This window comes from Schistocerca nitens, chromosome 2 (assembly GCF_023898315.1).
Source record: "Schistocerca nitens isolate TAMUIC-IGC-003100 chromosome 2, iqSchNite1.1, whole genome shotgun sequence".
Taxonomy (NCBI): Eukaryota; Metazoa; Arthropoda; class Insecta; order Orthoptera; family Acrididae; genus Schistocerca; species Schistocerca nitens.
This window is the reverse complement of record NC_064615.1, coordinates 804510391-804654569: the sequence shown is the minus strand read 5'-3', so window position 1 is coordinate 804654569 and position 144179 is coordinate 804510391. Positions and strand designations below refer to the sequence as shown.

General features: G+C 40.2%; 1 protein-coding gene across 1 annotated transcript; it reads left to right on the top strand.

Annotated features, from left to right (window-relative positions):
- The first annotated feature begins 47032 nt into the window (after positions 1 to 47032).
- On the top strand, positions 47033 to 118249 carry LOC126237062 (DNA polymerase delta subunit 3-like). Its single transcript, XM_049946848.1, has 8 exons — positions 47033 to 47185; positions 47306 to 47361; positions 53893 to 54150; positions 65406 to 65565; positions 82934 to 83092; positions 83832 to 84276; positions 89292 to 89480; positions 117805 to 118249. Exons 1-8 carry the CDS (start codon positions 47114 to 47116, stop codon positions 118011 to 118013), a joined length of 1548 nt encoding a protein of 515 aa, XP_049802805.1. The 5' UTR covers positions 47033 to 47113; the 3' UTR covers positions 118014 to 118249.
- Positions 118250 to 144179: the final 25930 nt, after the last annotated feature.

Below are 144179 nucleotides of genomic sequence, written 5' to 3'. Positions count from 1 at the left end.
ATTTGCCGGCGTGGAGCAGGCGCCTGATAACCTAGAATGTAGGAGGTAGAAATCTAACCACTAAAGATGTTTTAAATATAGCTAAGTGTGTCTGGTCCAAGTAAGACTTTATACGGTCACGAAAGATGGAAAAACGCTCTTACTGCTTGTAAAACTGCGACTGTCAAGGACAGGAATCCAGAATATTGCTTACCTCGCGGTATGGGGCCTGGAGTTCTATGGAGACTCCAATTATAACCTGTCACTCACCGAAATCAAGCACCCTAATCATGAGAGGCAAGTGGACTCACCGAAATCATGCACCCCAGTGATGAGTGGCAAGGCACTCACCAATATCAAGCATCCCAATGGGAAAAGAAGACTACTAAATCCACATCGTTCTTCCTGGATCACACTAAACATAGTTTCTAACCACACAAATGGCTAAGCATATTGCACTGTACAATCAAAGTTGCACCACTAAAGTATATTTCGAACACAGATATCAACCGTTAAAACAAAAAAAATTTATAAGTACATCGTAAATCAAGTGTGGAATCAAATACATCGGTTGTTAAATGCAAAAACAGGCACACTTGATTCTTGTCGATTAAACCGCCATGTACCACAAATAGGAAATAATGGTTTGAGTACACCGTTCGTATTTTTGGCGTAGAATCCTAAAGAGAAATTAAAATGGGGGGGGGGGAGGGGGTACATTTGAAAATACAAAGTAGAACTCGCTCACGCACGGGGTATGGTTAGGAGGTGGCCAGTTGTAGCACAGACAGCTCTCCCCTTTCGTAATATTTACTTTTCACCTGGAACATGTTTTTGGTACCATGCGTCGTTTTTGATGTATCTAGTTGTCTCAAGTTAAAGCAGACACCCTTTATTCAGAGGGTACCATATTACTTTACAACGGCCAATTAAAATCTAGACCGAATAATACCTCCAAGCTCGATTTCACAATGCCCTAAGAAACGCAGCTGCAGAAACGAGAAGCAGGTACACAATCAGCAAAGTCTTATGAATTTTGTGGATAAAGTCAGGATGAAAATTACATAGAAAGGAAGAGCAAATGAGTGTGAATATACGAGGAGCGTTCGGTAAGAAATGCAACGTCTTTTTTCTCGTCCAACACAGGATCTGTTGTGGAACATCTTGGGATATTCCCGCTACAGCCCCTTTAGTTTCATGAAGTTTAGATACGTAGCGGCGCTATATGTAGCTTTCGAGGAACCGATGGCCCCTGTAGTCTGGTCCCTTCAATCCCACAAACCAACCAACCGTAGCTTTCGAAATGGCGCCTGTAACGGAGGTGCGTACCATGCAGAGAGTTGTTATTGAGTTTTTCTTTTGGCGTAAAACCAGAGCGTCGCAGCTATTCATAGGCGCTTGCAGAACGTCTACGGAGACCTGCCAGTGAACAAAAACACGGTGAATCGTTGGGCGAGTCGTCTCTCGTCATCACAACAAGGTAGCGCAAACCTGTCCTATCTCCGTATGCCGGGTGGCCGCACACAACTGCGACTCCTGCAGTGTGCAACATGTGGACACACTCACTCGAGGTGGTCGTGGGATCACAATCTAACACATCGCTCCAGAACTGAACGTCCACTCTTACACCAGTTGGGGTACTCAAAGGTGTTTGTCCACTGTGTTCCTCGCTGCCTAACAGAAGATCGTAACTTCTTTACTACGAAGGATAATCTGTGCGGAATTGCTTGCACGTTAGGAGGCTGATCGTGACAATTTTTTGTCGGTCATCATCACAGGCTCTGAAACATGGGTTCATCACTTCAAAGAGGAAACAAAGCGGCAGTCCTTTGAAGGCAACACGCTACCTCTCCTCTGAAGAGAAAATTCAAAGCTGCACCCTCATCCAGTAAAGTCATGGCTTCTGGGACTCTGAAGGGGTCATTCTGTCTATTGTCGTCCCTCGTAGTGCAGTGATTAACTCTTCAATGCACTCTGCTACTCTCAAGAAACTGAAGAAACGACTTCAAAATGGGCATCGTCGCAGAAATACTAAAGAACTTCTCCTCCATGACAACAAAAAGCCCTACAAAAGTCTGCACATTCGAGAGCTTACAAAATTTCATTGGGCAATTCTTCCTCTTCAGAGGAGACGTGGTGTGGTGCCACTCAAGGGTTGGCGCTTCCATCTGTTTGGCCCAATGAAGGATGCACTCTGCGGGAAGCAGTACGTGAGTGATGGCGATGGCCGCACGGGATTAGCCGAGCGGTCTAGGGCGCAGCAGTCATGGACTGTGCTGCTGGTCCCGGCGGAGGTTCGAGTCCTCCCTCGAGCATGGGTGTGTGTGTTTGTCCTTAGGATAATTTAGGTTAAGTAGTGTGTAAGCTTAGCAGTTAAGTCCCATAAGATTTCATATACATTTTTGATGGGGAGGTCACTGATACAATAAGACGTTGCCGCCGACGTCGATCAGTAGAGTGGTATCATGGGGGCATAAACACCCTCCCAGTAGGAGGGCGTAGGGCCGTCGCAAGGATCGGGGATTATGTTGAAAAACAGACTTGTGTGAAAATAGTGGGGAATAATAAGGTACAGTGGAGTCCCGAATAAAACCAACTTGCTTATAGAAAAAATGTGTGGCATTACTTACTGAAGGCCCTCCATGTGAAGTCAAATGTTCTGTTGTTGAAATTTTTAATTTTCATTTGTTAAATTACATCTTTGGTGAAACAAACTGTGCTAGAGCGGTATACGTGGTGCTGAGCTTGCAGGTGCGTTGGCTGTTCCCCAGGAGAGTGGAGCGACGGCGCCCTTCACTCAGGCCTGTCAGCAGAGCAGTAAGGGCAGCAAGCGCAGTGGCACGGCTGACTGGGGGTTTCCACCCGCCCGCCGCGCTCCGCGCACTGCGTCTCGTTCACCTTCCGGCAGGCGTAGCGGCACACTGTGCTGACCTCTGCCGGTGCAGGGGTAGGCGACATCTCTGTCGGCGATGCCAGCATCAGCGCCACTGCGGCTACGACCAGTATCTGCCGAATATCGACAATGTGTCTGTAAAGTGTACTGCTTGTGTCTGTAATACCTGGTGGTTATAATTAAAGTGCAGCTACTCACAGCTGACACACTCTTACACCAGTTGGGGTACCCAAAGAAAGCAGGTGCTGACAGATGTGAAAATTACCGAACAATCAGTTTAATAAGTCACTACGACTTATCTTAGAAGGTAGATTAAGGAAAGGGAAACCTACGTTTCTAGCATTTGTAGACTTAGAGAAAGCTTTTGACAATGTTGACTGGAATAATCTCTTTGAAATTATGAAGGTGGCAGGGGTAAAATACAGGGAGCGAAAGGCTATTTACAATTTTAACCGAAACCAGATGGTAGTTATGAGAGTCGAGGGACACGCAAGGGAAGCAGTGGTTGGGAAGGGAGTGAGACAGGGTTGCAGCCTCTCCCCATTGTTATTCAATCTGTATATTGAGCAAGCAGTGAAGGAAACAAAAGAAAAATTTGGAGTAGGTATTAAAATCCATGGAGAAAAAATAAAAACTTTGAGGTTCGCCGATGACATTGTAATTCTGTCAGAGACAGCAAAGGACTTGGAAGAGCAGTTGCACGGAATGGACAGTGTCTTGAAAGAAGGGTATAAGATGAACATCAACAAAAGCAAAACGAGGATAATGGAATGTAGTCGAATTAAGTCTGGTGATGCTGATGGAATTAGATTATGAAGTGAGACACTTAAAGTAGTAAACGAGTTTTGATACTTGGGGAGCAAAATAACTGATGATGGTCGAAGTAGAGAGGATATAAAATGTAGACTGGCAATGGCAAGGAAAGCGTTTCTGAAGAAGAGAAATTTGTTAACATTGAGTATTCATTTAAGTGTCAGGAAGTCGTTTCTGAAAGTATTTGTATGGAGCGTAGCCATGTATGGAAGTGAAACATGGACGATAACTAGTTTGGACAAGAAGAGAATAGAAGCTTTCGAAATGTGGTGCTACAGAAGAATGCTAAAGATTAGATGGGTAGATCACATAACTAATGAGGAGGTATTGAATAGGATTGGGGAGAAGAGAAGTTTGTGGCACAACTTGACTAGAAGAAGGGATCGGTTGGTAGGACATGTTCTGAGGCATCAAGGGATCACCAATTTAGTATTGGAGGGCAGCGTGGAGGGTAAAAATCGTAGAGGGAGACCAAGAGATAAATACACTAAACAGATTCAGAAGGATGTAGGTTGCAGTAGGTACTGGGAGATGAAGAAGCTTGCACAGGATAGAGTAGCATGGAGAGCTGCATCAAACCAGTCTCAGGACTGAAGACCACAACAACAACAACAACAACAACTTCCCGACACTTAAATCAATACTCGATGTTAAAAATTTCTCTTCTTCAGAAACGCTTTCCTTGCCATTGCCAGTCTACATTTTATATCCTCTCTACTTCGACCATCATCAGTTCTTTTGCTCCCCAAATAGCAAAACTCCTTTACTACATTAAGTGTCTCATTTCATAATCTAATTCCCTCAGCATCACCCGACTCATGTGTAAGATATATGTAGTATTGATGGGCTAAACTGCGATTTTCCGATATCAGTGATTTCTGTGAATGCTACTTTTCAGTATCTGTTATTCTTAACTGTGATTTGTCGCAGTTAAGAGTCGCAGTTAAGGAACCTAGGTCGTGTATCCCTCCGCCACTGCTATTTCTGCGATTTCTGCTACTTCCGCGATTTCTGCGACTTCTGCTACTTCTGCGACTTCTGTGATTTCTGCTACTTCTGCGACTTCTGCTACTTCTGCGACTTCTGTGATTTCTATGACTTCTGCGATTTCTGTGACTCCTGCGATTTCTGCGACTTACCACCGTATGAAAAAGTTACATCTGTCCACACAGAAAATTGCATCTCAACAAACCTGTCATTGGTAAGTATGTTTTACGTTTGTTCTTCCGTTGGCTTTAATCTTGTATTGAAGAAACAACTGTGAAAATATTAATAGTGTAATTAATATGTAAGTAGCCATACAGTAGCGTAATAGTTCGTGTTTATAAAATGAATTCTACCAAATTGTTATGTTCACAGGTACGCAAACTGCATTTTAGTCACTCAGTAAAGTGATAACTCAAAATATCATTGTCAACAGATCTGGAGAAATTGCCACTGCATCTTTAGACCGTTTTCGTCAGATGAGAGGTTAGTTTCTACGTGTTTCGATGGACTTAATTACTTCAGTGAGATCGTTCTTGCAAATGTGAAATATACCCCATTGGGTGGCTTTCATTAGAGCAAATTTTAGCAATCTACTCTGTCAATTATATTACTTGTAATTAGTGACAGCAAAAATTGTTTAATAATCCTTGTGATTTTGCAGACACAGTTCTGACTCTGATTACTGGTTGCTGTACGTATCTATCCACATCAAGGCTGTTGAGAGAGATTCGTGAAGATTCAAGACAGCTCTTAGAAGATTTTGCAGTTTAAAAGTGACATAATTGTGAAATAAGTGTGCAGATGAGTGATTAAACTGTGTTTTATTGAAGTTGTTGTGCGATTTTAAAGGAATAATAAATGTTAAATACAGTGAGTGAATAATGAAAATCTCATTTTCCACATGTTTAAGCTGTCCCACCCGTAATTTTTCGCCACTTATTTACTGGTAAACACTAGTTGGAGAGTGACATGCCGCCCCCCCCCCCCCCTCCCCGTGGCCACAATCTTGGGTGTGACACTGACCTGTAACATATCCCAAAGTCTACAATATGCATTTTGAGGCTGTTGATATGAAAGTGGGAAGTACAGATCTTCCATTTAAATCAGGAATAGGTTAAGTGCATTACTTGAAAGTAACACAGGAAAAGCTTACTTATGTAGGTGGTAGTAGTGTCGGCAAAAAGTTCTTGTGTGTGAAGTTGCCATGTAGAACACCAGGTGTAAAACTTTTATCCCGAGTCTTGAACTGTGTCTGAACAAAAGTGAGGCATTCATATGACCCAATAATACTGTTTTCATTTCACTACACTTATACAGATGTCTGAGTTCCTCTGTGTTAACATTGCAAAGTCCTGTATGCATGTGGAGTATTAACCAAAACTGTCATATTGGAAGCAGAATCAAACACATTTGTTATGTTACTTGATATTTTCAGGAGAAAAAGGCAATGTTGCTTCTTATTAATATAATACATTGAGTAACAGCAGTATTTGACCAACCATAACTGATGCTGAATGTGCATGTCGTCATATAATATGAAGGGCTTATTTCAATAGTGGTACAAGTCCATTACCTCCACTTTTCTGTCTATAATGCTTCTGAAATTAGTGATCCAAACAAACATAAATAAAGGTTCATCTCTAGCAAGAAGCCATATGCTTGAATATTTCTGGTATCTCAACTGCAGATTTTTCAGCGCTCATTTAACTTTACGACTCTGTATCTCAAAATGAACAAAAATGGTCTTGTACCACTATTGAAATAAGCCCTTCATATGCACACACAGCACATCGATCTCGTGAGGCACAAGGCTCTCATAACGAAGTACGTACGTCGGTCAACAGATGACACTAGGAAAAGTATGTTAACTGCGCTTTTTAGTTGCTACTTGCGACTCTTAGTTGCGATTTGTCACAGAAATCGCAGTTTGACTCGGTAGCGAATAGCGTAGTATGAACTTTGCTCAACAGATGACAGTGCTAACTGCGCTTTTTAGTTGCTACTTGCGACTCTTAGTTGCGACTTGTCACGGAAATCGCAGTTGGACTCAATAGTGTATCGCAGAGATGGGCGTAGTACGAACTTTGACCCACAGATGGCACTGTTAACCGCGCTTTCTAGTTGCTACTTGCGACTCTTAGTTGCGACTTGTCACGGAAATCGCAGTTAGACTCGATACCATATCGCAGAGATGGACGTGGTACGAACTTTGGCCAACAGATGGCACTGTTAACTGCGCTTTGCAGTTGCTACTTGCGACTCTTAGTTGCGACTTGTCACTGAAATCGCAGAAAGCAGTGCTAAATTCGACCAATACATGGCTCTTTCTTTGAATGTGAAATACTACTTGCGACTGCTAACTGTGACTGAAATCGCAGTTAGATTCTGTAAAGTTGCTACTGTGATATCTGTGACTTCTCAGTCACTGTGATTTCTAACAGATACGCGATTTCCTGCCCACCACTAATATGTAGTAAAAGGGGCAACGTTATGAAACTGTAAATGTTGGTTTGCTCAAAAACGTTATCTTCGAATGTTCTTGACAGATTGCTTTGAAATTTTGGGACAACACTTAATTTTAATACGGGCGTATTTTTAGGCGCCAAATTCTTTACTGTATGTAATATATAGAGGGAAACATTGTTACCAAAAATCTCAAACCTTTCCGATTTATTCCAAATTTTTACAAGTTATTGTAATAAACGTTTATACACATGTAGACTATATATTTATAATCCATAAATAAATTTATAAAATATACAATAGTGAAAATTTCGTTACCAAACAAGAAACTTTAATGGCTTGTTGGCTTATGATCAGAATACTACTACAGAAACTGAATTTGCAATAACAATAAACGAGGTGAGAGAGGGTGTGGGAGAGGAGATGGGCAGAGGGGTGGAAGGAAATGGACATAGAAAACGGGAAGGAAGAGATGGGCAGAGAGAGGGTGGGGGAGAGGGGCAGAAGAAGATGGACAGAGAAAGAAGGAGGTGGTGATTGACAGAGAGGGGGTGAGAGAGGGGCCGGGGGGGGGGCGACGAAGAGAAGGGCAAGGAGAACGTGGACAGAGAGGGAGGAGGAATGGACAGAGAGAGCAGGAAGCAGGAGGAGATGGACAAAGAAAGAGAGGGGAGAGAAGGAGATAAGAACGTAAATCCAATTCCCATAACTATTAGAAGCGCGTGTTTTCTCTTTTCTTTCTTTTTCGTTTAAGCAGACTGAACCACAGCAAAACGTGGCTGGGTACGGCTAGTAGGTTGGGAATGATACACCTGGAGAACAGTGTGTCTATAGAACCAAAGATAATACACCAGTTTGCATGTGCACCCATTACTATCTCGTATAAAATAAGAAATGCCCTTGCGTATTTGATGATCATGACCCAAAAAACAGGAGCATTTGTTGAAAGTGGCACCTTCCATTTCAGAAGGTTTCATAGTAAACGGTTATTTTTAGTTGAAAGAAAGTGCAGAAAAACAGCAAGTGGCTTTCTTCAGACAGTCGAGAATTGTTTATCCTTGATGCCTATCCGATGTAAGCGGGAAGGAATTGCACCAGGATTGCAACTTATTTGTACCAAGACAGTTAACAGCCACCTGTTTTCCTGAAATTTTCGAAACTGGGGAAGCTTCTAATTTCTGGTCAGACTGGTGTGTAGTGTTGACCTTCATGGCAGATTGATAGGTACCAGTCCTCTGCCCATTCTTCCTCGGCCAATTTCTGTATCTGTATCTTAAAATCATAGGATTGTAGAATGACGTTCATTACAGGGCCAGAAACGCTGGCCTCCTTCACCAACTTGTCGATCTTCTCATTGTAAACCAATCCCACATAAGCTGGGGTTAGTAGAATGATATTCTAGTACCTTTCCGTGCATTTTGTAATGATTCTCATACAATTTTCTGTTCTCAAGTATTCATTTTACTATTCTATTTTGGGTTATCAACAGCTCTGAATTGAGACTGATACCTTCAGTATGTTCTGGAGCCCTCAATGACGACCAAATTCGAGAACCTCTCGAATCGCTAACAATCCCACGGTGAAAATGGAGACAGACGAAGTTGCTTGGAATGTTTATGTATGGGAAGAAGAAATACGCACCTTACTATTGAAGTCTCTTGACATCGAAAGCTGTCAGTGCACATATGAACATTTAAGAGAAAATAAACACTAACCTAGTACAAGAGAAAGCGACATGAAAATAGAATAAATAATGAAAGACACCTTCTAAACTTACAAGAAAATTACCACACATAATAAAAAAAAGGCTGAAAAGAAGCTACTGCTAAATGAATATGAATGTGACTAACCATTCATTGTTTACACTCTGATCACATAATGATGACCCTAACAGATGATCATAAATACAATTTCCCTCCCAAGTATATAAATAAAAAGGAATAATAATACTAACAATAATAATAATAAACGTTAAAAAATAAAAATATGCTTGTGAAAATAAATAATAAAATAAAAAAGGCACACTCCCACTCACACATTACTTACATCAGTATACGTATAGTCAAAGAAAAATAAATTAAAAACATAACCTGAGAAAGTGGGCAACACTTACAGAAACGACTAGACACAGAAAATGGCAATTACGGTGTCATATTTCGAAAACAGTGATCACAAGGAAAACTGGAAGCTTTCAGCCAGTTTGTCATATGAGTGAAAGCTGTTTGGCTTACAAATAATGAATTAGACGCTAATCTGTCAATAATTTTCCATTTTGTCATAGAAACTTCAATGAACCTATAACCTATATTTACAAATGATAACCTATATGTGCAAACGAAGAAATCGTGTAATGTTTCAGCACACCGACTGAAGATACCTTGTAATTAAGGCGAAACGAGTCTGGATGCAAAAGTTAAAAAGTTTCTGTGCTGCATGCAAAAGGAGTTTTTCTTTTGAACTACTGTAATTTACATACAGCTGCTATGAAAATGGCCACGACAAGATGCTTGACATATGAACAAAGTGCGATCAATAAATGTTAATGTAAGGACTGAAACTATAACTGACTGTGTCAGAGCAATTTTTCATAAAACTGAATAGGCCTACTGAATATTGAGATTTTCCAACAGCTATCTGTACAGTATTCCAAATTGAAATCGAGGGTCGATTGTATGCAGTGAGTCTAATGCTGTCACTAGGAGAGGACGAGGGTCTGCATTTCTGATGTAGACCTTACTAGCGAAACATTGTCTTATGCAGATGTTCATCACAAAGCAGCTGTTAAATGATAAAACTTTCATTTCATTCACAATTGACGTCCATCGTCAACATCAGTATGAGGTGTGTCCACCAAGGCCGCGTATACACTCCTGTATTCATTGTCTCACGTTAGCAAACTTTTGTATGTTATCTTAGGGTGTTTTTTGCCACACATTAAACATATGCCGTCATGTGGTAAAGGCAGCTGGCTAGAGGTTTGTATGAAAGTGTACATCTTCCCACTGCATTCCAGTCGTGCTCTGTAGATGACAAACAAATGGACTTGGTATGCCAATCAAGAATCCGTATATTACACAAGGCGTTTATGATGACTGTAGTGTGAGCTCTTGCATTATCCTACTGAAATATATCATCTGATACACTGCACATGAAGGGCTGGACAACAGGGCTAAGCACTCTTGCCTCATACTGGTAAGCATACAGCCTCCATTCAACAATTATGAAATGAGTTCTGTTGTCATCTAATAGTTCTTCACATTTTGATTCCAGGAGCTGTATAAGTCTCAAGATACGTTGCTTCCTTCAGTCCTTCGTTAAACTGTCTACAAACGCGTTGGCGTTGATCTGACCACCACAGATGGGATCGAGAGTCATCGCTGTATATCACAAAATGACAGACTCAATGTCTCTATTTCCCCGGGCTCTACGCAGGCAAGTCCCGCCTTGTGGTATGACGTCACTTGTGTACGTCACATGATGAGTCGAGATCTCAACCTAGCTTCCAGTAGTCTGTTCCTGACTCTTCTTGGTGACACTTTGCTTGTAACCTCCGACTGAATTTCAACTGTGATCATCTGTCTGTTATTCAGAGCCAATCGGATAGTCCTTTGATCATCTCGTGGTGTAATCATTCTGCAAGGACCCGAGCCTACTCTTATAGCCACACTGTTATCCTTATTCCATTTCGTCGCCACTCGTTCGGCAGTAATTCCACTACAGTCAACTGAGTGATTTGTCGCTGTTATGCGCTCTTGTATTTCTTGTCAGTGTTCAACGTTTCCCAACGCCTGAAAGATGGCAATAAGCTACACGTGTACATCCCCTGGTCATGGTGGGTTGTGGTGTCAACCTGCAAAGTTCCATTAACGATAGACACACGAAGCCATCGTGTACTCACAACATTCTTGATCTGTGGTATCCTTCAACACGTATCACAGTCCCAGGCACAAGGTGTATCTGACGTCCATTAGGGCATGATCATTGTCTTTCGGGACAAGGATAGATGCATTTCCGAATCGGTAATGTTTGTAAACTGTTCGCATATCGCCGTGGTGAAAGTGTGGTGTCACCGCCAGACACCACACTTGCTAGGTGGTAGCCTTTAAATCGGCCGCGGTCCATTAGTATACGTCGGACCCGCGTGTCGCCACTGTCAGTGATCGCAGACCGAGCGTCGCCACACGGCAGGTCTAGAGAGACTTCCTAGCACTCGCCCCAGTTGTACAGCCGACGTTGCTAGGAATGGCTCACTGACAAATTACGCTCTCATTTGCCGAGACGATAGTTAGCATAGCCTTCAGCTACGTCATTTGCTACGACCTAGCAAGGCGCCTTTACCAGTGTATATTGAAATGGAAATTATGTACAGTCAAGAGAGATGTACACCGATTGTGGATTAAAGTTAAGTATTCTACCAGTACCTCCTGTTTTGCTAGTCTTATTTCTCTGACCTGTTCCAGACCTCACGCCAGGCTGCGTGTAATTAAACGCGTGCATTTCGGCCTCCTCTAGCAACACGGTGTTGACTCTTCTGCCAACACTACAGAAAGTATACCGTGCATGGCAAAACTGCGCTATCCCAAACCGTCGCCGAGGCAACTGTGGTGTACCACAGGCCGTAGATGACAGGGTTGAGCGGCGGCTGCAGAAATGTGTACAGGCGAACAGACGTGCATCTCTTGAGCAACTGACCGCCCAGATGAACCAAGGGGCTACCAACAGTGTCTCCTCAACGACTGCTCAGTAAACACTGCTGCGTATGGGCCTGCAGGCACCTGGTTCATGCATTAATGGTGACTGCTGTTCATGGGCGACGAAGGCTGGAATATGCATGCCAGTATCGCAACTGTCGTTTTATGCTCCAGTGGACAGATGGCCGTTGGAACGTACGGTGTAAAACGTCTGAAAGCAAACATCCTGCAACAATTGTCGGAAAGATCCAGGTCAGAGGAATGTTTCCATGGCATTCCCTGGGTGAAGGCACAGTGGATCAAAGCAAGTATGCATTTATCCTAGGGGACCATGCCCATCCCCACATGCAGTTTGTTTATCCTCGGCACGATGGCATACCAACAGGACAGCGCAGCATGTCACAGCTGGCAGTGTACGTGCATGGTTCGAAGAGTACCAATAAGAGCTTATTGTATTCCCCTGGGCAGCAAACTCTCAGGATTTAAACCCGTTCGAAAATCTGTGAGACCATGTCGATCGGACTCTCTGCACCGCTGACCATGGCACTGGAGTCTGTATTGCTCCACATCCCTGTCGGTATCTTCCTGCACCTCTTGCAGACGGTTATTCAGACTTCTGACAGGTGGTCACAGTAATGTGAGTGGTCAATGTATAACTCCTCACATAGCTATTACAAATGTATTCGTGTATTTCAGGATTAAGTTACGCCGTTTTTCGATGAAAAGTAGAATAGATGTATGCACATCTGGAAAGCAAAAGGTTCTCTGCAGTGCACAATGATGCTGTACTATTCCTCATTGCTACAGCACAGATTTTGTGCTTTATAGTTCTACAATACACTCCACAGCCCGCATTGCACTACACTACTTTACCTGCGCCAGGAGTCGCAGCAGCTAGTAGGCATGTCAACTGGCATTGACGCTACAGCCTGCACTACCAACATTGGTCCATTTGCCACGCAGTCAATGAGACGGCTGATGTTTGCTGCTAGGATTTGCACGTGGCTACCTATATACGCAAGTTTTCTAGACAATCGTTGGTTATTGACGTCATTGTCTTATGCTCTCACTTTCGTCAACAGGTAGAAGTGTTTTTATCCTCGCTACTAGTACCTTCGTTTACGTCTGACGAAATGGGAAACAAAAGAATAATGCCAAATTTTGCGAAGTACGAGACGGGTGTACTTTACGAACTCATCGGTGCGAACGCATCTGTTTTTGAAAATAAAAGAACTCACAGCTGCAGTGTAACAGAAGAAATGTTCAATGTGTAGTTTTGGTCATTATTCCTTTCGTCTTTTTCCGTTCAGTTCGGATACCTACGTCACTTGAATATAAAATTCATCAAATATATGCTAATTACCATATCTAAGTGTCATTTTTATGAAAATGCTCGTCTTATTTCTAGAAATATAGGCCCTACCGCACACAAAAATCCAGTTTTCATTGTAAACAAAAATTCGTAACTACCGGTCTTTTATGCACTACTGGCATTATAATTGCTACACCAAGAAAAAATGCAGATGATAAACGGGTATTCATTGCACAAATATATTATACTAGAACTGACATGTGATTACATTTTCACGCAATTTGGGTGCATAGATCCTGAGAAATCAGTACCCAGAACAACCACCTCTGGCCGTAATAACGACTGGACATTGAGTCAAACAGAGCTTGGATGGCGTCTACAGGTACAGCTGCCCATGCAGCTTCAACACGATACCACAGTTCATCAAGAGTAGTGACTGGCGTACTGTGACGAGCCAGTTGCTCGGCCACCATTGACCAGACGTTTTCAATTGGTGAGAGATCTGGAGAATATGCTGACCAGGGCAGCAGTCGAACATTTTCTGTATCCAGAAAGGCCCGTACAGAACCTGCAACATGCGGTCGTGCATTATCCTGCTGAAATGTAGGGTTTCGCAGGGATCGAATCAAGGGTAGAGCCACGGGTCGTAACACATCTGAAATGTAACGTCCACTGTTCAAAATGCCGTCAATGCGAACAAGAGGTGACCGAGACGTGTAACCAATGGCATCCCATACCATCACGCCGGGTGTTACGCCAGTATGGCGATGACGAACACACGCTTCCAACGTGCGTTCACCGCGATGTCGCCAAACACGGATGCGACCATCATGATGCTGTAAACAGAACCTGGATTCATCCGAAAAAATGACGTTTTGCCGTTCGTGCACACAGGTTCGTCGTTGAGTACACCATCGCAGGCGCTCCTGTCTGTGATGCAGCGCCAAGGCTCACCGCAGCCATGGTCTCCGAGCTGATAGTCCATGCTGCTGCAAACGTCGTCGAACTGTTCGTGCAGACGGTTGCTGTCATGCAAACCTCCCCATCTGTTGACTCAGGGATTGAGACGTGGCTGCACGATCCGTTACAGCCATGTGGATAAGGTGCCTGTCATCTACACTGCTAGTGGTACGAGGCCGTTGGGATCCAGCACGGCGTTCCGTATTACCATACTGAGCCCACCGATTCCATATTCTGCTAACAGTCATTGGATCTCGACCAACGCGAGCAGCAATGTCGCGATACGATAAACCACAATCGCGATAGGCTACAATCCGACCTTTATCAATGTCGGGTACGTGATGGTATGCGTTTATCCTCCTTACACGAGGCATCACAACAACGTTTCACCAGGCACCGCCGGTCAACTGCTGTTTGTGTATGAGAAATTGGTTGGAAACTTTCCTCATGTCAGCACATTGTAGGTGTCGCCACCGGCACCAACCTTGTGTGAATACTCTGAAAAGCTAATCGTTTGCATATCACAGCATCTTCTTCCTGTCGGTTAAATTTCGGGGCTGTAGCACGTCATCTTCGTGGTGTAGGAATTTTAATGGCCAGTAGTGTACAACAACGTAGGAAAAGACAGATTGCTACTCACCGTAAAGAAGACACATCAAGTTGCAAACAGGCACAATTAAAAGACACTCACATATAGCTTTCGGCCACAGCCTTCGTCACACACACACACACACACACACACACACACACAAAAGTAAGCACACCTCACGCACACACGGCCGCCAACTCCAGCATCTCTGTCCAGCCCGAGATGCTGGAGTTGGCGGTCGGGTGTGCGTGAGGTATGCTTGATTTTGTGTGTGTGTGTGTGTGTGTGTGTGTGTGTGTGAATGGTGCGTATGTGTGTGTCTCTATTACTGACGAAGGCTGTAGCCGAAAGCTATATATGTTAATTGTGTCTGTCTGCAACTTGACGTGTCTTCTTTACGGTAAGTAGCAATCTGTTTTTTCCTTCATTGTTGATACTCCTACCTGGAGTTTCCATTGGTTGCTCTTTTATATAAGATTATCAATCCTGATTGTATAATTAAAAAACTACGAATTAATTTTTTCTGTCTTTTTGTATTTTATCCTTCACATAAACGCTCACACAATTGTTTAAAAATTTGAATCCACGCACACAGACAGTAACATGGTAGATAATACTAGTCGAAAACAGTCTACTTGATTTTAGCGTGTTAAACATGGCTGGAAAACATAGAAGTCTATTTTCTCGAGAATTTTTGAGACTTGCATCGAACTGCTTTGGGAGACGTATATTTGAGTTTTGAGCTTCACGTACCATAAACATAAAAAATTACAAAAATTCAATTGTCATGTGGTCTCCTTGTTAGAGAAAAAGCGACAGTATGGTCACATGTGGAAGCACAATTTCATTCTACTCTTGGTAAGTTAGGGTCGTAATTCAATAAAATTTCTGGGTTCATCTTAGGTGTAGAGCATGGTATATGATGCCCTGAGTCTCTCTCAGTACATCGAAACGCGCTGTCATATTACTACCGTACGTTTATAAAATCCTGGTCATCTCGAGAAAGCTGGGCAAATAACACTATCTCCAATACCGAATGGTATCGTGGGGTCAAATTTTTTATTAGCAACGGATCAACTTATAAAATTCTGGTCATGAAACAATGGAGAATATCATGAAAAATGCAGTTCAGTCTTGCATTATGCCTGCTGTACGCTTGCGAATATTTGAAACAAGATCTTACATTTTTTTTTTTTTTTTACAGCTTCTGCTGAGACTTGTACAGATATGAAAAGCACGTGTCGCACATCGCAGAATACATATTCCAGCTACAGAATTACCCATTCTCAAGCGTTCATTCTCGTTCCGATCAGGCAAACTGTAATGCCGCTATCTGATATCGTCACTGCTCGCAGTTTATTGTACACTTGTGTCCTGAAATGGGGATGCGACTCCCAAACTCGTGGCGGGCCAAGGAATAAGAAAAAAATATATAATTGTGCAATAGTTATTTCCGGGGAAAAGTCGCTGCATTTGTCTGATGCCAAAGTTTCAAGTTAGACAGTGAGAAGTATTAGCCAATAGACTGTGCGCTAACATGTGGGTGTTAGTAAAGATAAACACAATAGTCCATAGCGCAATACGAAGCAAACTCACCTTACAGGTTAGCATTCTGTTCTCTTCCCAACTACTCGTCTTCTTGTGTGCCACACTTATATAGTAGCTCCCACCTCACGTACAAGCTGATACTGCGTTACGTCAGTACTGTTTCTGGTTAACAGGTGATTCCCCGCTGTAGGCTGCCAGCTCACTGCGCGCCTGGTCGGGTTCGGATGGGACCTACTGGACCGGTTGACGCGTAACCGCACAAGTGGTACGTGACATTCACACCGCACGCCGTACGTGAAGCAAGTCCACTTCTCCAGTTTCCACGTCGTAAGAACTGTTGACGGTATATTAAAATATGCCACATCGTTTTACGAACTCATTTTTTGCCTAAAAACTATATTTTCCTTGCGAAAAAATAAAATGCTTACTTTTCATTTTGTGCGATATTTTAGTTCCGTAACTTTTGTTTTAGTTCCGTAACTTTTCCCAACCGATTTTGGAGAAAGTATTCATTTAAAGAATCTGATTTTTGTACGCATGGCAGTATAATATCCTAATTAAACCTTTAACTTTTTCATTATTCATGCCAATCATTGTGAAATGACGCTATTTGTCAACCACGTGTACTTGACTTACAAATCTTGTATCGAAAAAGTCTGATGTTTTAGTCCGTAAATTATCGCGAGTGAAATATAGCTAAACGTAGAAGGGTGTTTTTGAAATCGTAGAGATACTGATATCTTTCTCCTTTCACAGGTACGAGGGTGATTTGATAAGTCTGGTAAAAAAGCAAGAAAAATGTTTGTTTCGCAAACAGTTCACCATACTTCTAGACACAGCCTCCTTTTGAGGGATATTCGCTTCATCCAGCGATCCCTCAGCTTTTTCATCCCATCGGAAAAATAGGTTCTGCCTAAATGTGCAAAATACTCGTCGAATGCAACTATCACTTCCTCATTTGATGAAAATTTCTTCCTAACAAGCCAAAGTGTCAAGTTAGAGAAGAGGAAGAGGTGACTTAGGGCTAAATCTGGTGAATAGTGTGCATGGCCGGCCGCGGTGGCCGTGCGGTTCTAGGCGCTTCAGTCCGGAACCGCGCGACTGCTACGGTCGCAGGTTCGAATCCTGCCTCGGGCATGGATGTGTGTGATGTCCTTAGGTTAGTTAGGTTTAAGTAGTTCTAAGTTCTAGGGGACTGATGACCTCAGATGTTAAGTCCCATAGTGCTCAGAGCCATTTGAACCATTTTGAATAGTGTGCATGAGGAACCAGCTTAAATGCCAATTCATGCACTTTCGCAATTGTTAACGCTGATGTGTGCGATGGTGTATTATCGGGCCGGCCGGGGTGGCTGAGCGGTTCTAGGCGCTACAGTCTGGAACCGCGCGACCGCAACGGTCGCAGGTTCGAATCCTGCCTCGGGCATGGATGTGTGTGATGTCCTTAGGTCAGTTAGGTTTAAGTAGTTCTAAGTTCTAGGGGATTGATGGCCTCAGAAGTTAAGTCCCATAGTGCTCAGAGCCATTTTTGTATTATCGAGGTGAAAGAGCACTTTTTTGCGTGCTAACTTTGGTCCTTTTTCAGCCAAGTCAAGTTTCAAACGATCCAACATGAAGCATAGTACGGTCCAATTATGGGTCTACCTTCTTCCGAGTAATTTATGAGAATAATTTCTTGGAAATCCCCCTTTAAAAAAATGATGAAGTGGCCATCACCGTATCAGCTGACAGAATGGTCTTTGCCTTCCTCGGTGCACTTTGACCAGCCTTTGTCCATTGTTTTGACTGCCGTTTTGACTGTGGTGTGTAATAATGGATCAGGGTTTCATCAAAATCACAAATTGGCGCAAAAATTCTACCCGATTGCGATTAAACATCGCTAGACATTGTTTTGAAACGTTGTGCTGGATGCACTTTTCGTCGACTGAAAAATCGCGGAACCCATCTCGCACACAACTTCTTCATACCAAATTCTCTATGCAGGACATTATGCACTCTCTCAGTTGAGATGCCTGTAGTCTCAGCAGTCTCAAATTTTTTTGTTTGGTGGTCTTGCTTTACCATATCATGGATTCTGTCAATGGTTTCCTTTGCGCTGACCTCAATTGGACGCCCGGAGCTCGCTTCATCTTGATGCTTGTCCTACCACGTTTAAATCCATTATTTCAAAAGTAAATGGTCTTCTATGACGGTGAATAGGCCACGTGAACTTCATCCAATTCTGTTTTGATTTGCATGGTAGTTCAACCATTCAAATTAAAATGTTTAATGGAAATGGAAATGCCCTGTGTCTAGGGCCTCCCGTCGGGTAGAACGTTCGCCTGGTGCAAGTCTTTCGAGTTGACGCCACTTCGGCGACTTGCGTGTCGATGGGGATGAAATGATGATGATAAGGACAACACAATACCCAGTCCCTAAGCAGAGAAAATCTCCAACCCCAGTCCGTTAGGAATGGCATTCCGTCGCGCTGACCTACCATGGACGGACAATGTGTTTAATAAAGCACGCAATTCGGTTTCCTCCATTTTCAATCGCATTCGACAAACTGACCAATTCAGATGGCTGTCGTCAATGAACTGTATGCTGAACATTGTTGAACTACTTTACACGATCCTTAGAGTAATCAGGCTTTCAGACTATGAAGGACCATCAAAAAATTTTCTTTCATGGAAATTTACCAGACTTGTCAAATCATCTTCGTAAATGCGAGTTATTTAGTGATGTCAACACCGCGACCGTAAGCCTATGGAATTTGCATGGCTTTTGCGTAGTGTCAAACACTGCAAGATAGAAAAACGAAGTACTAACCATCAATGCATGCCTAATAGCGAACTCCCGTGTGGTTTTAATCATCCATGACCAGAAAACTCCAATTATGTACGAATTTTTCCTTTGGCCAAGACTGATTATATTCGACAACCATCTCCCTACAGTTTTACAGTGGGTAAAACTTTACGGTTGAAAGGCGAGCATTTATTTACTGTCCACATCATATAATAATTTAGTAGAATGTACAGTCCGTATTTGTAACTAGGAGAGAAGAATATATTAATTTGAGACTGCTGTGTGGACTAGTAAAAGCTCGCAACAATCCACTTAATTGCATTCTTATTGGAGATATGCCGAAAAACTGAATTACATTTATAGGTGTTTCTACGTCTAAGTTGACTAAAATTTAAAAAGTTCCTTTCCACTTTCATGTTTTGTAAGATGAACTTTTCAATTACGTACTTCTGTGAGAATGCAGTAAGACAAGTTCTAAACAATTACTTGCTTTAGATCGACCCTATATCCGTTTTCAAAGAACTGTGGGTAACTCTTAGCAATAATATTTCGTTTGAAAGATTCATATGATGAAACCAAGGGCAAGTGAAACTGCGTTTCAGTGGACTTTTGTGTGAATTTCTTGATCTCACCTCGCCAAATTTTTAAATGCCCATCTCTATGTCTTAGGAGTTTCCAATCCGATTTTTCTGTTTTAGCAGAAAGGAAGGAAGGAAAATTACGGTTTAACGTTCCGTCAACATCGAGATCGTTAAAGAAGGGCAGGTTCAGTTTTTTTCCGCTCGGCGAGCTAGGCTGCACCTGCGAGGAAATCCCCGCTGGTCGACAGCTGACGAACAAGACCGTAGATAATACAGGCGTAGCAGCCATCAGTTTTTCACCTCAGCCAGTCTGTTTTCGACAGTGCAGTGACTTGTTGGGTTTTGAAGCATACAGTGATTCGTCGAGGTTTGAAACACAGAAGAAATATAAAGCTTTAGATTCATCTCACAAATACTGATAGACACTTGCCTAAAAAAATGTTTTCATGTTACTGCATAAATCATAATACATTTCAGTATGTCGTGCAGAGCATTCAAGACAAAATTTCGAACCAGAACACAAATTTTCGCAGGAATGACAGCAGAAGAAAAATTGTATATAACATCAAGGAAAGAAAAATTAGTGCACAATCATTGTTTTGAAATGGAGCTATGCATAAAACACGCTGCTTCCATTTCGCTGTAGTCAAGCTCTTGCAATTTAAGTTTGAAAAACGTTTAACTCTGAAGAAGAAGACAGTTTACTGGACTGCTGAGAAACATCAGGAAGTAATTATCGTTGTCATCTTCAGTAATGAACTGCAATGCTTTCATCAAAAGTATTTTGTCGTTTTTGAGTTGCAAAAAATGTTCAGTTTCTTCCGCAACATTTTTTTCTTTTTTCTTAACGATGTGGTCCTTGACAGTGGTGATATATCTACGACAACAATGATGACCCCTCAGAACTGTGATACTACATACAGGTTGATGGGTGAAATTTCTTTGTCCTTTTCGAGTTACAAAAAAATGTTCAATATTTTTCCCATTATCTTTCTTTCTTTTTCCTGTATTGTGCGATGCTTGGTAGTGGCAATAGTACATCGACTGGAGCCAATGATGACCTCTCAGAATCATCATCTTGTGACACACACAGACCGGCAGCTGAAAATTCTTGAGCTAATGCTATTTGGCTCACTGGTTCTGTTTCCAATGATAAGGAACTGTGCATAGCTCTAGGAATTAAGCTATCTTTTAAGAAATTCGTGTGATGAAACCAAGGCCAAGTGGAGCTGCATTTCGATGGGTTTTTCCCTCGATCACCGGATCTCATTTTGCCAAGATTTTAAAGTTCGTCTCTGTAACTGTCTCTAAGGTGTTACCATATCGATTTCACCATCTGAATTTGAAGAATAATAAACGAATGCAAAAAAATATGCCTCTTCAGTTTTCTATTATTACAGATATTCAAAAGTTATTGGACTAAATAAATGTAGATGGACTGAGTAACTGTGCATGTATCATTACAACATTTGTAGTTTTCATCACTAATTACGACATGTGAAAAAAACTTCTTGTTTAACACACACACAAGCAGTTATTTACTGTCCACATTCTACAATTAGTAAAATATACATTTCGTATTTCGAACTGGAGGAGAAGACTAATATAATGTGATAACGTACGATGAGACTTTTCTGTGTATGGACGAAAATAAAAGCCTTAACATTTCACTTAATTGCTTTCTAATTGGAGATGAAAAACACCAAGTGACAAAAGGTAGAATTACATTTATAGATTTTTTACTTCTAAATTGACTAATATGTAAAATGTTTCTTTTCACTTTCATGGTTTGCAAGATGTTCCTTTTCAATTCCGTATTTCTGTGGAAGTATAGAAACATACGTTATAAAAAGTATTTTGTCGTTTTTGAGTTGCAAAAAATGTTCAATTTCTTCCCCAACTTTTTTTTCTTTTCTCTTAACGATGTGGTGCTTGGCAGTGGTGGTACGTCATCTACGATAAAACTGATGACCTCTCAGAACTGTGACACATACAGTTCTGCAAGGTTCGCAGGAGAGCTTCTGTGAAGTTTCGAAGATAGGAGACGAGGTACCGGCGGAATTGAAGCTGTGAGGACGGGGTGTGAGTCGTGCTTGGGTAGCTCAGTTGATAGAGCACTTGCCCGTGAAAGGCAAGGGTCCCGAGTTCGAGTCTCGGTCCGGAACACAGTTTTAATCTGCCAGGAAGTTTCATCTGTTATAAATAATTACGTGCTTTAGATCGACCCTACATTCACTTTCAAAGAACTGTGGATAGCTCTAAGTAACAATGTTTCTTTTAAGAAATTCATGTGATGAAAACAAGGGCAAGTGGAACTACGTTTCGGTGGACTTTTCTGTGAACTGCTTGATCTCACTTTGTCAAATTTTTAAATTCTCCTCTCTGTCTCTAAGAAGCGTCCAGTCCGATTTTGCAGAGTTAACAGAAGGACAGAAGAAACATTAGGGTTTAAAGTTCCATCGACTTCGAGGTCATTAGAAACGATTCACTGAGAGAATAATGGGCAGGTTCAGCATACTCTCAAACACTGTAAAACAGATAAACAAATTATTATTGTACCTGCCATTGTTCTTTCTTTTTCTTTTTCCCCTTGGTGGGCTGAGCTGCACCTGCAAGGAAATCTTCTCTCTTCGACAGCTGACGTACAAAGTCATAGATACCACAGGTGAAGCCATCGGTTCTTCACCGCCTGTCTGTTGTGTTATCGTATACAACAATAACTTTATTATTTTATTGGTAATATTTTGACAATGCAGTGACTCGTCTAGTTGTGAAGAGCAGAAGAAATATGAATATATGGATGCATCCCGTAAATAGCGAAGGACATCTAAGAAAGCCTTTTTCTTTTCCTGAAAAACTGTTCATATCACAGAATGAATCATAACACATTTTAGTCTGTCCTTCAGAAGATTCAGAGTAAAACTTCGAAACAGGACACAAATTTTCGCAGGAGTATAAAAGCAGAAGAAAAATCGTGTGTAATGATATGGTATTATAAATTTGTGCACATTGATTGTTTTGGAGTAGAACTTCGCGTAGAGCTCACTGCCACCAATTCACTACAGTCAGGCTCTTATATTTTCAATTTTAAAAACGTCTGGCTTTGAAGAAGAAGGAAGTCTATTGGTCCTCTGACGTATCAGAAAGTAACTAGCGTCGTCCTCTTCAACAGTGTCTTTCTGTGCCTTCATCAAAAGCATTTTGTCCCTTTCGAGTTGCAAAAATTCAGTATATTTACTACTAATTTTCTTTCTTTTTCCTTAATGATGCGATGCATAACAATGGCAATAGTTCATTGACTGGAGCCAATGACAACCTCTCAAAATGTTCATCTCGTGACACATACGGACAGACAGCTGAAAATTCTGGAGATAATACATGGTTCACTGGTTCTGTTTCCACTGACAAGGAACTGTGCATAGCTCTTGAAATTAAGATACCTTTTGAGTAAGTCATGTGATGCAACCAAGACCAAGTGGAGACTTCTCACTGAATCGTGTGTCCTCATTTTGCGGTGTTTTCTTAAGTTTTTCTCTGCAACTATCTCTAAGGTGTTTCCATTCAGATTTCACCAATTTAATTTGGAGCATAATAGAGTATACATTATAGCATAATTTATGTCAAAATAAGAAAGAATGTTCATGTTGACAATAAAGTGCAAGAATAAAACCTATGACAACTGCCATGCTCCAATAAACAATGATAGCAGAAGAAATATGCAGAAAGTAAATCAGTTTTAGCATCTTAGAATGTGAAATCTCCAACATACCTAAACACACTGTTCGAATGCTTCTCAACAACTTCAGTGTGCAAGCTGAGAAATAAAAGAGATTTAGTAATACTATAGGCGATTGTGCAGAACACTTAAGAACAAACAGAAATGGCGAAAAATTGATTAATCGGTGAAGAATGGCCCATTTAAAACTGATGTCCACAATTTTCGCAAACTACTGAGGAAAGCTAAAACTTGGATATTTCTAAATCTGAACCAAGGGGAATTTCTACTGTATCACTTACCCTTATCTAAAAGGAATACCATGGAAATTAGAAATGTTAAAATGATCAGAAATGGGGAATTTTATTCACATCATCATCTCTCTCAGATTAAAATACAATTTCTCCTTTCTTAAACAAAAATGCAACCAAGAAAGTAATCAGATACAACTCCACTACTGATAATACGATAATAGAAAATATAGAAAAATTTAGAGAAGGAAATGAGACAACGAGAAAGGTGACTGGCATGAACTAACATTTAGAATAATTCAAACAACAAAGAAAGGAAACGTCAAATTGCGGAGTATAAAAAGAGCCTTTGAAAAATCTCAATTTACAGAAATACAAGAAAATATTCCAAAAATAATACTAGAAATTTTTACCAAACTTTTACTCATGTACTTAAAGGGTACAAACACTAAGTATTTGTTTCAAAGATGAAAAGGGCGAAACAGCATTAAATAACAACGAAAGCTGTGAAATAAATACTACCAAAAGTTTTTGACCAGCTCTTAAAGTTAAATTGTAATGCCCAGAAATACCGCAAAATCTGCAGGAAGATCTCCCACCAACAGAGCAAGAAATTCATGAAGCCTTCAAATCACTCAAAAACAACAAAGCAAGTTGTGAGAATACCATTATAGCAGAATTATTTAAATGGTTAGAACCAAAGACAACAGCTTTTGGAGAACATTTGGAAAAAAAGACGACTCCAGAAGAGTGGAAAATAGCATTACTTCTCCTGCTACATACGAAAAGAAGACAAACAAAATATCAACAATTACAGAGGAGTGTCATTTATGCTAGCAGCATACAAAATATTATCAAAAACTCTCCTGAACAGAATTGTAGAAATTTAAGAAATACAACTGGGAGAATATCAGGATGGCTTTCGAAAGGGAAAATCTTGCACAGAACAAATTCTTAACTTAAAAACACTAATTCGGCGCAGAATATTAACCAACAAACCTATAATAGTCTCATTTATTGATTTCAAGGTAACATTTGATTCTGTAGACAGAGAAACAACAGATAAAATCAATAAGAATTTGGTGTTAAAGCAAAATTTGCCTACTTAATTCCTGAAACTCTGAATACGATATCTGAAGTTCAGTTTATTAAAGAAGTGTTTCAGGCATTTGAAATAAAAACTGTTATTAGGTAATGGGGTGTCGTATCACCTTTACTGTTTAACTGCATTCTAGAAAAAAATGTAAGGATCTGGAATTTGGAGATAAAAACTCACAAAATTGAACCACTACTTCTAGGAAGCAAATAAAATGGAACTGCCTTGCGTTTGCAGAATACTTTGCAATACTTTCAGAAAATATAACATATGCAGGTCTTAAAATTTCAGTTGAAAAAATATTCATCACAAATATAAAAAATATATCAAAATTCATAGAAACACAAATAGGTGAAATAAAGTGAGTGAGTGAATTTAATTATCTTGGAGGAACTATACAACAGAATGGAATAGAAAAATTTGCAGTAGATGTAAAAATTAACAAAATGGAGAGAGAGCATATGCTTTGACAAAAAATATTTACAACAACAAATGCATATCTAGAAAAACTAAACTATAACACTATACCACAGTGGTACAGCCAAAATATTTGTGTGGATGTGAGTACCTAACGATGAACTATAAGCTGTACAGAACAGAGGTACTTGAAAGATGGAATGTCCACAATTACAATCACAAGATTTCTTCCATATTCCCAGTACTTTTCTTTCAGCATTCTTACTGCAGAAATAAGATCCATAGTACCTCGATCTTCCCTGAATCCATGTTATTCCTGAAGCGTAGGTTCTACATCTTTCTAATTCTCCTTTCTATGATCTTTTCTAACAGCTTCAGGGTGTGTGACAACACTATAATGCCTCTGTAATTTCCACTTTTTTTTTTGACCAAACGGATGATGACTCCTTTAATCTTCTGGGATTTTGTTTTCTTCCCAAACCACTGATAACACTCTGTATAGCCAATATAAGACTAATATTCGAGCTGCCTTTATCATGTCTGAGCTGAGATCACCAAAGGCTGTCGACTTTCCTTTCTACATGCTCTTTAATGCTGATTCTACCTCACACCATGTTAATGGGAATCCGTTGGTTTGGACTTCATTAATGACTCTACAGTCGTTCATGGTTGTGTTGTCCCCATTTCCATTTAGCAGCATGTTGGAGTACTTTTTCATTTCATCCCTGATCCGTACCTCTATTCGTATTAAGTTACCGTCAACTGTTTCCAGGGCAAGGATATTTACATATTCATTTAGTTTTATCTTTAATGCTTTGTGTAGTAATTTCCTACTTCCCTGACAGTCTTTCTCTATCCTTGTAGTAAAGTCTTCCCAGCATTTTTGTTTTCTCCTTGGATCAGTCTTTTTACAGGTATTTTCTTTCTCTGGTATTCCTGAACTAGATTTCAATTGCTAATTCATTTCGTCTATCACCTGTTTTCTGTTTTTCATGGTCTAATTTTCTTTGCAGTACGTTCCTATCTTTTACTTCTGTCTTTACCCAATCATTCTACTAAGGTGTTTCCTTCTCTTTCATTTTTCCGCAGATGTCCATGGCCTTTCTAACAAGGGTTTCTTTGAATAAGGACCATTCTTCTTCTACTCCCACATTCTCAGTTTTGGTTAATGTGACTGTTATTCGTGTTTCATAGTTTCTATTCTTTTCCATGTCCTCTAACAACAAATCTTAATCTTTGGCATTATCTTTTGTTTTAATTTTGTCAGTCAGCAGTTAATAGCCAGTGGTCGCTATCTAGGCACTCAAAGGGTATGACTTTAACATCTGTAACTTACTGACCATCTTTTCTGTCAGTGATTATGAAGTCTATCATGGTATTGAGCTTACCATCCCACCTGTATCTCGTTATTTTATGACTTTCCCTCTTCTGATACCGCATGTTCTGTACGGTTGTTTCACACACAGAAATCAATTAGGTTCTCTGCTTCAGGGTTTCTGTTCCCATGACCATGAGGACCGATGATGTTTTCACATCCTAGTCTTTCTTTAGCAACGTGAGCACCGTAACGATGGTGTTCTCTTCTGTTATTTGTTCTTCAAGATCATTAAGGAAATGCTCTTTCTCCTCCATGGCGCATCCTATCTGTGGTGCGTGTATTTGCAAAGCAGTATGCTGTGTATTACCAGCCCTTAGTCTCATCTCGATGATCCTGCCACTCACGTATTTGATGTGTGCATGTCTATATATTTATGGAGGACGACACCAACTCCATTTTTGGCTTCACTGTTGTTAACACCCCAGTATAGTACATATCCATTTCTCAGCGATTTCTTTGCACAGCTTTTCCTCTTTGTCTCACTTAACCAATATCCTGAGCTTACGCCTGCCCATAAGATCTACTAGTTCTTGACATTTGTTGGTGAGTGAAGATATTGAGTGTACCAATTTTCAATCGTTCCGTTTTGGGAGGATTTTGTGAACATGTCGTTAAAGAAAATGCCAGTACGAAGATCTAAGTAACGTTGCAGTTCCGCATGATAAAGTTACGGATTACTGGTGACTATGGTTTATTTTTATAAAGTGGGTGCTTGCAGTCAGTGAACGACTGCAGCATGTCGACGAATCGAAAACTATGGCTGACTTTATTAATTAAGCTGCAAGTACTTTCAAAGTCAGGCTAATAATCATGGGTAAGTGATACGCAGTTTGGCAAGTGTCACACAAACTTAAAGATAGAAATCATGCCAAACTACACCCGGTACTGGTGACTGTGTTCTGGAATGTGAAAGATCAATGCTGCAAAAGTCCCAAGTACGTTAAACTACACCTCATCTTCATTCAGAACTACTACATGTAACACCTACATCGCATTGGCTTGGCCACGTTCTCGCTATGCGACTGTGATAAAGAAGAGGATGCCAAGCAATCGTAAATCTGACCTACTAGCATAATACAGAGATTCACTCATATCTGTTGCTATGTTTTCCAACATCACGCTCATAAAATTTCATTACAGCTGCAGTAATGGTATTAGTAGTAGTAGTAGCAGCGGTAGTAGTAGTAGTAGTAGCAGTAATAGTAGTAGTAATTTTAAAATTACAAACAGCCGACCAGTTGCAATGGATAAAGAAATTCTTTACCTAGGTTTCGACAAATAAAAATTTGTCTTCTTCAGAAGGTAGCAATTTTCCATTAGTAAGGACTCTTGTTGTGAGCTCTGCAAGATCCATTAGCTATTTTATATTTATGTGACAAACCCTAATTCTAGGGCTATATTTTATTTTTGACACATGGATCTATGCCGAAAATTGTAAAAACGGCGATGGTACATTAGTTCTTACAAATGTAAAATTGCTACCTTCTGAAGAAGACAAATTTATATTTGTCGAAACCTAGGTAAAGAATTTCTTTATCCATTGCAACTGGTTGGCTGTTTAAGTTTTATTACATGAAACCATTGCTGTTGTGCTGCTATGTTTAAAATATAGTTGTAATTTTATTAATCGTTAGTTCACTTTTACAAGAGTACTGGACATGTTATTGTCTTAAAGTTTTAGAAGAAAAGTTCATACATACAGGCATTTACATTCTTAAAGGTTGATTTGACAGGAATGAAGCAGGTCATCGGCCACTACCTTATGCAAGGGACCATCCCGGACTTTGAAGTAATTCAAGGAAACCACGAAAAACGAAAATAAAAAAAAAAAACTGGCGATTAGAGCCACTGTCATCCCAAATACAAGGCTAGTCTGCTGAAAATTCCACAAGATTAATTGGCTTTCTGATGTGTTAAATACAGTCTTGTTTATACTTTCTTTTGTATAAGTTATTTTGTTATTTAAAAAGTTAATGCTGCACTGTACATTCGTTTCACAACACCGTGTACCAGACACACCACCTACAGAAACTGTTTCAACTACAACATGTTATCAATATGTATTGTTCTCTGTTGACTTCTGTAACTGTGCCATTATTCTTAGCAATTACGCTTATTTAAATAGAAGTACATGTCACCTTTTAATGTGATGCAACTGTATTTACAATTTTGCTTTTTATCTCGACGTTGAAAACAGTACCTAAAACATGTATGTACGAGTACATGGGTGAATACGTCCCATGTGTGTGTGTGTGTGTTTGTGTGTGTGTGAGTATGTGTGTATGAGTATGAAGGTGAAGAGGTAGCAGAATGTATATCGATGACTGTGTATGTCCTTACTTAGATGCGAAACAAACGATGAAAAAAGTTTCAAATGGCTCTAAGCACTATGGGACTTAACATCTGATGTCATCAGTCCCCTAGCCTTAGAACTACTTAAACCTAACTAACCTAAGGACATCACACACATCTATGTGCAAGGCAGAATTCGAACCTGCGACCATAGCAGCAGCGCGGTTCCGGACTGAAGCGCCTAGAACCGCTCGGCCAAACTATGAAAAAAGGAACAAAATTTCAGCGAAGATGTAGTTTGATATTTTTGCATGACATCATTGCTGAAAGTTAAATTAGAGTGACACCTGTTATCCGTAAGGAATCTACAAAATATATGCACGTGCCTGATGTGAATTTCAGCATTTTAACTACCGAAATTCATCCCTGATTGTTAAAGGGCTCCAATGGCAATGGCCACCAAGGCGAGCAACACGCAGTCTGCCACAGTTCCTCCCCCCCCCCTCTCTCCCTCTCTGTCTCTCTCTCTGTATGTCTCTCTCTCTTGCTCTCAGCTCTCCCTAACACCCAACAATACCATTTTAGGGACAATAAAGTCTAACAAATGTGACGTCATTGAGCTATTGACACCATTAGAAGAGATTTTGTCCTGAAATACCCACTTCCCAGCTAATTTGTCAATGCGCTGAGGAAGGCTACTGCAACCCGATCGACATCTCAGTTTATTTTATTATTTTAAATATTCCGTGAGATGACGTGGCAGTATGCTCAGAAAGTTTTCACTGAGATTGAAAACTGCTGCAGAAACCTTACAGGATGAACATACTTATAAAGTTTTTCTGTGATTACAAAAATTATTTCTAAGGAACTATATGAGATACAGCTATGCGCTTTTTTGCAGATGGCAGTTTAACTCACGAAGCTTTTATGGATACATATCCCCACGTGCTCTGTTAGCATATTAGTCGTTTTCTCTCTCCGTCTTGTTACAGGCAGAAGTACGTCTATGTAGGAGGAAGCGAAACGTATTTTGTGATTTCATGAAAGACACTCATCTATTATAGTTCAGCGATGGTCCCAAAGTGCACGTGGTCGATATCCTCCTAAGGTGAAGAGCATCAAAGAATGGCATGAAGAGTTAAAAGAGACTGGCAGTGTTGGTGACAAGTCAAATAGCGGTGGACTTGGAGCGAGATACACACGAAAGAAAGGCCGTGAAGCATACGCCACAGCACGTAACACTGCAGTTCTTACGAGTGTTATTGGGCAAATACTCAACAAGTTCATACTACACTCCTCTCAAATACTGATGCCTATGATACAGTCTGTCAGTGGCAATGATAATACACAATACAAATCTTTCACTTTAACGACACTGGGATGTTTTAGACATATTTTCATGTTCCATGAGGTTAATTTCAGCATCACCTCATGATACATTCCTGCTGTAGACACTTTACAACCATACATATGAATGTCAACAACAGTGTAAATGCATCATACTCATCTGTCTTCTTCCTATCTATATTGCACCATACTGCATAGATAGTCTCACTCAAAGCACGAACACTGCACTTTAGCATTGGCATGTTGAGCATTTCCTACCTCTACAACTACTTAAAAGTCATTGTTAGGTTACAAACCAACATTAACACATTTAGAAACACTGACAGCTACATTGTATGTGTTATAAAATTACAATACTCTTGTGGAACTTGGCTGCTGTGGTTGTGCAATGGCGTAGTTAAATGACACCAGGTCTCAGTGGTTGGAAAGACCATCTTTGGGCTGTGACTAACTGCCCTTGTTCAGCACTGGGCCAGGTGCTCATTACACCTGCTCTGCTCATGCTACAGTATAATCCAACAACGGAAGACATCTTGTGGGCTGCAGCTGGTATTGTGCATCTGTAATAATTACAGCAAAAAAGAAGTATAGTAAAGCATACACACTTAGCAATAATAATTATAGATGGATTGACTTAATACACACCGATATTCTTCTTCTACATCCAAGCTGATAACTGCTGCTGGCAGCGGTTCATGCTGAACAATAAATGATGATGTGCATCCAACTACATTATTGTTTTTAAGGAATGCTCATGGAGAACTAAGTTGCAGGCCATTGGCAGCTGAGTGGAGGGGGGGAGGGGAGGGCACTCAGAATGGAGGGGGAGTGCATCATGCAAAATTTGCAGAATCACAGGGCCCTACCTCCCCTCCCCTCCTCTCCATGACTTCAGCAAATGGCAGGATCTCATGCTTCCTGGAATGGCCTTGGAGATAATGAAGTGCTGATGCTGCTGTAAGTGAAATATAATATGCACAATTGTTTCAGCTTTAATATGATACCATGTAAGAGAGCACTGACGCTGATGTCAGGACATTTTCTGCCAAATATACACTGCCCTACTATACTCCTAATATCATCTGTGGGCTACAATAAGACGATTTTCGGTCGTTTGAGCGACATTGCATACAGACAGAAAGGACTCGATCCCATGGACAAAATTGAGAGGAAGATGATTTGTGGCAATGGGTTAAGCTTGCAACGAAAACATTTTTAAGGCTCTTAAAACACAAGCAGCGGAGCCACCCTGACTATATGGCCTTTCCGATGTATACAAGGAAAAAATTACCCGAAGACCTATAGTTAGTAATACTGGCATACCTACAGGCCAGCTGGAAAAATTCCTAAAACCCATTCACAGGGAATATATGGGAAACCGTGAACACCACACCCACAGCCCCGCTGACTTTGTACACCTACTCAGTGGCTTTAGGATATAGATATTATGGTTAATTTCGATGTCGTCTCGCTCTTTATGAGTGTTCCACTTTCTGATTCCTTGGAATTAATCGTGGAAAAGTTCGACGATTGTTTCATAGAACTTTTAGATGTTCTGAGATCTACTTATTCCCTACACGACGGGAAATATTACAAACAAACCGATAGCATGACGATGTGTAGTGTGTCGTCACCTGTCATGACGAACTTATACATGGAACACTAGGCTCTAGAATCCGCCAAGTTGAAGTGGACGTATTTCTATCAGTAAGTGGATGACATATTTGTAATGTGTCCACATGGAGCAGAAAAGCTTGAAGAGTTCCTGGAACATTTAAACGCCACCCACCATAATATAAAATTCACAGTGGGATTCGAAAAAGAGGGTTACTACCTTTCCTCAATCTGTCAGTTAAGAAAAGAACAGGCAGATTCCTGAGTCACTACATGTGTAGAAAACCCACATACACTGACCTCTAGCTCTACACCTCGAGCCATCTTCATCTCTCACAAAGAAATTCGGTGTTAAAGACCGTGTTCCTAGGTCTCGAACATAATAGCAAAAGCCGCAGCACATGAAGAGGATGGTTCAATCAGTCACTGAAATATTGTGCGTAAAATAGAAACAACAACTTAGAGTACTTGGTAACACACTATTAATCATGAGCATAGGTTACAGCCCTGAGAGAGCAATATTACTGGTCATAATGGTTTCTTGATATGATAATTCTGTTAAAGGATATTTGCCTTGAAAAAATCGAAGTCCACTAAAACTTTTAAAATTAACAACACGAAAAGTACTTACCACATTTTAGGAATGCAGGTGTCGCTGGCTAGCTTGCGGTAAAAGTTATCAAGTCACCTACTCAGAATTGCAATATGATATACCATAATGACAAAAATCACAAACTATTGCAATTATATAATTAATAACTTCGTAATGAAGCAGCAAGTAAGATATTGACACTCAAATGCAAGTCAAGTTAGAAGCAATTTAGCATCGAAATATACTTGCAGAAGATTAACTACTGACATTTATGTAGAGAAAGTGTCAAATAATAAGATCAAGATTAAAAACATAAATTGTAAGAGAATGGGGAGTGATCTCTCCAGTCTGAATGCTCAAGTAGGAGGAGAAGAAAGACATGATACATATGTACTTAATGTAAATAATTTACGTACATCTATTTTATACAATAAATGTGCACAATTTTGAGTAATATTAAAAACATTCGATCTCCTTTACCAATGAATGTACAATCTATCAATTTCTCTTATCTTCATAGTGTGAATACAGTGAGGACTCAACCCCAGTTACTCTTGTAGAGGCAATACAGTTTATTTTGTGGAAGCAGTGGCAGCAACTCAGTCTCATCCACTGGTTTTAGGGCAGTGACTCAGGACCTTCACTAACATTGCACTCTAAAGGTTCATCAGTACCTGTATTTGTAAAATATTGTAGTTAGCCATACATATGGCTTAGTAAAATTCGTGAGCAATGTTGAACAGTGAATATAGCCTATGAACAATAATGTTAGTGTCATAATAATAATGAAGTTATAGAACTTCGTTTGAATTTCGATAAATTAATGGTGCTATTTTATTAAATGAACATCAGTATTCAGTGGCACTGTTCATTGATATTTTATCACATGTCTGCTTGTCCCATCCTGGTTTCAAATAATCGCTCTGTTTCATGTTTAGCGGAATAAACTTAGTTTAAAACTTACGTCGATCCAAGAGCTGCATTAATTGTTTAAACTGTTTCATCTATGTACTGACTTTATAAACTTTTCAGTCAGTTGTTGGTAAATTTTGGCAATAGATAACTAATATGTTGAATAGGTATGTCTAGATGCCATCCACCCATCGTTCCACTGCATTTCAATAAACCTTTAATTCGGGAATCAATAGGCCTTCAGTATCTGCTACACTCATCTCCCAATCTAGGCAATCTAGTACATGAAATCTTGATATGACACATTCTGAAGAATCAAGGATTAGTTCGGCGATGGAGGAAAGTGTGTGTGTGGGGGGGGGGGCGGGGGGGGGTAAAAATTGTAGAGAGAGAAAAAAGGCTTGACTACAGTGCCAGGTTCAAATAGATGTAGCTCGTAGCAATTATGCAGTAATGAAGAGGCTTCCATGGGACAGAGTAGCATGGAGAGCTGCATCAAACCACTCATTAGATTTAAGGCCACAACACCAATATATCATGGAAATAAATATGCAACCAAAAAAAGACTAATCTGACCATCTTGATTTTAGAGACTATGCACTATAGAAATGTGGACAGTATGTGGGGAATTAGCACCCAGGTGTGATGCAACAGACATTATACTGAAAATTAGAAGTATTTTAAATGCTTCTAATAGTGGATACAATAAAATTCTAATATATCAGTTGACCAGTGCATCTGTGGGTTATATTTACAAGCCAACAGAATTTTTTTTTGAGATTTTAGTTCTTTTATAAAAGTATTTGTTGGGCTCATTTTTCCCACTAGAAATCAATTTTCCAATCCAACATACCAGTTTTCCTTTCCTTGTATTTAACTCAGCTCTAGTGTTATTTGTATAGCATTAATTCTCATCTGAATCATCTCAGCTGTTGCCATATTGAAACTTGTGCCACTAAATAGAATTTTTGGTGTCCTGTGTCGATGAAAACTCATAGTGCCACTGCAGCATGGCATGAACCTTTGTGCTACTTTAGCTGCATGTGTGAATGCGGCTTCAGCTTGGATGTCAGTAAAAATTCTAGTCACTTACTTAAATTTCTTTATTATTTATTTAAAAGCCAAATTGCATTTTCTATGGGTATGCAGATATGAACAGGAAGATGAAAGGTGCATCAGTGAATGCTATGAATTCTCATGAGATGAAAACTTGGGTAAAGAAACAATTCACACTTCATGTCAAAATGACAATATTGGTGTTGAAAATATGATAATTTGTTCTGAGTATTTTTGTGAGAGTTGCTTGACAGTACCTTTAAGTAGCTGGGTACATCACTACCTCAAAAATTATAAATCTAAAAAATGACGAAATTTCTACTCTAAAAATACTTAGATGGTGTAAACTTCCTACCCAGATAAGCAATACTTTTGAAATACTGAGTCTCAAACATGCAACAGATTTGTTATGAACTCAGATGGCAACTATATCTTGCAGTGTTCATTTCATAAATTACATTAACCTCAGTCAGTATAATAGCACTTCTGGTAATCAATATACTGATGTGGCACTTTATAAATCCAATTGGTAAGGAATATTTCCATATATTAAATAAGTTTACTTAGCTTTACATGCAGTCTACAGCTGATGTGTGACTTTGTTGTCAAAGATGGGCCAGATTTATAAATTTGGAATGAAATATTTCTTTGTGAATTTACTTTTGTCATTTATTTTCATCCATATTTGTCCTCATAATCTTTTATATTACTCACAAAACTAATTTTCAGTTAACAATATCTAGATGACATCATATAGAAAAGACAGACTCACCACTTGAACAGGCATCATAACAAAAACTGAACTGAACTAACTTTTGGGGTGATTTGCTTCAGTTTGTAGGTTATTCTTTGACCCCAGGATTTCTTGAATATCATGATTTTAATAATAATAATTTCATAAAAAGGACATGAATTTTAACAGAATAATATACCAAGCAAGGTGGCAGAGTGGTTAGCACACTGGACTTTTCAGGAGGACGACAGTCCAATCCCTTGCCTGGCCATCCTGATAGAGGTTTTCCGTGATTTTAAACTGCTCCAGGCAAATGCTGGGATGGTTCCTTTGAAAGGGCATGGCTGATTTCCTTCACTGTCCCTTCCTAATCCGATGAGACTGATGACTTCTTTGTTTGGTCTCGTCCCCCAAACAATCAAACCAAACAGAGTAATAATTTTTCAGAAGACTAGAAAACGTTTCAACCAATAAGATTTCAGACAAATTAAAACGTTTGCTGAAAAGACGATAATGAGAAATCACAATAAAGACATGTTAATCTTAATTCAAGTAGTTTTTAGTTTTATACAAATTTTACATAAAGTTTTGTTTGCTATTTCAATTTTAATTATGTTTCTGTAAATATAATGTTTTCAATGGAACTAATGACCTAGCTATAATCAGAAAAGTGGTAAACTAAGTACTGAGTTATAAAGTTTACCCTGTAGTCCTTTAGATAAAACCTTCATAATTTCAGAAACATGTGTATTACACATTCCATATTTAACAGATTGTGTAACACAAAACTATGATGTGAAACAATGAAATAATGCTCTCTCTTTGTTTTTAATAACTCCTTGTTTTTCAAATAAATGATGAGATGAAACTTTTATTGAAAAATACTTCACTTATGTATTATGGAAAAATATCCCCAAAAATTTGCATCTGTTCATTGTGAATCATAAAAACTCAAATAATTGCTTCTGTTTGACCAGTAATATCATATACTGCTGATATAAACATTTCCTTTAGGGGGATACGAAGTGGACTGAAGTGCAAATGGGAATTTGGACTGGGGAGGGAGGCATGCTAGGGTACTCCATGCATCTCTGCAAAGTCGTTGTGCTAGGGTGACATAGTGGTTAGGCCATCTGCTTAGTGAGCAGGAGATTGAGGTTTCACTCTGGCCTTGGTATCAACTTTCATTCGTTGCTTCATCTGCATATGTACATATCACAGACACTTGAGACTTGAAAAGGTCTCTAGAACCATTTAGTTTCAATGATTTATTGGAAAGTTTATGAAAAGATATCAGTTCTTTCACCAAAGAAAATTCACTTACCCCTGTTACATTTCAGTGTGTAGCAGAAGATAACAGAACAAAATTTAGAAGCCAAAGACATGAGAAATAGAAATGTACACTGAGTGTTCAGTAACTCTCACAGAAAGTATACAGCAGGCTGTTAGCATAGCTCAAAGTGCAGAACATTCATTCGTTATAGAAAATGCTATAAGGTTGCATCACATTTCACAAGAATGCTTCATAGGCTACAGTAAAGAAATCAATATATTAGAGGAAGAAATAACCATGATGACAGCTGAACAGAAGAACAAAAACTGCTGAAGCAGAAAAACCCTCTCTTTAGTCTCAACTTAAGTTTTCTGAAATGATGCAAAGACATTCAACGAAAAGGAGGCGAATTTTATAAGCAATTGTCACTACAGGGCAGGTTCAGTCTCTGCTTAAAACAAAAGAGGAATTTTTGAGAAATATTGGTCTTACAGCTCACTAAAATTTGCTTAATGAAGTGCATTTTCTACTTCCAGATCCGAATACAGTTCGGGAATGAGCCTCAGTGTTTGTTTTCTTAGCATACTTCACAATGTACTGTTCCTTATAAAACATTTAGCGAAAATATCAAAGATGCTCAATAGATGGTAGCTCTTATTTTTTTTATAAAACGAATCTGTATTTCCAAATATGTTTTGTGGGGAGGGGAAAGGATATTTGGCCTTATAATAGTATGATGGAACTGGGCACCAATGGCTGCTGAAAGTAGTCTGTTTACCACAATTCTGATCAATCAAAGAAAATGGAAATACCATTTTGAGTAATCAGTTGTAGTTAAAGAGCATGGTCAAAAATATTTCTTTAATTCCAGGTTTGGGTGCTTGAAATTGTGCTCTTGTGGGGAGGGCTGTGTATTTTTACTAACTATGGCACCGTCAGAATTCCCACTGGTCTGCAAAGACTTTTTTTGTTTTTGCTGATACACTCCACTTGCAGAAACTTCCCAAAAATTCGTTCTTTGAAAGTGGATTCATGTTTGAAAATAAGAAAACTGCATACATCACACGAAAACTCAAGACAGGTAGCAGGGTTAATCTACAGAACTGCAGACTCATATCACTATAATTGATCTGTTGTAAAATTCTGGAATGCGTTCTGTTATAGAACATAATGAATTATCTCGAAGAAAATGATTTATTGACAAATAGTCAGTGCAGGTTAAGAAAATATCGTCCTTGTGAAACAGTTAGCTCTTTATTCACATGAAGGAATGAAGGTTATCATCAGGGGATCTCAGATTAATTCTATATTTCTAGATTTCCAGAAGGATTTTGACACCACTCTTCACAAGCGATTTCTGATCAAATTGCAGGCCTATGGAGTACCATCTCAGTTGTGTGACTGGATTTGTGATTTTCTGTCAGAAACATCACAGTTAATAGTAACTGATGGAAAGTCAACAAGTCAAACAGAAGAGACATCTGATGGTCCCCAAGGTAGTGTTACAGGTCATCTGCTGTAGCTAATCTATATAACTGATTTAGGAGACAATTTGAGCAGCCATAATAGACTGTTTGCAGGTGATGCTGTCATTTACCATATAGTAAAGTCATCAGAACATCAAAACGAATTGCAAAATGATTTAGATAAAATACTTGTATGGTGTGAAAAGCAGCAATTAATCGTAAATAACGAAAAGTATGAGATCATCCACATGAGTAATAAAATGAATGCGTTAAATTTCGTTTACACAATTAAATACTTAGAGATTGCAGTTATGAGTAACATAAGCTGCAAAAATCATGTATACTATAATGTTGCAGGGAATGCCAACCAAAGAAAGTGATTTATTGGTGGAAGGCTTATGAGATGCAACAAGTATACTTAAGAGACTGCCCACACTACACTAGATCATCGTATTCTGGAATATTGCTGTGCAGTGAGATGTGAAACAGATAGCTTTGACAGATGACACTGAAAAAGTTCAAAGAAGGGTAGCTTGTCTTGTATTACCGCAAAATAATTGAGGGAATGTCATAGATATGGTAAACGAGTTAGAGGTAGCAATCATTAAAACAAAGATTTTTTCGTTGTGGCAGGATATATTATCGAAATTTAATCATCAGTTTTCTCCTCAAGATTCGAAAATATTTTGTTCATGCCCACCTACGTAGGGAGAAATGATCACTGTAATAAAAGTTATCAGCGCTCCCATTGAAAGATTTCAACATTCATTTTCCCATCCACTGTTAATGAATGGAGTGGTAGAGAAATGGCTTTGAAAAGGTGGTTCAATGAACCTTCTGCCAGGCACTTAACTGTAAACTGTGGAGTAGTCATGTTGGCTTAGATAAAGCCTGCTTGTTGAAAGTGTTGCATCATGCACAGTAATCAAATTACGGAATCATCATTCATAAGAGAAAGACAAACAGTAGTTGAAAACTTCTGCATGTCTGTTCTCTCAGCCGTCCAGAGTGGCTGTGCAGTTCTAGACGCTACAGTCTGGAGCCGAGCGACCGCTACGGTCGTGCCTCGGGTATGGATGTGTGTCATGTCCTTAGGTTAGTTAGGTTTAATTAGTTCTAAGTTCTAGGCAACTGATGACCTCAGAAGTTAAGTCGCATAGTACTCAGAGCCATTTGAACCATTTTTTTTGTTCTCTCGTTCAAATTTGAAAGCTTTCAAATGTTATGTGGCATCTCTCTTCACCAGATTTCTGCTTGCTGATTCCCTCAAATTGATCAGGGAGAAATTCAACCTGTTAATTAGTAATCTCTTCGAATTTGTCCTCACATCAACATTGTTTCTGTTCAGTGGCCCCTATTATGAACAAAAGGATGGCTTCAGCGTTGGATTCCCTCTGTCACCTGTCACCATTTACACCAAATACGTTGATGTCACACTTGTGGTGTGGCCACATGGAAATGAAAAATGTTAGGGGTTCCTCCAACATCTGAACTCTCTGAAATTCAGTATCAAATTCACCATGGATGTGGGTTAGATAGGCGAGCTCCACTTTTTGGATGTCTTACAAGGAACCCCTTGAGTGCGAGGCCGCAAAAGGCCAATGATGTTTACAGCCTTCAACGCCCCATATATTGTCTACCATGCAACAACAATATTGGCTGCAAGTGGCAACAGGGGGCAGAACTCGAAGGATCCAATGGTGAGCACAGAATGAGGCTATAGAGCGTAGTTGAACTGCTTTGTCGAAGAGTAACTACAACAGTGCTACAGAGCTAGTGGTGTTGACACAAAACAGAGCAATGGCAACAATAAACAAGACAAACGTTGCATTAGATCTACAACAACAGTTTTCAAACTTGATATTTCATCAGAAAGGACACAACGGAATTTCGCAGAGTAAGAAAGATGTGGCAGATGAAATCATAGCGTTTCTGCAAGATAAGTCAGCGGAGTGTGTAGTGTTGTACAGTCTCGACTGTGCAGACAACGTAAATGAGGATTACAATGATGACTATATATGCTTAACAAGTGAAAGTGATATTGAAACAGTTATTGAGCCATGTAGTTCATCATTCTTATGGACAGAGAGCCACAAATCCTGTCTCCAGTGAATCATAGTAACGAACAATTGTTATCCAAGGGGCAAGTACCAAACATAATTACGTACATGAAAGATCATCCACAGCATAAGAGACAGGAACTGAAATTGAGGGTAACAAAGCAAAACCTGAAATGCTTAACTCGGTTTTCAAATGTTCCTTTACAAAGGAAAACCCAGGAGAATTGCTCCAGTTTAATCCTTGTACCACTGAAAAGATGAATGACATAACTATTAGTGTCAGTGATGTTGAGGAACAGCTGAAATCGTTAAAATTTAACAAAGCTCCAAGCCCCAATGCAATCGCCATCAGATTCTATACTGAATATGCGGCTGTATCAGCCCCTCATCTAAGTATAAATCTATGGTAGATACCTCAAAACAAAACAAAAAAAACTGGGCCCAGTTCTTGGAAAAAGTCACAGGTCACACCCATCTACAACAGGGTAGCAGAAGCGATCCACGAAACTATCAGCCAGTATCCTTGCCACCGATTTCTTGTAGAAACTTATAACATATTCTGAGCTCAAAGATAATGAGGTACGTCGAACAGAATAACCTCAATGGCAACCAGCATGGTCTACGAAAACGTCGATCATGTGAAACACAACTTTCACTTTTCTCACATAACTTACTGAAAGTTTTGGATTAAGGCAACCAGGTGGATGCAGTGTGTCTTGATTTCTGAAAAGCATTTGACTCAGTACTGCACCTACGCTTATTGTCAAAAGTACGATCATGTGGGGTATCAAGTGAGATTTGTGACTGGTTTGAGGACTTTTTGGTAGAGAAGGCACAGCATGTTATCTTGGATGGAGAGTCATCGCCAGATGTGGGAGTAGCATTTGACTCAGTACTGCACCTATGCTTATTGTCAAAAGTACGATCATGTGGTGTATCAAGTGAGATTTGTGACTGGTTTGAGGACTTTTTGGTAGGGAAGGCACAGCATGTTATCTTGGATGGAGAGTCATCGCCAGATGTGGGAGTAGCATTTGACTCAGTACTGCACCTATGCTTATTGTCAAAAGTACGATCATGTGGTGTATCAAGTGAGATTTATGACTGGTTTGAGGACTTTTTGGTAGGGAAGGCACAGCATGTTATCTTGGATAGAGAGTCATCGCCAGATGTGGGAGTAGCATTTGACTCAGTACTGCACCTACGCTTATTGTCAAAAGTACGATTATGTGGGGTATCAAGTGAGATTTGTGACTGGTTTGAGGACTTTTTGGTAGGGAAGGCACAGCATGTTATCTTGGATGGAGAGTCATCGCCAGATGTGCCGCAAGGAAGCGTGTTGGGACTCTTACTGTTCGTGTTGTATATTAATGATCTTGCAGACAATATTAACAGTAAAAACAGGCGTTTGAAGATGATGCAGTTATCTATAACGAAGTACTATCTGAGAGAACCTGCATAAATGTTCAGTCAGATCTTGATAAGATTTCAAGATGGTGCAGAGGTTGGCAGCTTGCTCTAAATGTTCAGAAGCGTAAAGTTCTGCACTTCACAAAACGAAAAAAAAACGCAGTATCCTGTGACCATAATATCAATGATTCACTGTTGGAATCGGACAACTCATACAAATACCTGGGTGTAACACTTTGTAGGGATATGAAATGGAATGATCACATAGGTTCAGTCACGAGTGAAACAGGTGGTAGACTTGCGTTTATTGGTATAATACTGGGGAAGTGCAATCAGTCTACAAAAGAGATTGCTTACAAATAACTTGTGTGACCCATCCTAGAATATTGCTCTGGTGTGTGAGACCCATTCCATAAAGGACTAACAGGGGATATGGAATGAATACACGGAAGGATAGCACATATGGTCACAGGTTTGTTTAATTCATGGAAGAGAAATACTGAAGGAACTGAAATGGCAGACTCTAGAAGACAGATGTAAACTATCCTGAGAAAATCTATTAACAAAGTTTCAAGAACCAGCTTTAAGTGATTACTCAAGGGACATTCTACAACCCCCTATGAACTGAACACACAAGGATCGTGTGGACAAGATTAGAATAATTACTGAATGCACAGAGGCATTCAGACAATCATTCTTCCCATGCTCGATATGTGAGTGGAACAGGAAGAAAACCTAATAACTGGTACAGTGGGATGTACCCTCTGCCATGCGCCTCATGGTGGTTTGTAGCTTTAGATGTAGATGTAGATGTAGATAGTGGAAAAACAATTATGAACAGATTTCGAATGAGTCCCCAGCAATATGACCATATGAACAAATATTCAAGAAAGGACAACGCACATTTTTTCCAAAAACTGGTGTTTGCTTGCTTCAAGAATTCTCGTTATAGTTTACAGGACGTGCTTGATAGTGACTTACTAAGTTACACGCATCAAATTGTGTGTGACATAGATTACAGTGATTTGAAAGGAAGCAGTGGATGGTTGCATAACTTCAAACATAACTACAGAATTGGAAGACATAAGATAACAAAATTTCAGACAGAGTGTCAAGGGTGATAATGTACAGCAAACTGTGGAATCGGTCCGATAATTTGTAGTGAGATAAACAAGCGTATCCTATAGTTCAGTAAGGAATTTGTTTTCAACTCCGACCAATCAGGATTTGAAGAGGAAAAGCGTATGCCTGGAACATAGAGGTACCAAGGGAGTACCAATTAACATCAATGCCTCACTCATTCATATACCATTATGACCACTGATAATGTGGATGGTAAACTGGCTGGAAAGTTGTTTATTGTGCTGTTAGAAGTTGGAGTTGCTCAGCTCCCTACGATTCTTTCTCATGTGCATGAAAGCAAGGGCAGTAGGGAATATTTACATCACGCCAAGCAAGAATGGTCTGTGTATTAAAATCATATTCCTTTAGAGCAAACTATCCGTCATGAAAAGTGTGACATTGCAGTTCACACCACTGGACAAATTCAGTTTCTGGATATTTGTTTTTTCCTTGCCTATAAACCATATTATCGCACTATCTGCAGCTACACCTTGAAGGACATGCAGGTTCATGATAAGCTCTACAACAGATTTTTTACATTCGGTTGAATGCAATCACATTCCATCAGTTCTATTCTCCCCATTACGCCAATGTGATTCGATATGCATTCTTTAAGAGTGGATACCTAGCTGAACGCCCTGCACAGTTTGTAACTCCTAAGGAGTTCATCTTCGGTCTTGATGGTGCGAACTTTTCTGATCACTGTTGCTCGCCATTTTTCATTCTGCGTTAATGACTCAAGTTAATGGTTTGTTTGGAACGTTTCTTGTTGTCATCGATATCCATTTTGTGAAGTGTAATACACATAATCCCATAGAGGGCTGATCTCTGCATCTCCTGGACACCCATTTTCTGTCGCCCTCCAGATGTACGTGGTGAGTCATTAGCAGCTAATATTTTTCCTGACATAGTTGTTGCCATCTGGTGTGGCTGAGTGGTTCTAGGCGCTTCAGTCTGGAACCACGCGACCGCTAGGGTTGCAGGTTCGAATCCTGCCTCGGGCATGGATGTGTGTGATGTCCTTAGTTTAGTTAGATTTAAGTAGTTCTAAGTTCTAGGGGACTGATGACCTCAGATGTTAAGTCCCATAGTGATCAGAGCCATTTCAACCATTTTTGAACATAATTATTAACACAACACTTTCAAATGAGCCCTGCTAAAGATTGAACTTGCGAGCTCAGACTCAAGGGGTTTCTTCTTAGTTAAGTGTGAAACAGATTAGTGTATACAGGAAAGCCACTCACATTGATCTTTATCTCCACACTGTCACCATCCTTCACAGCTAGTGGCTGTGATGTGTAAAGTGGTACACAGAGCCCATACATTATCTGACTAAGAAAACCAACCAAGGCAGCTCAATAACATTCCAGATGTATTCAAGAGGAACGAATAAGGCCACTGACTAACACGACGTGCTTTCAAGCAAAAGGTACCGGCCCAGCAAATAAATCACGACGAGAAGGATAAGATAATGGTGTATCTGTCATATGCTAGCGAAGTATGGAACAAAATCGTCGGAATCCTGGCTCGAAGTAACATTAAATGTGTTTTCCGTCCACCTCCGAGAATGCGAGCACTATTAGTTATGATAAAAGACGAATTGGGGCTCCCTGACCAGGTGTTTACTCTAGGCCATGTAATTCAGTAAGAGATACATCGGGCCGACTGTGCCGACAATGAAAGAGAGATGGAAGGAACATAGAAGAGCCACCAAACTTAACCTGCGGGTGCAGAACATTCTGTGTTACAAGGGATTGAATGAAGTACCAAGAAACGGAAGTGTTAAGACAGACCTCGTCGTTTTGGGACTATATTCTGAAGGAGGGCATTGAAATACGAGTGGCCAGTGATCTGACCAATAGAGACAGTGGCTCCATCATTAGCGAAGCTTGGGACTCAGCGCTCAGCCAACTAAAATCAAAGCATCAGCCAACACCCACTTCCACGCCCAATGGACCTACAGAAGCACTGAGGGACGGGAGTTTGCGGGCACCTTTTGGTGATCACATCCCCACCCCACTCTATTCAACATTCCATTGCCCTACAACTCGTCCATAGGATGCTGATATATGAAACTAAAATATAAAGTCAGCTACCATTTCTTATTAATAGCTGTGACTATTTTATGTCACAGAATATCTTTTAGGCCGGTATTACACTATCAAATTCCTTTGTCAAAGATTTCATCAAAGATGTGATCCAATATTCCGTCCAATATATTTGACAAAGATCTTTGACGTAGCGCTACAAGGGGTAATACACTGTCATCAAATTTTTCATCAAAGTTCAAGATGGCTGACAACAACTTGTTATTAACCGCAGCAGTTCTACGTACTCCAATTGCATTGTGTGCACATGCGGAAAAGAAGTGGGGGGAAAAAATGGAACCATACATACGAGGTTGACAGTCTTAAAAGTCCTGGGATTACAACTTGATAATAAATTCAGTTGGGAGGAGCACACCACAGAACTGCAGAAAGGCCTTAACAAATGTGTATATGCAATTCGAGTGTTAGCAGACATAGGCAACATAAAAATAAAAAAGCTTGCATACTTTCATTCCATTATGTCATATGGGATAATATTTTGGGGTAAATCTTGAAGTCAAACAAAAGTTTTCAAGGTCCAAAAGCGTGTAATACGTATTATTTGTGGAGTAAATTCACGGACCTCCTGCAGAAACCTCTTCAAAGAACTGGGTATACTAACTAGTGCCTCTCAGTATATTTACTTCTTAATAAAATTTGTAGTAAATAATATATCTCTTTTTCCAACAAACAACTCAGTTCATACATACAATAACAGGAACAAAAATGATCTGCACAAGGACTTAAAAGCACTTACTTTAGTTCAAAAAGGGGTCCACTACTCAGGAACACTCATCTTCAATAATTTGCCAGGAAACATAAAAAATTTAGTTAGAAATAAAGATCAGTTTAAAAGGAGCCTGAAAGACTTACTACTGGCCAACTCCTTCTACTCCATTGGCGAAATTTTTAATAGAAACAAATGATGTATTGTATTTATTCATACTATTAGTATTTTTATTTCAGCTTAAAAAAAATCGACATGTTCCACATCCACGAGGATCTCCTCAGCACGGATCTATGGAACGAAAAACTAATCTAATCTGGGTGAAGCCGTGGGTTTTACGACGACACGATAAAAGCATTCAACAAAACTTGTTACGTGAGCTTACAGTGGAAGACGTCAAGTCGTACATCAATTACTTAAGAATGGATGAACATACATTTCTGTATGTGCTCAATGAAGTGTATCCTCATATCACAAAGCACAATTTTCACTTAACCTGCTACATCTTCAGAAGACAGGCTCACTTATACACTCCGATTCCTTGCTACAGGAGAGGGTTATGTTAGGTTAGGTTAGGTCTCCAATCTTCTTAATCTATTTTTGTATTCAGGGTGCCTCACGTTGTAAAGCGCCTCATCAGCTTCAGACATCTCTATTAATTCTGTAGTTGTCGACACACACCAATTGTATTTACCGGCAATGGTTATAAAAACACTACAGACGACAGAACACTGCAGCGATGCTAGCGCTCCGCATGGTAACATATCGCATTGCAGTGAACAGAAGACAAGCAATTTCTTTGATCAAATATACGGCCTCGGCCTAGATTTGATCAAATATTGGACGACATTTGTCAGTGATCCCTATTACACTATCAAATATCTATGACAAAGATATTGGACAAAGATATTGGACAAAGAAATTTGATAGTGTAATACCGGCCTTATGGATAGCCAGTATTTCTGAAATAATATCAGTAGATCTGGGGAAATCTGATGTTAAAATACTTTTGTACAAAATCCTGTCCTAGGCAGTAATTCAGGGAGACAGAATGACAGTGAAGCAAAAAAGACCGTTTCACGTAGATAAACGTCTGAACTTTGGATTCTGAAAGGGAACTGTACGCCAGAAGACTAAAAACATATAATTTCCTAGTACCGGTACTGCGGCATTCTGTAGCTCAGCATACTTTCATAATTTGTCTGTAAATGTATTTCCATTGTTATAACATTCGAAGTGTGCGTATACATCGAAAACTGAACTTAAATGAACTTTCAGCTCATTAATTATTTGAGCAATGGCTAGCAGATGGCTCGCAAGTAATGTCATGTGCAGACTGGACCTGGGTTCTTCCTCCTGACAGCACTGCTTAATACCAAAAAATTTTTGTGCCGTATCGCACCTCTTCAACCATACAATTCCTTTCCCCCCCACCCAAGCATAAAAATCTCAAGTTTCGATTTCTGAAAACTTTTCATAAAACTTACAATGAGAAACCTTTTTTTTTTTTTTTTACAAAATACTGTCCAAGTTTTAAAACATAATCTATTGTAATCAAAACAAGAAAATGTAAACAACAGGTGTGTCACGTTGGTCACCCATTGGCACGTTCACTGCTGCCGGTGCCGCGGCAAATTATATGTAGTTACACTGCGATTTGATACCCATGTACAATTTTGAATCGCCGATGCCGACCTTTTCCAGTCTGTCCAAGAAAAATTTCCTGGGAGGTGCCGGAACGTCGTTTCGGTGCGTTCCGACCGAATTAAGGCATGTCTGACTGGCACATCCTTGTTTATTTTTGATCTGACTGATCTGAGACAAGAGGCTTTATCCATGTGCAAGTTTTCAATGCCTTTGAACTGTCAAATTCATGTGACGTAGGCGATACGCAAAGTATCAATGCATTCGTCAGAGATTTACGTTGTTGTTGGTACTTTGGTTTACGATCGTGAAAACCGCCAAAATGTTGGACGAAGAAACGGAAAATTTATATATACAGAATATTGAAGAATTTGTTCTCGATGAAAATAAAGTGGTAAGTTTAGAGGATCGTCAAATTTTTCAGCCATATGTTTCGGATTATGTCACTGTATTGTATGAAGTTTATGTTATGTCGAGACTTACGGATTTGTTTATAAACAACTCTATTTTTCAGGTTACCTACAAATGGCTTAGTAAAACTTTGGGTGTGCATGTGAACACGGCGAAGCAGTAAGTGTGTTATACTGACACTGATTACGATAATGATGCGAAATTATTTACTGAAAAGTAACATGGAACGCCGCTTGCACATTTTTGTATGACAGTTCAGCAAGTTTTATTAATATGAGCTACAAATAATGCATTTCTCATTTTTTTTTTAAAAAAAAGGAAATTGCTCTTAAATGCCTCAATGGAGGCCGAGATGTAAGGCCAGTCTTCTAAATTCAAAATTGTAATTAATCCCTTCAAGAAAGTGAAAAAAGTGCATTTAAGTTATGAGTTTCTTCACACACTTTGTTGCATGTGTTCTTCAGTCAAGTTTAGTACACATTCAGATCTATGCACTGTTTAGTGAGTTTGCGTTAATGGCAGAATAATTTCCACTGATTTAATGAATCAGTTAGTACCAATGTCTGAGCGTAGTGACTCCGAAACGGATTGTTACGAAAACCGACCAATGATCAACAGTCTTTTAGATTGTTTACTGTAAGTGCTTCCTGATCTAACGTGTTAGAATGATAAATAACGTTTACTGTGCATTTGTCCTATTTATTTTAGATAATTACTGTAACATGGTTGTAATTATCACTAGTTTTCACCATACACTGACCATGTGTTATTGTTTCTGAAGATAGCTGCAACTGGTAATCATTTAATAGTGAAGTGTAAAAAATAATTATGTAGTGATTTTGTTTTTCATTATAAGAAATTACATAATTAAAAGGTAATAAATATGTGTAATCAGGCAGACTATTAACTGTGTTAACATAGATAACCTCAACACTTCTATCGAAGGACATCCAAGCTTCGTAAATTACAAGTATTATCACTCCTCTAGACCTTGTTTGGCAAATGGCCTTATGTTAACAATGCAGATGATCTAATTAATAACTCACAAAACAACCGCAACAAGTTTCTGCTGTAAGTAGAGACAACTATGAGTTAGTCAAGTGGTGTAGTTGTTACACCTCTGTGCTTGCTGCTGTTTTGAGTTTTCTTGCTTCGATCGGATGTTTGATCTAGTCTGTTTCAGCAATAGGATTTCACTTTTATTGTTTGAAATGTGTTCAATGTAACTCATCATGAGTTACAGTGATGAAGACAGTATTGGGGAAAGAATTATTTGGAATGATAATGGATCCAGAAACGCATATTTTCCAGCAAATTCAGAGCCATCCACTTCTTATCAGTAGGCCTATGTTCTATTTTCTTATTATCACTTAAAGTCAAAAGTTATAGTGCCTTGCATTTGATACTTTTACTAATGTAAAGCACAAGAAGTTAGATGTAAATGAATCCTACATTGTTATTCAAGATCTCTGCTCATAGAGTGAAGTGATCCCAAGGAATTGGTGCTTGTTTGACCATACACATTGAAACAAAAATGAAGTCCGCAAAACTTGTAATGTGCAGTGATATTTGCACAGAACGAAACATGAATTGGAAAATAAACATGATACTAGTTTTAAATGTATAGAATAACATTGAAATTGTAGACAAAATGTTCATGGAAAGTAGCCCTTCCTATTTCCTCGGTGAGGGGGAATTTACCTCAATATGAAACTGCAGAAGACGCAACAGATATTATGACCCACTGATCAGTACAATATTATGTCAAGTCAAGGAAAATATCCCTTTCATGTCACTGTAACAGCAAACCATTATTACTTGTCTGTGGAAAGATTGCTGAAATCGCTCACTAAGAGGAAGACAGTGAAAACCATGAGTGTCATGGCTAAAGATGCAGTGGTTTCAGTAACAAAAGAGTGACCCATTCATAATTTTTCAAGAAAATAGTTTCTACTGACATGGGATTTTGCAAATTGGACTTGAAGACTGTATGTAAAAAAGGAATAACTATTTCTCTGTGTAATATACCTAAGGGAAACGTGCACAGCCTGTTGCAGAAGAGAAGAAGAACAAGGACATTGAAGAACTTTTGCCCTTCATTCCACCTGTTCATCACCACTGCTATGAGTCTTCTTTCTTTTCACAATGCTGAAAACATTGGGCCACTGAGAGGACATGGTTTTATTGGTGATGAGTAACAGACATTTTAAAAAATTTATGTAAATATGGCGTTATTATTTGCCATGTGTATTTTCATAGTAAACAAAGTCCTTTACCTCTTTGTCACAAATGGTGTAACTTCATTTGGACCCATATATTAGGTCTGTAACTAGCTAAGGTTTATTGTGATTCTAATTTGAGTTAGAAAAATCAATTCTGATGATGTATATGATAAAAAAGTGATAAAAAGTAATTATAAATTTTGTACCACAATCATGGTAAACCATTAAATATCTCGAAACAAGAGTAATGAGAGTTACACCCCTTTGCTTTGAGGGGCTCATTTGTTTGAATATGGTATTATAACATGTTTTCAGTCTTGATCATAGACGATTTGCTATCCTCAGGAACATTCATTCGTCGTACACGGTCCTCAATTTGTCGATCTTCACATGACACAGAAACTTCGGGTATTGGAAATGAGTCAGTCTCAACAGAAAGCAGTTGCTTACATAAACTACTACTTTAGGTTTTATTAACAATGAATGATCACTAAAGGATATCAGTGATACCCTACACTTGAAGTTACTTATTTTTCAGTTGTACTAAATACTTGCTGTTTATACCTGTAGATTGAGGTGACAGTCATTAAAACCTGCATTCGGAAGGATTGGGGTTGCCTGTTTTCCCTACATAGCTTAATGGCAAACATTAGGATGGTTCCTTTGAAAAATATGTGGGTGATGTCCTTGCTTGTGACACCTCTCCTAATGATAGTGTTGCCAATTGTTATCCATAAACATATTTTATAGTTTATTATTACTAGTTTTTTGTATTGGCTCTCTCTTAGCTACAGTAGTTGCTCTGTGTAGTATGCATTTCTCAGTTCACTGTATTTCCTGTAATCCCAGAACATTGCTGGAGGACACAAATTTCTATGTTACTCTGGTTGCCCTTTTATTTCATTAAGGTGAAAAGTGTTTCTGACAGTGATGGGTAATTTCCAGCAAATTTCACTGGGAGACAAACTAAACCATTATATAATCGCCTGTCAAAAAAAGACAAATAATTCACAATGTTCTGCATGATGTTTTGTGCACTGTCACTTACATGAATGTGACACTTCAAGTATTGCATGTCAAGAGCTAAAAATTTGTGAAAGTACATTTGGTAAATGTTGGAATTTACATAGCAAACAAAATCCCTGAGCTGGAGAGACTAGACCAGTTGATACAAAATTACACTGATAAGTGGTTGCACAGAAACATACCTAAATGAGATTCACAGTCAATTTTATGTTTGTTTGATGATGGTGATCCCAGAGAGCTTGAACTAAATCACTTGAAAGTTGCAGTGTTTGCAAAATTGTCTGTATAAATAATAATGTATTACTTCTGTTTCTTCATTACTTAAATTTTAAAGAAGTTGTATTGCTCCATGACCATCTCGAATTTTGCTAAAAAACACTAAGTGCAGCACTTTTCAAAGAAAGTTATATAAAGTTTTAGCTCAATATATGCTGTAATTTTGACACCAGTGCAATCAGCTTGCAGGACACTCAGCCAGTAAGGATATTATCATGAATAAATCACCGTGTTTGACAACTCTATATAAATTTAATAGTGTAGTGAAAAATTTGTTAATATCGAGTATAGATTTAAGTGTCAGGAAGTCGTTTCTGAAAGTATTTGTATGGAGTGTAGCCATGTATGGAAGTGAAACATGGACGATAACCAGTTTGGACAAGAAGAGAATAGAAGCTTTTGAAATGTGGTGCTACAGAAGAATGTTGAAGATTAGGTGGGTAAATCACGTAATTAATGAGGAGGTATTGAATAGGATTGGGGAGAAGAGAAGTTTGTGGCACAACTTGACTAGAAAAAGGGATCGGTTGGTAGGACATGTCCTGAGGCATCAAGGGATCACAAATTTAGCATTGGAGGGCAGTCTGGAGGGTAAAAATCGTATAGGGAGACCAAGAGATGAATACACTAAGCAGATTCAGAAGGATGTAGGTTGCAGTAGGTACTGGGAGATGGAGCTTGCTCAGGGTAGATTAGCATGGAGAGCTGCATCAAACCAGTCTCAGGACTGAAGACCACCACAACAACAACCATGAAAAACCTGCAAACTTGTTTTTGTAATCAACTTTTTGTGCTAAGTTCAAATATAATGTGGACAAGGGCCATTGAGGTAGCACGTTTTTCTGCAATTGCTACTTGAAAAGGGGGGGGGGGGGAATGTTTAGCGTATGCATGCCATCCCAGTTTTAGCCATTGACATCTCCAGCCTAAAACATGTCACAATAATTGATTTATGTATTAATAAAGTTGATGTTAGACCACATGATTAGTATTAAACTTTCAAGTTTGTGTAGTTATTGAGATAGGCCTACTTGGATCTAGATATGGTGTCTTAAATTTAATCATCAAATTTGCCCAATGTTTGGGGTCAAAATATCTAAAAATTGTGATGAGTCAGTTTTTTTTTTGTGAGTAGCTCTATTAAAAACAGCAGATTTTTATCTCCTAGGCACTTGTTTTCTCGTGTTGGTATCTTTCGTTTTAGGAATAATATTTAGCTTCGAAGGTAAGCTTTCTTTTAGAGAGAGAGAGAGAATACATAACCATTTCACTCTACATTACTGTATTTTTCTTCTGAGCGATCTAGATTTGGGATGACTTGACCAGATACAGTGTGTTAATGGTCTGAGAACTTTTAGCCTTGTGCTCAATAATGGCATAAAACCTGAAATTTTGAGTGTACCAAAGAAAAATACAGTAATATATATTCAAATAGTCAGTAATATATAGTCAATTCTTTAAAAAAATGCCTTATGACTGTGGCTCAGCATCATCGAAAACTTTGTCGTGGTAAATGCTTATTTGATGTAAATGAATTCATGAGAATCAGTTTATTTTTAAGACTGTATAAACTGGAATTTATATAATTCCAGTTTACATGGACTTAAAAAATAAATTGTTCTGCACTGCGAAGCAACAAAGCCAACATTTGAATATGATCAGGGACAATTCAAAAATAGGAGAAATTGTTGCTTTAATGGATGTAACAGAAAACTGTTCATTTGTGGTGCAAGATGCTGTGCAATCCTTCCACTGGGAAAATAGGCAAGCCACTTTACACCCATTTGTTGTTTATTATAAAAATGCTGAAGCTCTCAAAAATTTGAACATTTGCGTAATCGGTGATTCCCTCAGTCATAACGTTGTTGCTGTGCATGTTTATGTGGAAAGGTTGATCAGGCACCTGTAGAATACAGTTGGGGAAATCACTGTTGGTTCTGTTGCCCTACACAGAAATTTCAAGAACTCCATCAACATATATAATTTTAAAAAAATGTCGATACTGCAACATTGGCTTAAGAAGAAAGGTTTGAAAATGGCCAAATGATTTTAGGAATGCGAGATTTTCACCAATTTGTGTGGACTGATAAACGAATTCGTATCAGCAAGTTTCAGATGATACAGCATCTTCTATTGCTAACCTTGACCAATCTATTGCAAACTGCTTTGATGAAAAGATGTTGAATCTCCAACCTACACATTATGTAGCATGTATTTATGACAATAAACGATGGTTTGGGAATATCTATGACATCTCACTTGAACAGAGTGATGTGTTACTGGACTTCATGTCTGCTGCGGGTCCTGCACGTTCATTCTCTTGGCCATGTAGAAAAGACTGTTACAGAGTTCCAGAGCAGCTTATTATCACCAACATTCCTGCTCCATCCCTAACATTGACAGGACACTAGTGTAACTTACCCTTAGCAAACTTTATCCAGTATTGAGAAAAATTTAAAGTCAGGTCAATAGTAAGGAGCAGCTTGGGCATGGAAATGTGATAAGAAACCTAGTGTAGGCTTGGGAACCTGCCAGACACACATTATGCTTGGCATTCTGATTAGAAGCACTGTAACAGGCTTGCAAACCTGGCAAGCAACCCATTTCAAGCTTGGGAACTTCTACGAAGTGATCCACCAGTGGATGTTACGTGACTATAGGGTGAGGCCCCTTGGTGATGACATTACCATTTTTTTCTTAATTGGTAGTAGCATCCCTTAAACAATAGATACCAACAATCAAGTCAGGTGCCTAGAAGATCAAAATCTATTCTTCCCGGCAGAATTAGTTGCAAACAAAATTGATTGGCTAACATTTTGAGATATTTGATCCCAAACATTGGTCAAATTTGATGATTAAGTTTAAGGTACACCAGAAGTTGAGTAGAAACGTCAATTTGCAGGTTTCTCACTATAATGGTCAATCCATAAAAAGAGTTGTCAAACATGATGATTTATTCATAATACCTTCACTGGCAGAGTGGCCTGCAAGCTGATGGCTGTGGTGCCAGAAGTACAGCATATCTGACCTAAAGCTTTACAGGGCTTCTTTTGCGATGTGCTTGGTGCTATGGTAAAGTTTTAACAAAATTGTAGATGACCAGGTGGGGGCCAGTTTTAAATTAGACTGATTTGATGTGGAATGACCAAGTTTTGTTCTTTTCCAGATTGCTGTATGCGTTTGCGACACAGAGTGGAGAGGCAAAGACCGCAGGGATTAAGAAAACCTTCCTTATCGGTGGGGTTTTGTTGAATGATGGTGGATGCAAAGTTGCTGTTGTGCAGGAAGAAAACTTGCAGAAATTAAAAGACCAGTTCAAAACTATAACTTCGGAACACATATACAGTGTGCAGAAAGTGAAGAATGACACATCCCTATGTGACCTGTATAAAGTTGATAGTTTCCAGAAGGATGACAGTAGTCCGTAAGTTACTTGAAATATGTGTATCATTGTTGTAACTAATATAATGTAGAAGATGAAGGAAAGCAAGAGATCTCAAAGCTTAAGTGAGAGATAGGATTAAGAATTAAACTAAAGTGCACTTACACTGTACTTGGCTCTTCCGTTGCATGCTGCTGTTATCAATTTATCACTGGTCATAGCCAAGCGGGTGATAGTATACGATAGTCAGTGAGAATTGCTCAGTCTCACAAACTCGGTTGTCATAATTATTTGTCCCATATATCACAATTTTTGAGCTTGTAGTTAGTTGGGACTTAATAGCACCTTGAGCATCAGTGAAGTTTATGATCTTGGTTGTCTGAAATACTTGGTTGTTTCTTCGGGAATATGTTACAATTTCTGAGGCTGTGGTTAGGGTGGGACAAATGACCCAGCTTAAACAAAATATGAACTAATTTCATTTAAGAAGAAAAGGAAATTATGAATGAGCAGTATTATTGGCTACCCACATGAGACTTGCTATTCATCTTGTTCGCTCCCCGACAGTCATTGCGCAGACAGTTACCAATTGCAGCAAGCAAGCATCAGAAAATCCGGGTATGCCATAAGTGCACTTATACGAGGAATATCCTTATTCCCTGCTGAGAAACTGTTTGTTAATTATTTGCACAAATTATCAGACTGCCTGTTTAAGAAAGTGATAATGTGGGCTGCTGCTGCCTCTTTGTCTTAGTTAGGTTTAACAGTGTTCCATTACAGTTAACATATGATCATCTTTTCCCAAAAAATTATTTGCTTAATGGAGGGTGATAAATGCCCATAAATCTGCACATGTATTCTTTGGAGGGTATTTTCCTTATTGTTGTATCAACTAAAGTAATCAGTTTTTGAAAATATAATATAATTAGATGATAAAAAAGTCTAGGCACAAAGCTGTTGCAGGAGAAAATATATAGAAGTTAAGGAAATGTGCAAGCTTTCGAATCCAGCATCTCCTGGTAGAAAGGGAAGGTAAAGAACCAGAGAGATTTGGGAAACGGGACTGTTGTTCTTTGTACTGCATTTACATCTACATATTTATTCTGCAAGCAACTATAATGTGCATGATGGAAGTTACCTTATACCAGTATTAGTCATTCCTTTCCTGTTCCCCTTGCACATGGAGCGAGGGAAAAACAGCTGTCTATATGCCTCTGTATGAACCCTAATTTCTCTTATCTTGTCTTCACGGTCCTTGTGTGAATGGTACATTGATGTCGCTGGAATATTTCTGTTGGCAGCCACAGATGCTGGATCTCTAACTTTTCTCAATAGCGTTTTGTGAAAATAACATCCCCTTCCCTCCATGGATTTCCATTTGATTCAAGAGGCATTTCCTTAATACACGTGTTGATCGAATGTTCATTCTGTAGGCGGTGGTGACCCTAAAAAATATGCAGTTATTATTGCTTAGTTTAGCACCTGTATCATCATACATAGAGTATTTTAATTGTATAATTAGCATTTGCCATGAGAATTTGCCACATTTTGATCTGCCATTTGCTATTTAGTGTCATTGCGTTCATGTAATTTTGTACTCATGGCTGTGACTACAATGTCAGTGAATCACTGTTGGAATTGGCCAACTCTACAAATACCTAGGTGTAACACTTCGTAGAGATATGAAGTGGAATGATCACAAAGGCTCACTCGTGGGTAAAGCACATAGTAGACTTCGGTTTATTGATAGATGGTTGGGGAAGCACATTTAGACGACAAAGGAGATTGCTTGCAAATCACTTGTGTGACCCATCCTAGAATATTGCTAAAGTGCATGGGACCCATACCAAATATGACTAATGGGAGATGTTGAACGTGTATAGAGAAGGGCAACATGAATTGTTAGAGGTTTGCTTAATCCATGGAAGAGTGTCACGGAGGTACTGAAGGAACTAAACTGGAAGACTTGTAAAGATCATGTAAACTATCATGAGAAAGTCTGTTAACAAAGTTTCAAGAACCAGCTTTAAGTGATGACTCCAGGAATATACTACAGTACCCTACATATTGCTTACATAGGGATCGTGAGGATAAGATTAGAATAATTACTGCACACACAGAGGCATTCAAACAATCATTCTTCCCATGCCCCATATGTGAATGGAACATGAAGAAATGCTGATAACTGGTACATTGTGATGTACTGTCTACCATGCACCTCACACAGTGGTTTGCAGAGCATAGATGAAGATGCATTTGCAACAGAAAAACAGGAGAAGCTGCTCATAGTATGGACCACAAACCTAAACAGTATGCAGTTATATAAACACAATGATTTTACCAGAGCAGGTAAAATTGCTTGGCTCATAAAGGCTTCCTTCCTCAACACTGTTGTTAACTTGTGCTTTGGTCTGTGAAAGAATTACTGGAGTAACCTGCCAGGCTCATTGTTCTTTTATATTATATTCAAGTTTCATTCTCGTTGCCCAAGATTTTTTTAAGATGAGTTCTGAACTCCATTTCTTGATGCTAGTTGTTTATTTTCCTGGTAGATTAATAGGCAGTTTGTTTTAAAACTGGAGGGATTTCTGCATGTGAGATAATAATTATTGCTCCCTTATCTGTTGGAACAATTTTGTGTGTGTGTGTGTGTGTGTGTGTGTGTGTGTGTATATGTGTGTGTGTATATATATATGTCTGCTTGTGTCTGAATATGTGTGGATGGATATGTGCGTGTGTGCGAGTGTATACCTGTCCTTTTTTCCCCCTAAGGTAAGTCTTTCCGCTCCCGGGATTGGAATGACTCCTTACCCACATCCTTTCGTCTTTCCCTCTCCTTCCCCTCTTTCCTGATGAGGCAACAGTTTGTTGCGAAAGCTTGAATTTTGTGTGTGTGTTTGTGTTTGTTTGTGTGTCTATCGACCTGCCAGCGCTTTCGTTCGGTAAGTCACATCATCAGCCAGAGGGTAGGGAAGGTGGTTTGGGGATTTCATAGGGATATATATATATATATATATATATATATATATATATATATATATATATATATATATATATATATAATAGAGGGAAACATTCCACGTGGGAAAAATATATCTAAAAACAAAGATGATGTGACTTACCGAACGAAAGCGCTGGCAGGTCGATAGACACACAAACAAACACACACACAAAATTCAAGCTTTCGCAGCAAACTGTTGCCTCATCAGGAAAGAGGGAAGGAGAGGGAAAGACGAAAGGATGTGGGTTTTAGGGGAGAGGGTAAGGAGTCATTCCAATCCCAGGAGCGGAAAGACTTACCTTAGGGGGAAAAAAGGACGGGTATACACTCGCACACACACACATATCCATCCACACATATACAGACACAAGCAGACATCTCACAAGCAGACATATTTAAAGCCATATATATATATATATATAAACAAATATGATGTGACTTACCAAATGAAAGTGCTGGCAGGTCGACAGACACGCAAACAAACACAAACATACACACAAAATTCAAGCTTTCGCAACAAACTGTTGCCTCATCAGGAAAGAGGGAAGGAGAGGGAAAGACGAAAGGATGTGGGTTTTAAGGGAGAGGGTAAGGAGTCATTCCAATCCCGGGAGCGGAAAGACTTACCTTAGGGGGAAAAAAGGACGGGTATACACTTGCACACACACACATATCCATCCACACATATACAGACACAAGCAGACATATTTAAAGACAAAGAGTTTGGGCAGAGATGTCAGTCGAGGCGGAAGTGCAGAGGCAAAGATGTTGTTGAATGACAGGTATGAGTGGCGGCAACTTGAAATTAGCGGAGATTGAGGCCTGGTGGGAAACGGGAAGAGAGGATATATTGAAGAGCAAGTTCCCATCTGCGGAGTTCGGATAGGTTGGTGTTGGTGGGAAGTATCCAGATAACCCGGACGGTGTAACACTGTGCCAAGATGTGCTGGCCGTGCACCAAGGCATGTTTAGCCACAGGCTGATCCTCATTACCAACAAACACTGTCTGCCTGTGTCCATTCATGCGAATGGACAGTTTGTTGCTGGTAATTCCCACATAGAATGCATCACAGTGTAGGCAGGTCAGTTGGTAAATCACGTGGGTGCTTTCACACGTGGCTCTGCCTTTGATCGTGTACACCTTCCGGGTTACAGGACTGGAGTAGGTGGTGGTGGGAGGGTGCATGGGACAGGTTTTACACCGGGGGCGGTTACAAGGATAGGAGCCAGAGGGTAGGGAAGGTGGTTTGGGGATTTCATAGGGATGAACTAACAGGTTACGAAGGTTAGGTGGACGGTGGAAAGACACTCTTGGTGGAGTGGGGAGGATTTCGTGAAGGATGGATCTCATTTCAGGGCAGGATTTGAGGAAGTCATATCCATGCTGGAGAGCCACATTCAGAGTCCGGTCCAGTCCCGGAAAATATCCTGTCACAAGTGGGGCACTTTTGTGGTTCTTCTGTGGGGGATTCTGGGTTCGAGGGGATGAGGAAGTGACTCTGGTTATTTGCTTCTGTACCAGGTCGGGAGGGTAGTTGCGGGATGCGAAAGCTGTTGTCAGGTTGTTGGCGTAATGGTTCAGGGATTCCGGACTGGAGCAGATTCGTTTGCCACGAAGACCTAGGCTGTAGGGAAGGGACCGTTTGATGTGGAATGGGTGGCAGCTGTCGTAATGGAGGTACTGTTGCTTGTTGGTGGGTTTGATGTGGACGGACGTGTGAAGCTGGCCATTGGACAGGTGGAGGTCAACGTCAAGGAAAGTGGCATGGGATTTGGAGTAGGACCAGGTGAATCTGATGGAACCAAAGGAGTTGAGGTTGGAGAGGAAATTCTGAAGTTCTTCTTCACTGTGAATCCAGATCATGAAGATGTCATCAATAAATCTGTACCAAACTATGGGTTGGCAGGCCTGGGTAACCAAGAAGGCTTCCTCTAAGCGACCCATGAATAGGTTGGCGTACGAGGGGGCCATCCTGGTACCCATGGCTGTTCCCTTTAATTGTTGGTATGTCTGGCCTTCAAAAGTGAAGAAGTTGTGGGTCAGGATGAAGCTGGCTAAGGTGATGGGGAAAGAGGTTTTAGGTAGGGTGGCAGGTGATCGGCGTGAGAGGAAGTGCTCCATCGCAGCGAGGCCCTGGACGTGCGGAATATTTGTGTATAAGGAAGTGGCATCAATGGTTACAAGGATGGTTTCCAGGGGTAACAGATTGGGTAAGGATTCCAGGCGTTTGAGAAAGTGGTTGGTGTCTTTGATGAAGGATGGGAGACTGCATGTAATGGGTTGAAGGTGTTGATCTACGTAGGCAGAGATACGTTCTGTGGGGGCTTGGTAACCAGCTACAATGGGGCGGCCGGGATGATTGGGTTTGTGGATTTTAGGAAGAAGGTAGAAGGTAGGGGTGCGGGGTGTCGGTGGGGTCAGGAGGTTGATGGAGTCAGGTGAAAGGTTTTGCAGGGGGCCTAAGGTTCTGAGGATTCCTTGAAGCTCCGCCTGGACATCGGGAATGGGGTTACCTTGGCAAACTTTGTATGTGGTGTTGTCTGAAAGCTGACGCAGTCCCTCAGCCACATACTCCCGACGATCAAGTACCACGGTCGTGGAACCCTTGTCCGCCGGAAGAATGACGATGGATCGGTCAGCCTTCAGATCATGGATAGCCTGGGCTTCAGCAGTGGTGATGTTGGGAGTAGCATTAAGGTTTTTTTAAGAAGGATTGAGATGCAAGGCTGGAAGTCAGAAATTCCTGGAAGGTTTGGAGAGGGTGATTTTGAGGAAGAGGAGGTGGGTCCCGTTGCGACGGAGGACGGAACTGTTCCAGGCAGGGTTCAATTTGGATGTTGTCTTGGGGAGTTGGATCATTAGGAGTAGGATTAGGATCATTTTTCTTCGTGGCAAAGTGATATTTCCAGCAGAGAGTACGAGTGTAGGACAGTAAATCTTTGACGAGGGCTGTTTGGTTGAATCTGGGAGTGGGGCTGAAGGTGAGGCCTTTGGATAGGACAGAGGTTTCGAATTGGGAGAGAGGTTTGGAGGAAAGGTTAACTACTGAATTAGGGTGTTGTGGTTCCAGGTTGTGTTGATTGGAATTTTGAGGTTTTGGAGGGAGTGGAGCTGGAAGTGGGAGATTGAGTAGATGGGAGAGACTGGGTTGGTGTGCAATGAGAGGAGGTTGAGGTTTGCTGGAAAGGTTGTGAAGGGTGAGTGAGTTGCCTTTCCGGAGGTGGGAAACCAGGAGATTGGATAGTTTTTTGAGGTGGAGGGTGGCATGCTGTTCTAATTTACGGTTGGCCTGTAGGAGGATGCTCTGAACAGCCGGTGTGGATGTGGGAGAGGAAAGATTGAGGACTTTTATTAAGGATAGGAGTTGCTGGGTCTGTTCGTTGGCTGAGTTGATGTGTAGGTGAAGGATTAGGTGGGTGAGGGCAATGGATTGTTCAGTTTGGAACTGGTATAGGGACTGATGGAAAGAAGGGTTGCAGCCAGAGATGGGAACTTTAAGTGTGAGGCCTTTGGGGGTAGTGCCAAATGTCAGACAAGCCTGAGAAAATAGAATATGGGAGCGTAATCTGGCTAGGGCGAAGGCATGTTTGCGGAGGGAATGTAAATAAAACTTAACAGGGTCGTTGTGGGGGTGTTGTGAGGGTGACATGGTATTAGAAGGTGGAAAGTGTAAGATGAGGCTGAAAAAAAAAAAAAAAATATGGGGAGAGATAAAGGTGAATTAGAAAGCAACTGGAGATCTGGTATGAAAAAAGGCGAAAAAGTGTTGGTTAAGTTGATCCTGTGGTGAACTTGGGTTGGTAGATAGCGATGTGCATAAAGGTTAGGTGGTTGTGTTGCTGCTAAAACACGTTAAAGGACGGAGAAATTCGGGAATATTTCAAAAAAACGTGTAAATGTGTTAAAAGGAGTGGTGTTGTGGTGAAAGATTACGAAAATGGGGCTAACAATTGTCTGACGAAGAAATAATGACGTTAAAACCTGTGGGGAGCGGCTAAAAATGATCAGTGATGTGCGAAAAACAGAAGTGGAAATAAAGTGAAAGTTATTAGAACTAGCCGAAATGGTTGTTTAATACGTGAAAGCAGCTGTTATTGAACTAGAAATGGTGGATTTTATAGCAGCGGTAGTGTTGAAACCGGAAAATAAAATTTTTTTGGTTATGGTTTGGAAGTGGGTTACGTATTATTGAGTATATATAGGTGGGATAAAATTGTATAGTAGATTACGGTAAAAAGGGGAAGGTGAATAAAAAGTGAGACTACTGGTAAAAACAGAAATAGAAAATAAGACGACAGGAAAGATTTCGAAATGCAACAGCGACAATAACAAACGTAATTGTTGGGTTCAAATTAATGATATGATTATAATAGAGGGAAACATTCCACATAGGAAAAATATACCTAAAAACAAAGATGATGTGACTTACCAAATGAAAGTGCTGGCAGGTCGACAGACACGCAAACAAACACAAACATACACACAAAATTCAAACTTTCACAACAAACTGTTGCCTCATCAGGAAAGAGGGGAAGGAGAGGGAAAGACGAAAGGATGTGGGTTTTAAGGGAGAGGGTAAGGAGTCATTCCAATCCCGGGAGTGGAAAGACTTACCTTAGGGGGAAAAAAGGACGGGTATACACTCGCGCACACACACACACATATCCATCCACACATATACAGACACAAGCAGACATATTTAAAGACAAAGAGTTTGGGCAGAGATGTCAGTCGAGGTGGAAGTGAAGAGGCAAAGATGATGTTGAATGACAGGTGACGTATGAGTGGCGGCAACTTGAAATTAGCGGAGATTGAGACCTGGTGGGTAACGGGAAGAGAGGATATATTGAAGAGCAAGTTCCCATCTCCGGAGTTCGGATAGGTTAGTGTTGGTGGGAAGTATCCAGATAACCCGGACGGTGTAACACTGTGCCAAGATGTGCTGGCCGTGCACCAAGGCATGTTTAACCACAGGGTGATCCTGTTAGTTCATCCCTATGAAATCCCCAAACCACCTTCCCTACCCTCTGGCTCCTATCCTTGTAACCGCCCCCGGTGTAAAACCTGTCCCATGCACCCTCCCACCACCACCTACTCCAGTCCTGTAACCCGGAAGGTGTACACGATCAAAGGCAGAGCCACGTGTGAAAGCACCCACGTGATTTACCAACTGACCTGCCTATACTGTGATGCATTCTATGTGGGAATTACCAGCAACAAACTGTCCATTCGCATGAATGGACACAGGCAGACAGTGTTTGTTGGTAATGAGGATCAGCCTGTGGCTAAACATGCCTTGGTGCACGGCCAGCACATCTTGGCACAGTGTTACACCGTCCGGGTTATCTGGATACTTCCCACCAACACCAACCTATCAGAACTCCGGGGATGGGAACTTGCTCTTCAGTATATCCTCTCTTCCCGTTTCCCACCAGGCCTCAATCTCCGCTAATTTCAAGTTGCCGCCACTCATACCTGTCATTCAACAACATCTTTGCCTCTGCACTTCCGCCTCGACTGACATCTCTGCCCAAACTCTTTGTCTTTAAATATGTCTGCTTGTGTCTGTATATGTGTGGATAGATATGTGTGTGTGTGTGCGCGAGTGTATACCCGTCCTTTTTTTCCCCCTAAGGTAAGTCTTTCCGCTCCCGGGATTGGAATGACTCCTTACCCTCTCCCTTAAAACCCATATCCTTTCGTCTTTCCCTCTCCTTCCCTCTTTCCTGATGAGGCAACATTTTTTTGTGAAAGCTTGAATTTTGTGTGTATGTTTGTGTTTGTTTGCGTGTCTGTCGACCTGCCAGCACTTTCATTTGGTAAGTCACATCATCTTTGTTTTTAGATATATTTTTCCTACGTGGAATGTTTTCCTCTATTATATATATATATATATATATATATATATATAATCATCTAACAACACAATGCTTTAAAATCAACAGCATTACACAACAGTGATACTTCATTCAATAACAACTCTGCATCCATTAATTTTCTTACATTTGAAACTGTGGATGTGAGAAATCAGTAAAACAAGGATTTATTGTAACACAAGAAACAATGCTTTATTTCAGTTAGAACAAGCAATACAAAACAATAACAGAAATGTGATTTCAGAGAGGATCCACAGTTAGCAATATTTGTGTAATTGAACAGTCAGTACCTTCATTTTACATCATTTAAAGGGTTTTGCCTGTCTGTCATGCACTCTGATAAACTTAATAAAAGAGCGTAATGTTGCGGTAACTAATTTTTGCATGTTCAGCATGACCATACTGCATGTATTAATCTTTTGTGAGATCATCTTTGACATTCTCTTGGCCTAATTTTGTTGGAGAGATAAATACAGAAGAGGATCTAATGTAACACAGGAATCAACACTTTATTTCAGAAAAAAAAATTATACAGAAAAAAAAGACTGAGATACAGTGTCAGAGAGGTTTTGCCGTGTTATTCCTTGACAGAGGACTCTTGCAACTGATAGGTCATAATGCAGTGTGAAATAAACTCGCTGCAGAGAGAAATAAAGCACACTGTTAAAATGTAACAGTTATTCTACCAGCTATAAGAGTTATCTGCATCTTCCTAGCAACCGGCACCCAAGTTACGGTAGCAGTGCAATTTGACAACAGTGGACAGAGTAGAAGGCGCAACTGATCGCATTCTCTGAGGTTTTTTTAATGGTAACTATAAACAACTGGCTGTTAATCAGTTTATTATTTTCATCCAGGTAGTTCTCTTGCTTGACAAACCGCATAAATGAATTCAGAAGTGTAGCATTTCTTACTGCATAATTGGCTGGGTAGCCATTTAGTGGTACGCATACATCAAGATTTCATGTTACATGCAATGAACTGCGTGTTAAGTGACCCATTATTGTAATAAGTATATAGCTTCCAAATTTAACTTGCACTTTGTGAATCACCAACAGAGACATCAGTCTTCACCAACCCATTCTTGGTAGTGATGTACAACTCTCTCTTTCTTGACATAGTCATAGATTGCTGCACAGGCATTACTTTAGCGCATCTGCTTCTCCTGTAATTGTTCATATAGATCATCTTCATGTGGTAAAATCACATGAATGAGTCAGTTACACCAAGCATAAAGTTTCTCAGTGACGAGACTTGATGCGTTATCCAACTGGAAACTACCATCTATATTGATCTTGTCCTCAGGTGGTCCTATTCCCACAGATTCCTTGATTCTGAAGGCCCAGAAGTTCAATGTGTAGGCCACAACTTTAATTTCATTATAATCCATGCGTAACAAATAGAAATATCTCCCAGGGGGATCACAGCTCTTTTTTGGGGGTACATATGTAGTGTGCATGGGGCCTGAGCTATTGCAGCCTTTCTTCTCTCCTAGGCTACATCCCTTCCCCTTATCCACGTATTCCTATCCGTGTGCCTACCCCTCCAGCCCCCCCACCCCCCTTCTACCTCACTGTTTCCTTTTATGATGACTAGGCCATTCCCTCGGTTCTGCTTTCATTCTTGTATCTCTCCCTTTGTTGTCACCCAGGATTTGACCTCCCTTTCTAAATCAATTCTGTAGTGTGAGCCATTTGGATCTCCAACATGGTTCCTCTCCCCTTCATCTTCCTTTCTTGCCATAGAGCCCCCCCTCCCCATTGCTAGGTCTCCTGCACATGTAGCCAGTCCGTGTGGTGGGGATGTTATGTACCCTTCTGGCTGAGCCCTCTGACAACACAGGGATCACACTTCTGGTACTTGAGCTGCCACCACCTTGTGTATACCCAGGAGGGGTTGCTTGCTCTTCCTGGGGCATCGGCACTGCCAGCAGCAATCACCCATCACAATCTCATTGGAAAACATATACTACTTCACACATCTGTTGGTTGTTTTATCTACCTGGTGTGTAACAGACATGCATAAATTGAACAGAATAGGTAGCCTCAGTTCTGAGTAGATATATCTAAAATGAGCCATATGATGTAATTACAAGCATATACAAGTTTTAGCATGAACTGTCGTATCAAACCAGCCTTAGGGCTGAAGACCACACCACCACCACATATGCATTTAATGGACCAAAGATGTGGGGACCATTTCTGAAACACAATGTAATAAATAGTAATTAAATTTACACATAGATTACTGTGTTGCCCATTAAAAATAGCATATTGAAGTTTAAATGCCACAGTTGACATAATGTAGTAGCCGACACATTATCATAGTTTTATTTACTGTGCTTGAATGTAGGAAAGTTCCTTGATTTCTTTTCTTTATCTTTTTAAATATTTGTTAATGACTTTTATATGTATTTTAGGGTACCTGCCATATCATGTAGCAAGTGCCTGCCAAGAACGGATTCTGAACTATCGAAGTTAAGGATAAAGGCAGAGGCTGCAACAGTGACCAGTGATTCCAAACAGTGGCCAACAGGCCCTACCAAGAAAGCTCCATCATCCAAATCACCAACCAAAAATGTAATTACTTTGACAAAAAATACCTTCCATCAGCTCTTCTACATTACTCATGCCACCATGATATTGTGTTTGATTTTTGATTATATAGTTTTTGTAACTTTGTTATGTTATGCAGGATGTCCCAGGAGGAAAGATCAGTAGTTTGAGAGGCGGCAACTCAGACATACATATATTTTGCTTTGAATAAGTCCTGACGTATGTGCTTGTAAATGTTTTTCATTATGAAATTGTTTTATTTTCTCGTTTTTAGAAGTTAGTTAATATTTATTTATCGAGTTACAGATCTCTGACAGTTGTAAATAAAATACCACAGCCCCCATATAGTGTCTGGTAGGAGGTGGTTTGCGACAGCGTGCAATAGCTTCCGGCGACAAAACACAACCACAGGTGTAGATATGGAAGTGTCATACGTGAACGACATCTGTGTCACTGTCTGTCTCCCGCTGCAACTGGCGATGTTTGAATTCAAACGCGTTGAATCTTGTCACTGCAGCACGCGTGACGGAAGTGACAGCCATGTGTCTTCTGAGCAGAGCAGTGGGGCGGACACGACGGCAGCTATTAATTACTTAACATCCGATTTTAAGAAAACTATTTGGTGAAAAAAATTTGGTTCTTCCGCAACCTATAGCTTGATATCTTTAAATGATAAAGGTCTGAATTTATTTTCATTATTCGTCATAGTTACTGTGCTGCACAAAATTGATTACATGGCTGCACGAAATTTTTAAGAATTTGCAGAGGTAAAATCACATTGTGTAGACTTTCCGTATAGTTCATTTAAGGCCATACATTATTGCATACGAAATGTAACCAATATATCTAAATTGTATTTAAAGTTGAGACCGGAATGATATATCTTTTCTTTCTTGAGGTATTGGTTGTTATATCCGCGGACGGTTCGCTTGCGGCGCGTCCGAATCTTTCCTGCGCTTCAGGAATCAAGGAGTCGTAAAAGTCATCGTACCTTGTAAAAGGTTCAAGATATTGAAACGATGAATTTTGGAAATGACAGCACACAGAGAGGACTATTCTATATATATGATTAACACTCGATAAGGTTTTGTAAACGCGTGAACAGAGCGAAAACAAGACTCCCTTTAACTTACACCATGGGGTTTTCTCCAAATTTTCATAGTCGAACAAAGGGAGAGAGACAGGTAAACGGGGTATCAAAGTGACCAGCATGAGGTCTAATTTGGCTTGAAAAAATTTAACTGCTTGAAAGTAATCAGGGTAATTAATGAAGACTTAATTAATAAGCTGAGGAAAAATTGAAATGTTTCACGAAAAGCTGCTGTAAATGCAGTGTCAAAAAGTTCATCTGTTCACACGATGTTGCACATAAAAAGATACATTGGAGCAGTATTTAAATGTCAAAAAGGTTTGCTTCAAATTAAGTACATCAGAAAGGCAAATGAGGAGTCAGTAAGATCATGCTATCTGAATTAAACTTGAAATTAAAAAATGAAAGAAATTTTATTAAATGAGTAGACCAGAGAAACGTTCCGCGTACCTTTGAAGAATTTTCGAAATCATGAACAGAAAATGAGGTGCACCAAACGTTTCCCTAATATTTTTTATTTCATACTTTTAGACAAATCATTACACAAAACGTTTGACTTTCTTTTCAAAAATTTATGCTTTACTTTTACAGACTATTTAGAGTAATTGCAACGCTTGGCCTTAACATTGACTGCTGATGAATTATTTTTGCAACATCAAATATCTGTAAAATTTCATGGTTCATTGTAATTTATTAGGAATTAAATGTGTGTGATATACTGGGATAGGTGTGAAGATCAAGTTCTTTGGTGAGGTCTTAAAAATATACTTAGCGATACAGTGTAAACAGTATACGTAAAACTCAGTATACAGAATTGTAACTGAGTCAGTAAAAATATAAGAAGGACTCGGAATCGAACCCAGGACCATTTCCTACCACGTAATTACGAACTGTATACACTACCCCTACACCACAGCTAGCTTTTGTTCACTGGTATCAGTCCGTGTACTTATGTTTGTATTTAGCGTAGTCAGTCATGTACTAGTCATTCCTCCGCATTTATTGGCTGTTAAAAGTTCTTGATCATGTAAAAAAACATTCATATTTAATTTATTGATGAGATAGTCGAATGCTCCTCTGCTCATTCACATGTATTTGAAGAATTTGTCTGGTGATCTTCGTAGTTGATGATATTTATGAAATTCTCCATGGAGATTCCTCCCTTTGTAAATTTCATGCACGGCATTCCTTTTTGCTTTATTTTCTTTAGTAAACCTAATTCGGTAGCCTTACTCTCCAGCTACAGTATTCTACAGGTTAAGGACGCCATTTTATAGAAACAGTTGGTTGGCTCTAAGCCTCCATCTTGTAGCGCGACATGGTCGCTCGCATGCAGGATACCCCAGCTTTTTGCCCGATACTGCTGCTTGTCGCTGGAGTGTCACATATCCAGAAGTCGCTCGCTTCTGTCGCTCACGGAGGACACGGCCTTAGTGCAGAACTTCCATGTAAGTGCTTTACGTACATCCCAATTTTCTGCTCTTGAGTCTATAGAGGATCATACAATGTCTAATCACATTAATGTGAACACCTGTCAAAAGCCTGAATAACCACCTTTTGCAGTGTGGGCCAGTGTGAGATGTGCAGGAAGAGAGTTATTGAGGATCTGGAAAGTACTGACAGAGATTTGGAACCATGCAAACTCCAGTGCCGAGGCCAGCTGCACTAGGTTTCTCAGTTGAGGATCCATGGTACAAAGAGACCAATTGAGATGGTCCCACAGATTGTCAATTTGGCTTCAATCCAGGCAGTTTTATAGTGAGAACAGTAGCTCATCCCGATGCTCATCGAACCATGCGTGTACACAGCGAGTTGTGAGACATGTTGCATTGTCCTTCTGACGGATACCATTGTGCTGAGGAAAAACAAACAGCATGCAGAGGTGGACATGGTCCCCAAAAATAGATCTGTACATGCGTTGATCCATTGGTTCATGTATTTTCAATTGGTACACATTTCCATAACCATTCTTCAGCCCTCTCATCTATCAAACGTGATGCATCACAGTTGCCTCGATGTCGGGTTTGGATAACACCATTTTGCCATGCACGGTATACCTTAACCATAGCAATATCTGAGCAGTTTATGATCTTAGCTGTTTCGGAAATGCTTCCATCGTTGTCCCAAAAGCCAATGACTGCTCCATTTCGCATTACAACAACTACTGCACAACAACAACTACTGCAAAACAACAACAACAACAACAACAACAACAACAACTGCTTTGCTTTCCATGTCCCCTCAACACACATTATGTACCCTCCACTGTTAGTACTGCTGCCTGTCGTCTGTGAGTGGTAATTACACATTCACATCGAACATAGACGGTGGTCATATTAATGGGGGGAGGGGGGTGATGAAAGGCCATTTTTTTTTCCTTGAATAACTTGAAAATTTCAGCTCCCAGTACAAAACTGAACTACTTTTTTCTGCAAGAAAGGCACTATTCATTTTTCTCTCTAGGACTAATAGTTTCCACAATGCAGAGGAAGCAAAAATTGTAGATTATTAAAAATATTGTTGTATCGGTATAAAAATAATATCTTTAAATGAAGTTTTTTAAAAATGGATATTAAATGTGTTTACCACATGTAAGTTTAGTGGAGCCATATTAAGATACAAATTGTGTTTTGGTGTGTAACAGGGTGGAGGAGGGAAACGTGTGTGGTAGAAGCGCGAAGGAAGGTAGGTCCCCAAATTGTGTTCATGTACTTACCTCCTTCACAGGCCTGCAGACTTCGTTGAGCAGGAGATTCCCTACTCTTATCTACCCCACTACATCACAAGAAACAACTACAGGATGTTTCATAAGGTTATGTGGACTCTCCACAGCACATCTTATGAATCACTGGCGACTTAGTGCACAGACATTCCGTTGAAGTGTTTACTTCACACAAAATGTGTTAAATTACATGGAATGCAGATATGAGTTACTAATAACAGTAATGCATATGCACAGAATCTGTGTAAATCTTTGCACACTGTTCTACAATAATAGAGGAAAAGGTGATTCATAGTCGTCCTGTATGGCAGCTGTAGTATTGTTCCAGGAAAGGCAACTTCCCCCACCATGAGCACTACTTGTTTTTCTTTTTACAAACAAAGTATACGTTACCAGCATTTCCTGTCCAGTTCTCTTATGTGAGTAGACAAAATAACTTCACTGAGCTCATGTTTTTACAGGTTGTTGCAGGGGAAGTTGTGCTGAGAAATAATTGTTACGATTGGCTAATGTCAATGTTAAATTACTTGGAAACTGTGCAACGTATTGATTTTTTTTTCTTAACAGTTATTTATCAGCACAACCTGCCCTGCATCACCCTTACAAGCATCTCAGATCGTTTCTGATCACCCTGTGTGGTGGAAGTATTTAAGTTTTTTAGGTGAGTACTTATTTCAAGTTGTTAAGTGAGCTATTACGGAAAAGAGCTCAACAGATGGAGCTGTGAACTGTCTTTTCCAAGTGTAACATGCTATCAATATGCATTCAACAATTTCAGTTTCATTGTCTCTACTATCACTGTCTGGAATACTTTCCATAACATGAGAGGTATCAAATGGATCACCCCAGCCCAGAGCCTTCAGTTGTCTCCCTCCACAGCAGAATTACGTCACAGAACTTCAGGTATTTCAATGTAAATCAAGCACTGCATTACAGCAGATTACCATTCTACATGATCAGTTTCATTCCATCAGACATATTCACACTCACCTTGGAAGATTTGCTGTGGATGTGTGGTAAGTAGCTCCACTCAGTGCTGCACACTGCAGAAGTGCCAGAAATTCCTGAATATGAAAGATTTATGCAGTGTACCAGTAACACAGTTAATGGTGAGAGAAGTGCAGCAGCGTTTTTGGTAGAACAGTGTGTAGAGTGTGCATAGATTCTGTTCATGTGTTTTGCTTGCATTAATATTATTAACTCATATCTGCCTTACATGCAGCGTTAACACACTTTGTGAAAAATAATTCCCCCTCCTTCCAGGAACGTCCGTGCACTGCGTCAGCAGTTATTCAGAAGACATCCCTGGGAGGATCTGTATAACCTTGTGAAACATCCTGTAGTTGCTTTTTGTGACATAATGGGGTAGAAAAAGGAGGCAGGGTGTATATGATCCGGGATAAACCTGAGAATTTTTAGAATTCTGGAAATTTTTTCATTGTTTTAGTTTTCAGTTAAATTTTTGTAACTTTGACTGGTAAGAACCAATACTCTAACAAAAGATATTACTGTATCATGCTACTGCAGAATGATACTGCACCAATAAAACATGAACAAGAGAAAAAAAAGAAAATAAAACTTAAGTTACAAAGGAAATGTGCCATATGCAACAACAAAACACACTGCTCATACAAGCGTTTGCCATCAGCAAAATGTTGCCAAGGCTTTAGGAAGACTATGCAATGGTTCATAGCAACAAATTGCCTCAGATGAGTGTGACATCACAGCTGCTTACATTAGATTGGTTTGAGCAGTTGCAAGCGAGCTCATGTCCATGCGCAATTGAGTCGCTTGTGAGTAGTACCTTCTCCCGCTTCTGGCTACGGACATGTGGCAGTTAGCTGCAACAAGCAGCCAGAGGCTACTTGGAAAAATTTTACTGGCGCGCATAAGCTGCCAGATTCATGCATGCACAACAGGCTGTTATCTAGTGGGCGGGGGGCAAACCAGGGTATCTGTCCGGGTGCCAGTTTCATATTCTTTAGGAAAAAGACGTTGTTTCACAAAGCACCTAACATCCAGCGCACATTGGTCTAGCGAGTATTCATATGATTTTGAAACGCATCCCTGTTGGTTTTTGAACAAATTCTAAGTTTATTTCTAAATGAATAAGTTGATTTTTGAATGTGTGCATAGTGTATGTGCTGTCTCTGCCACAGGAATTTCCACCGTGTCTAGAAATAAACTTTGCTGCAGAGGAAAGGGGACAGGGCTATACGAGATGAGCGGAATAAAGCGGAACGGGTGAATGCCAATCACTGTTTATGTGGTTGACTGGGTTTGCGAATGATCAGCATTGTTATAATTACTAGTGAAATCCACAGATTCAGACTACCAGAGTGGAAATAAATGACTAACAGGAATAACAGATAAGAAAGGTTACGTATTATCTTCTCAGTGTATCCAAGAAAATGAAATTTTGGCAGAAAATTTTTGACCAGACCGCTACTCTAGTAAGGGCTAGTTGGATTGTCCCCGGCTAGCAGCTGCTAAAGTTCTGTTCTGAGAGTAGCATGGAAAATGCGTTGTGCGAACATGTAACAACACCTAACCAGATAATAAACGCAAGATAACTAAACCAGTGATTGTGGCAGGATTAGTGAAGTTAAACGGAGAATAAGTTTTGACACTAATAATAATAATAATAATAATAATGTTTATCTGTCCATGTTAACTTTACAGTCTTGGACATCGCCATTTTTTGTGCAATTATATCAAGATCATGTCATTCCAAGAATGAATATATACATCAAGTAGCACATTGTATATCATTCCATGCAATAATGTTATAAACATATCAGCACATTATATATCACTCCATACATATAATGATTTTATACATCAATTAGCCAATTATAACAATACCCCGAGCGGTTCTAGGCGCTACAGTCTGGAACCGCGCGACCACTACGGTCGCAGGTTCGAATCCTGCCTCGGGCGTGGATGTGTGTGATGTCCATGATGTCCTTAGGTTAGTTAGGTTTAAGTAGTTCTAAGTTCTAGGGGACTTATGACCTCAGAAGTTGAGTCCCATAGTGCTCAGAGCCATTTATAACAATACCACCACTAATATAATGCAGTATGTAAAAGAATAAACTAAGAGTACTGCACCTCAGAATTCTTTTAATGAGTATAAACATCTTTATATTAACAAATTTTTCAACTTGCCCTTGAAAAGATTGCCTTGGAGTTGCTTTATATTTTTTGGCTACTTATCATAGAATTGTCTCCCAGTTACATATGGACTGTGGTCTGTAGCTTTCTTGTTAGTCCGTATCCTATGATAGTCACTTTTGGCTCGAGTATTGTAATTATGGGTGTCACTGTTCTTTACACTATTTTCCTCGTTCTCTTTTACAAACATTATGGTCTTAAATACATACAATGAGTACACAGTCAGTAATTTATAATTTTTGAAATAGTCCCTACGGAACTGGCATTTGCTTATATTAGCAATTATCCTAACTGCTCTTTTTTGAAGCCTGAAAATGCGATCCATATAGACAGTGGGTGCCCCACCCCAGACCTCGATCCCATATTACAGATGGGAGTGTATTAACCCATAGTACACTTGTTTAAGGACAAGGGGAGCTATTATATTTGCAAGACGTTTTAGTAAGTAAATATTACTAGAAACCTTTTTACAGGTGGAGCCGACATGCTCTTTCCAAGTGAGATGTTCATCAATCAATATGCCTAAAAAATGTTTGTCAGATGTTTCAACTGTAGGAAGTGATTGAGTATGAGTATTATTAAAATGTAGCAAGAACTTTATTACTACAGTCTTGTCTTTATTCAGTGTAAGCTTATTCACTGTTAGTTGTTCTGTGATCATTTCAAAGTTCTCTTTGTTGGTTTGGAGTGCTGCTACACTGGTTCGAGCCTGGCCCTCCCCTCATTGGTCATTTACTAGTCGGTAGTTATAAATATTATGTTATTTGTGATAATAAAATTTTGTAGACTGCCAAATAACACTCTAAATTTAATAAAAGTTCATCTGATTACATGTATTTTTCCCATTATATCAATTGTAATATAAATAGTAAAGAATATGACTGTGTTGGGGGGGAGGGGAGTGACGAATGGGACTCGATCCAGTGACCAACGATTATGGGGCTTGGACGTTAACCACTTGGCTACCTCCGCTTCATGATAATAACGGCCACGCACAGGTGCATATCTGACGGCCATAATTATCTTGAGATTTTCTCAATAACGCTTGAGAAGTACGCGCTACTGCTTATACTTTTTGTTGTCCTCGTGGAGTACTACGAGTGTACGAAGTTTACAGTAAATCCGAATTCCAAATGTCATGGCCTCCCCTTGATAGACGTTGTACACACATTTAAAATTTGTTTTTAACCCACTGCATTTAAAGACAAATATTAATCTTGTACTGTTAGAACAATATTTTTAATAATCTGCAATTTTCCGTCCCCTACAGTGGATAAATAATTAGTCTTAGTGGGGGAAAAATATCATTTAATGTAGTTTAGTTTTGTACTGTAAACATTTTTCACTAGAAGCTGCAGTTTTCGAGTTATTTCGAGAAAAACATAAAGTGACCTTAAAACGTCTGCATCCCCATCCTGCACCCACCCCAACGCTCACATCCCACCGGTCAGGATTTTTAGCATTCTGTTCTGGACACTCCCTCCTAGCAGTGTGCGAAAACTTGGGGCTGTGTCTTCATTGATTGAGCTAGTAGCTATAAATTATTGTTCATATCATGTCGGAAGGTGACCCAGTTGAAGCCATTTTGTGTCTCCTCCGTCATTGATCAGTATCAGCCAATAAGTCTTAGTCTCCTTCCAATCACATCGGCATTAGCTGCATTAGATGGCGATAGCTGCTCTCCTTCACACAGTGCTGTTGCAGGCCACAGTTTCATTCATAGAGCAACAACATTGTTTGTTGGAGCTGAACTGTCACTGATATTTTGTGGTAATGATGTCTTTGTGAATGTGCGAGTGTAAGCACTCAAGTGTGATCTATATATAAATATATCGCGTGATGGCAATGAATATGAAGTGCTCCACAGTCAGGCAAGTGGGTTTATTCATGTGTTCATAGACTTCTTGTAATGTGAAACTGAAAGCAGGACTTCTGTTGTTAATTTTTTTGAAGTTAAAAATGAACTGCAAAAACATGCAACATCATCAAGAGAACTGTATAATAGATTGTAAATGAAATTATCAGAGCTGTAAAAATTTAGGAAACATTAATTTTCTGTTGCCAGGAAAGCACTCAAATCACAAGAAAGTGAATGTTACTGTGTCCCATCGCTGTCACTGTGATAACAGTAATCCATGGTTTTTAAAATGCACAGTTTAATAAAAAAAAATGCTGTTTGTTAAAATAATCGATTGGATAATTGCTGTATGAGAACTTATTACCTTTTATTGAATTTGTTTCTTTATTTCCAATTTAAGATCACAGAAAATTGCCTTCAGACTATCAATTTCCATCTTTATTGAATTTGTACCCCAATAAATTTGCAGATATAGACACTTCTTATGAGTGGCATTTCTATCGTTTTGGACAGATTGCTCAAATAGAAACAGCAATTTTGTATTACTATAGTACAGTCCACATGGCACTAAAACTACAAAAGTAGTAACTGGTTTTGATGACTTTGTCATCAGGCAACCGTCTACTTGGGAAAAATCATGTCTTCATGATGCCATGTCAACTGTTCAGTGTCTCCTGTTAGGCTCAGTGTAAAGCATCTAGTCCTATAACTGTGCAGCATCTAATCCAGCATCGTAAATACAAGAAGTACCTGAAAATTTGTTTGAAACAAGTTCCATCATTTGTAATTTTCTCCTAAACTTGAATATAAACATGATGTTACATATCCATTTGAATCTGATATTTGGCTACAATAACATGTTGTATTATTTGGCAATGTGGAATGTGTCCTTCTCTTCCTGTACATGGCAGTTTACCAATATCACATCCATTATTGTTCACCATGGTATGTTCTGTAGGAAATAACGAGTTATTGTACTGATGAATGCATTAGAGAACAAAATTATTTGCATTATGAATCTATTCTGTAACATGGTTGTTGAATGGGGTTGGGGGGGGGGGGGGGAAAGAGGCAGATTAGCTGATTAGTCTACAGAAAAGAGAATGGAAGTTTAGAAAATATTACTGGGATAAATGCAGTAATATTGAGTATTTTGTATGTGCTTTGGGAAAATCTTTCTAATTGTTCCTTTGATTTTAAAGAAGCAAAATTACGCGCTTTCCTTAATGGTAACAAGAGAGGAAAAAATAAATGTCTGGAAATTGAAAGAAGAAGAAACCAGAGTAAAGTATCAGGAAATTTTAGGAAGTAAGATACTTGTAAGTGAATACGAGCCAATGGAACAGGAATAGGGGAGGATTAAGAAAAAAAAATGTGATGCTGCAATTTGTTTTTGGAAAAAAAAGAAACCTTAAAAGATGGAAACTAATACTTCAGTGAAGTGATAGAGTTAAAGGAGCACTTAAGGAAACGAACAGAGTATGTAGCATGCAGTTTTAGCAAAGACAACAGGATGGAAAGGATGAATACAATACCAAGAAGATGGTAGCAGAGGTGAGGAGGAAATTGGTGGTCAAATGGACATGTGTGATGAAGGAAAACAGCAAGGGCAACAGGAAAGTACTATATGGGTGGTGAAGACAGAGAAAGTGTGTGCATGAAAACTCCACTATAATGATGTAAATGGGAAAGAAGTAAATGATGATAAAAAATTTAAGTATTGTGGAAAGAGCACCTGCAAGCCCTTTCAAATCCAGATTACATAGTTGAGGGGCAGACCAAATAAAGAGATGGGTAAAACCAAGGAAAAGATACTGAAAAGGATTTGACTTGGCAATGGAAAGTATGAAACAAGGGAAGGCATCAAATGTAGATGAGGTGTCAACAGAAGTGGTAGAAGCAGGTGGAGTTACTGGGAAGCAGTGGCTATACCAGTTGATGAGGAATGTTTGGAGGGAAAGTGATTTACTAACAGTAAACGAAAGTATAGTGCACACATTGTGATTTGACTGATTTTAAATGGGAGTGCTGGGTGTGGTTGAAGAAAGTGTTGCTAGAGAGAGGAGTGTTGCAAAGAAAGCATGTTATCTAAGGAGTGTCTACCCTCAATGCAGATAGTTAGCTTTCTTTTCTGAGAAGTGGTTTTAGGTAATATTCGAAATGCACTGAGAATTACATCACTCTAGAAAAATTCTGTTAAAAATGAGCTGTATTAGTTGTCTCATTGACTCATTAGTTTGTGGTTTAACAGAACACGTACAAAAGCTAAATTTCATTTATTTTTTGTCATTTTGAAAATGAAATTGTTCAGAGAATATTCTTTATTATCCTACAGTGTAGTTAGCTGTTAATGTTTTTGATGATTTGTATGGGGGTTGGAGGAAACTCGCTAATATTTTATTGCACTCAGGAATAATGGTTTCAGGAAGTGTGGGAACCACTTTGTTAAACTGTGGCATTTCCTGGTCACATTGGGCTCTACTATCACAGAATATAAACATGGAGTGGGTGGATAGGCCAAAGAGTCTGTATTACAGGTCTGTTTATATTCCAAGGATCATATCTAGACACATCTGTGCCACACACTCATATATGTATTAGATACAATGTTTGCACAATTAGTATAAAAGGGCAGAATATATACAGTATTTCAGTGTACACACACTCTGCTGCTAGACTCATTGCGGCTCACTTCGTTATCGCCGCTTGCCTACGTCACTAGCTGAACGATATGGCCGGACACAGAAACAGAAGCAAGCTTGTTGCCACACTGGAACTTCTCATAGATGTTGTTAGGAAGGACCACGGCTGCAAAAGACAGCCGAGGCAGAAGCTCATCGTGCTGCAGTGCTACAAATCTCAGCAGGTGGGACATTTGCCAAAAGATGCAAGGGACTGTTTTGTGCCTCAGTGCACGGAGGCACATGATGCGCGCAATTGCCCCAAGCCACGTGGTGTGGCTGCCAGGTGTGTGAACTGCGGTGGAGCCCATGCCACAAATTTGCACAGCTGCAGCTTCTCGAAGGAGCACGGACAGCTGCTTGAAGGAGCACGGAAGTCTGAATGCCGTGAGACGCCCTGTGGCGGTGTCTGGTGACAAGACAGCCGCCTCATCCCCCCACTCTGGCGAGGGAAGTAGCCCCTTCCAAGCTGTCTTTGCGGCCGTAAGGGCCGCAATGAAAGAAGAACTTGCAGCTGTACATCGTCAGCTCCAGCAGCTGCGTGATGAACTGCGAGTGCTGAAGAAGACGTCTGTCCCCACCGCTGCCTCCCCGGCGAGGTGGCCAGAGTGGGTGGACACTGCCACGCAGACATCCACAGCCCTACCCCATGCAGAAATGCGGGAGACAGAGCATCTGCTGATGGACGTGGAGCTGCCTGCTCTCCGCTCCTGCTGTGGAGGCAGACTTGTGAGCCGAGGAATAGATGCCAACCAATTCCTCACAAGACAAGGAAGAGTCAGAGGAGGAAGACCTGCCCCAGTGCCTACCACTCCCAGACAAGCACAGCGTGCAGCCCTTCCAGAAGATCGCAGCACCTCTCAGGGATGGATCGTACCCCCATTGGGGCAGTCCATAGCCCTTCGTGCCAGTGGATGTGCCTACCGTATTTACTCGAATATAAGCCGCACTCGAATCTAAGCCGCACCTGAAAAATGAGACTCGAAATCAAGGAAAAAAAAATTCCCGAATCTAAGCCGCACCTGAAATTTGAGACTCGAAATTCAAGGGGAGAGAAGAGGTTTAGGCCGCACCTCCAAATCGAAACAAAGTTGGTCCATTGTAATATGAGACACAATTTAGGTCGAATGAATGACGATACAGCTACAGTAGTTTGGTTCGAGTCGTAAGCTTAGCAGTTAAGCTTTACCAGGTAGCCATTGCTATGCGTCAGGCGCTCCGTCCGTATTTATACGGGTACTCTCCCTTTTTCACGTGCTTCGTCTGGTTTGAATCTATTGCTTATTTTGCTTCGATCTGACAAGTGCCGTTTTCTTTGTTATAGGTGTTTACGTCACTCTAAGCTGAAAATGCATTACTGTACTGTGTCATGCATTGTTTGTCGCATTCTGATAGTGCGTGTTTACGGAAAGTCGCCGCTCGCGGCATGGCTTGCTTTTGTGCGCGCTAATGCCGCTAACAATTAAAAAAAAAAAAAAGAGAGAGAGGAATCGTCTCATTAGCGAAACAATGGCAAGAGACTGCTATTTGTTGTTGCTTACACTGCTGTTACTTTGATAATGATCAACAAGAACCAAATAATAGACTGCGTATGATAGGACATGTTCTGAACGAGAGTTTAGCGAAAATTTTTCTCCGTTTGAAAATCTTTGCGGCCGCTTCTTTAGTACATCAAATTCTGCACAGAAATTAGTCATCTTCGATTTGAAAATCTAGTCAGTTGCCGTGCTTCATTTCTGACTGTATCACTTAATACGAATATAAACATGACACGATACATATATTCTTCCGCGTTTCCTGTTGTCTCACTCCAGTTTCGTAGTTTATTAGGTAGGCAAGATTTAAATGAGATAGCAGCAAACACAAAAGAAAACATGGCAAAATGTTTATATTCGTATTATTCTTATGGTGAAGAGAATACTGCATGTGATTCACAATTCATAAAAGTTCCTATTAGCAACCATCTCTTGTCATAGGTAGGAAAAATTTCAGAACGTAGAGTTGGCCATATTGACAAACATCCCAAAGTCTTGCCAGTCGGATTTTTCGTAGTACATTGAAATTCTGCTACATTCGAAGATGAACAATACGGAGTTTGTATTTACTTCGTTGGATAATGTATGAAAATGCAGTGGTCGAAACTCGGGGCGGAGAAAAAAAGCTCGTCTTCCACCTTTAAAAAAAAAGACAAAAAAAAAAAAAATTTTACTGACGCAGAGGTTTTGGCGCCCGTATTTATCTTTGTGCCTACAAACCATGCCTGTGTAGCCCTACATATATCCGACGGCAGAAGTTAGTTGTGGCGGCACCTACCAACATTTTTCAGAACTCCCGCTTGCTTTGCACTCGATTCTAAGCCGCAGGCGGTTTTTTGGATTACAAAAACCGGAAAAAAAGTGCGGCTTAGATTCGAGTAAATACGGTAAGCCTCCCCTTCCCCACCATCAGTACGACCCTAGCCACATCCATGGCTTGTTGAACGAGGTGGTGTCCTGGAAGGATTTGCGACTCATCAGTGCCCGCCGTATCTTCATCCCCTGGACTGGGAGCACGTCTACCGCGTCTCGGAGAAGTGGGTGAAGGAAGAGTGGTGCTCCGGCAGGAAGAAGCCTGCCCCAGTTCAGGCTGCCATCGACTACTTTGCCAACCTGAGGAAGTAGCGCTATGCCCATCCAAACGTTAGGTCACCACATCACCAAAGCAGACAGAGGAGGAACAGCAGCCATGATGCTTACCCTCCGCCATACTCGGACTATATGCCAGTCCGTTTGTTAGTGCAGTGCAGTATGTCAGTGTGTAATAAAGAGAGAAAAACTGATGTTACGTGTCACAAACAACATATTGAGTAAGTTGGACATAGTGGAAAATGTGTGTCTGTCATATAAGAAGTTGTCGTCTAGGGCCTTGATGTAGTGGTGAGCAAATGTTTCATATCAAATTAGTCAATTTTACATGCAGGAAATGGAGGAAACTCAAAGCTGAACCTATTTGGTTAAGACACTGTTAACATTCTGTATGTACATTTTATTTTGTAATTTTCTGTTCATTAAGGATGTTGTCAGGATGTCTCATCATGTGAGTGTATATCTCAATTTCTTCTTGCATGTTCAGTAATTTACTTTTTTTTTTCCTTGTGAAGACTGATGATGTTTTTAGTGATGTCATTAACAAATGCTTGCATTCTCTTAAATGAGCACCAAATGCTGAAGGATTGGATTCACTAACGCACCTACATTTCCATCTATACTCTGCAAACCACTGTGAAGTGCACGGCAGAGGGTACATCCCATTATAACAGTTATTAGGGCTGCTTCCTGTTCCATTCACATATAGAGCATGGGAAGAATGATTGATTGCCTCTGTGTATGCCGTAATTAATTTAACTTAGTCCTCATGATCCCTATGAGAGCGATGTGTAGGCCATCACAGTATATACACCTAGAGTTTAAGCTGGATCTTGAAACTTTGTAATTAGGCATTCCCTGGAGGAGTTTATGCCTATCTTCAAGAGACTTTCTGCGACACTCTCCCAAGGCTCAAACAAACTTGTGACCATTTATCCTGCCCTTCTCTATATACATTCAGTGTCTACATTTAGTCCTATTTGTTATGGGTGCCACACTCTTGAGCAATATTCTAGTTCGGGCTATTAGTCAAATGCTTTTCGTAAATCAAGAAATCCTGCATTTTCTGACTGCCTTGATCCAAAGCTTTTAGTTTTGTAATGTGAGAAAAGTGTGAGTAGGGTTTCACATAATTAATGTTTTCAAAATCGCTGCTCATTGACCTGGGAGAGGCCATTCTGTTCAAGATACCTCATTGTGTTTGAACTCAGAATATGTTCTAAGATTCTACAACAAATCAGTGTTAAGAATATTTGGTACTAGTTTTGTGGATAACTGTTGTTACCCTTCTTGTAGATGTGTGCGACCGGTGCTTTCTTCCAACTACTGGGCACGGTTTTTTGTTTGAGGGACTTACGATAGATTATGTTTGGAAGAGGGGCTAACTCAGCCACAAATTCAGTGTGGAATCTGAGAGGAATTCCATCGGGCCCTTGAACTTTCTTCAATTTTAACAATTTGAGCTGTTTCTCAACTTCACTAACACAGTCACTATATGCTATTGTATATGCTCTGGATATGTTATATGCCTGGCTCTTACCTGTGTTGCATATAATGCATTATTCTACAGTGTCCTCTGTCTTCAAGCCAATTTCCAGCCTAGTTTTTTGGAATGTACAATGTACTTTTTCGGAACTGTGACCCCTGTACGGTGAAATCGTAGACAAGTCTTTTTTTTTTTGCATGCTCATTTCTCTTGTGACCCAGTCTCTATTCCTAGTTTGTTCATGCTATTTCTTGGTGTATAACCGTGTAATTAGTGTTGGGTCACATTTCTGATAAGATGAGTAGCCTAGTTTGTTTTGAAAAACTAGGCTGGGTAATCAATATTGAAGTTTAATCAATTTGCCTGTTGAGGGCCTGTAGACTACTAGGACTTACCTTGTATGTAAACTGGAGTAAAAAACTGAAAGAGCAGTTTGATACTGCACTCGTTTAGTTCTATACTTAGGAACTTAATTCCACTTTGTATATACAGTCAGCCCCTATGCTGCATGGATCCTTACTCCAGCAAGAGGACCCTCCAATGTGTGGTGCTTGTAGCGTGCAGATCATGATGCGCACATGTTATGGGACTGCATTTCATTTGCCGACCAGTGGACTGCGACGAATTTGCTGGCAGATCTGCAGTCTATTATATGTAATATTCAAACGAATGTGGTTCGAGTTTTAAAGTTTTGTGAATTGGCCAACATTTTTAACAGTATTTTAGAGAGATGTTATTAATTTGTCAACAGGGTAGCTGGCTCACCCAAGTTTTTTGTAGGTGGTCAGCCAGTCATATTTCCAGTGCTTTTCTTTTAGCTCATCTGTGTTTTAATTTCTTGATTAGCTATCTTCCCTCCTTACTGGTATTAATGCATGTGAGATAGATTGGCTGTGTGGTCATTTCGAGTGCATGCATGTACAACAATTTTAATTCATCTCCACATTTGTTTGTTTTAATAAGTGTAAGGGTACTGGTGACTCCACCATTAGGTGCCCATAAAACACACACACACACACACACACACACACACACACACACAGTTCAACTTCAGGCCAGAGAATGCTGCAGTATCCACTGGTCTACCAATTAAATATTTTACTTTAACAAGAAATACTTACAAGCTGTAGAGCACAGCATAGCATACAATGTTTTCACATAAATTTAAGTGCTGCTCATTTTGCTTGCAGCAGTTTCAGCTGTGATCTTTTCTTGCTTCCCATTGGCTTTGCGCAACTGACGCCTTTTCACCGATGAGCATTAGATACACACCGTCTTGACTGGTGCTGTCTCTGATCTAGACTTGAGCCAGAAAATGCAGTTCTTTTTTTCCCCTATAGATTATCGATGATCTTTGTGTCTGTGCATGTTACCTATAGCTGCTCATGCCAGTCTCACTGTGTGTGGCTGGAAGTATCCTTTTTTTCTGAAGACCGACTGTGGAATCCAATTCGCAGTTTAAATGACCTATTGCTGTAAAGCTGACAATTATCTCTTGCTTCTTGAAAAAGTGAGAAAGCAATTATGTTGTCATCCGCCATCATTAATATACTAATGGGTTTCCACTTTCGAAAGATAGTAATAAGCAGTGCTTTCTGAGGAAGTTCCCTTAAGGTAATAAATGTGTTGAATGAAATATTTGTTCATTCTTTACATGTGTCAGCATATTCTGTCAATGTTTAAGTATTTCATTATACTCTTCAGTGAATTAGAACTTTTCCATTAATCACGTTCATATTGTGTGTGTGGTTTTTCAGACAGAAAATTCCAACAAGCATGTAACCAATGGTGAAGCAGACACAGCAGAAAAAACTGTAGAAGGTAACAGTGCAGTTGTAAAAAATGGTCCAAAACCGGGAAGTATTGCTGCAATGTTTGCAGCTCGAGGTAGCAAGGTCCAGAAGTCATCTGAAAGTGTAAGTATTTTTACGTTTTGCTTCATTTAAAACTGCTAAAAACAGTAAAATAGGTACATGCCAAAGTAAAAAGAAAAAAAAATCAGTTCAAGTAGTGTTCAAAGTGACATAAATTGAAGAGAACAATATTTGAGATTTTGCTATCTATACAATATCTTTTTGAGTAACAACAGATCGCTACTTGCCATGTAGAGGAACGATGAGTCACAGGCACGCACACCAAAAAAAGGATGGTAGAAATATTTAAGCTCTCGGACAAAGTCCTCCTCAGAAGTAGAACTCTTATTCCGTCCTGGACTTTCCATTGTTCAATTTCCTTTTCTTAATGAAAATAACATTCTTAGTTGCATTAAAATAGCAATCATTTCTTTTCTCTTGAGTGATTTAGAAAAACCTCTGAGAAGCAGTCAGTATTCCTTCGCTCAGATTTGATGGCTGCCAAACTTGGCTAGATGTGCAGCTCTAATATTTAGTTTTGGAAAGTACATTGTAGTTTTCTTACGACATGTCTCATATTAAGTAAATGAGAATTTGCTATTTTCTTCATATATTGGTTACTGCAATGAATACAATAGTGGAACATCAGTACAGCCCTAGTACTCATGTGTTTTCTGCCACAGCTCCTTTCTCTTTGCTCAAGTAAAGCTTGTCCAGTTGTGTCCTTGTAAAAATTATTTTTTCCTCTTCATGATGCTCATATGTTTTTAGAATTAGTTTAAAAGAATCTGTATTATTTCAGTCAAAGGCACCCGCAAAATCCACTGCAAAGGGAAAGAGTGGAGGCATTGCAACATTTTTCAATAAAAATGTTGGAGAAACAAATGCTAACAACGAAAAACTTGTTAAAAACCAAACAAAAGAAGCAGCATCTGATGGAGAGAAGCCAAAAAGTGAGGAGAATGGCCATTGCCCATCACCTAAAGGGAATGATAGTCCTCCAGAAAAGAAGCGTAAGTCAGTTCCTGAAATATCAGAGCAAGAATCAACTTCAAGTAAAAGAAGAAAGATTTCAGAGGATAAAATGGATTCTGAAGAAGTAAACATGAAGTCAAAAAAAGTTGTTGATACCAAATCAAATAAAAGCAAGAAACCAAATAAAAGGAAAGAGAAGGGCAATGATAACAGTGAAAAGTCAGTCAAGAAACGGAAGAGAATAATTGTCGCTGACTCTGATAGTGATGATGGTAAGTTCAGCTGAACTATACTTTAAACTGTAATTTTTTCTTGTCAGTGAATAACATTTGTTGTCAGAATTTGCAAACATTAATGATGCTTTAAAGTGCCAAAGGCTGTGCTCAGTTATTATTATGTGGGAACCTGCCAGGAATGTTGAAAATTACTAGAGGTATAAAAGGTGAAAGAGGGAAGCTATCCTTTCTGAAACAAATATGTATATTTAAAATAAGTGAAAGACAACCACTGACCTATAGAGGATTGGTGTGTTGTGCACACAAACACGTAGAAAACCATTAATGCTTTGGAGCTCTTGCTCTTTTTTTAGTAGGAATACACGTGCGCGCGAGCGCCCACACACACACACACACACACACACACACACACACACACACACACACACGGGGAGGGAGAGAGAGAGACACACACACACACGCACGCACACACGCACACACACACACACACACACACACACACACACACACACACGGGGAGGGAGAGAGAGAGAGAGAAAGAGCGGTGCGTGCGTGTGTGTGCGCACGCTACTAGAAAGAGAGCTAGCGCTCAAACACTGGCGTTTAACTGTTTTCTATGTGCTATGCACAATTCCTCTTTAGATAACTGGCTGCCTTTCTCATATTTTATATATTTTTCCAGACAGGAATATTATCTTTACGTATGTAAGTCTGACTGATCAGTGATGTACATGTTTACATGTTTTACCATAGTAAATATATGAAGACCACTGATGATATGTCGTTTCCTCTCAGGGCTTCCTTCACCTTTTCATTGTGTGCTGCTTTATTGTAGCAAGAGGTCTTTTGTTTGCTGTCAAGTAATTTTCTACATTACTGATGCAATGTTTTATGTAGAAACACAGTTGAAATCCTTTTTGGACTGAAAGATCTGGGTGTCTAACAGCATTGTCCTGATATTTTCAATTGTTTTGCATGAAAACTTTCTGGCAAATCAGGTGGGGCAGATGAGTCTTAAGACGTTATTTACTTCTTATTTCTTAAGTGATTGCACTGCCAGTGAAGCATGTTATGTGTCACGAATTGGTGTGAAAAATATATAAGTTGTGTGATGGACTGTCAGCTTGCACTCAATTAGATGTGGAGACTTAACCAGATTATTTATTTTTAGGACAGCTATTGAAGTCTTTTTGAAATAGTAAATTAGTGAAGTATGAGTGGGGTCTGTTCAGAAATTCCAGAACATCCATAATTTTGCGCCATTGGTTTGTGGGAGTGAAATGCGGTTGACACCCCAGCACACGACTGTGTTTAGTGTGTAACTGCCGGAAGTTTAGTTGTTTTATGTCTTTTAGTTATTGTTCAGTGTTGTATTGAGCAGAACATTGTGTCACATAATTTGCAAATTTCGAGATGGCAGAGTTACAGGAGCTACATATCTGCATTAAATTTTGCGTGAAACTCAAGAAAGTCTTTACACAGACACACCAAATGAGGCGGGAAGCTTATGGCAATGAGTGCTTTAGCCATACTCGGTGTTCCGAATGGTTCACAAAAGATGTCCCTCATTCAGGACACCCTTTGGTGTCTAGCGACCCTGATGTTAGGAATGTCAGTGAAATTGTGCATGTCAATCAAAGACTGACTGTCCGAGAGATTACAGAATAATGTAACATTGCAGTTGGATCATTCATGAAATCTTGACGTAGCATCTTGGAATGCATTGTGTTGCCACCAATTTCGTCCCACAGCTCATGAGGCAAGACCAGAAATATCTTCACCTCGCAATCTGTGAAGAGCTTTTGGATCGCACAGATGAGAACTAGATGTCCTTTAAGAGAATCATAACGGGTGATAAGATGTGGGTCTGCGGTTATGATGTTGAGACCGAGGTTCAATCTTCGCAAAGGGTCGAGAAGGGTTCTTCAAGACCAAAAAGAGCTCATTAGGGCACGTCAAAAGTCAAAGCCATACTGATAGTTTTCTTTGATTCTGAAGGATTAGTTCATCATGAATTCGGGCCACAGGGACAAACTGTTAATTGAAGATATTATCAGGACAGATTGCGATGTCTGTGAGAAAGAAACGGCCTGAAATGTGGAGAGACAACTCATGGCTCTTGCATCACGATAACTCACCCACACATTCATTCTTGTTGGTGCATGACTATTGCACAAAAAACAAAATCACTGTGTTGCCTCATCCTCCGTACTCTCCAGACATGGCATCTGCAGACTTTTTTTTTATTTCCAAAGTTGCAAGCCCCATCGAAAAGACGAAGATTTGCAACGATAGATGAGATAAACGAAAATTTGCAGGCAGCACTTTGTGTGATCCAGCAAGAGGCGTATCAAGACTGCTTCCGGAAGTGGAAACAGCATTAGGAGCAGTGTATCAATTGTGGAGGAGAGTATTTCGAAGGAGACCATGCACAATAAGTAAAAGGTAAGCATAGAGAAACTTCGTGGACAAAGTTCCAGAATCTGTCGAACAGACGTATATCCCCAGATTGCCTTAGTAATAAGCATGAAGATTATAGGTGAGGAGGGGAAATACTATATTGCATAGCACGTGGACACAGGCAATTTTGAAATCTGAGTTGTGTAATGCTTACTAATTGGTGGTGATTTAGCCATGCTTGTGTTACAGCTATCAGAAGATAGTGTGTTTTATTAAAATAGACTTTTGTTCTGAGGCTATCATATTAACTAGTAATTCATTTGTATTAGTGCAGCACATATTTTTATAGCTTTCTTTCCATTATTTTATTGAACACTACGGTAAACAGAAGAGAAAAATTAATTATAAAAAAGTATATTCTCTCACATTATTTGAAACAGTCTGACAATGTGCAGGTGGTGTATAAATTCCATGCTTGTAGAAACTTACTGGTTCAGAGCTAACAATGCCATCAAGCCAGGTTTGAAGTGCATTTTTGCCCAGGAAGGAATTTTCTTGATAACTTCTTTTGTGAAATCAACCAAGTACAAGCAGGCTCTATTGTGCTGGAGCAACATGCAATGTAGTTTTCATGATAATTCTTCCAACACTGAGACCAGAAGATGTCTCAGTTGTTGGCAAAAATGCCAGCTGAGATGAACACACACTTGGGGAGCAGTTTGTAGTAGATTGCACCCTTTTTGTATCAACAGTTGCAGAATATTAGCTGTTCACACTGCCGTTTGCTCGAGGAGATGCCTTCTGTTTGGGCTTAGCCGTTAACTTCCTCTCATGAAGTTAACATAAAGACACTATAATTCGTCACTAATAGCAGCATTGCATAGGATTACCAGATGGATGAATTGAGGACATTCAAGCGAAAATGAAGATACAGCACCTCTTTGAGTTTTATTGTTTTGAATCAGACCATGTTGTACTCCTGCACATAACTTAAGAACCTTGCCCGTTGGATGAAAATGTTACAGGAAGGCTAAGTGGTAGCAGTTCATTATATTTTCCAAATATTGAGACTTCTCTGAATGTGGTATATCATTCATACCATAACAGTCTTTCCTTAATAGAAAAAATCATTTTCTGACATGATTTCTTTGATAGCGCTTGCCCCACACATGGCACAAGTGTCTTGAATGACTTCCGCTGCCATCGTCACTCTAACAAGCTGAAAGTGAACAATAAGTCTCAGTTGCGACTGTTTTGCAACACTCAAACAACGTTTGTAAGATTCAAGTATGCAAACGCCACTATGTAACTGCCAAGCATATACGTGCTATGAGCTCCAAATAAAGAATGACAATTGGTAAATGCACTAATCATAACATGTGCACCAACACTCAGAACGTAAATATTTTGATATGTCAATCCATTTTTGTTTTAGGTAACTTTTAACTGTGATGTACACACCTCAACGTTCCTCACAGTGTGTGCTGCATTAGCAATGCCTGCAACGTAGTTTATAGCTAAGTGCAACAGTAAACAGTATTATGTTAGCCAACACTAGAACAGAAATGTGCACAAGATGCGCTATGTTGCAATCAGCAGACATTAGCTGGTGTGAGACAGACTGGTGAACTAAACTCAATAATTGATTTTCATCAGTGGGTGGAGAAACTATAATGATGGTGTAGACCAAAGCTGTTTTCAGTGGGGAGGATGAGATCATTAGACTAAATAAACAGCCTTTGTACTTGACTTTCAACTCCTTGAATGTATGATTGCAGTGATCGTGATTTGAATCCCATTTTGGCCATTTTAAAAGATGCATTCTGTAATTACACTTGTAAGCCCAGTACCTATTTTTGTATTAATTTCACAAACTTTGTGATGTCATTAAGTTTAAAATTATTGCATTAACAATGACTTAAATATCTTGGCTGTTATTGGTAGATACACATGTTACTGAACCAAAGAAAGAAAAAAGCACATTGACAATTTGACACATATTGGGTGTGATGCTTCATCTTCAGGTCTTAAAAGAGGTGTACAGAAGCCATCAGCCATTCATAAGATAATCCTTTTTCTCAAAGTTGGCAAAATTTTAAACTTTTAAATGCAGTTTTCTGTATTCACATATAAAACAGAGATGAAGAAAAATTATGTGAAAGATGAAGTGAATTGTCAAGTTGTTCTCCTGAAGTTAAAATGACATCTTTGTTGGCTTCTGGGATTTGTACTCATTTTCCACACTTTTGTCATTCGAAGACATTATCAGTTCTCAAATTGTAATTCATCTCCTGTAACAGCTAATACATATTATAAGCCACTAGCTATTAAAGAGATTAAATTAGTGTCTGTGATCCCAACCAAATAGCAGCCTAATGATACAATGCCGTTTAAAGAATTTTATGAATGATTAGTTTCTTATGTTATTGGCATGAAATGTAACATTTTGCAATTTGGCTTAGTTAACTGTCATCAAATGATAGAAATATGTCTACGATATTTTAGTGCCAGAAAACTAGCAAGCTGAATGTATTTCACAATATAGTGTGTGTGTGTGTGTGTGTGTGTGTGTGTAAATTACTGTATTAACTGACAAGCGTTATCAAGAAATCAGAGTTACCTAAGGATTTCACACAAGTATTTTCTTGCAGATATATTTGAGAAAGAAGAAATCCCCGAATCACCACCACCATTAGAAGAACATGAACCTGAGCTGCCATCTCAGCGAAGTGACATGGAAGACATAATACCATGCACTCCTCAGCAAGAACTCAATAAAGGTCGGAAACGCATACGGAAGTTGGTTGATAAAACATTTATGGATGAGGATGGCTATATGAGTAAGTATCTACCCAGAGTTTCTTTTTCAGATGTGTGTTTCCTTCATCTCTTTACTTTGTGTGCTATTTTCTGATAATATCCAACCTAATACTGTCCCCTTACTACATAGTTTTCACTTGTGAGCAATAGTGATATTTAAATTTTGTGTGTAGTGAACAACTTACTTTTTTCATGTTTTTTTCATACTGATTCACACCACGTTCAAAGCATTCAGGGAAGAGCCTAGAGGTTTGTGCAAATGGCTGTTTTAGAGGTCAGTTATTTTTCGTTTAAGCTCAGTGTGAAATGAGAATTAGTTGTTGATGAATATCCTATTGTGAATTGTGTGAGTCAGTTTTGAAACACTGTGAATAGTTGGTCACCTCTTTCCATGCACAGTCATAGATCTGCTGATCTGGAATAACAACATTTTTGTATCCACTATGAAGAGGTAGGTGATGTTGTCCTTAATACTTCAGTGAACTGTTCTACCACCGATAACTGTGCCATGTTGGAGACTTTCCTACCAGTAACATTTAAAGTGAGTAAAATGACATGGTGGTTAAGGCTTTGGATTTGCATGTGCATCTACATCTACATACATACTCTGCAAGTCTCCATAAGGTGCATGGTGGAGGATACCCTGTACCACTACTAGTCATTTCCTTTCCTGTTCCACTCATATATAGAGAGAAGGAAAAACAGTTATCTATGCATCCGAATGAGCCGTAATCTGTCTAATGTGTCCAAGATGCATGTAGTTTTAGTCCATATCTGACCATCCAGATTTAACATTTTTGTGATTTCCTAATGTACTTAAAGCTAATGCTGGAGCGGTTCCTTTGAAGAGGATTTGGGTAATTTCCTTCCCTATCTTTCCCCAACCAAGCTTGTATTCCATATCTAATGACCTAGTCACTGACTGGATGTTACACCCTTATCTTCCTTCTCTTTCCTTCCTTCTTCTTAGAGTTCATGAGGCCAATCGTACTACTATCTGTATATTATTCAGAAACAGCTTTATGGATTTCACTTCTTTGAAAGTTTTCCTTTCCCTCATATTGCTGTTGTAGGTAATGAGTAGATGTAGTAGATTGAACAAGATACTGATGTATGTGTAGCCATCATTGCCATTCTCAAAATGACAAAATATCCATTCTCATTACAATCATAATTTATGTAACTTGCAAGTACTGAACTAGTCAAGCTGCCAGTGTGTGGCGGAGGGTACATGACATATCAGAGTTTTCCCCCATATTATTGCATTCACAAGTGATGCCCAATAAGAAGTATTGTAAGTACCCCTCTGTACACACCTGCATTTCCATATTTTTCAGTCATGGTTATTACGTGAGATATTAAGTTGGAGGAAGTAGTATATTTTGGACATGTAGTGGATTATGGACTAAAGAAATTGTTATAGTTAAGCTGTCTGTAATTCATACCTTTGTTATAAAGTCTCTACTGAAGTTTTTTGTGATTTCTGTAACATTCATGAACTGAATAAACAAATTTTATGATGAAAGATGCAGCTCATTTTTTAATACTCTTTATCTAACAATGGAAAGTCTGTGATGGAGCAATGACAGTTTTAGAGTGCTACTCACCATATAGTGGAAGTGCTGAATCACAGACAGGCATAAAAAAAGACTGCTAAACAGGTAAGCTTTCGTGGGATTTTTCTGGAATATGCAACATGCACAAACATAATTCACACACATTAGACCTCTGTCCCTGGCTGCCAAGGCCAAACTGTGAGTAAGTGTGCATGATGGGTGAAGCAATTTGGGTGGTGGGGGCAAGGAGGAGGTTTGGGCAGTGAGGTGAGGGGTAGCAGTTTAGGGATGGGGGATGGTAAAGTGCAAGCATATAGGGACAAGATAGGGAGAGGGTAGGGCAGCTAGGTGCAGTCAGGAGGTTTGACAGAGGTCATGGGGAGGGGAAAGGGAATGGAAAAGGAGACAAGTAAGGTGACTGTGAGTGTGTTGATGGCATATAAGGTTGTGTAGTGTTGGATTGGGAACAGGGAAAGGGATGACGGACAGTGCAGTGACTAATGAAGGTTGATGCACAGGAATGTAGGATATATTATGAGGAGAGATTCCATCTGTGCAGTTCAGAAAAGCTGATATTGATAGGAAGAATCCAGGTGGCACAGGCTGTGAAGCAGTCATTGAAGTGAAGAATGTTGTGTTGGGCAGCATGCTTAGCAATTGGGTGGTTCAGCTGTTTCTTGGCCACAGTTTGTTAGTGGCCATTCATGTGAACAGGCAGATTGTTGGTTGTTATGCCCACGGAGAATGCAGCACAGTGTTTCTGGCATAGCTTGTAGATTATATGATTACTTTCACAGGTAGCCCTGCCTATGCCGGACTGGAGTAGGTGGTGGTGGGAGGATTATGGGACAGTTATTGCATCTAGGTCTGTTACAGGGATATGAACCATGATGCAAGGGGTTGGAAGCAGGGATAGAGTAATGGAGTAGGGATGGATGAGGATATTGTGTTTCTTCGGAAGGTGGCAGAAAACTACCAGAGTGTATACAATCCAGGAAAAACTCGGGAATTTTTTCATTCGGGAGAAAACCTGGGTATTTTTCATTGTTTTAGCTGTCAGTTAAATTTTTGTAATTTTGACTAGTAAGAATTGATTCTCTAGCAAAGAATGTTAGTGTATCCTGCTACTGGAAATAAAACTTTAGTGGCAAAGGAAATGCGCCATTTACAAAAGCAAAACACCATGCACACACAAGCGTCTGCAAACAGCAGAAATATCACAGTACCTTCTCCCACTTCCCCCTATTTGATGTGTGGCTGTTAGCTGTATCGGCAGTAGCAGCAAGCAGCCAGATACTAATGAGAAAATTTTTTCTCGCGCACCCTAGCTGCCAGATTCACGCATGCGCAGAGTTGTCTGAGTTGTAGTGGGGAGGGGGTTAGTCTCCATGTGTTTGCATTAAGGGGAGATTGTGCCTTATATACTTACAATGTTAAATTTGTCAATTTTAGGTACATTTATCTCGTGAACGGTTCATGATAATGTTATAAAATTTTGATGGCTGGTGGAGGAAGAATCTCTCTCCATTGACATATTTATGTAGGTAAATCGCTTCTATAATTTATTTTTTAGAGAATTTTTTTGCAAGTTGTAAATCTTTTTCCACATATTTAAGCTTTATTAATTCATAATTTCTGTAAGTTATGTAAGTTTAAATGTTCTTTGATGCTATGTTCCTGAAACAAATGTACCTAATAAGTAAAAAAATAAAATCTCAGGAATCTGGCTTGAAAGATGAACATAGTTTGTCACTGATCTTGGAATATCCCTGCACCATATTCTGGGTCATCTGTATTTTCTTCGTCCTCCCTGGCTCTCTTAGCATTCCTTGAGTGCATTCTTGCCTTCCTAGCTATCATAGTCACTTCATAATCTGCTTTCTTCACATGGACAGCATCCAGTTCAGAACATGCCATCATCACATTTTATCCAGGTTGTATGTCTAACTTTTGAAGCAGCCAAACTCTCCCCACATTGCCATCATTAAATGAAAGAACTGCATGATAAACACCCAAATTCAATGTATATTTACCTAAAAATACTGTTTTATGAATTCTAGACCATATGACATTGTTAAATGATTCGTTTGGGTTCTGGAAGGACAAGTAATGTAGCGCATGAACAGGGCAGCCAACTGTGAGCACAAAATATTTTCACAAATCAGGAAATTAGGTTTCTGAAGTTCAAGAAGTTGACAGAAGGCGAGTGTGTCAACATGTGATGCCCTTAAAGTAAATGAATATTTAAAGCCTTTAGTGGCTAAAATGCCCCTAGAAAACATATTCCTCTAATAAAATATGTCCCAAGGAATATTTATGAGTAAAAAACAATTTTTTTTTTTATATTTTGCCTCCTACAAAGGTACAACTCCCCTTAAGTGATTTTGCTGTTTCCTCTTCATTTACAGCTCCCATGTCAGATTAAAACAAAATGGATTTCTGTGGCTGGGAGCTATCAAGTGAATTAAAATACATTCACATAATTACAGAGGGCAAAAATATATTATTAGTTTCAGTTTTCTGATTTTATTTTATTTCCAAGTTATTAGCAGTCAAGCATTAATCATCTGCAGAACAATGAAGTTGTTTTTGTCAGTTTGCTAAAGAACTGTGGCTTTATTAATCTTTCTGCTGAGACAATAAATTTATTTGAAACGAAGTGTTTCATTCTACAATATTGACTAGTTCCAACTGTTTGCTGAATTTCAAGTCCACATTTTTTATCTTCTGCCCTGTATGGAATTATGCCATAATAAAGAACCAAATATATTATAGTACTGGCACTCCAAGAAAATTTACATCGCAAAAACCACACTAACAAGCTTAATGGGACCTACTTCATTGTGAATCTGGAAAAAAAAAAACTAATGTTCACTTCAAGCCGAATTATGCATTCTAGTATGGTTTACGAAGTTCCAATGCTCTAGGTGTATCCTCTGATGTCCTGTTTCTTTTACGGCATAATGTAAGCTCTCTTAGTGCTTTATACATATGAACATGTGGGCTTCCTATACCACTGCAGCTGCACATGCACAATAATGCCTGTTTCCTGGCACTCTGTGGCAACTGCTAAATTGAACCTATTTCTAACAATCCGTATTGCGAACGGTGTTTCAAAAAGTGTTACTTTCAAAGTAAATTTCTTTTTATGCAAGATGAATTTCTTAAATCACAGAGCGTTTGAAACTAAACACTTTGAGGACCAGCCACTTACAAGAGTTTCTAGCCCAGAAGACCAGACATTTATGTCATTATTTTAAATTTACTGGCACATTTGTGTGATGTACGTTAAAGTATAACAAAAAAAAAAAAATCAATGTTACATGTGAAAGCTTAGCTGCCCATCCAAAGGATTGATAAGTTTTACAATTCCAAGGGAAAAATCTACGGAAAATCTACTGACACTTAGCATGGAAAAAGGTGTATTTTCGCCAGGGAAAAAGTATATTTTTTAAACAAGATATTCGGGAATAATCCAGGAAATTTTTTTCCTTGTCCGCCTGTACACCCTGACTACTGTCGGAGGGGTGGGAAGGATAGTGGTTAGAACATTCCTAATTTCAGGGCACAACAAGAGGTAGTCGAAAACTCGTGGACAGTGTGCCTTATCTGTCCAGTTACCACCACCTCCCAAAGTCCCACCATCCGAACTGAATCACATTCTCCACCTGGGTTTTGAGGAACACTAATTTGAAAATTTAGATAAGCGTCGTTTGAAGCTGACTGCTGAACACTTCTACTGTGCCAATGTCCATTTTGTGTAAGGACCATGAAGATAAGAAAAATTAGGGCTCATAAGAAGGTATATAGACAGTAGTTTTCTCCACGGTCTGTTTAAGAGTGAAACAGGAAAGGAAATGACTAGTATTGATACAGAGTGCTGTGCACTGCATGGTGGCATGCAGAATATGTATTTTGAAGTAGATGAATGGAATACTTGATTCTTGACTGCCAGCACACCCAACTCAGTGTTCGAAAAGCACCCTCTCACACCCTCTCAAAACAGGAAATTTCCAATAATCATCCAACATGGGATTATATCTACTTCCTGATATTTTTCTGCAGTTGATAAATGTTTAAAGAACATAATATTTAAATTTCAATAAATACAGCTAGTACAACTTGTCAAGTAGAACTTTGAGTTGTCATTGTCCTCGTAATTGCTGTTTCAGTTGTCATTGTGCCATTTAACAATACATCAAGTCCCTTGATAGGTGACACATCTTTATTTTTTTGTAACCAGAATATAGTGCTGTAGTTGCTAGATCCAACTTACACCTAATGGGTAGATAATCTGTTACATTCCCCCCAGGGGGTCCACAACTCTTTTGTGGATACGTGCGTAGCGAGCATGGGACCCCGAGCGAATGTGGCCCGCCTTCCTTTCCAGGCTGCATACCTTCCTTTTCCGCATCCTTCCCCATCCCCCATCTTCGCCCCCCCCCCCCCCCCCCCCCCCCCGCTCACCCCACCTCTTTCCTTCCCTTTCTCTCCCTCTGGGAGTATGTTTTGTGCCTACGTCCGGAGACGGACGCTCGAAAATGTAAAACAGTCTCTCTTCTTCACTTTCTCTGCTGGCAAGTCTTCATTCTTCTCCTTTCCTTACCTCTTCTTTTTACCCTTTTCTCCGCTGCGGTGTTTGAGACTTCTCTTCTTTCCTTTCCCTTTCTTTGTTTTTCCCTTTCTCTTTTTTCCTCCCTGTGCATGTCTGAAGGCCGACCCACGCATTCCCATGCGTAGCCGGTGACGGGGTAATGCGTAATTCCCCGCCCCAGGTAGACAGGTAGGACACATACGTACCCCCTGGTAATGGCCAGGCCCAGGGAGGGGTGATTACCCGAGCTAATACCTTCCGAAAGTGCCGACTGGTCTCTCCGTCCTTTTTTCGGGAAGTGTGACCTGAGGTGTGAACAATCACCTAAGGCGGGAGTGCCCTCAGAGAGGGCCCCCACAAGGGAGGAGCGCGCCATCAGAGATGCTGGTAATCATGGGGGATACTTCCACAATGGTTTCCTCATCATTTACTATGTCTGCTCACAAGCGTAAGTTCAATGAGTCTCAGCCATAGACAGTTCTCCCATCGTTGCCACAGTTCCTTGTTGTTTCTCGGTCTGACGGAGGTCATGACTTCTCCACAGTCAGCCCTTTCATTATTCAGAAAGGTGTCGACGCAATTACAGGTCCTGTAAAGTCTTTTTCCAGATTACGAAATGGCACCTTGTTGTTAGAAACAGTCAGTGCCCTCCAGGCACAAAAATTGCTGCGTACTTCACTGCTACACACCTTCCCTGTCTGGGTGGAAGTGCACCGCACTTTAAATTCATCACGTGGGGTCGTGTATACATGCTTCCTCAACGGATTGTCCGACGAGGAAATTCAAAACTACCTGTCTGACCAGGGCGTCATGGCTGTTCATCAAGTCATGAAAAGGGTTGACACGAACATTGTTCCAGCCCGTACTGTCTTCTTGACATTTGACAGAGTTCAACTCCCATCGAACATAAAAGCGGGCTATGAGATAATTTCCGTTCGCCCTTACATCCCAAACCGTACGCGTTGCTATCGGTGTCAGCAGTTCAATCATACCAGCCAGTCCTGTTCCAGTCCGGCCAAATGCGTTACGTGTGGCAAGGATGCCCAAGAGGGTGCTTGTCCACCTCCTTCCCCTCGTTGCATCAACTGTATGGGTGACCCCGCTGCTTCCTCTAGAGATTGCCCCATTTTTAAAGACGAACGGCTCATTCAGGAAATCAGAGTGAAGGAAAAGGTGTCGACCTTTGCTGCTCGAAAGTTATTCGCCAGTCGAATGCCCATTGTGCCTCACACAGGTAAATACAGCACTGTCCTTGCCTCTCCTCAGCCAACAAAGGAGGCAGCCACACAGACTTGTGATCTCACCTTTAGTGCCACGGTTGTCAGATCGGCCAGCGCAAAGATTACCCCCTCAACCTCCCCACTCTCACCTCCCCACTCTCACCTCCCCACTCTCACCTCCCCACTCTCACCTGCTCACTCTCACCAGCTTCTCACCTGCTCACTCTCACCAGCTTCTCACCTGCTCACTCTCACCTGCTCACTCTGTGGCTCACCCTTCATCGGGTTCTGTTAAATCTCGATCCCCAAAATCAGTCACCCGGACTTCCAAAAAACAGCCTACTCGTGAAGATTTTTTATGTACCCCAACTTCACAACCATCGATTCCTCCTTCATCTCAACGTTCTGTTTCCAAAAAGGCTAATAAGAAACCCAGTTCCTCTCCTTCTCCGCCACGGCGTGTCTCCTCTACAGCACCGCCTGGCGTTAACCGCCCTCGGCCGTCTTCTGTGTCGCCGAGGCGCACTGCTGGCGGCCGATCAACCGGCCGATCGCTGGTGGCAGGAGCTGCTCCCAAACAACCTATGGATCAGGATCTTCTGCCTTCGGCTGAATGCCGTTCCATACTGTCGGTCGCAAGCTCTGAGCAGTCCTTGAGTTGAGGGCAACGTTGGTCACATTCTGCCATTTTCTGTCCACCCTATGTCCATTATCCATTGGAATATCAGCGGCATTTGAGCCAATCGGGATGAATTGTCGATCCTCTTACGATCCTACTCGCCGGTTATCTTCTGTCTTCAGGAGACAAAGCTGCGTCCCCACGACCACTTTGTTTTTCCCCATTTTCAGTTAGTCCGATTTGATCTCCCCTCTGTTGAAGGCACTCCAGCACATGGAGGACTCATGATTCTTCTCCACAATACTCTCCATTATCACCCAATCCCCTTAAACACTTCCTTCCAAGCTGTCGCTGCCTGTCTTTCACTTTCTGAATACACCTTCTCTCTTTGTACTGTCTACATTCCATCGTCCACACCAATGGCACGAGCTGATCTCCTTCATCTTCTTGGTCAGCTTCCGCCCCCCTATATGCTGGTTGGGGACTTCAATGCCCACCACCCGCTTTGGGGATCTCCGCATCCATGTCCGCACGGCTCACTATTGATAGATATCTTCCACCAAGCGGATCTTGTTTGCCTCAACACTGGGGACCCTACATTTTTGTCTGACTCCACGACCAATTTCTCTCATTTGGACTTTTCGGTCGGTACTGTTCCGCTACCTCGGCGCTTCGAATGGTTCGCTCTTGCTGATACACACTCGAGTGACCACTTTCCATGTGTCCTTCGATTGCAGCCACAACTGCCATATATGCGCCCAAGATGCAGGAAGTTTGCTCAAGCCGATTGGACACTTTTTTCGTCTCTAGTGACAATCGATGACCATCACTTTCCTAGTGTCGACGACGAGGTCACTCATATTACAGAAGTTATTCTTACAGCTGCGGAACATTCAATACATTGCACTTCCAAATTGCCCCGGCGCCCCCCAGTTCCTTGGTGGAACGAGGCATGCCGTGACACAATACGTGAGCGGCGACGTGCTCTTCGCGTTTTCAGACACCATCCTACTTTGGCCAACTGTATCCACTATAAGCAGTTCCGTGCGCAATGCCGTCACATCATCCGCGATAGCAAGAAGGCAAGCTGGGACTTCTTTATTAGCTCTTTTAACACCTTCACTCCCTCCTCGGAAGTTTGGAGTTATCGGCAGTTATCAGGAGCACCTAGTTTCTCCCCGGTCTCTGGGCTCACTGTCGCGCATGATAAATTAGTGGACCCCGTCGCAATTTCTGACTCATTGGGTCAACACTTTATTGAGATTTCGAGCTCTTCAAATTACCCGCCAGCGTTTCTCCTGAAAAAACGTGCAGCGGAAGTGTAACCTCTTGCATTCTCCTCTCAAAATCGTGAAAGTTACAATACTGTTTTCTCCATGCGGGAACTCCAACATGCACTCTCTTCTTCTCGCTCTTCCGCCCCAGGACCGGATGATATCTACATACAAACGTTGCTGCATTTATCATACCATAGTCTGCGTTACCTCCTTCACCTTTATAATCGAATTTGGACCGACAGTACTTTTCCCAGATGATGGCGGGAAGCTATCGTCGTTTCTGTTCCGAAACCTGGGAAGGACAAACATCTCCCCTCTAGCTATCGCCCCATTTCTCTCACGAGTAGTGTATGTAAGGTTTTGGAACGTATGGTGAATTGCCGTTTAGCCTGGTGGCTGGAGTCCCGCAGTCTTTTAATACCTGCCCAATGCGGTTTCCGAAAGCATCGTTCTGCAGTTGACCATCTTGTTGCTCTCTCCACTTATATCATGAACAATCTTCTCCGGAAACGCCAAACAGTAGCAGATATTTTTTGATCTGGAGAGAGCATACGATACCTGTTGGAGAACAGGCATCCTCCGCACACTGTTCTCTTGGGGCTTTCGAGGTCGGCTGCCCCTTCTTCTTCGCGAATTTATGGCAGAGTGCACATTTAAAGTGTGGGTGAACACTACTCTCTCCCGTACCTTCTCCCAAGAAAATGGGGTACCCCAGGGCTCTGTGCTAAGTGTTGTACTGTTTGCCATTGCCATAAATCCAATTACGGATTGTCTCCTTCCTGATGTCTCGGGCTCCCTCTTTGTGGACGATTTTGTGATATGCTACAGCTCTCAACTGACCAGCCTCCATGAACGACGCCTTCAAGGATGTCTTGATCGCCTCCACTCTTGGAGTATCGAAATCGGCTTCCACTTTTCTCCCAGTAAGACCGTTTGTGTTAATATTTGACGTCGTATGGAGTTTCTTCCGCCTTCCTTACATCTAGGCCCTGTCAACCTTCCGTTCGCAGACGTCGCTAAATTCTTGGGTCGTATGTTTGACAGAAAGCTGTACTGGTCCTCCCACGTTTTCTATCTTTCAGCTCGCTGTCTGCGATCCCTCAACACCCTCCGTGTCCTGAATGGCACTTCCTGGGGAGCAGACCGAGTGGTCCTTCTCCGCCTCTATCGCGCCCTAGTGCGCTCGAAATTGGACTATGGAAGCCTAGTTTACTCCTCTGCTCGGCCGTCTATTCTTCGGCGTCTCAACTCTCTCCACCACCGTGGATTACGTTTAGTGTCTGGAGCTTTTTACACCAGCCCTGTGGAAAGCCTTTATGCTGAGACTGCTGAACCCCTGCTGTCCAATCGGTGAGCAGTCCTTCTGAGTCGTTATGCTAGCCATCTGTCTTCCATGCCTGCAAATCCGGCCCATGACATTTTTTTCGACGCCTCCTTGGATTTAGGGTATGCAGGCCACCCTTCCTCCCTACTACCATCGGGAGTCCGCTTCCTCAACTGCTCCATTCCCTTTCTTTCCACTTTCCTAAAACTTTCTTGACAACTTGGGGTACAGCACCGCCTTGGCTCTGGCCCCGGACCTGCCTGCTCCGTGACTTTTGTCAGTTTCCCAAGGATGGTACCCCTTCTCTTGTTTATCATCGGGCATTTGCTGCTCCATGCGCGCAAATGAAGTATGCCACATTTATTTACTCTGAAGGCTCAAAAACATCGTTTGGTGGTGGGTTTGCCTATATTGTTGGCGACACCCCAAATCGCTTTCGGCTCCCTGACCAGTGTTCGGTTTATACTGCGGAGCTTTACGCTGGGTTCAGGCTGTCCAATACATCCGTCGCCATCAGCGGATACAGTATGTTATCTGCTCAGACTCTCTCAGCTCTCTCCTCAGTCTCCAAGCTCTCTACCCTGTCCACCCTCTGGTCCATCGGATTCAGGACTGCCTCCACTTGCTCCACTTGAGGGGCATCTCTGTGGCGTTCCTCTGGATCCCAGGACGTGTTGGTATCTGTGGAAATGAGGTGGCCGATATAGTGGCCAAGGCTGCAGTCTCTCTTCTTCGGCCAGCTATTCACATGATTCCCTTCGCCGATCTACAGAGTGTTTTATGGCACGCACATTGGTCAACACTTCCCAATAATAAATTGCAGAATGTGAAAGCTCTTCCCTGTGCTTGGACCTCTTCCTCCCGAACTCGTCGTCAGTAGGAGGTAATTTAACTAGACTCCAGATAGGGCACTGTCTTTTTAGCCATCGACATCTTTTAAGCGGCGATCCTCCCCCACTCTGTCCCCACTGCTCTCAACTGTGGACGGTGAGACACCTTTTACTTGAGTGCCCCTATTTTACTCCGTTACGCGCCCGTCTACACCAGTCGCCTTATATATCTTCCATTTTAGCAGATGACACGCGATCAGCCGATCGCGTTCTCGAGTTCATTAGTGCCAGTGAGATGATGTCAGTAATTTGAAGCTCTTTTTGGGGACAAACAACCCCCCTTTTATAGTGGTTTTTTCAAGCTTTCCTTCTGTTTTTGGTTTCCCCACTTTTTTGAGTTTTGCTCCCATTGCTGCTGGTTTTCAGTTTCGTTTTTTAGCTTTTCCTAAGTCACAGACCGGGCGCTAATGACCGTAGCAGTTTTGCTCCCTAAAACCATAAAAATAAAAAGAAGAAAAGTTACATTTTGCTATATTCTAGGTCCTATTTATAATAAAACTAAGAAAATATTGAACCTAATACTATAGAAACATCCATACGATGATTTTTGCATTTACTGTTAAAATTTCAGCCTTTGTAGTGTAACGATGTAAGTTTTGTATAAATGATTTTCTTTTGACATATGACCATGTGCAGACTTCGTCACCTACGTCAGTTACAACACACTTCAAAATTATTTAAATTCTTTTTAAATTGTCTCTGAATGGTTCTTGAACGAAACTGTAAAACACCATCATTTGAGTCGTATGTGCAGAATTACATCACTCAGTCCTATTGGTTTTTCGCAAACTTTTTTCAATTTAGATGTCGTTTGTTTCTTCTCAGAAATTATATTAATGCAAGTTATCTGATTTAATAAATATTAGAACCACATTGAATAAACTTTCAAGACTCAAACTCGCGATGAACGTTTTCAAAATTAATAACACGTATTTAAACTTTAGTAGCATCCACTAGTTTATTATCTTCCTACATATAGACGTGAACCTGAGCCTTGACAAGACAGGACTGAACATTTACTACATGATTAAACTTTCTATGACATCATTGTTGTAGAAACATTACAAATTCTTATTTTTTCAGTTTTTAGAAGCACGACGCAACAACTCGGTTTCAGGATCTTCTGTTGCTCTTTGGCTGTCGACCCGTGACGTATAGTGGCCAGCAATTTTCTCTCTGGTCCCGGCAGTGAAGATGCTGTCTCCGTTCGTTGCGCCTCCCTCTCCGTACATGAAACATAAAAAATAAATACAAAACTTTAGACAATTCACAACCATTACAAATATTACAAAATACACAAACAAAACACTAAATTAAACTTATATTCACCTGCAAACTGGGCTGACACTGGTGGATGGGTGATGCTTCAATTTCGCTTCCCACTACATACCCGACCCACAACCTCAGTTTGTCAGGTTTTAACCGAAAATAAAACTTCTTCTATATACAATATTTAACTGTTAATATTATACATTTTTCTCACATTTTCCGTAATCTGAAGTCCTTGCTCTTAGATAGAGTCAATCCTTTTATGACGATATTGTTGTGACTATTTGTCATTCACTTTTAATTGTGCTATTATGGTAATTCACAACCGAATGTATGGAGATTACTCCTTTTCATTTAATAGTTGCTAGTAAATAATAATTTAGTACGTTCTTTAACGTTGTTACATTAGGACAGAGCGTTCAAATTGTGATAGGTTAGTTTCAGTTTTATTCATTTACTAGAGTTATTCTTTCCAAAATATATATTACTAATAAGTTTCTCACAATAACTAATAGTACTATTTACTTTACGTCGTTCTTTTCCCTAATGCTTTATTTATGCCTGAGGTCAAGAAGAAATCAAGCAAAACTTTCTTTAGAATCTCGGCACGGCTTTCTTTACCTTCGGACACTTTGTTGGGTAGTGGCAATTTATTTAGGAGAAACAAGTGAGAGATCCCCGTTTGGTGTGTTCTATATTAACACTATTACAAATCTCTATTGAAGGCACTCTGCTATGTTCTCGTGAGCCATATAGCCCTGGACGCCCGTGGTCCCTAAAATTATTAACCACCCCCTTTGGTTCCTACTATCCGAGTAAATATAAAATACACAAAATTCCTTCTGACCTAATAACAAAATTTCTTCCATAAAAATCCCCTTTTAGTTATCTTTCCCTTTTTGAAGTACCGGTAGATTATTGTAGAACACTTGTTTAAACTTCCTGTCATTTCTTTAAAAATAACACGTAACTATCACGAATAACTTCACACGAATAAACTATGAACGCTCTTCCGTATGTAACATATACTAAATATTAACGTATTTTGGAATGAAGGGTTTCATTTGATCTACACTATGTAATCCTTTAATTACACCTGATGAAGGTTCCATAAGAAGTAACGCTTTGGGATGTACAATCTTATGTACAACATATGGACCTTCAAAGATAAAGAAGAATTTTCTACATTCCTTATTGATCTTCGAACTTTTAGGATGAGATCGTACTAATACAAGATCTCCTACCTGAAATGAGGGTTCTATGGCATATTGATTATAACTTTTAATTCTCCGTTCTGCATTTTTAACAATCTGTTCGCGAATTTTTTCGTTTGGAATGCATTGTTGGATCTCATTTACTGGTGGCCAAGGTAGAGCAGCTAGTAAAGGCTCACCTATAATTCGTTTGCTTAAAATTTCTATAGGTGATAATCCCGTCGTTAGATGAGGCAATTCGTTTAATATCTTTTCGAATTCAGGCATTAGTTTGGCCCACCGAGTATGTTTATATGCAAAATAAGTTCTACATAATCGTCCTAATTCTTTCATGACTCTTTCTACTAAATTACTTTGAGGGTGATATTTCGAAATTAAGATATGTTTGATTCCATATTGTTTTATCATATCTTGAAACTTTGACTAATAAAGGCACTACCGTTGTCAGACATAAGTCGTTTAGGAATGCCCCAGTTAACAAAGTAATTTCGAGTAAGACAGCGTATAACGCTCGCTGTATTCGCTCGTTTCAAAGTATATAGCTTCACATATTTGGACCAACATTCCATTACAACAAACACATAAGTAAATCCTCCTGAACTACGAGGCAGAGGGCCGAAAAAATCTAATGATAGTAGATCCCACAGACCTCGAGGAATTACGGCATATAATTTATAACGCTTAAATTTGTTATTAACTTTAACCTTTTGACAGGTTTCACAAGTCCTAATAATACTTCTCACAATACGGGACATATTTCTGAAATAATAATACTTCATTAAATGTTTAATACATTTATGAATTCCAAAATGCCCGTAACCTTCATGAATACAAGTAATTAATTCGTACACAACAGTTTTCGGACTGCAGATTTTCCATCTCTGGTGTTCCCTCTGTGCTTTCCAATACAACAAGTCGTTGAAATATAACCACACACCCCGGGTGTTAACTGTTTCGTCCCCATTATTAAGGTTTTGTATAAGTTCCTTATATTGATCGTCATTTCTTTGATTGCATTTAATAGCAGTTACTATCCGTTTAACCTTATGTTCGTTCTCCTGAGTTAAAAGGAAATAAACATGGTAATTTGTTCCTGGTTCTTCTGCAATGTTAATATTCTCCATTCCTACTGGAAGTCTCGACAAAGCATCCAAAACTACATTTTGAGATCCTTTTATATACCTAATTTCGTACTGAAATTCTTGCAAGCATAATACCCAACGTAATAATCTACGGTGAAGTAACAGACAATTGTTCAAAAAGGTTAAAGCCTGATGATCAGTATATACAATTGTTTTTCTTCCAATTAATAATCCTCTAAATCTTTGAAAACCCCATTCCACTGCAAGAGCTTCCTTTTCGGTTACAAAATAATTTCTTTCATGTTTATTTAAAGTTCTACTAGCGAATCCAATAGGCTGATATAATCCCTTTTCATTGGTCAGATCACCTTGGAATATTACGCAAGACACACCATAATCAGAGGCATCCGTACACATACAAAAGTCCTGATTGAAATCTGGATGGTATAACATTTTGGCTTCTGTTAACGCTCCTTTTATCTTATTAAAAACTTCCTCTTCCTCTTTTCCCCAGAGCCATACTGATTTCTCTTGTAATAAATCCAGTAATTTAGGATTAACAATATCCTGCCCTGGAAGAAATCTTCTCAGAAATCCTACCATTCCTAAGAATGATTTCAGTTATTTCCGATTTCTAGGACTCGGGCATCGAACAATAGCTTCAATACGTGCTGGGTCTGGCCTAATACCTTTACTATCCACTATATGCCCCAAAAATCTCACTTCCTCCTTTCCGAAGCAAGACTTAGATAATTTTAAAGTAATTCCTCTGTCAATTAAACGGTCAAACAATTCCCGTAATATCGTTACGTGTTCTTCCCACGTTTTAGTGGCTACCAAAATATCATCTACATATAAAATAATCTTTTGTAATAATTGCTGACCCAAAGCAGAATCTAATGCCCTAATGAAAGTTGACACTGATATATTAAGTCCAAAAGGTAAAACTTGGAACTGATATGATCTGCCTTCAAAAAGAAAAGCCATATATTGCCGTGAATCCGGGTGTAATATTACTTGATGGTAGCCAGCAGTTAAATCCATTGTACTCATATAACGAGTACGAGCAATCTTAAGAAGTACATCCTCCATTGGAATAGGTCTGTCTCTTTCCATCTCTATAATTTTGTTTAATTCACAAGCATCCAGAACCAGTCGTACCCCACCAGTAGCTTTCTTAACCACCCACAAAGGACTGTTAAAAGCACTACATGATCTTTCGATAATATTTTGTTCTAGCATCTTATTTATTTCTCTACTAGCTGGTTCTTTGAATTGTACTGGAATAGGATAAGGTTTCTTAAAGAATGGTTTTTGATCTTTAATCTTAAGTTTACAAACGTAATCTCTGATTCTCCCCGGTTCATCTGAGAAGACGGCTCTAAATTCTAACAATAAAGATTCCAACTCTTCCTTTTCTTGTTCGGATAGACAATTCGTAGAATAACATTTTTCTTTCACTTCGGTTTCGATACTATTACTAGCCTCACATTGGTATACTTCATATTCAAGATCACTAGAATCTATTAATAGGTTCAGGGTCTGTGTGTACTTAATCTGTAAGGATTCGTAGCAATTTTCACATACTTGATTATTAGAAAACCTCACTTTAAAAGCACATGCCTCCTTATGGATGGTTAAGGAAGAGTCTTTAAAATCTAATATAGCTTTATATTTACACAGCCAATCTATACCTAAAATTATGGCCACATTTAAGTTGGCTACGACAAGTACAGAGTGAGCAATTAATTGTTTAGAAATTTTAAAAGTTAAATAAACTTCCTCAGTAATATTTTGACTTCTTTTACCAGTAACTCCTATAATTTTCACCCCAGTTACAGGTAAGGTTGGGAAATTCCAATATTTTCTTTTAAGTTGAAATAATTCTTTAGATAAAATACTTACTTCGCTACCCGAATCGATTATAATATTTACTTCGGTATCTTTAATATAACCTTTAATAACAGGTTTATAAGTTATATTCTCCCTTATCTGATTGTCTTCCTGAAGTAAATCTTGTTGCCAATCACCTTCCTTTTGGCAGCTTAATGATAAATTGCAATTGGGTCTTGTATAATTTTGACTAACAGTTCCCTTTAGTCGACCCATACTAAAGGACTTTACTAGTTTTCCGAACTTTCTATGATAATGTCACCTACAACTTGACCTTCATTAATTACTTGAGGATGATTTATCTCATTATCGTTATTGTGTAATTTCTGCATTTTAGAGTTATTACCACGATTTTGTTGGCTCTCTTTATCTTTAGATTGACGTTTTATATAACAAAACCGGCTATGATTGTTGTTGTTAAATTTTCGTGGTTCTGAATTATTATTATTTCGAGGATTGTCATTTCTACCAAATCTAAACTTCTCGTCTTCCTGTTCTCTATTAAGTATATCTAACTGTTCTAAATATCCTAATAATTCGCAAGGTTGTGACCATTCCCTTTCTCTCATTCTTTCCTTTACATAATACGGTAACCTACTAATTAGGACTCGTATTAGATGACTTTCAATAATAGGTTCTTCAATTAATTTAGCACGGTTTAAATGCCATTCGAAATAATTCCTATAACCTCCCCACCGTTTAGAATATGGAGAAGGGTCTAACAACTCTAAAGTTAAGTGTTGTTGTTTTCCTCTCGACCAATAATTTTGTTTAAACTGCTTAACAAAATCGTCCCAGTCCCAAAATTCAGTTCTATGCAGTACTGCCCATTCCGCAGCTTCTGCTTCTAAATGTCCTATTACAAATTGAATCCGTTTTTCATTACTCCATTTAGGAGATAATGAAGTTTCAAAAGCTTTTATAAAGATTATAGGGTGAAGTTCGCCTCCTGGTTTGAATACAGGAAATTGACTTGCTACATTTTAATTTGTCGTTATATCATCCCAACATTCTGCGAGAGACATAGTTGGATTTTGTTTAGATTGCAGAGACGGAGTTGCGTCGGATTTGCTTGCCGCGATTTCTTTATTTGTGTTGTTGTTGTCGTCGTCCGAGCTAGCAAGCACGATGGGACTGTCGTCTCTGATTACGTTATTGCTTCTACTACTTGAAATGTTTTCATTATTATCTAATTCCGATAACAGTTTAGTAATTTCCTGTATTCGCATTTCTGTATTGGATACGCGGTTAGCTAATATTGATTCTTCACTGTGCTCACGATGTGAACGCTCTGTACCTTCGTCAATGTTATTATCTTTGGAAGTCTCAAGGTTACTGCATATTTCGGTAATTAAAAATTTCATGTTTTCTATTTCAGTATGATCTTTTTCTACTCGATGAGTTAATGTCTCTAATTCTACATTATTTATTGAAGAAATCTCTACAGGTTTGGTAGAAACCTCTTTAATAGATTCTAATAATTCTCTACGAACAGTTTCTGTTTGCATAGAAAATTCATCTCGTAACTTATCGTTATTTTTCTCTATTTCATTTACAACTAAGACATTGACATTATCTAGTCTCTTGGTTAAGTCAGTAATATCATTTCGCATGCGAGCTTTTTCCTCACGCGATTCCTGGATATGTTCTTCTAACCTTTTACAATTATCAGCAATCTTATTACTAAGTCCTACTAGTTTTTCCTGCATTTTAACTTTAGAAGCCTCTATTTTATCACTTAATTCTCGACTGGTTTCATTAAGATGTTCCTGTAACCTGTCTGTAGATTTTGTTAGCTCCTCTTTTAATCTAGCAGTAGATTCCTTGTTAGACTGTTTTAATTCTCTTTTAAGCTAGCAGTAGATTCTTCGTTAAATTTTTTTAATTTAGCGATCACCCTAAAAAGGGATCTCATGCTCCTATCGGACACAGATTGCTCTTCGTCTGACATTTCACTTCTCGACATTATTGTAAGATATTAACTAGTTACACACGCAGACTTGTAATCAACAATCCTATTAAAAGCACACTCCCTATGTACAACACTCCACTTCCAACTTAAAACAGACTCACCGGACACTAATATTGTAGTTTGTAGTTCTCGGTGATCAGTGTGCTGCTATGGGCTGCAGAAGTAACAGCCGTCGATGCAGCCGCTGAGATGCTGCGACCCCGCTTCCGCAACCGGCAGGACGCTGAGTCGAACACCGGAGATGTCACTGGCTGCAACCACGCCCGGCCCCACCGTAGACAGGTGAAGCCCTCAGCAACACCTCTAATACCAGCCGGTGGAACGCCCCCCAGCTGACGTACTGGGCCTGTTAGTTTAGGGAGAAAAAGGTTGTCGGGGTTTGCAGCGTTCAGCTGCTGCCCAACAGATGCGCCTTCTCGTGGAATAACTGCATGATCGTACTGCTTGGCTGTGCTCCGTCAGATGCCCACACCCGCGAAGTCGCCGCTGGCTGGTGAAGGCTCCACGAAAACTCGCGTTGACTTCTGAAGGACTCTTGATGTTTTGTTTCGTACCTGTGTGTCTTAGTTGCACACAAGTCCTGTTTATAAGGTCGCCACGGTGTAGTGTAACAACGTAAGTTTTGTATAAATGATTTTCTTTTGACATATGACCATGTGCAGACTTCGTCACCTACGTCAGTTACAACACACTTCAAAATTATTTAAATTCTTTTTAAATTGTCTCTGAATGGTTCTTGAACGAAACTGTAAAACATCATCATTTGAGTCTTATGCGCAGAATTACATCACTCAGTCCTATTGGTTTTTCGCAAACTTTTTTCAATTTAGATGTCGTTTGTTTCTTCTCAGAAATTATATTAATGCAAGTTATCTGATTTAATAAATATTAGAACCACATTGAATAAACTTTCAAGACTCAAACTCGCGATGAACGTTTTCAAAATTAATAATCTTGTCAAATAAATTAGTAATTCATTAACATAATTCTTCATAAATAAATTCTCGGAACACGTATTTAAACTTTAGTAGCATCCACTAGTTTATTATCTTCCTACATATAGACGTGAACCTGAGCCTTGACAAGACAGGACTGAACATTTACAACATGATTAAGCTTTCTATGACATCATTGTTGTAGAAACATTACAAATTCTTATTTTTTCAGTTTTTAGAAGCACGACGCAACAACTCAGTTTCAGGATCTTTTGTTGCTCTTTGGCTGTCGACCCGCGACGTATAGTGGCCAGCAATTTTCTCTCTGGTCCCGGCAGTGAAGATGCTGTCTCCGTTCGTTGCGCCGCCCTCTCCGTACATGAAACATAAAAAATAAATACAAAACTTTAGACAATTCACAACCATTACAAATATTACAAAATACACAAACAAAACACTAAATTAAACTTATATTCACCTGCAAACTGGGCTGACACTGGTGGATGGGTGACGCTTCAATTTCGCGTCCCACTACACCTTATAGCTTCAGAATGGCATTTAATTTTGTACTACTGTGGCAGGCTTGAGCTTCTTGTCAATCTTGGCTATGATAATTTGTTCACTAAGCTGTGCATAGTAACTTACTTGCATTCCTATTTTCTTATTCATTATTAAACCCACTCCTGCATCACCCTTACTTTACTTTATATTTATAACCTTATATTCACCTGACGAAGAGTCCTGCTCCTCCTGCCATCGAACTTCACTAATCCCCAACCTGCTCGATTAAGAGATCTAACATTCCATGCTTCTATCCGGAGAATGTCAGTTTTGTTTCTCCTGAAGATGACATCCTCCTGAGTAGTCCCTGTAAGGAGATCCGAATAGGGGATTGTTTTACCTCTGGAATATTTTATCCAAGAGAACGCCATAATCATTTAACCATACAGTAGAGGTGCATGTCCTCGGGGAAAAATTACAGGTGTAGTTTCCCACTTGCTTTCAGCTGTTCACAGTACCAGCCCAGCAAGGCCTTTTTGGTTGATGTTACAAAGCCAGATCAATCAATCATGCAGACAGTTGCCCCTGCAACTACTGAAAAGACTATTACCACTCTTCAGGAACCACACTTTTATATGGCTCCTCAACAGATACCCCTGCTTTGTGGTTGTACCTGCAGTATAGCTATCTGTATCTCTGAGGCATGCAAGCCACCCCACCAATGGCATGGATCGTAATGGTTCAAGTACAAGTTTACATGTCACCTATCTCCGCAGATGATGAAGAGATTGAAGAAATGTATAATGAAGTAAAATTAAGTATTCAGATAGGTAAAGGAGGCAAAAATTTGATTGTGATGGGGGACTGGAACTCGATAGTAGGAAAAGGAAGAGAGAGAAAAATAGTAGGCGGATGTGGACTGGGCAAAAGGAATGAAAGAGCAAGCCACCTGGTAGAGTTTCGCACAGACCATAATTTAATCATCACTAACACTTGGTTTAAGAATCATAAAAGAAGGTTGTATACGTGGAGGGGACTGGAGACACCCAAAGGTTTCAGTTTGATTATATAATGGTTAGACGGAGATTTAGGAACTGGATTTTAAATTTTAAGACCTTCCCAGTGGCAGATGTGGACTCGGATCATGATTTATTGGTTATGAACTGTAGATTAAAACTGAAGAAATTGGAAAAAAGGTAGGAAATTAAGGAGAGAGGATCTGGATAAGTTGAAAGAACCAGAGGTTGTTGAGAGTTTCAGAGAGATCATTAGGCAGTGGTCGACAAGAACAGGGGAAAGGAATGCAGTAGAAGATGAATGGTAGCTTTAAGAGATGAAATAGTGCAGGCAGCAAAAGATCAAATAGGTAAAAACACTAGGCCTAGTATGAATCCTTGGATAACACAAGAGATGTTGAATTTAATTGATGAAAGGAGGAAATTTAAAAATGCAGCAAGCGAACCAGGCGAAAGGGAATACAAATGTCTAAAACATGAGATTGGCAGGAAGCGCAAAATTGCGAAGCAGCAGTGCTGGAGGACAAGTGTAAGAATTTAGAAGCATATTTCGTAGCGTAAAGATAGATACTGCCTGCAGGAAAATTAAAGAAGCCTTTGGAGGAAAGAGAAGCATGTGCATGAATATGAAAAACTCGGATGGAAAACCAGTCCTAAGCAAAGAAGGGAAAGTTAAAAAGTGAAAAGAGTATGTAGAGGGTGTATACAAGGAAGATGAAGATGAGATGGGAGATATGAAATATGATACTGTGAGAATTTGGCAAAGCTGTGAAAGATCTAAGTCGAAACAAGGCCCTGGGAGTAAATGCCATTCCATCAGTACTACTGATAACCTTGGGAGAGCCAACCATGACACATTCTTCCATCTCATGTACAAGATATTTGAGTTGACTCTCATTTGAAAATCGACTCTTTGACGACGAGCCATTTAGATGAATTTCGAGTCCAGAAAATCAGACATTTATGTCGTTACTAAAAATTTTACTGACACATTTGTGTGATACATCGTAAATTGTAATACGCGCATAAAAGACCAACATCATATGTGAAAGCTTAGCTTCTCTTGCTGCATATTAATCTTATAGACCAATATTATATGTGAAAGCTTTTCGTTTCTTGTAACAACACTATGTATATTAATTTAAACGATTAAATTTTTCTGTTTGTGTGTTCGCGCTACTTAACAGTGATTTTGCTATTGGCTGAGTTCATCATGTGTCCTAAGCTCTGAATACCCGCTGTCATTGGCTGGCGAGATCACGTGACATGAGCTATGACTGGCTTACAAAAGCTCGTCGCAATCTCGATTTCAATTCTTCGCAATTTATACTTTCGTAATATGAAAATATGCAGCGTACATGTTGCTGCACATCAAAGATCTTTCTGAAACATGTTTTTTCCCTGTGTTTAGTTTTCTAAAGCGCCAGGAAATTCTACGCCCGTGTATAAAACCATAATCATTCAAAGGACTGATACGTTATACAGTTCCAAGAGAAAATAGACTGTCAGTTAACAGGGAAAAAGTATGTTTCCACCCGGGATAAAGTGTTTCCTTTAACCGGGAAATCCGGGAGAAATGCGGGAATTTTTTTTCCTTGTCCACGTATACACCCTGAACTAAGTAGTTTAGAACTTCTAGTGAGTTTTGATGTTGTATCTCTTTTTAAAAAGGTACCACTTGCTGATTCCTTGGCACTAATTTTTAAACAGTTTCAGTTGGACATCGCTGCTTTGTTTCGGCATGCTCTTTCCTGAACCTATTTTATGTTTAACCAAGAATATTTTGAACAGACCGACAGTGTTGCCATGGGCACCCCCTTGTCTCCCCTGGTGGCTAACTTTCTTGTGGAGGATTTAGAGGAAAGAGCACTTGAATCAGCGGTTCTAAAACCATCTGTTTTTTGGAGGTACGTGGATGATACTTCCATAGTGTGGTCCCACGGAGAAGATAAGTTAGTGGAGTTTTTACATCATCTTAACTCCATACATGAGAACATTCCATTTATGTGGAAGTGAAGGAAGATGGTTGTTTCCCATTCCTGGATGTTTTGGTTGGATGGAAGAGTGATGGCTCTCTGGGACATTATGTTTACTGTAGGCCCACTCACACTGATTTGTACTTGCACTCTTCAACTTGTCACCGCCCATCCTATACCATGAGTGTGCTTAAAACCCTTGTACATAGGGCTCATACAGTGTTGGATGCAAATAGTTTACCTAAAGAGCTTTCACATATAAGGACAGTGATCAGAGACAATGAATACTTGACCTGGCAAATTAACAGGGCATTCTCAGCTAAAACCAAGAACCTGGAGCAGGTAAAAAGGAGAATGCGCGGAAGAGTGATGGCTCTCTGGGACATTATGTTTACTGTAGGCCCACTCACACTGATTTGTACTTGCACTCTTCAACTTGTTGGTTGGTTGTTTGGGGGAAGAGACCAAACAGCGAGGTTATCGGTCTCATAGGGTTAGGGAAGGATGGGGAAGGAAGTCGGCCATGCCCTTTCAAAGGAACCATCCCGGCATTTGCCTGGGGCGATTTAGGGAAATCACGGAAAACCTAAATCAGGATGGCCGGACGCGGGATTGAACCGTCGTCCTTCCGAATGCGAGTCCAGTGTGCTAACCACTGCGCCACCTCGCTCGGTCTCTTCAACTTGTCACCACCCATCCTATACCATGAGTGTGCTTAAAACCCTTGGACATAGGGCTCATACAGTGTTGGATGCAAATAGTTTACCTAAAGAGCTTTCACATATAAGGACAGTGATCAGAGACAATGAATACTTGACCTGGCAAATTAACAGGGCATTCTCAGCTAAAACCAAGAACCGGGAGCGGGTAAAAAGGAGAATGCGCCAGCAAAGTACCTGGCTTTTCTTTCCATTGTTGGAAATATTTCCTTCAAAATAGCAAGAATCCTTAGTAATTTTCAGGTGAAAGTAATTTTCTGCCCAGATTTTGTACCTGCTGGGATCAGTGAAGGATAATTTGTTATTGTGGAAGGCAGGAATACACAGACTACCTTTCCAGGGTGGTATGGCCTACATGTGACAAGCAACACACACAGTGGAAGAATGTTGCACAGAACATAAATGTTGCACTCACCTTCTGCAACCCAGTAAGTCTGCAGTTGCGAAGCATTGTATCTCCAATGTACATTAAGTGGAATATCATAAAACATTAATTTTGGGCACAGCAACATCTTTTTGGGACTTTGTTATAAAAGAATCCATTGAAATAAGCATTGCGGAAAATCTAATGAACCATGACAGCGGCTACCAGCTAGATAATGTGTCGAATTCAGTCATCTATAAGATTTGCTCCAGACAAGGACGCAAGACTACTCTGATGACTGCAATGAGTGTCAATACTGAAGACAGCTGATCCTTGCAATTCCACCAGTGAGGGTACTGCCACCGGGCAGTGTGGTACTTCTGTCACCATTACTCTGACGCATGAGTGGCAGTATTATCAGCCCGCTACGTAAGGCAGAGCAGAGAACATCTTCCTCAATCTTCGATGGCTCACCTGAAGATGACTGGCAGTTGGGCAGTTGTCCAGTTAAAATAAACTGAAGCACCAGAGACACTGATATAGGCATACATATTCAAATACAGAGATATGTAAACAGACAGAATAAGACAACAAGTGTCTGGCGCAGTTGTTGCATCAGTTACTGCTGCTACAATGGCAGGTTATCAAGATTTAAGTGACTTTGAATGTGGTGTTATAGTCAGCACTTGAGCAATGGGACGGGACACAATATCTCCAAGGTAGTGATGAAGTATGACCATTTCACGAGTGCACAGTGAATATCAGGAATCCGGTAAAACGTCAAATCTCTGACATCGCTGTGGTTGGAAAAAGATCTTGCAAGAACAGGATTAATGACAACGGAAGAGAAACATTTAACGTTAGAGAAATGCAACCTTTTTGCAAATTGCTGCAGATTTCAGTGCTGGGTCATCTGTCAGCGTGAAACCTATTCAATGAAACATCATCGGTATGGACATTTGGAGCCGAAGGCCCACTCGTGTACCATTGATGACTGCATGACACAAAGCTTTACAACTCGCCTGGGCCCAGTAACACCTACGTTGGATTGTTGATGGCAGGGAACATGCTTTTGGATGAGTCTCATTTCAAATTGCGTCAAGTAGATGCACGTGTACGTGTATGTTCATAACTTCATGAATCCATGGACCCTGCATGTCAGTAGGGTACTGTTCAACCTGGTGGATGCTCTGTAATGATGTGGGGCATGTGCAGTTGGAGTGTGGGACCCCTGATACGTCTGGATACGGCTCTAACAGGTGACACGTACATAAACATCCTGTCTGATCACCTGCATCCATTCATGTCCATTGTGCATTCCAATGCACTTGGGCAATTTCAGCAGGACAATGGGACACACCACACGTCCAGTGTTGCTACAGGGTGGCTGCAGGAACACTCTTCTGAGTTCAAACACTTCTGTTGGCCACCAAACTCCCCAGGCATGAACATTATTGAGCATATCTGAGATGCCTTGCAACATGCTGTTCAGAAGAGATCTCGACCCCCTCGTACTCTTACGGATTTGTGGACAGCCCTGCAGGATTTATGGTGTGAATTCCCTTCAGCACTGCTTCAGACATTAGCTGAGTCCTTGCCATGTCATGCTGTCGCACGTCCTGCCCACTATCATTCCCACCCTTCCCACAGTGGTATTCCACTGTCTACCGAACCTACACAACATACTCGTCCCTCCTTACACAACTCCTGCCTCCAATCCCTTACCTCTTGGCTCACACTCCTGTAATAGACCTAGATGCGAGAGCTGTCCCATACGTCCACCCACCATCACCTACTCCAGTCCAGTCACTAACATCACCTATCCCATCAAAATCAGAGCTACCTGTGAAACCAGTCATGTGGTCCACGAGCTAAGCTGCAACCAATGTGCTGCATTCTATGTAGGCATGACAACCAACAAGCTGTGTGTATGCATGAATGGCCACTGACAAACTGTGGCCAAGAAACAAGTGGACCACTCCGTTGCTGAACACTCTGCCAAACATGATATCCTTCATTTCAATGACTGCTTCACGGCCTGTGCCTATGGATCCTTCCCACCAGCACCAGCTTGTCTGAATTGCGCAGGTGGGAACTTTCCCTGTAATACATCCTACGTTCCCATAACACTCCTGGCCTCAACCTTCATTAGTCACTGTCCTCACCCAACCAGCCCCTTCCCTGTTCCCATTCCAGCACTACACAACCATCATTCCATCACCGCACCCAGTCTCTTTATCTCTCTCCTTTTCCGCTACTTTGCTGCCGCCGCCCCCCCCCCCCATACCCCCCCCCCAGTGCCCTCAGTCTAACCTGCAGCACTTCGCTGTCTGCCATCCTCACCATACTATCCCTAACTCTCCCCTTTCCAGCCTCCTCCTTACCCCCACCCAGTTGTCCCTCCTATCATGCACTGCTGCTCGCAGTGTGGTTTCAGTTGCTTGTGACTACAGTCTTCTCTCTCTCTCTCTGTGTGTGTGTGTGTGTGTGTGTGTGTATTGTTGACAAAGGCCTTAACGGCCGAAAGCTATAATTGTGAGAGTCTTTTTGTTGTGCCAATCTGCGACTCAGCATCTCCGCTGTATGGTGAGTAGCAACTTTCCTTCTCATAATATTGTTGCATTCCGTCTTGGATTTTCCATTGTTTGATTTCACATTGGACCTACTCTTAGACGAGGTAAAGTGTTTCTAACATGCCACTTTCTTTGGCAAGAGGATGTACCAGATGGTGATGCTTGTGGTGTATGTGTATAGATATTTTGGATGACTGCTCCTTCCTTGCTGATGTTGGCCTTTGGATGTGTGAGAATCTGTCCTTTGTTTTAGGAAATTGTTGAGACTCATATCAGTTGTGACAACTGCATTTTAATTTAATTATGTTCCCCTTAATGTAGGTATCAAGTGTTATCATTACACTATTGGAATCTGTATCTTTCATACATTTACATGATACATTCATTTTTATGAATGACTTCAGTGTGTAATCATCGTGTGACCATATATCTTTTTTATATATTAGTCTAGTAGTGGAACTCATGTCCTACAGCTGTGGTGTTTTACTAGACAGCACTTTTTATCTTACTTTAACAGATCCCCAGGGTACAATTCTGCTTATACAGTATAACATACTGTTACATTGACAGTTTTGTGTTTTCCCACTGCTGAGTAATAAGACTGCTTGTATATGTCACTCAGATAAATTTATTTCTGAGTTTTTCATTCTCACGCATCCCTGCTTTGAGCATAGCTGGCATGTTCTCAATTTTTCTGTTGCGCAGAAACTTTTTGGAGTTCTCTATAGGCACCAAAGTCATACCTACATTTTTATAGAGGAGAATTTGTTTGTTTATCGTGATAGTTTTAACTGTACAAGTAATAAAATGTTTTCCACTATCGAGATCATACATATTTGTACAGTATTTTCATTTGTTTTAAGTTATGTAATTGTATTTCTTACTTACTGAGACTACCTTCTTTTTTTAAGTCATTGTACCTTAGTTGACTCTTGTATAGGTGTTAGTGGTCAGACTGTCGTACATAGTATTCCAAGCACCTAGGTGGCATACATCCCCTGTGATGCACTTCTCTGTCTATCTACTTTTCTCTTTATTTTATTCCACATATACCACAAGGAATGAATAATTGGGCATAAAATAAAGAGGTTTGGTGTTTATTACCATGAGTAATTGATTTTGTAGCATGTAGTGGTCCTTTCATCCTGTTTTATACTAGGTTTTAAAGTTCCAAACTTTTATGGACTCACTCTGTGTTCATTAGTGTCCACTAAATTTTCTTCAGCGTAGAAAAAAGGAATTTTACTCTTTGCAGGAATAGCTTATAAACATAATTTTATTGAGTCTCACTAAAATTTAGCAATAATTTTAGTCTCTTAATAGTAATCACACTATACTGCTTTGTTTCAGTTACAAAGAAGGAATTTGTGTATGAAAGCTGCAGTGAAAGTGATCATGAAGAAGGGAAAGAAAATGAAGTGAAGACAAAAAATGAATCTACACCAAACAATACCAAAAAAGAGACTCAGATTAATGTTAGAGAGAGCCCAAAGAAAAAGGTTTCACCTCCTCAGAGATCAAAACAGGCGACACTTATGAACTTTTTTAAAAAGAGTTAAGTTTTATAAATATATTTTAATTGCAGCCCCGTGAAACATAGTAATGTTACAAAAGTGTAAGATATATGTGTATTTTTAATTCTATTCAAGGAACATATTTTCAGGTTTTTTGCTATTATTATTATTATTATTATTATTAGTGACCCAAGATGTATATGAACGTGTTTATTTTGTTAATCTGCATGTATATACATCCTGAATGAAATCTGTAATGCAATGTGCCTTTCATTGATGGACTGATTATTGAGTTATTTGTGTTCTGAGAGAATTGTACACAAAAACATATGATTATTAAAAACAGTACACTTAAAATTTTATAACTTGATGTCATATTTCGGAATGCAGTTACAGACTGTCTGCTGCTTTACCAAAGCACATGAAAATAACTCACTTTCAGGGCTTTAAACAAGAAGCTTCAAATTTGTTAAGAATGTGAGTTCATGGTGACACACTTGTTGTTGTTGTTGTTGTGTTGGTTTTCTGTCCAGAGACTGGTTTGATGCAGCTCCCCATGCTACTCTATCCTGTGCAAGCTTCTTCTTCTCCCAGTACCTACTGCAACCTACATCCTTCTGAATCTGCTTAGTGTATTCAATCTCTTGGTCTCCCTCTACGATTTTTACCCTCCACGCTTCCCTCTAATATTAAATTGGTGATCCCTTGATGCCTCGGAACATGTCCTACCAACCGGTCCCTTCTTCTAGTCAAGTTGTGGCACAAATTTCTCATCTCCCCAATTCTGTTCAATACCTCCTCATTAGTAATGTGGTCTACCCATCTCCATCTAATCTTCAGCATTCTTCTGTAGCACCACATTTCAAAATCTTCTATTCTCTTCTTGTCCAAACACACACTACTATCTCAGATTTGTATCTACATCAGTACTCCCCAAGCCACCTGATGGTGTGGGCGAAGGGTACTTCTGGTACCACTATCTTACACCCCACCGCCCCACCCCCCCGTTTCCCTGTTCCACTCACGAATGGCACATGGTGAGAATGAGTGTCAGTAAGCCTCTGTATTAGCTCTAAGTTTTCACATTTTCTCATTGTCGTCATTTCGCAAGATGTATGTGGGAGGAAGTAATACGTTGTCTGACTCTTCCTGGATAGTACTGTCTCTGAATTTTAATTGTAGACTTCTCCATGAAGCACAATGCCTCTTGTGTTTTCTGTATTTGTTAAGCATCTCTGTAACATTCTTGCACCATTTAAACAGTGTCAGTCCTATCTGGGAAGGGTCCTAGATTGATGCAGAATACTCAAGAATTGGTCGAACATTTGCGTTGTAAGCCACTTATTTCATGGATAAGTTATAACTTAAGATTCTTCCTATGAATCTCAGTCTGGCATCTGCTTTTCCTGCTATTTGTTTTATGTGGTCATTCTGCGTAGGGTCTCAGGATTGTTACTCCTAAATATTTTACGTTAGATACTGTTTCCAGCAATTTGTCATCAATAGTGTAGTTGTACAATAGTAGATTTTTTTTACCTATGTAATCACAGTAGGTTACATTTATTTATGTTCAGGGTCAGCTGCGAGAGTCCGCAACATTCATCAGTCCTCTGCAAAATGATACTCTCTTCTGGCATTGCTACTTTCTTATATACAACTGCATCTTCTGCAAACAGTCTGAAAGATCTTCTGATGTTGTCTACTAGATCATGTACACACATTGTAAACAGTAATGGTCCTATCACACTTCCTTGCAGTACTTTATAACTGTCAATTTTGTTTCATTATGAGCGACTTGTTGAGTTCTCTCTGCATGGAAGTCTTGAATTTAGTCACAGATTTGGTCCGAAACTCGGTAAGCTCATATTTTTTCACTAAATAGCATTGCGGGATGGAGTCAAATGCATTCATGAAGTCAATAAACATTTAATCAAGCTGAGTTCTATTGTTTATAGTAGCCTATGCATCTCATGGAGGAACAGAGCAAGCTGAGTTTCACGAGATCTCTGAGAAATCCATGTTGATCTTTATGGAGAAGATTTTTGTACTCCAGAAACTTGACAATTCTTGAGCATAAATATGTTTCATAATTCTACAGTGGATTGATGTAAGCTAGATAGGCCTATAGCGCATCTGTCCTGTGACTCTTCTTGAAGATGGGTATGACTGCCCATTCCTTTTCCACTAGGTGCCCTTTGGTGCTCCAGTGATCTATGATAAACTGCTGGTAAAAGGGAGCAAACTTCTTGTAGAATCTTACAGGTCTTGATGACTTTCCACTACTAAGCAACTATAGTTGCTTTTCTATTCCGCAATCAGGTATTTCAATATCTGCCATTTTGACATTCATACAGTGATTGAATGGAGGAGCCATATTATGATTTTCCAGTGCCAGTATGGTTACTTTGTGATTGGTAAACTGTTCGAAATTAACTATTCAATTTCACGTAAGACTGGAACCTCTTAGGGACTTTAGTCAGATCGGTTGACAAAATTTTACTTTCAAAGTCACTGAACGCTTCTCTCATTTTTCTCCTTACACGCACTGTGCTTCCTTCAGCTTTTTTGGGGACATCCAACAAATATTACGATATCTGACTGAATATTTGCAAATATATATATATATATATATATATATATATATATATATATATATATATATATATATATATATATTTTAAAGGAATCACTTCACTTCACTATACCTAATTGCGTCATCTGCAAAAAGTCTCTCTGGTCATTAATGTGAAACATGAACAGCAAACTTCAAACTTGTTGGCTAGGGGGTTCTGTATAACACCCTGAGTCCTCCCTGGTCCCCATCTACACTGCACAGGATGCCTAAATCTGAAATTGAAATGCCACTCGGAGTCAAATGGACAAGTAATGACAGATCCTGTACTTTCTACGGAGGAGACAAGATCCACAGGACAGGTTAGTACTTAAAGTGCCTTTGGTACTGGTACCAGGGATACATGACTCTCAGGAGTTCTTTCAACACATTGATTTGCAGCAGCTGCCAGTTGTTTGACAGTGGTCAGGGCAATCTCGAGCTGATTAAGAACATCAACCAACTCATCCCGTGTACAAGAACAGCAGTCACAGTGGGGCTGCATTTTGGTTGGTACATTGTATTACAGGACAGTGAACTAATAACTTGAAACTAAGCCTGTTGATTATTCTTTATGCCTGTTAAGCTAAAAAAAATACTAATTCCCTATAAGATTCAAAGCACATACACAATACGAGATTTTTATTAAGGCAACAAAAAACTTTTGGTGAAAATTACTAAATTATTTATAGTAATTAGCAAAATCAAAAACATAGTTAATTAACAATAAATGTAGATAATGTATTCTCCTCTTTAAGGGAGGAGATCTGATAATCCGTATGAGACTGCTTACACTTCGCTTGACCGCCCTATTCTGGAGTATTGTTGTGCGGTGTGGGATCCACATCAGGTGGGACTGATGGATGACATCGAAAAAGTACAAAGAAGGGCAGCTCGTTTTGTATTATCGCGAAATAGGGGAGATAGTGTCACAGACATGATACGTGAATTGGAGTGGCAATCATTAAAACAAAGGCGATTTTCGTTGCGACGGGATCTTCTCATGAAATTTCAATCACCAGTTTTATCCTCCTATTGCGAAAACATTCTGTTGGCACCCACCTACATAGGGAGAAATGATCATCATGATAAAATAAGAGAAATCAGGGCTTGCGCAGAAAAATTTAAGTGCTCGTTTTTCCCGCGTGCCGTTAAAGAGTGGAACGGTAGAGAGACAGCATGAAGGTGGTTCATTGAACCCTCTGCCAGGCACTGTATTGTGAACAGCAGAATAATCACGTAGATGTAGATGACTGTATCACTCAAGTGTGGGCATTCATCGGTTTCCTGTCACAGCTACTGACCGTGCTACTGATGTATAGTGGTTTGATATCCAGCTGACTGTGCCAGTGTATATGGGCATACAAATCTGTTATGATTGGGTTTGGAAGCACTGCTACAGAATTAATTAGTACATTGTAATTGAACACTGATTTATTGCACTGCACACATAAACGGTAACATTGAGGTAGACACGTGTATTAGTCTGTCCAGGCTGAGAACTAAGTTCCATGACAAACAGTCAGGTCCAACAGTGAACACCATTCCAAAGACTATGTTCATTGCCTAAGTCGCTGCACTAAGAGCTGCGGCAGACCTTATCCTTGTGGGCTGTTTACTTTTAGTGACTAGTTCCAGACTGGTGGCCGTTCTCTTCAGACTGCTGCTGAGTGCAAACTCCGCACTGCATAGCTGATGACTAACTCTAGGTGAACTCTGAACTACGCTGTTGTTAAGCGAAGAACTCATGTAGACTCACTGGAGTGCGAGTTATAAAGTGATGCGGTCAGATACCACTGGCGATAATGCACATCCCACTCATTGACTCCCCAAGTGGGGTGACGTCATCATCTTGCCTGATTTAGTGCATATGGTGAAAGGGTGTGGCCACAACAATAACAACATGAACATGAAATTGAGTGATCATATAGACTCAGTCGTAGGTAAAGCAGGTGGCATGCATCAATTGATTGGTAGGATGCTCAGAAAATGCAGTCAGCCTTCAAAAAAAGATCATTTACAAAACACTTGTGTGACCCATCCTAGAATATTGCTCAAGTTTGTGGAACTCGTAACAAATAGGACTAACGAGGGATATTTATTGGAACTTATGCTGGGCTGAAGAGGGGCAGCAGCCTTTTCAGTAGTTGCAGGGGCAACAGTCTGGATGATTGACTGATCTGGCCTTGTAACATTAACCAAAATGGCCTTGCTGTACTGGTACTGCGAACGGCTGAAAGCAAGGGGAAACTACAGCCGTAATTTTTCCCGAGGACATGCAGCTTTACTGTATGATTAAATGATGATGGCGTCCTCTTGGGTAAAATATTCCGGAGGTAAAATAGTCCCCCATTCGGATCTCCGGGCGGGGACTACTCAAGAGGATGTCGTTATCAGGAGAAAGAAAACTGGCATTGTACGGATCGGAGCGTGGAATGTCAGATCCCTTAATCGGGCAGGTAGGTTAGAAAATTTAAAAAGGGAAATGGATAGGTTAAAGTTAGATATAGTGGGAATTAGTGAAGTTCGGTGGCAGGAGGAACAAGACTTTTGGTCAGGTGATTACAGGGTTATAAATACAAAATCAAATAGGGGTAATGCAGGAGTAGGTTTAATAATGAATAAAAAAATAGGAGTGTGGGTTAGCTACTACAAACAGCATAGTGAACGCATTATTGTGGCCAAGATAGACACAAAGCCCATGCCTACTACAGTAGTACAAGTTAATATGCCAACTAGCTCTGCAGATGATGAAGAAATTGATGAAATGTATGACGAGATAAAAGAAATGATTCAGGTAGTGAAGGGAGACGAAAATTTAATAGTCATGGGTGACTGGAATTCGTCAGTAGGAAAAGGGAGAGAAGGAAACATAGTAGGTGAATATGGATTGGGGGGAAGAAATGAAAGAGGAAGCCGCCATGTAGAATTTTGCACAGAGCATAACTTAATCATAGCTAACACTTGGTTCAAGAATCATAAAAGAAGGTTGTATACCTGGAAGAATCCTGGAGATACTAAAAGGTATCAGATAGATTATATAATGGTAAGACAGAGATTTAGGAACCAGGTTTTAAATTGTAAGACATTTCCAGGGGCAGATGTGGATTCTGACCACAATCTATTGGTTATGAACTGCAGATTGAAACTGAAGAAACTGCAAAAAGGTGGGAATTTAAGGAGATGGGACCTGGATAAACTGAAAGAACCAGAGGTTGTAGAGAGTTTCAGGGAGAGCATAAGGGAACAATTGACAGGAATGGGGGAAGCAAATACAGCAGAAGAAGAATGGGTAGCTCTGAGGGATGAAGTAGTGAAGGCAGCAGACGATCAAGTAGGTAAAAAGACGAGGGCTAATAGAAATCGTTGGGTAACAGAAGAAATATTGAATTTAATTGATGAAAGGAGAAAATATAAAAATGCAGTAAATGAAGCAGGCAAAAAGGAATACAAACGTCTCAAAAATGAGATCGACAGGAAGTGCAAAATGGCTAAGCAGGGGTGGCTAGAGGACAAATGTAAGGATGTAGAGGCTTGTCTCACTAGGGGTAAGATAGATACTGCCTACAGGAAAATTAAAGAGACCTTTGGAGAGAAGAGAACCACTTGTATGAATATCAAGAGCTCAGATGGCAACCCATTTCTAAGCAAAGAAGGTGAAGGCAGAAAGGTGGAAGGAGTATATAGAGGGTTTATACAAGAGCGATGTACTTGAGGACAATATTATGGAAATGGAAGAGGATGTAGATGAAGATGAAATGGGAGATAAGATACTGCGTGAAGAGTTTGACAGAGCACTGAAAGACCTGAGTCGAAACAAGATCCCGGGAGTAGACAACATTCCATTAGAACTACTGATTGCCTTGGGAGAGCCAGTCATGACAAAACTCTACCATCTGGTGAGCAAGATGTATGAGACAGGTGAAATACATGAGACAGGTGAAATACCCACAGACTTCAAGAAGAATATAATAATTCCAATCCCAAAGAAAGCAGGTGTTGACAGATGTGAAAATTACCGAACTATCAGTTTAATAAATCACAGCTGCAAAATACTAACACGAATTATTTGCAGACGAATGGAAAAACTGGTAGAAGCCGACCTCGGGGAAGATCAGTTTGGATTCCGTAGAAATACTGGAACACGTGAGGCAATACTAACCTTACGACTTATCTTAGAAGAAAGATTAAGAAAAGGCAAACCTACGTTTCTAGCATTTGTAGAGTTAGAGAAAGCTTTTGACAATGTTTACTGGAATACTCTCTTCCAAATTCTGAAGGTGGCAGGGGTAAAATACAGGGAGCGAAAGGCTATTTACAATTTGTACAGAAACCAGATGGCAGTTATAAGAGTCGAGGGGCATGAAAGGGAAGCAGTGGTTGGGAAAGGAGTGAGACAGGGTTGTAGCCTCTCCCCGATGTTATTCAATCTGTATATTGAGCAAGCAGTAAAGGAAACAAAAGAAAAATTCGGAGCAGGTATTAAAATTCATGGAGAAGAAGTAAAAACTTTGAGGTTCACCGATGACATTGTAATTCTGTCAGAGACAGCAAAGGACTTGGAAGAGCAGTTGAACGGAATGGACAGTGTCTTGAAAGTAGGATATAAGATGAACATCAACAAAAGCAAAACGAGGATAATGGAATGTAGTCAAATTAAATCGGGTGATGCTGAGGGGATTAGATTAGGAAATGAGAGACTTAAAGTAGTAAAGGAGTTTTGCTATTTGGGGAGTAAAATAACTGATGATGGTCGAAGTAGAGAGGATATAAAATGTAGACTGGCAATGGCAAGGAAATCGTTTCTGAAGAAGAGAAATTTGTTAACATCGAGTATAGATTTAAGTATCAGGAAGTCGTTTCTGAAGGTATTTGTATGGAGTGTAGCCATGTATGGAAGTGAAACATGGACGATAACCAGTTTGGACAAGAAGAGAATAGAAGCTTTCGAAATGTGGTGCTACAGAAGAATGCTGAAGATAAGGTGGGTAGATCACGTAACTAATGAGGAGGTATTGAATAGGATTGGGGAGAAGAGAAGTTTGTGGCACAACTTGACTAGAAGAAGGGTTCGGTTGGTAGGACATGTTCTGAGGTATCAGGGGATCACAAATTTAGCATTGGAGGGGAGGGTAAAAATCGTAGAGGGAGACCAAGACATAAATACACTAAGCAGATTCAGAAGGATGTAGGTTGCAGTAGGTACTGGGAGATGAAGAAGCTTGCACAGGATAGAGTAGCATGGAGAGCTGCATCAAACCAGTCTCAGGACTGAAGACCACAACAACAACAATGCTGGTTTACATATATGGGTATATGTTTTATTTTTTCTGTCTATTTTTATCCATTCATTCAGCTAAGTAGTTTACGCAAAAGATTAAAATGAGGTGTGCCTGCTGCAATCAAGCCTGTGGAGCTAGTGAGAAAAGATGAACAACATTGGTTTTCTTATGTTTGTAAAAACTCTTATCGAATGTTTCATAGGTTTTGTACTGTTTGTCTTTTCCCATCCATGATAGAAGACGTGGATTTCTGTTTAAATCACTAATAATGTGAAATACATTAATTTTTGTAGTACCAAGTCAATTTCATTAACCAGTTCCTTATTTCACCTGGTCTATCTATCTGCGTTACTGATATCTGTAATGCTTTGGAGAAGCAATAAATTAAAGTAGAGCGACCTGGACACTGTAACATTGTCTTCAAAGAAGTAGTGGTAGTAAATAACTTCAAGGCTCGAAGAACTATCATCTAATAATACAATATTATTTTTCACGTATACAAAGATTCATAATCCTGACTGTCTGGTGTGTGCGTCGCTGCGTGTAAATTAGCCGAGACACATGCTCCCAAGTGAACTCTATATTGTCGCACCTCTTTTGCAGTGCCAGCAAATTTCCATTATAATTATTATTCTTAAAATTATTAATTGATCAGTAGAGGTATGAATGTATACAAAGAAAGGCAGCATGAATGGTCATACTTCTGTGTGACCCACATGTAGTGTGGTAGATGCTGAAAAACCTGAACTGGCAAACACTTGAAGATAGACTGTCCCGCTACTTACGAAGCTACAGGACCAGCTTTAAATGAGGAATCTGGTAATATACTAAACTTAAAACCTCACATCGGGATTGTGAGGGCAAGCTTAGACTAGTTAACAGCATGCACAAAGGCATTCAAGCATAGATTTTTTCTGTGCTCCATACGCAACTTGAACTGGGAAAAACTTTAATAGGTGGTACAGTAGGAAATATCTTCTGCCATGCACTTCACAGTGACTTACTAAGCACAGATGTAGAAGCAATTGCAGTATTAGCACAACTTGATTTGTTCTGGAGGCTCTCGAGATGTAATCCGTCTGTCAGTATAAATTGGAACACACGAAGGGGTCACAGTGACAGTGGTACATGATCTGCCACACAGACAAATGTAGCTTGGGGAAAGTAGTTATAGAAGCTCATATCAATGGGGTTTGAGATACAGTAAAAATATGCACATTTTTTGAGTATGGAAATGAGATAATGCTGGAGAAATACGAGGGGCGTTCAAAAAGTCCGTTCAAAAATAAAAACTACTTACGTGTTTGGGGTAAACTTTTTTTTATTTTTCGACATAGTCTCCTTTTAGACTTATACACTTCGTTCAATGCTGTTGTAATTTGTTTATCCCTTCCGAATAATAGGAATTGTCCTAGTCAGCAAAATAGCTGCTGCAGTCACCTCCTCGTTTGAATAAAATCTTTGTCCCACCATCCATTTCTTCAAATTGGGGACCAAATAGTAGTCTGAGGGAGCCAAGTCTGGAGAATAGGGGGGATGTGAAACGAGTTGGAATCCTATTTCCATTAATTTTGCGACCACAACTGCTGAGATGTGTGCTGGTGCATTGTCGTGATGCAAAAGGACTTTTTTTGTGGCTCAATTGCCAGCGTTTTTCTTGCAGCTCGATTTTCAAATGGTCCAATAACAATGAATAATATTCACCTGTAATAGTTTTACCCTTTTCCAGATAGTCGATGAGAATTATCCCTTGCGAATCCCAAAAGACAGTCGCCATAACCTTTCTGGCCAAAGAAATGGTCTTCGCCTTTTTTGGTGCAGATTAACCCTTGGTAACCCATTGTTTGGATTGTTGTTTGGTCTCAGGAGTACAGTAATGTATCCATGTTTCATCCACAGTGACAAAACGACACTTGAAGTCCCGCAAATTCTTCCTGAACAGTTGCAAACCACCCTTACAACGCTTCACACGATTCCGGTTGTGGTCAAGTGTGAGCAATTGTGGAACCCATCTTGCAGATAGCTTTCTCATGTACAAATGTTTATGCAAAATATTATGTACCTGGTCATTCGAGATGCCCGCAACACTAGCAATCTCACGCACCTTAACTCTTCTGTCATCCATCACCATATCATGGATTTTATCAATAATTTCTGGAGTCGTAACCTCCACAGGGCATCCAGAATGTTCAGCATCACTTGTGCCCATATATTCACTCCAAAAATTCTGAAACCACTTATAAACTGTTCTAATCGAAGGTGCAGAGTCACCGTAATGTTCATCAAGCTTCTCTTTAGTCTCCTGAGGTGTTTTTACTGTTCTAATCGAAGGTGCGGAGTCACCGTAATGTTTACCAAGCTTCTCTATAGTCTCCTGAGGAGTTTTGCCTTTCATAAAGTAATGTTTAATCACCAAACAAAATTCTTTTTCGTCCATTTTTTTGACAATCACTCGACTTCCTTAATTCACACGAATGCCAAAAACAAAGAAATTGACCAATATGGCTGAAACTTGGTGTGCGTTCTTTTCAAAGATGCTACTAACTAAACATGACCACGATATGTGCCGGTGGTGCCATCTCTTGGACTTCGCATGGACTTTTCAAACTCTGCTTGCAATACAAAGTGAAAGGAATAGTCATGAAACAAGCTCGTAAACATACATAAATACATTTTGCTTTTACCTAATCTACACCTACAGCCATACTACGCAAGCCACCTGACGGTGTGTGGCGCTTTCAACAGCCTCATTGCTTCTTTGTGAAAACTACTGTGTGTGTGTGTGTGTGTGTGTTTGCGAGAGAGAGAGAGAGAGAGATAGAGATAGAGATCAGTATCTGCCACCCCTGTGAAAAGTATGCTGCCTGTTGTGTTAGACCCGCCCCTCTAATGCTGATATGTGGTGTATAGCCATGAACACTGCTCCAACCCAGCAGTGGTCAAGGAAGTTGCATTATTATAGGTGTAATCCTTTCCATCCTGGTTGCCGGCACAAAAGGCATTGCTGCTATATCAGTTCTGGCCAAGGGATCTCCCCCCCCCCCCCCCCTCCCAGTAATAATGGCAAACAGATCCTAACACATCAGTGTAAATATCAGAGACTGCTACAAATTCACACCTAGATTATGAGGGACTCCACCCACTCCCCCATATTTGCTGGATAATGCAGGTCAAATGAACAAAGTGAGGTGCTGGTAGGACATGGAACTTTTGAGTCGCAGTGATCGCTACTGAATCCTTGGCCGTTGTTGAGAGAGCTCAATGTATCTGCCCAACACTACGCCAGACCATCGCCCCAGGAATGGTAAAGAAATTTACATTATTTAAACAATGCGTGTGTGAAATCGTCTCCAACACGGCCAACCTGGTGACTGGCACAAAAGGCACCGCTAGGAAATCTGGCGTCCCGCCACAGTAAATCAGTTATAATCGCTAAACCTACGCATTTACCAGTAGAAATAGGTGGATGCCTTTGCAGATAAGTGTTTCTAACAGTTAAGTGCCAAGCACTCCCTTCCATTTTCTCCTTTCTCTTTGGACCAATTAGAATGAACCTTACAAAACTAGTGATTATGAATGGGCAGTGTCGGTGTCCGTCAGCAAGAGTCCCCAGGTGAAATGGAGACACGCAACACAATATAAACTATTGCATAATTATTATAGTGTGTGTGTGACATTGCTAGAAGAAATGTAAAAAAAATTCAGGTAGGATAGCCACCGATCCTTCAGTGACCATCCCATTGGTAAGTATGATTTCGAGTTTTCTTCAAACATGGTCAGGACTAGTGCAAATGCTATATTCACCAACTCTACACATGAGCCATACAGCATGTATCAGGAAAATTTTAGCGACGAAATACAGTTCTGCGAGAACACTGACTGTGGATGAGGTCTGCCAGGGCTCCCAGACCGAACAAAGACACATACGTAACGCTCACAATATTAGTCTGCACGATCACTACAAGATGCTTAAGTATAGAGGGAGTCTATATACATATCCCCGCCATCCCAAAGAGACTAAGCAATGGCCCCAGTAGTCATTGACTCAAAGAGTGATAAAGTATAGTGGTAGATAGCAGCAGTATTCGTGTGCTGTCTATCGATAAGCATTTTCGGACAAGGTGCTGAATGTCTTTCTGCAGGAGACACCAACACCACTGACACAACAGGGGACCAGTGGTGTTGACTGGTGGAGCTAACCCTGGGAACACTGGCCAAATGTGAACCATGGGAAATCATCCTGTGCATCAGAAAATCCTCGACCTACTTGACCGTCTAGTTAATGACCCACAATTCCATCTCCCACCACTCACGAATCTCCATCACACTGTCAAGAGGCCACTCAATGACCAGTAAAATGAAGGCTAATCTGAACAGTGGCCATCCCATGCACAGCAGGCATCAGAGGAAGCCAGCACTTGATGATAAAGTGTGTGTGTGTGTGTGTGTGTGTGTGTGTGTGTGTGTGTCTGTCTGTCTGTCTGTCTGTCTGTCTCAAAAACGTTCTGCAGCCAGTGGAAGATGTATGAATTAAAACATTCTAAAAAAGTTTACTTATTGTACATCTCTATAAATACTGAGAATAAACCCAGTAATGGCATTCTGCTCACAGTAGCACACTTTACCTGCACTTTGAGAAGTTAATATGGTGTCGATTGCAGTAAGAAAAAAAAATATTCTGAGACAAATGTGCAGTAACTTGTCTCATGTTTATCATTGTTACGGGACCACTAATTATGCGTTTTGGATGCATACGCAGTGGTAAATTAAGATCGATATATCACAAGACAGACTTACACACTTCTTCCCGTGAAGATGAAAAATGAGTTATGATCAACCCATTTGTTTTATAAGGTCCGATACATTTTCTAGGAAATGTATCACACAGAATAAGTACACTTTTAAATAAGAAATATGGGTGTAAAGTTGCTTTCTCTTTAAGCAATAGCCCACAACAAAAATTAATCTATTCTACTGGAACACAAGAGGGTTGATTCACAAACTCTGGTGTTTATAAAATTACATGTAATGACTGCCCTAACTATTGCATAGGTCAGACAGGAAGATTGTTTAAAGTAAGATATAAAGAGCATCTACTAAGTAAAGGTGGGCGAAATATATACATTTCCACTTTTGCTGAACATGCTGCTGCTTCAACACACACCACAGAGACCAGAAGACAACTTTTTCATAAAGTAAAGTAAAGTTTACAGGCTTGACATACTAGAAAACTTAGAGATTTCTAAACATTTTACTCACAAAGATGGATCCATTTTAAATGAACAGGTGCAACTGAAATACAGTTTCAGACACCTACTTTTGTTCAAGAAGCAGAGAAATTGCTTGATCTTCCATGTGACTGTAGGTTATGACATTTTCCTCGCCTGTTAATGCTAATGGTACTTGTGTTTCTTCTTTTTTATGGTGTAACTTGTATTTCTAGAGGTTTCACATTCATAGTTTTTCAGATATGTTGTATTTAAGAGTTACATATGCTTCACCATCTTCTATCCCCCCCCCCCCTTTCTTTCCCTCCCCCTACCTCCTCCATTCCTCTCCCCTTCCACCATCTCTCCCCTCCTCCCTTCCCCACCCTGGTTCCTTTTTCTGTTGTTTCTATTTGCACTGTTCACAGTTTTATGTCATTTGTTTTACCATAATGACCTTTTTTAGATGGTAACTTGTTATTTGTTGCCATTTTATTGATTTTAAATACGTACAAAGCTAAATATGATCTGGTTTTTAATGTCATGATTTTAACTTTAATCTTTGAAGTAAGTTTGGCGTGATAAAAGTTTCATTCACTGTCGCACACTCTCCGTGCACATAATATTAATGCCCTCTCTTGCCAGAAGCTTTCATTAGTGCAAGCACTGCATACGTGACACTACTGCAGTAGCTGTATGTTGGTGTGGAAATACCGTGTATATGTGCTTGAGATGAAGACATATAATGTTGAAATTGTAGTAAAGGGGTTTTAAAAAACCTTCCAATTTGCAACTGATTGGCTGCTTAGTATTTCTACAAGATTTCATTCTACAGTTGCTGCTCCAGCCACATACAAAATTTTAAAATCCATTTTATTTGTTCATGACACACCGCAAAAATTCTAAAAATGTTATGCATGTGATAGAAAGCTATAGATCACGGGGTAATCATAGGTATTTATTTACAACACCATGCTCATATTAGCTCTGTATGGTGGTACTGTAACACATCTGGGAAAGTTATGTTTCTGCCAGCCATAGCTGTGAGTTCATAATAAAGCATGTTTCCCAGTCTTAGTTCTATAGAAAGTAAAGGGGCAGACAAAAAGTTTTCAGTCACTTACCACTATTTTTGTGTAATCAGTTTCCACGTTAAAATTATGGACATAAATTGCATCATTTTATAAACCATTAAAATTCACTAAGTGTCTTTTTTTTTCAAGTAGAGTTTCGAGGTATGGTATTGCCTCGTGCCACTACTGAATAATCCATTAAATTCACATTCTTCCACAACATGTACACATCCAGCTAAACGTGTAACACGTATTCTAATTTTAGGCATCATAACCAGAAAAGATGTCATTATCATGTGATCAACAGCGTATAAGCTAGTATGAGGGTTTACTGAAAAGTAATGCCTCCACCTCCGTAACTCTTCAACAGTTGGCAGCATTGGTATGCGGCAGGTACTGGCTTGCTCTGTAGCCTCTTCTCTACAGCTCCAGTTGGCGGGAAGCCTTAACATTGAACGCTTATGTTGTTACAGTGTAAAGCATGGAACTCTGCGCAAATGTTCGGTCAATGCGATTTAAGCTATGTGCAGTTATTGAGTTCTTGACAGCAGAAGGTGTCACCCCAAAGGAGACTCATCAGAGAATGAAAGCAGTTTATGGTGATTGTGTTGATGTGAGTACTGTGCGTCGTTGGGCGAGTAAGTTTAAAGAAGTTGAGGCAGGAACATCTGACCTGCATCCTATCACTCGGAGAGAAATTTCAAGCACAGTCGGTATGTCACAAGAATGTGTGGGTCACATTATTGCTTTGCTTGGCTATCGGAAGATCTGTGCACGATGGGTACGCCAGATTCTGACTCATGAAATGAAAGGGCACAGACTTGAAACTTGCCAGCAACTCCTCTCACGTTACGAGAATGAAGGCGATGTCTTTCTCCATTCAATTGTGACAGGAGACGAAATGGGGGTTCACCATTACGAGCCGGAGACAAAACGTCAGTCTGTGGAATATCGACACAAAGACTTGCCCCAGAAAAAGAAATTCAAGACGCAGCCCTCAGCTGGAAAAATCATGGCCACGGTGTTCTGGGATGCAGATGGTGTTATCCATGTTGATTTCCTTGATTGTGGAACAACAATAAATTCAGAGTGTTACATCACAACGCTGCAAACTCTGAAACAGTGGCCAACAAGGGTCTAAAAGGGAAAGGGAAATGTTTTCCTGCAGCTTGACAATGCCAAACCACACAGTTCACATGCCACCACAGCAGAACTTCAGAGACTGAATCTCACCATCATACGGCATCCTCCATACATTCCAGATTTAGCACCATCTGACTTCCATCTGTTCCGATAAAGAAAGATGATGTGCGGGGATGTCATTATGCTGCTGATGAAGACCTTGAGAAAACTGTGAGACTGTGGTTGCGGAAACAGTATGTTAACTTCTTCTGTGGCGGCTTCAGAAAACTTGTTCATCGTTGGCAGAAATGTATCCAATTGGCTGGTGATTATGTGGAAAAATTATTATTGGAAATTAATGATCACATTCTAAGGATTATTTCTGTGTTTGATTTATTAAAATATTCCCATCCAAACCCAATTAACGAAGGTGGAGGCATTACTTCTCATTCAACCCTCGTACTACATCGAAGTAGACAGAATTGGTGAACAGCCTTAAGACTACATATACAGAAACTTTAATAGGTAATGATCCAAGTTCACTTGATACACATTGCCTCCTTTACACATCAGGGAAGTATAATCAGTTCTGTATCTTTGCCAGGAAGATGGTCAGGTTCTCTAGTGATGTATAGTTGTTCTTTGTATACTCATATTTTTTGTCACTAGAACTTACCATATTCTTATTACTAACAAAGGAAACCTCTGGGAAGTTATTGTATCCCATACTGATTTGCTTATGACAAATAGACAGTGATCTTCCCAGAGGTAGTCCACAGTAGAACGGTAAGCATTTCTGTTTGGTAGCTCAATTTCCATGTTAAATAATTATAATTGTAGACATATAGAGCATAGCTTTATAACCAGTCATCACTCTTAATTACCTGGGGTGTATGTACATCCACACAGGTCAACAGCATTTACATTTATTCTCCGGAAGATGCCAGTTTAGACGCCAGGTCAATCTTTCTTAGTAATCTTCAATGTATAGAACAAGCACTGGAATGCATCTTAGCATAAGAATATGATAACCAACAGCAAATACTCTTTTTACTGATGATAATTATTCATACTAGTAGCAAAAAACCTTCAGGAAAATATCATGATGACTTCCAGTCACATAATCTCCTGGCCATACTATCTAAATGTGATTGTACCTGCAATCCAATTACATTGTTTTGTGTGTGTTGCAATGTTGATACCCAAGATCATGGAGTGGGGGTGTGACAACAAGCAACAAGCACACTACTTCTATGCACGCCAAGAAACACATACTTAGTGGTGTATATTTGTTAATGTATCAGGCTCGATATGTATAAAAAGCTGTGAGATGCAGCTCCCAAGCCCAACAACCATATGAAAGAATGTGATAATGCTACCGTAGCATGGAGGGTTTAGTGTATTGATGACTGATGTTGTTTTAAGCAGAACTAAGACGTGTGTTTTGATAAAATAATAAGCATAATCTAGACATGTGTCCTGAGTCCTGTGCTTAATCACTCTCTGTGGGTTATTTGATATGAGCACATCAGCAGCACAGTTTGCATAATCGACCACGACATCCTGGTCCCCTTAAAGCATTCATTTATTGTTCATCATCTACAACAATCCTGATGATACTTGGAGAGGACAACGTCCCTTGGACATAAGCAGTACGTAGCCTGTGAAGAGGTGCAGTCATCGGCAGGTGGCCCCACTGCTTGCAGCATCGTACTGGTGTTGGAGTGATGAAGGCAGCAACTCGTAGGGCCACTGACCACAGCAGTGGGCAGCAGCTCTTGTTGTGGGCTAGAGACACCCTGGCAGCACAGGATTGGGGCCTAGAATGACATCTTCAACCTTGGCGCAGTGTCTACCTACAAGAGCAGAGGCAGGCAACAAGGACCTTGACTGCACAAGTGACAGTGGCTGTGCAGCACTGCCCTGGGCTTGAACTGTAGGCCATCAGGTGGCCAGCTGCTTGGAAGATGCTACGTCTACTGCATTGGTACATCACAAGCAACAGTGCCACAGCTAACAGTGGCAGAGTCCGGAGGTGGGGACTGGTTGATCCACATAAGTTCGTATACCATCATTGGTCCTCTCCCCCGAGCTGGTGTCTGGCAGATTGCAATATCTCTGACTAGAAATGAGTATTTATGTGGGCTTGGCCTGTACTTGGTCTGCTAATACATCAGTTTCAGTATGTAAGCCATAACAGAACCAAGGCTTGGATGTGAAGCAATCACATCACCCATGCTGACTTTTGCTGCATCGGTGCTATTACGCCTCTGGTCCCTCTGCTTTACCACAGCAAATGGTAACTGGTTTGACACCTTGGAAACAATACTTGTCATATTAGCAGGTAGCCCTTGATGTAATTTCTTCTGGCCAGCCTGAAATTACCCATTTCCATGACCTCGTGCATTAGACATAGGTGGTGTCTCAATTTAACGCATGTGCACTCAAGAAACTATTTGTGGTGCAAAACGCTCGCTACCCACCTTCAAAAGATCTGGCACACCAGATCTAGCTCATGGCAATTTTGCAAAGTCACGATACATAGTCTGCAAGTTGACAATAATATATAGTACGTTGAATTTCCTCTTTTACACTAGCTCAGGTTAAACTAAAATGTGTATTGGCTGTTTCTTAATGCAAACAATATTTCCTATGTTTAGTCCACTGAACTTCCTTTGCTTCACTACAGTACATCATTCCACTGCACCTTCACTTACAGACTAGTGCAATAACACCATCAGATTTTTTTTCCTTGTCAAATTCCTCAGCAATCATTTAACAGTGAGTAAGTCAGCTCATTTCTTTCTGATGCTTAGCATATCTCCTTGTTTATCAGGTGGCTTCTTATCTGATTCTTACTTAAAAACCATTACTTGCTACAAGTAACACAATCCACTGTTAACTGGTGCGCCTTGAGTTCACAGGGACGGGCAGTTTTCTGCCTGAGTTAGGTGCAGGTTATACAAAGCAAAACTAAAACACAACATTGCCAGAAACTGAAATATTCAAGGTCATGACATTGTTATTTCATTGTTTATCACATTACTGCCATGCAAGTGGAACATTTGCTCAGTAGTAATTTGACCCTTTTTTGAAGCTGTAAGCTCATCCATTGAATGAAGGATGTCTGGTTTTAGGGTGCCATTTAAATAGGTCAGGTACAGGGTTGGCAACACATCTAAAGGTTTTTTTGGCCCATAGAATGAAGGTTGTGTCAAATTAATTATGGTTGTTCCAGTAATGGTAGGTGGGAGACAGTGTGTCGTTCCCGCTATATCACAGGTGTTACCACTGACTAATATTCAACATTTTGTAATTCCAACCTCGTTATTTCCTTGCGCCATCCTTGTTTGTAACAATCAACTATCAGTACCTTGGGAGCAAGTACGTAGTAAACCCAATGCATACCCACCCTCTCAAAGTGTGAGTGGCCTCCTACCACTTCCACTTTACACAGGAATAGCTGCATTTCACATGTTCGGGTGCTGGTTTGAACCATCCTGGTTGGGCATAACATAATCCTCTCTCTTTGGTGCAAATGGAGCTCATCCATTGACTTCAATGTAAAGGTACCCCGAATATTGCTCCTCTCACAGCTTCGAGATGCAGCTCGATGATTATCTCTTCCAATCTTTGTATCTCATTTCTTACCTCCCATATGTTGCTGTTAGTCTTAGTGTCCACCTGTGACTGGTTAACATAATGTCCTGCTGCCTGGAAAACAGCACTCAAGCTTGGCGTTATTAGATCTGTAGTGCATCCACCACTTCTCCCCAGAAGAGATGCAGTATCATAATAATTATCAAACCCATCCTGGACATTCTCATTGGTATGCCATCTTGGAAAAAGAAATTTGCATCATTTTCCCTCCCGGTCTCGCAAGTCTGGTCGTACACGATTAATTACCACTCAAGTATTGTATTGCCATATCATCCTCCGGTTCACTTACAAACTAACTAACTATCACAGAGCTTAATAACAATGCAACACAATCCCTAAATTTTAAAAATTCCACTACGGTAAGGCAATGAGACGAATATCACATAATCTTCCGTGAAACCATTTATATATCTGGCAAATTTGGTGAATTCCGAAGTGTCGTGTGTGTGAGATACTCTACCCACATTCTGCTTGTCAGTTCTCACTTCCTTCATTTTTTCTTCATTTTAATTTTCCTGCAGGTATGACACTTACACCTGCAGTGCTGTGCCCAAGAGTATCCTTCAGAGGTTTAGTGCACTCTACATGAACAATGGAAATTGCTGTCAGTAATTGTAACTTCACATTCATGTGTGATGTGGTTTGTGTGACCTTATCTCGCCAATGATACTGCCTAAGGAATCTTCTTGCTTTGCATATGGGTGTGTAGGGACTCATAGCATAACCCATTGACCCATTTTATATGTAGGTACCCTAACATCACATCATCCCTGATGCTCAAGCAGTTTTGTATTTGGTTTCTTTGCCTGTTTCCATGCACCCTGCAGCACTTCCACAAACTACTTCATTGACTCCTTATTTTTTTCCCAACTTTAGACTTCCTCACATCAAAAGGCAATGGCAGCTTTCTACCATATACCTTTATGTACAGCAAGAGGCCAATGCTGTCATGCTCTTTAGAATCGTATGCAGCTATGATGTATGGCAGGTCACATTTGTCATGATGTCTGTTCACATAATAACTTAAAAGTTTACTGATACTACAAGGGACATGCTCCAGTCATCTATTTGATTGCGGGTGGAAGGGACTAGCCCTTAGCTTTCAAATTTTCAATAGATGGCACAGCTGTTAATCACCTTAGACATGAAGTTCGTGCCTGTTCTGTAATTATTTGGCAGAAATGACAAATTTTAATAACTACTTGTTTATCATTGCCTGTGCCACTGTAATCACTTGTTTGTTTGGAGTTTCAACCATCGCAACATAATATGAAAAGTGGTCTGCGAGGGTTAACACATATTGATTACGAGCTGGTGTTGGGTTAAATTGATCCAAAGTCCATTCCTACCATTTTCTATGGCTTGTTTGTCTCTGGTAATCTTTGATGACTGAGATCGGTACTTGCTGAACATAGTGTGCAACTGCTCACATACTGGACAACGTCCGGCCTCCTTGTCTTCCACCACTATTATTCAGCTATTTGATGATCAGTTCTCGTTTGTCTTCCGTAACTTGCTAATACCTGACAGTGTGCTTCTGCATTTATGTCTATTCTCTGTGAACCACTGTGAAGTGCACAGCAGACGATATGTCCCGTTGTACCACTTATTAGGGTCTTTCCACCCATTCGATTCACGTATGGTCTGTGGGAAGAATAATTGTTTAAATGCCTCTGTGATTGCTGAAATTAATTTAATCTTGCTCGAACAGTTCATAGTGTCCAACGGCTACAATATTTCGGCGATCAGACATGTCGCCATCGTCAGGTGCGCTGACGAACTGAGCTCCTGAGGGTGGGCGGCCGATTTAAATCCCCTCCCCCCGCGGGCCACACTCTTCGCCGTCCGCGCCCGCGCGCCGGCGGTCGCGAAGACGTGGGCGTCGGAATCTGTCGTAGCGTCGATGTGCTTGTTACGTCCGCCCTCGTCGCCAGTTCGTACTTCTTGCTGAGAGTCTTCTTAATTACATTCAGTACCGGGTCCCATGCCTTGCTGAGATTGTAGCCGCAATCTCGGTTGATAAGATCTTCCCTGGTGCGAATTTCGATAGCCTCCCTTATAACGCTGTCCCAATATTTAGAGGTCTGAGCCAGGATCTTGGTACGCTCATAATGCATCTCGTGTTTCTCGGAAAAACAGTGCTTTGCTACCGCCGACTTATTTGGATATTTCAGTCGAGTGTGCCTTTGATGTTCTCGGCAATGATCTTCGATGGTGCGTACTGTTTGTGCGATATAAGTCTTCCCACACTCACAGGGAATTTGGTATATGCCGGCCTTCCTCAAACCGAGGTCATCTTTCACACTTCCCAGTAATGCCCGTGTTTTATTGGGCGGGCAAAAGACGGTTTTAACACGGTGTTTCTTTAATATTTTTCCCTGTTAGTGCGCCATTGTACGGAATAAAGGCAGTGGCTACCTCTTCTTCCGTGACTTCATCCGTCTCCACAGGCTGTGCTGTGGTGATGGGACGGAGAGCGCGTCTAATCTGCCATTCCGAGTACCCGTTTATTTCGGAACACGGTTTTGAGGTGTTCCAATTCCTGGGGCAGATTCTCTGCGTCTGAGATGCTGCGCGCCCTGTGTACTAGTGTTTTTAGTACTCCATTCCCCTGAGAAGGGTGGTGGCAGTTGTCTGCATGCAGGTACAGGTCAGTGTGCGTTTTCTTCCTGTACACACCGTGGCTCAGGGTACCATCAGCTCTTCTCTTGACCATGACTTCCAGGAATGGTAATCTTCCTTCTGCTTCGGTCTCCATAGTGAATTTGATGTTTGGATGTATGGAGTTTAGGTGTGTAAGGAAATCCAGGAGCTTGTCCCTACCATGGGGCCAGATGACGAACGTGTCATCGACATAATGGACGGGACAAGTAGATTTACGATTGTATGACGCCAAGGCTTCCTCCTCGAAGTACTCCATGTACAAATTCGCGACCACCGGCGAGAGTGGGCTGCCCATTGCGACACCATCCGTTTGCTCATAGTATTCGCCATTAAACAAGACCAGGGCTCTACTCAAGGACGCGGATCTACCAGAGGGGGACGCCAAAAAATTGTCACCTCAAGGACCTGTACCACCAAGACTCTATGGACTCCCTAAGGTCCACAAAGAGGGGGTGCCTATGCGCCTAATTGTCAGCAACATTAGGGCACCTACTTAACTTGATGGCAAAATATCTGACTGAATTACTTAGCCCCTATGTAGGTAAATGCCCTCACCATATCCGTAATTCCGTGGATTTCGTGAAACGTCTCGACAACTTCAGACTGAAAGACACTGATATCCTAGTGAGCTTCGACGTGGTTTCATTATTCACCAGGGTGCCTCTACGAGAGTCAGTCGAGCTTATTGGGCAGAAATTTGACGAGAAGACCACCGAACTCTTTAGGCATGTCTTGACCTCAACGTATTTTGTTTTAAATGGGGAATACTATGAGCAAACGGCCACCCCGGCTGGCAGCTTCTAAACACACCAGAACTGAGTTCTTGTGAATGCTCAGTTGTTTGTGTGCCTAGTAGCGCAGCACAAAGCCTTGTAACAGGCTCTCCATGGTAGACCATATGAAAATCATCACACTGATGAGACAAGTTGTCATTGTGAATGTTGTTCACCTTAATGAAAGTGTTTTCTCCAGACTGTGGAAAAAGTTCCAGAAACTTATTCAATAGTGCATCGACATTTCGAAGCCTGTCCACGCAAAACTGCAGAAGCTCAGGATCAGTATGTAATGATATCTGTGCGGAGGCTTCGTACAAAGACAACAACTAAGCTGCATCACAAGCTGCAGGAAGCGTCAGGGGTTACCACAAGTACCAAAACTGCGCACAACAGACTTCGTAATGGGGTGGTTCTACAGCCAAAGACCTCTCAAGACTCCACCACGACGTCCACATCACAGGATGCTCATGTTACATGGGCTAGAGCACATGAACATAGGGCACGAGACCAGTGGACCAAAACACCGTCCACAGATGAAGTGCGAATAGGCTTGCACCATGACAGTAACTCTGCATACAGAATGACTGTGGAATGTAACCAATAATCCAGTGGCTCGATCGTATTCTGGATAGGTATCATGTATGGCTGCTGAACACCATTCGTTCCAATTGAAGGCAACACGACTGCTGTAGTGTATGAAAACAACGTTCTCCAACCCATAGTCAATGGTTTTGCAGAGACTGTAGGGAAAAGTTCACTCTACAGGGTCATAATGCCCAACCTCATCATGTTGGTATCTGGCAGGACATGGGACCCAAAGCATTGGTTGGCCAGGATGCTCACGGGATATGAATTGCATAGAGCATGCATGGAGCAATTTCTAGTCGTCAGCAACCTCCATTAACGATGGAAGCTCTCATGGATGCTACCACTGAGGAGGAGGAGGATGAGGAGGAGGAGATTATAGTGTTTAACGTCCCGTCGACAACGAGGTCATTAGAGATGGAGCACCACCTTGAATTGTGGAGAAATGAGGAAGGAAATCAGCCAAGTCCTTTCAAGGAACCATCCTGGCATTTACCTTAAGCGATTTAGAGAAATTACAGAAAACCTAAATAAAGATGGCCGGGTGCTGGTTTGAACCGTTGTCATCCAGAACGCAAGTCCAGTGTGCTAATCACTTTGCCACCACGTTCGGTTTCCACCATTGACGAGTGGGGCAATATGTTCCAAGAGGCCTGAAATGAGTTGGTACTGAGCACGCCCCTTTGTATTCGTGTGCCTGAGGGTTCATGGAGGACGTACACGTTACTGAAGAGTGCACTGAATACACCATTTTATGTTTTTTGACATTGTAACTTTTTTGTTTTTTCATATAATGTTCCTTTTTAATTTCATAATTGGTTAAAAGAGAACATATAGTGTAGTTTTCCTTTGTGTAATATTTATATTATAAAAACTACAGTATAAGGCATCTATCTCATTTCAGTATATGAGAACCAATTATATGTTTAACTTTTTTTGATGGGTGTATTGTGCAGTAACCTCTGTTTCTTCAGAAATTTCTTTACAGTGACTGCATTTCGATGGAGGCTCCCTCCCATCACGAATTATTGTGCTAGGTATATATCTTTCCAATATATGGTCAACTATTGTATTAAACTTGAGCCATACTCCTGCCCTGAGCCAAAAGTTTCAAGTTCCTCATTGAGATATGATACTGTTTCATCTTTATTTAGTGTACTGAGCATGTACATTGTTCTACTTGTTTTAGTTTGCCTTGTACTTTGGTAATCATCATTGTTGCAACTGCCTCATTGTCACTGACACCAGTTTCAGTATAGACATCGCGAAGGAGGTCATGTCTACTTGTCACCATTAGATCTAGTGAATTTCCATTGTAAGCGGGATTCTGAACTATTTGTTTTGCATACTTTTCATATAATGCAGTTGGAAATGTTTCACAGATTGTCTTGTCATGCCCATCACTAACAAAACTGTAAGTATCTCAAATGATTGTTAGATGATTAAAAGTAGTGGGACAGGAAAAGACCTAGTTCACTTTTGAAATCAAATAGATATCAATTTAATTATGCAAAGAAAATAGTTTGTTATCAAACTGGTAACAAATTAATTATGCAAATTAATTAATTGATAAATTAATTACTCCCACACCCTGATGACATCATGGGTTTTCCCCAGCTGCCACATAGGCCCCGTCCTCTCCCCTTCCCCTTTCACCCTCCACCTATGGAAATAGCCAGAAATTGAAATTTTGGAATAAAAATCAAAAAAGGTGGCAAAATTCAAATTTATTGGTGGGAATATTGAATTTTTTGTATTCACCTTGAGGTCCGGAGACCAACTTACATAGTTCACAACTCCACCACCACAACCACGACCAGGATGTTTCACTCTCTTCTCCACCCCCATGACACTTCGACCACCGTATTGCTTGTCAACAGCTACCACAGGGACATGAAACAGTGCCTGCGCATAAGGGCCGTACCACTTCCAGCCGACACCCCACTATTCGCCATGCTGGACAACTGTTAATGATTTCACACTCGCAAAAGTTGTTCTATCCTTCTCAGAAGGACTGGGCAGTTAAATGATTCCTCTCATCCCTCTTGCAAAGCAAAACGTTCTGATATATGTTTTCTAAGTATTCCAAAGGGCCAACCTGTCTACTGACAACAACACCCCGGACATGTATGAATCTGCAGACCTAGGCTTCGCTCAGAATCCAACCCTATCGAAGTGTTCCTATTGGCTCCCGCCAAATTAGTGGGTGAATCCTTTGAGAACTCAAATGGAAGTCCCTGGAGAGAAGACAGCAAAACGGCGCAGCGTAGGGCCACTGAGCTTCCATCCGAAGAGTAGGTACTGAGAGTAGCCCAGTCGGCAAATGCTTCCATGTGGATGAGGAATTCTAACCCTCTGGTTGTGAGCCTGTAGCAACATCATTTGGGAATGAAACACAATTATAGCTGTTTATGAGTGACAAGTTACATCTTAGCCAACAGAATCATGGGAAATATATCGTATGATATTTTTTACGACTGCAGTGCTCGTTATCTTACCTGAACACAGTGTCTCAAGATGTAAAAGAAAACTGGCCAGCTCCAGTCTAGCCCAGTAGCATTTACTGAGTGTATTGTATACCTGAAAAGCCGGGCAGCTGCGAAATTGCAGATTGCGACAGTGTTCTTAAGCACTACTTCCAGCTGCTCCTGCTGCTGACTGTGGCATTGTGTGGTGCGACTTAGAATTACTGGAGCTTCAGCTGTGACATGTACTCCTCCATTTAAAAACCGAAAACGGTGATGTTGTTTTCTCAATATACCTCTAATTTCTCATGCTAACTGTAGGCTCCACCCTTTCACACGAGTTATTTTCAAAGACTGAAGCAGGCGGACCATACATGCGTTTTCACATCGATAAAATGTCGTTACTTCTTGTGAAAATCCCGGACAACACTATGGCATAAGCTATACTTGCTCTATGGATTTTCTCATCAGGTACAGAAATATCTTTTCTTATCTGCCACGTCCTGCATCTTAGGACTAGAAGATTAAAAGCATTTTTGGCTTATGACAGAGTGCTAAGAGCATGTTCTACCGCTGTCATAGGATGCCTCCTCACTTTCGAACTCTCCCTTAAAGTAAACAAACGTCTCATCACATGCGAAGTCTCGCCACGTAACAGCACAGAGAAGTTATAAATATCAGATTTATAGTGTATGATCACTTTACAAATTCGGTAAAATAGCTAATTTTATTATGATGATCAGCTCCCCGTGTATAGGTGGGGGAC

Excerpts from the sequence above, each read along its gene's own strand:
- LOC126237062 (XM_049946848.1), top strand. The coding sequence starts at position 47,114 with ATGTTGGACGAAGAAACGGAAAATTTATATATACAGAATATTGAAGAA. Across the intron at positions 47,362-53,892 it reads CATGTGAACACGGCGAAGCA|ATTGCTGTATGCGTTTGCGA; the intron begins GTAAGTGTGTTA and ends GTTCTTTTCCAG. Across the intron at positions 83,093-83,831 it reads TCCAGAAGTCATCTGAAAGT|TCAAAGGCACCCGCAAAATC; the intron begins GTAAGTATTTTT and ends GTATTATTTCAG.